We start from the raw sequence: 144,179 nt of genomic DNA, 5'->3' as shown, positions 1-144,179 counted from the left end.
GCCATGCTGTGGGTGAGCAGGGTGGCAGATCTTTTTCTCACGGAGTGCATGTGTGAATGTGTGTCTGCCAGTGTTTGCATGTGAGTATGTGTGTCTGTGTGGGTGTGACTATGTGTAAGTCTGTGTATGTGTGCTTGTGTGGATATGTGTGTGTGTGCATGCATGTGAGTGCAATTAAGTTTCTGTGTGTGTGTGTTTGTGTGGGAATGTGTGTATGCATGCATGTGAGTGTGTGTGATTGGATATTTGTGTATGTACAACTGTGTGTTTGAGTTTGTGCAGGTATGAGTGAGTATGTGCATGCATGTCATAAAGATGTATAGCATGGAAACAGACCCTTTGGTCCAACCCGTCCATGCCGACCAGATATCCCAACCCAATCGAGTCCCACTTGCCAGCACACGGCCCATATCCCTCCAAACCCTTCCTATTCATATACACATCCAAATGCCTCTTAAATGTTGTAATTTTACTATCCTCCACCACATCCTCTGGCAGCTCATTCCATACACGTACCACCCTCTGTGTGAAATAGCTGTCCCTTAGGTCTCTTTTATATCTTTCCCCTCTCACCGTAAACCTATGCCCTCTAGTTCTGGACTCCTCGACCCCAGGGAAAAAACTTTATCTATTTATCCTATCCATGCCCCTCATAATTTTGTAAACCTCTGTAAGGTCACCCCTCAGCCTCCGACGCTCCAGGGAAAACAGACCCCCAGCCTGTTCAGCCTCTCCCTGTAGCCCAGATCCTCCAACCCTGACAACATCCTTGTAAATCTTTTCTGAATCCCTTTTAAGTTTCATAACATCTTTCCAATAGGAAGGAGACCAAAATTGCACACAATATTCCAACAGTGGCCTAACCAATGTCCTGTACAGCCGCAACATGACCTCACCAACTCCTGTACTCAGTACTCTGACCAATAAAGGAAAGCATACCAAATGCCTTCTTCACTATCCTATCTACCTGCGACTCCACTTTCAAGGAGCTATGAACTTGCACTCCAAGGTCTCTTTGTTCAGCAACACTCCCTAGGACCTTACCATTAAGTGTATAAGTCCTGCTAAGATTTGCTTTCCCAAAATGCAGCACCTCGCATTTATCTGAATTAAACGCCATCTACCACTTCTCAGCCCATTGGCCCATCTGGTCCAGATCCTGTTGTAATCTGAGGTAACCCTCTTCGCTGTCCACTACACCTCCAATTTTTGTGTCATCTGCAAACTTACTAACTGTACCACTTATGCTCACATCCAAATCATTTATGTAAATGACAAAAAGTAGAGGACCCAGCACCAATCCTTGTGGCACTCCACTGGTCCACAGGCCTCCAGTCTGAAAAACAACCCTCCACCACCACCTTCTGTCTTCTACCTTTGAGCCAGTTCTGTATCCAATTGACTAGTTCTCCCTGTGTTCCATGAGATCTAACCTTGCTAATCAGTCTCCCATGGGGAACTTTGTCGAACGCCTTACTGAAGTCCATATAGATCACATCTACTGCTCTGCCCTCATCAATCTTCTTTGTTACTTCTTCAAAAGACTAAATCAAGTTGTGAGACATGATTTCCCATGTACAAAGCCATGTTGACTATCCCAAATCAGTCCTTGCCTTTCCAAATACATGTACATCCTGTCCCTCAGGATTCCCTCCAACAACTTGCCCACCACTGAAGTCAGGCTCACCGGTCTATAGTTCCCTGGCTTGTCTTTACCACCCTTCTTAAACAGTGGCACCACGTTTGCCAACCTCCAGTCTTCCGGCACCTCACCTGTGACTATCAATGATACAAATATCTCAGCAAGAGACCCAGTAATCACTTCTCTAGCTTCCCACAGAGATCTCGGGTACACCTGATCATGTCCTGGGGATTGATCCACTTTTAACCGTTTCAAGACATCCAGCACTTCCTCCTCTGTAATCTGGACATTTTGCAAAACATCACCATCTATTTCCCTACAGTCTATAACTTCCATATCCTTTTATGCGTGTCTCTTTGTGGGGTCCATGGAACATTCCTTGTTCCAATCGTATTCCAGCCCCCACCCACAACACTTTCTCTGGTATATCGATGATATTATTGGCACTGCTTCCTTCTCATGTCCAGAATCGGAAAGGTTTATTTCCACCTGGCTCTCACCTTCGCCTAATCCAATGGGATTCCTCCCATGGCAAAAGTGAGGACTGCAGATGTTAGAAATCAGAGTCTAGATCTGATTGGTGCTGGAAAAGCACAGCAGGTCAGGAAGCATTCGAGAAGCAGGAAAATCGATGTCTCGGGCAAAAGCCTTTGTCTCCCATCGCCAATTCAATGTTTCTGTTGCTATTTCTGGGGATAGGCTGACCACCAGTACTCACTACAAACTCACTGACACCCACAGTTATCGTGACTATACATTCTCACACCCTACTTCCTATAAAAACTCTATTATCCCAGTTCCTCCATCTCCACCATACACGTTCAGATAATGCCAACTTTGACAAGGTGGGTTCCAAAATGTCCACTTGCTTCCTCAACTGAAGAATCCTCAGCACCATTGTTGACACAGCCCTTAGCTGAGTCTGACTGATCTCCTGCCCTTCAGTCCTAACTCCCTGTCTTCCCTTCCAATGGAGCAATAGGGTCTCCCTTATCCTCGCCTACCAACCCACCAGCATCCATGTCCAGAGGATCATTGACCACCATTTCTGTCACTTCCAAGGAGGCCACCGCCAGACACATGTTCCCCTCCCCTCCTTGTTGGAATTGGTGAGTTGGACCACATTCAAGAATTCAGCAAACATCCTAGACAAGAATGACACTACCATCATAGACTTCATTAGCAAGTGTGTCAAGGACTGCGTGCTAAAGAAGTCAATCCGTTTGTTCCCCACACAGAAACCTTGGATGAAGCAGGAAATCCATTGCCTACTAAAGACCAGATGTGCACCATTCCAATCAGATGACCCAGAGCTTTCCAGTAAATCCAGATATGACCTCCACAAGGCCATTAGAAATTCTAAGAGGCAATACTGGACCAAGTTAGAGTCCCAAACTAACCACACAGGCACCTGTCACCTCTGGCAAGGCCTACATGACATAACGGGATACAAAATGAAACAGAGCAAAATAGTAATCAAAAACACAACCCTCCCTGAAGGACTCAACACTTTTTATTTTCAGTTCGATCAGAATGTAAGTGGTGTGTCATCACCTTCCCCGAGAGCCCCAGATGTACTTGCTCCCTCAGTCACTGCTTCAGATATCAGATAAGTATTTGCTGACATCTTTAGTCTCTCTTTCCTACAATCTGAAAACCACCATCATACCAGTTGCAAAGAAAACTCATACAGCGTGCATCAATGACTACCGCCCAGTAGCTCTGACCTCAATAATTATGAAGTGCTTTGGGAGATTAGTCATGGTCCACATCAATTATAGCCTCCCAGCCTGCCTTGATTCCCTGCAATTTGCCTCCCGCTGAAACAGGTCTACAGCAAACGCCATTTCCGTAGCCCTTAACTCATCCCTGGAACATCTGGATTATACAATACCTACGTCAGGCTTCTACATTATTAACTATAGCCCCATCTTCAACACTATGATCCCAAACAATCTAACCTCAAAACTCAAGGTTTGTGTAAAGATTTGTAGCTCGGTGCTGGTTGTCATAGTTGTGGGTATGTTCGCCGATCTGGGCAGCCGATTCGCAGACGCCTCACCCCCTGTCCAGGTGACTTCCCCAGCAATCCGAGCCTCGCGTGAAGCATCGCTGCACTGTGTCCGTGTGTAAGCCTGTTTGTGTGTGTTTGTGTAGATACGTGTGTGTGCATGCATGTGTGTGTGTGCATGTGAGTGTATGTGTGTTTGTGTGGGTATGTGTGTGTGTGCATGTGAGTATGTGTGTCTGTGTGACTGTAGGTGAACGTGTGTAATTCTGTGTATGTGTGTTTGTGTGGGTATGTGTAAGTGTGCATGCATGTGAGTGTGTGTCTGTGTTTGTGTGTGGTCGCGTGAGTATGTGTGCATGTATGTGATTGTGTTTGTGTGTGTTTGGATATTTGTGAGGTGTGTGCATGTGAGTATGTCTGTGTGTGTGCATGTATTTGTGTGGATATGTGTGTGTGTGCATGTGAATGTGTGTAAGTCTGTTTGTATGTGTGTGTGTTTGTGTGGTTATGTGCATGCGAGTATTTGTGTCTGTGTGTGTTTGTGTGGGTGTATGTGAGCATGTTTAAGTTTCTGTGTTTTTGTGTATGCGTGCATGAGTGTGTGTAAATCTGTTTGCGTGGGTATTTGTATGCATGCATGTGAGTGTGTGTGGGTGTGCATGTGAGTATGTGTGTCTGTTTTGGTGGGTGCATGTGTGTGTAAGTCTGTGTGTGTTTGTGTGGGTATCTGTGTATGTGCATGTGAGTCTGTGTATGTCTGTATGTATGTTGTGTGGGCATGTGTATGTATGCATATGAGTGTGTGTGCGTGTGTGTGTGTGCATGGGTATATGTGTGTGTGGGTATATATGTATGTGTGAATGTGAGTGTGTAAATCTTTGTGTTTGTGTGGGTATATGTGTGTGTGCATGAATGTGTGCATGTGCAAGTCTGTGTGTGTGTGTTTGTATGGTTATGTGTGCGCGTGCATGTGAGCGAGTTTAATCCTGTGTGTGTTTGTGTGGGTGTGTGTGTGTTTGTCTGGTTATTTGTGTGTGCACATATATGTGAGTATGTATGTCTGTGTGGGTGTGTGCATGTGGGTGTGTGTATGCTTTGTGTGTCTCTATGTGCGCGTGTGCATGTGAACAAAGGACAAAGAAAATTTACAGCCCAGGAACAGGCCATTCAGCCCTCCAAGCCTGAGCTGATCCAAATCCACCGTCTAAACTTAGCGCCCAATTCCTAAGGACCTCTATCCAGCTGCTCCCCACCTACTCATGCATCTGTCCAGGCGCATCTTAAATGAATCTACCGTGCCTGCCTCTACTACCTCTGCTGGCAATGCGTCCCAGACATCCACCACCCTCTGTGTAAAGTACTTTCTGCGTGTATCCCCCTTAAACTTTTCATCTCTCACCTTGAACGCGTGGCCTCTCATCATTGAATCCCTCACCCTGGGAAAAAGCTTATCTCTATCCACTGAGTCTATATCCTTCATGATTTTGTAGACCTCAATCAGGTCCCCCCTCAATCTCCTTTTCTCTAATGAAAACAATCCTAACCTACTCAACCTCTCTTCATAGCTAGCTCCTTTCATACCAGGCAACATCCTCGTAAACCTTCTCTGCACCTTCTCCAAAGCATCCACATCCTTTTGGTAATGTTGCAACTAGAATTGTACACAGTATTCTAAATGCGGCCGAATCAAAGTCTCGTACAATTTTAACATGACCTGCCAGCTCTTATACTCAATACCCCGTCTGATGAAGGCAAGTATACCTTGTGTGTGTGTATAAGTCTTGTGAGTATGTATGTGTTCGTGTGGGTATGTGTGTGTGTGTGTGTGTGTGTGCGTGCATGTGAATGTGTGTAAGCCTGTAAGTGTGTTTTCATATGAGAATGAGTGTGTGTGCGTGTATGTGTGAGAGTTGAGTGTGTGTGTGTTGTGTGTGTGTGTGTGCGTGTTGTGTGAGTGTGTGTGTTGTGTGAGTGTGTGTACCTATCAGGGTACAGGACCAGGAGAAACTGTCCAGTTCACCATTTTTTAAAGAGCCCAGAATGAAAAACCTCACATGAAAGAGAACCCCACCCCTCATCCGTGAAACTGAGGCAGCCCAGTGTGCCAGGCTCCCACAGTCATTCCTTGCACTGGGAATGGACAAGCACCAAGTCAGGCTTGTTAAGAGCCTTATTAAAGCTGTGTGATTGGGAACAGACTGGAAGGCTCCATTTGGCATCTAGTTTCCTAATGTGATGTTTAACAGCCCTGAAGTGGACATCCAGTACCAACAGTCTAGATAGGGCTACCCCATTCCTAACCCCTCACCAGGGTTGGGTGGAACCAAAGACTTCCCTGTCAAAAGGTGGTTTTCCCCTGGGAATAGGGTGGAAAACAATCCTGGCTCCAATACTGCTAGTTACTTTATTCATAAGATATTCAGGCAGAAACCTTTTGACATTACGAGAATTGGAAGGAGTCTGATTTTTAAGCGTCATGCTTGCCAAATATATGCCAAGAGACAAAAATAAAACTTCAGATGCTAGATTCCAAGGTAAACAAGCAGGAGGCTGGACGAACACAGCAAGGCAGGCAGCATCGGGAAGTGGTGAAGTCAATGTTTCGAATGTAACCCTTCTTCAGCACTGGGGGTTGGTGTAAGAGGAGCTGTGGACAGATATTGGAGGGGGAGGGGGAGGGTAAAGGGTGGCGAAAGGGGTGGGGAGGTGAGGTGGTGATAGGTGAACACAGATTCAAACCCAGATACATAATCCACTGCAAGACGTTACAAATTACAAATATTGCAATCAGTATGCAGTTCTCTCTCTGACATTTTCAGTCTGAGGTGCCTCAATACATTTCCACGTTTTGCGCTACAACAGACATTCTCTGAGACACATTGCCTGATGTCTACTTCCACCCTTGAAGTCAAATTTCAGTCCTAAAGGTGAGTATTCAAAGCACAGTTATCCTAGTATCTGCATAGTTCTTGTCATGATTGTGACTTCTGGAAGTTGTGTGGTCAAGACAGGATAGGGGAGTGCGGTTGAGATCTGGCTCTTGCTGTGGACAGACCCCTGGACCATGAAGGTCACCACAACAGAGTATTGATAATGAAGATTATGGAATATGGGGGCATTCTGAAAGACGGAGGGAAGGAATGAAAAGGAAGCAAGTTTTGTCACACAAAGATAGAAGTTGCTGGAGAAACTCTGCAGGTCTGGCAGCACCTGTGAAGAGAAAGCAGAATGATACTATTTATTTTGTATTTGTTTAAGTCTTTTCATAACAGGCTGTCCCAAAAGCACTTCACATAACCCATACTGTTAACTTGACCACAACACCATCTGCAAGTAATCACATATTTATGTATCCAAAGCAAATTGCCCCACACACCAGTGCAACTGAGTAAATGTAATCAGCTGGATGCTGAATTAACTTAAAGTAACATACACTCCCTTGTGATGGGTAGGTCAGTCATTTTGTTAGAAAATTTTACATCTTCCCAATAGATGTCTTGGCTGAAATCAAAGCCCGCACAGGACTATCACACTATTAAATGATTCATTCAATTGAACAGGCAATTTTTGTCAGTCAATCTTTCCATCTAGTGGAAAACATGGCAGAAACTGGAGTTAACCCTGAATTTAGCGTGTGCTCCAAATTTCATGATGGTTTTTCTGCATTAGTTGCTTGGAAGTGATACAACAATGGTATTTTTAAAACTGAGTCAAAAATGTAATATCTGAAGAGAACTGCAAATTCCAAAGATAATGGAAAATAAAATAGGAAATCATTACTGGATTTTACTCTCGCTCATAAACACACCAATGAAAGGGCATTTTCCAGAATCTCACAAAGTAAAGGTTGTTTATTGAATGGTCCCATTCTCTCAAGTACAATGTCATTAAAAATTTTAAAAATAGGATACGCAACTGTTTAATTATCATTAGCATCTTTGTTTAGTGTGACTAGTTTTACTTTAGGATTACAAATATAAACACAGACAGTCAAAGACGTGACTCATCAATGAGCTATGTGCAGCCAAGCTTCCAAACTTATGGGCCCTATGCTAAATCCAAACAGGGATTATGTAATCAACAGTTATCTCCATAACATTGCCAGACCTTAGTTATTGTAGTAACTCAGTTTGTTTTATGTAGGTGCTGTCAGCAGTCACTATGTTTCATTTTGCCAGGAGAATGTATAAACAAAATATTTAACCAAACTGTCCGACGTGTTAGGACACACCTCCATGACTATCACATCCTGAGGTGATACTCAAACCTTTTTGAATATGAATGATTTTATTGCCGTGTGTATTTTACACTGAGAAACCAGTTAAATATAGTGACAAGCTTTTTCACTGTTGTCATGTTCGGGTGAGATTTTGTGAAGTTTAAGAATAAAAAAAAAAACCAGAAGGATAAAGCTTAAAGAGAGTCCATCAGTCCTGAGCTAGCTCACTATAGGGTGGCATGGTGGCTCAGTGGTTAGCACTGCTGCCCCACAGCGCCAGGGACCCGGGTTCAGTTCCCACCTTGGGCGACTATCTGTGTGGAGTTTGCATGTTCTCCGTGGGTTTCCTCCCACAATCTAAAGATTGCAGGGTAGGTGTTAGGTATATTGGTAAGGGGTAAATGTAGTGGAATATGCCTGGGTTGGTTACTCTTCAGAGGGTCGGTGTCACTTGTTGGGCCGAAGGGCCTGTTTCCACACTGTATCTCATCTAATCATCAACGACTGCTGCACCATCATCCCTCACTGCCATCTACACTGGACACAACCAACATTGAAGTCTCTGATTGTCAGGTGCCACCTTTTGCTGATTCTCGTCCAGTTCGCCACCATTCGTGTGGGACCCACTAACTTCTGAGGCTCATCACTCACTGCTGGACCCACCTCATCAATGTCGCCATGATACCCTTCCACCACTACTTCACCGCCAGCGCGGGACACAACCGATGACAAAGTCGCCAATCCTCAGGTGCCATCTTTACTGCTGGGCCCACCTTGGCAATGTCACCTCCGTCAAAGCAGCAGCTGATGCCAAGTCCCAAGCTTGCTTCGAAAAGCCAGACATAGGGACGTTACCAATGCCACAAGATCCCAGCATTATTATCACACAGTGTGATACAACCAGAGATACCTTCATCACCTGTTTTACAGGCTTACCTGAACATTGTAGAATTAAACAGGGAAGATTACAAGATGGCGAGCAATTTGAAAGCATTTGCTGAAGAAGGGTTTTTGCCCGAAACATCAATTTTCCTGCTCCTCGGATGCTGCCTGACCTGCTGTGCTTTTCCAGCATAACACTCTTGACTGAAAGTATTTGGACCTATCCTGCAATCAGTAAGCAGCACGTTTTAAACAGTCACAAAACTAATGCAAGTGAGGAAAGCTTTTAAACCATTTCAACTCTGCTGTGGAGAACGTCCCCAAATGAAATCCCCAACATTGAGCTGTTGCAATGCGCCTTAGGTGACTCCTCTTTCACTCCATCTGGGAATACTACTGTGTACGGAGACACCAGTGCTTCTTTATCTTGGCTTCCTGTTTGAAAGCCTATTTTATTCAAAAGAAACTAAATTCCCTTTTGAAATGCTAAGTATGTTGGTCCAGAGTATGTGTTGAATAAGCAGCGGGCAGGTGGGACTGGTTCAGTTTGGAGTTATTTTCAGCATGGACTGGCTGAACCAAAGGGCCTGTTGTCATGTTGTACGACTCTATGACTCCAAGGGCACTGAACTGTGATCCAGAAAATCTTGCTTAGAGATCTTGTGATGTCTGTGCTGAAAACATTACTTTTTTTTCCCCCCAAAGAGGTGGATTGCAGAATCCGTTAATATACATTCCCAATGTGGAACTGCACCGGAAATCACTACACACCATCCAATCAGCCAATCAGATTAAACATTTTCACAGACAGCTAAAAAGGCAATAGGTAACTGTAATGAGGTCAGGAGTTGAGTGGCCCTGGTGGAATTGAAAATGGATGTCGCTGAGCAGGTTATTGCTGAGCAGGTCCTGCTTGACTTTGTTGATGATCGAGAGCAGATTGATGAAACAGTAATTGCACAGGTTGGATTTGACCTACTCTTTGTGTACAGGACATACCTGGACAATTTTCCACATACCAGTGTTGCAACTGTACTGGAAGAGCTTGGCTAGAGGAGTGGCAAATCCTGGAGCACAGATCTTTAATACTATTGCCAGAAAGTTGTCAGGGCCCATAGCCTTTGCAGTATCCAGTGCTTCCAGTCGTTTCTTGATATCACGTGGAGTGAATCAAATTTGCTGAAAATTGACATCTATAATGCTCGGGACCACTGGAGGAGGCCAAGATTGATTATCCACTCTGCACTTCTGGCTGAAGATTGCTGCAAATGCTTCAGTCTTATCTTTTGCACTGATATACTGGGCTCTTCCATCATTGAGAATGGGGATATTTCTGGAGCCTCCTCACCCAGTGAATTGTTTAATCATCCACCACCATTCATGTCTGATTGTGGCAGGACTGCATAGCTTAGGTCTGACCCATTGCTTAGCTCTGTCTATCACTTGCTGCTTATCCTGTTAGCCACACAAGTGCAGGTGTCCCGGAGATGTTCCCTAAAGCGCTCTGCTAGGAGGCACCCAGTCTCCCCAATGTAGAGGAGACCGCATCGGGAGCAACGGATGCAATAAATGATATTAGTGGATGTGCAGGTAAAACTTTGATGGATGTGGATAGCTCCTTTAGGGCCTTGGATAGAGGTGAGGGAGGAGGTGTGCGCGGTGGCAGGGGAAAGTGCCAGGATGGGAGGGTGGGTTGTAGGGGGGCATGGACCTGACCAGGTAGTCACGGAGGGAACGGTCTTTGTGGAAGGCGGAAAGGGGTGGGGAGGGAAATATATTCCTGGTGGTGGGGTCTGTTTGGAGGTGGCGGAAATGTCGGCGGATGATTTGGTTTATGCGAAGGTTTGTAGGGTGGAAGGTGAGCACCAGGGGCGTTCTGTCCTTGTTGCGGTTGGAGGGGTGGGGTCTGAGGGCGGAGGTACGGAATGTGGACGAGATGCGTTGGAGGGCATCTTTAACCACGTGGGAAGGGAAATTGTGGTCTCTAAAGAAGGAGGTCATCTGGTGTGTTCTGTGGGAGCAGATACAGCGGAGGCAGAGGAATTGGGAATACAGGATGGCATTTTTGCAAGAGGTAGGGTGGGAAGAGGTGTAATCCAGGTAGCTGTGGGAGTCGGTGGGTTTGTAAAAAATGTCAGAACTGGGCAGTGCGGGGTTCCCGGACTTTGAGGTTGGAAGCTGTGGGTGGGAGATCTCCTGAGGTGATGAGGTTCTGTATGGTCTGAGAGATGATGGTTTGGTGATGGGGGGTGGGGTCATGGTCGAGGGGGCGGTAGGAAGAGATGTCCTTGAGTTGGCGTTTGGCTTCAGCGGTGTAGAGGTCAGTGCGCCAGACTACCACTGCGCCCCCTTTATCCGCTGGCTTGATGGTGTGGTTGGGATTGGAGCAGAGGGATTGGAGGGCTGCGCGTTGTGAGGGTGAGAGGTTGGAGTGGGGGTGGGGGGTAGACAGGTTGAGGCGGTTAATGTCCCAGCAGCAGTTGGAAATGAAGAGGTCGAGGGCAGGTAATAGGCCAGCGCGGGGGTGCCCAGGTGGATGCAGTGTGTTGGAGGTGGGCGAAGGGCTCCTCTGAAAGTAGGCGGGAATCCTGATTGTGAAAGTAAGCTCGGAGGCGGAGGTGACGGAAGAATTGTTTGACGCACGGCGTGTATTAAATTCATTGATGCGTGGGCGGAGGGGGATGAAGGTGAGTCCTTTGCTGAGGACTGATCGTTCGTCCTCAGTGAGGGAGAGGGGTCCAGAGTCAATGTTGAGGACTCACAGGGCAGCTCCTTGCTGACTGTGCCACTACCTCTGCCAAGTGTGTCTTGTCACTGGGAAAGGACATATCCAGGGATAGTGATACTGGTGTTTGGGACATGGTCTGTAAAGTATGATTCCGTGAGTATGGTTATGTCAGGCTGTTGCTTGACTAGTCTGTGAGACAGCTCTCTCAATTTTGACACTAGCCCCCAGATGTTAGTCAGGAGGACGTTGCAGGATCAGCAGGGTTGTTTCTGCTGGTGTATGTTCTGGTGCCTAGGTCACTGCCTGGTGATCTGTATAGCTTCATTTCTTTATTGAGACTTCATAGTGATTGATACAACTGAATGGCTTGCTATGCTATTTCAGAGGGCATGGTGAAAGTCACTTCCCTGGATGTATTCCCACTAATATCCTCCCTAAATACAGCTGTAAGGCTATCCCTTATCAAAAACGCCATCCCCTTCCCCTCTTGCCTCCCTTTCTATCCTTCCTATAACATTTGTGTCCTATCCATCCCTGAGCCACGTTTCTGTACTTGCTACCTTGGTTACCCACTACTGTTGTCATCTCAAATATCCATATTGAAGTGAATTATAATTTTGGAAAGTTTTCTTACTGGAAAAGAAATTTTAAATATGCAAGGAAGTGGAATTAATTTGCAGTTCACGCAAGAGAAAAAATGTGAAAACTGCCTCTGAGTAGCCTCAACTCAGGGAAGCATAGGCGAACTGTGGCTTTTCTTGTTGTTGTATGCCTGTCTTTGCTTTCAGATGGCTAGATTTAATGTGGTCCATTTTGGATTTATGTTCAGGAAAATTGAGCTGAATGGGAATCTGACCACCTCCCTTATACTTTGTTTCTGCCATTGGTTACTTCACTGTTGATCTGTTGCAGTCAGTACATTAGGTGTAGCTAATTCTTTAATAAAGAAACTGACTTGACATTGGTGGTGGGCAAGTTGTTGGAGGGAATTCTGAGGGACAAGATTTACATGTAGTTGGAAAGCCAAGGACTCATTAGGGATAGCCAACATGCTTTTGTGCATGGGAATTGTGTGACATGAACTTGGTTGAGTTTTTTGAACAAGTAACAGAGGATTGATGAGGGCAGAGCAATGGAAGTGATCTATATGGACTTCAGTAAGGCGTCCGACAATGTTCCTCATGGTAGGCTGGTTTGCAGGGTTAGAAAACATGGAATACAAGGAGAACTAGCTATTTGGATACAGAACTGGCTCAATGGTGGTGGTGGAGGGTTGCTTTTCAGACTGGAGGCCTGTGACGAGAGGTATGCCACAAGGATTGGGACTGGGTCGGCTGCTTTTCACCATTTATATAAATGATTTGGATGTGAACATAGGAGATCTGGTTAGTAAGTTTGCAGATGACGCAAAAATTAGAGGAGTAATGAACAGCAAAGAAGATTATCTCAGAGTATGAAGGGATCTTGTTCAGATGGGCCAATGGACCGGGCAGTGATAGGTAGAGATTAATTTCGATAAACGTGAGGTACTGCATTTTGGAAAGGCAAATCAGAGCAGGACTTATACATTTAGTGGTCAGGTCCTGAGAAGTGTTGCTGAATGAAGAGACCTTGGAGTGCAGGTTCATTGTTCCTTGAAAGTGGAGAGGCAGGTAGATAGGATAGTGAAGAAGATGTTTGGTATACTTGCCTTCTTTGGTCAGTGCATCGAGTATAGAAGTTGGAACATCATGTTGTGGCAGTACTGGACTTTGGTTAGGCCACTTTTGAAATACTCTGTGCAATTCTGGCCTCCCTGCTGTAGGAAGGAAGTTGTGAAACTTGAAAGGGTTCAGAAAATATTTACAAGGATGTTGCCAGAGGTGGAGGGTTTGAGCTATAGGGAGAGGCTCAATAGGCTGGGGCTATTTTCCCTGGAGCATGAGAGGCTAAGGGGTGATGTTATAGAGTTTTATAAAATCATGAGGGGCATGGATAGGGTGAATAGACAAGGTCTTTTCCCTGGGGTGGGGGAGTCGAAAACTAGAGGGCATAGGTTTAAGGAGAAAGGGGAAAGTTTTAAAAGGGACCATAAGGAGCAACGTTTTCACTCAGAGGGCGATGTGTTTATGGATTGAGCTGTTGGAGAAAGTGGTGGAAGCTGGTACAATGCCAACTTCTAAAATGGGTATATGAATAGGACAGGTTTAGAAGGATATGGTCCAAATGCTGGCAAATGGGACTAGATTTACCTAGGATATCTGGTCGTCATGGGTGGGTTGGAGCGAAGGGTCCGTTTCAGTGCTGTATATCTCAATGACTCTATGACTCTATGTCGTTCAATGGTAAAAAATGAGATTCATCCATTTCTGCCTTCTTGACCTCTTTTCCTGTCTGACACATAATCACACCTCCTGCCCTGGACCACTGCTTTTATTCTAACAATGGTACCTAAGGGATGTGACTGCCATCTTGATAAAAGTTTCCAGACAACATTCCCCATCCCCGATATGCCATAACATCTGTTTGCCCTGAATTACCATGACATCCAGGAATTCCCATATGTCATGTGTTGCAGCCTCTACACATCAGCGGCCTTGTCATCTTTCTGATTGAGTTTATTTTTTCTTAATTAATTCATAATTGCCTCTTCACCAAAACCGCAGACTCACTGAATGCCCAGCTACAAGTTCTATGCATTCAAGCAGCACTCAGTATAGATTAAGTCGAGTTTATACAATGTGTGTCTTACCTCAGGATATTCCAAAATATGTTGCAATCAATTAATTACTTTCAAAGTGTAGACAGAAATATATGCATATCAAGTTTCCATAAGCAGAAATGTGATGTTGATCTGATAACCCGTTTAAATCTGTCAAAAACTAGTATAAGAATCAGGATTGCTAGTTTATTCACATGTTGAGGTTTATCTACAATTTGGCAATTGTATTAACATTATTGCTATTAATAATATTATTATTAATAATAATACGATTAATTAATTGACATTCACATTATTAGCATTTGACCCATATCTCTCTAAACCCTTCCTATTCATAAACCCATCCAGATACCTTTTAAATGTTATTGTGCCAGCCTCTACCACTTAATCTGCATCTCATAGCATTCACACACCACCTTCTGTGTGAAAATGTCACCCCTTATGCCCAATTTAAATCTTTCCCCTCTCACCTTAAACCTGTGACCTCTAGTTTTGGACTCCTCTACCCTGGGAAAAATACATTGGTTATTCAACCTATCCACCCCCCTCATGATTTTATAAACGTCTATGAAGTCATCCATAAGCCTCCAACGCTCCAATGTGTCAGAACTGGGACAGAAATGCTGGAAGAACCTAATTCCTGCGCTAGTGCAGGTCACGCTGGTGATGAGCAAGAGCCGTCCACCGTGGCAACAGCTTGTGTGCCCTGAAGGGAGCAGAGCTATTAATTGTCAGGGAAGCTCACTTCCTTAATGTTGCAGGCAACGATTAATGTGACAAACGGTTGCTTTCGTTAAAAAGCTGTGATAATTATTTGGATTCGAAAGCTGTTCTTTCAAATCCTGTCGAGTGTCCAGCTGAGCTGAAAATGGAAGCTGTAATAAAACATTCAATTTTGTGTAATTGAACCACTTGATGAAGAAGCAGCGCTCCGAAAGCTAGTGCTTCCAAATAAACCTGTTGGATTATAACCTGGTGTGTGATTTTTAACTATGTAATTTTAGCTCACTTCCTTTCCAATCTCTTTAATGCAGAGATTTAATAAAACACAATCTCAAAAAATCAACAGTGTACTGTACAACCAAAGTGGTATACAATAACAAAGATTGATGGAGGAGCTGCGTGTTAGTTGGCATGATGTCGTTCTCGTCTTGTGCAGTCCACCACTTTACCGTGTGCATTGCTGTGAAGGAATCATTTGCCTGTACCCAGAAAAATCGCAAAACGTTATTCCAACAGACCAGATTTTGTTTTACCTGTGCCACAGACCCTATGTATTTGCTGCATGTGTGTGATGTTGTCTATGGCTTTGTAGTGCCGGCTATAATTTACGTGGATCACTGGAATTGGTATGCAACCAGCATGAAACTAAAATGAACAGATCCTGTTTTACGCCAAGAACTGAGGAGGTACAGACAATCCAACTGGAAGGAACTTCCAGTCGAATTTCTCAGTTTTCCTCAAATTACAGTCAAACATTTGTGTCTTCTCCTCCTCTGTGCTATTTTAGTCTTGGTTCTGTTTCATTTTTGATCTCCTCTGCACTTGACATTTGTCATCCTTTGTCCTGCCACCCTTGTGTGACGCAGACAAAGGAACTCAGCTGAGCTGCCCCTTGGGCTCCTCAGTGGTCCCTTAAAGCTTGATCTGATCGACAAGAAGCGGATACACATTGTGATTCGGAAGTGTGTCACCCATTGCTCCAAAAGGCCCGAACAGAAGATTGGCTAACACGAGCAGTTAGAGGCTATAAGGAGGAGAACAAGATCCGCAGTGGTGACACGTAACCGACAAGGGTCAGGGTGACAAAAATGTATCTGGAGCTTGAGGAGCAGGGGTGCTTCTCCTTCCAGGTGTTTCAAACAATTTAAACCCCTCCCTCCCCCACCCTGACCCCAGTGTCTCCTGGTGCCATGTTATAAATGGACCTTGCCTTTAAGAGACTTCACACTTGAAGAACTCTCTCATTGTGGTATAATGTTGTGACTCAGTCTGCTTGTTAGTCTGCTGTGGGCTTGCAAGCTGCACACAAACAGAGTAGTTGGAACGTCTGCTTGGTAACATCTTCCGTGTATTAACTAAACTAATCCCACAGCGTTAATCGAATCTTGAGGAGCAATCAGGTTATTAGCCCATTATTAGTAGCATGGCCTGCCCTTGTCACCCCTTGTCACTTAACTGTGTGCATCAATTCTGTTTTACCGGCAACCTTCCTTTTACTAACTGCAGCTCGACCGCTAAATATCAGATGTACCTCACTTGGGTTTCCGAATCCAAGTACATGAATTATCCTTTGCTCAACCCACCACCCAACTCTGTGCCCATCAAAGGGTGTGCCATGATCTTCCAGGTCATGCTCTTCAACAACCACCTGGCTGGGTATGGAATCACCACGCACCTATTGCTACAACTCTAACAAAAGCTGGCAGTTTGCTTTTGTACCTCCCCAAGCCCCTGAAACCCTGCCTCAAATGGAACGTTCGCTAACTGGAAAATCTATAAGCTGAAACCCAGCAGACTGGATCACAATGTTCTAGTGGACTAATATGGTTTCCCTAGTCAACTCGTGGACCTCAGATGGTGCATTTTCATCGCAGTCATTTTGTCAGTGCAGAATTCTTTTTTCACAAGTACAGTACACCCTTGGCAAGATTTGGTGTTCAGCATCTTAGTGACCGAGCAACACATTAAATTCAATGTGCCTATTGTATGACACTCGTAGTCTGATAGCTATGTTCTAAATTTGGCCTGTCACAAAGGACGTTTGGGGCTTTGTGGTTTTCCAGTGATTGTTAATATTCAGAACCTGTCCACAGACTTTGCTGTGCATCTACATTTGTACAGTGTTAGTTACACTGTTTCTAAATCTGGAGGCTGATGTGAGCCTTTGCTTCTGATTAATTGCAGTAAATCAGAGCTGGGCTCTGTTCAGAATATGCAATTCCTTTTATCTGCCCAGAGTAGTTGACATCAATGGTAAATAAAGCTGGCAGATTGCTTTTGCTAACATGCTGAATTCTTTGTGACTTTTTCCTGCCAGTTTTTTAAATTTCTTTGCCCTACTTTTCCTTCTCCACATGCACTGAAGACATTGGTTCATGTTAGGGAGTCATTCCATGTGAGTCTGTGAAACCAAACCTTTCATAAAAATGGATTCCTGAAGAAGGGCTTAAGCCCGAAACGTTGATTCTCCTGTTCCTTGGATGCTGCCTGATCTGCTGCGCTTTTCCAGCAACACATTTTTCAGCTCTGATCTCCAGCATCTGCAGACCTCACTTTCTCCTTTCCTAAGAATGTCAATGCTTTGTGGTTGTGAAGGTTATTGTAGCTAAACTCACATCTATGACTTCCCAATGCACATTTGCATGGACTTTCCTATATAAGTTATTAGTTAGCTATCAGAAAATTGTTACAGCAAACAGCAGAGCCAATGAACCTATCATGCCTGTGCTATCTCTCTGTTGTCACTGATCACCCAGTGTTACTCCTTGGGGTTTCCATTGTAGCTATGTACGTTCTTCCCTTTTCAGATAATTCCAATTTCCTTTTGAAAGCCTTGATTGAAGCTGCCTCCATCGTACATTCAGGTGACTCCTTCCAGACTCTTAACAATTCACTACAGACAACAGATTTCCATTATTTCACCATTGCTCATTTTGCCAATTATCTCAAATCTTTGTCCTCTTGTCTCTGGTTCTCCCATCAATGGGACTGTTTTTTTTCTCCTATCCACTCTGTCCAGACCTTCCATGATTTTCGAACACCTCAATCAAGTCTCTTCATGAGCTTGTCCAAAGGAAACTCTCTCAATTTATCGATACTGAAGTTTGCCATTTTTTCAGAAGCTGGAAACTTGATTTCCAAATTTCTTTGCCTGGTACCTCACCTGATGCCTATAACACCACCCCAACCATTAACATGTGTAAGATGTGATAACTTGTGCCAGGAATTTTATTTCAATCTTTCATTATCAGTGTGACTCAGCACAACTTAACTTGAGTCATTGTCATTAAAGGAACTGACAATTTTATTTTATTGTGTGAATATTCAACATGTAACATAGAAGCATACTTTCTACTTCAAAATTGAATTTTCATGAACACTGCCTTTTGTGATGAAAGTATTATCTTCCTGTGCTGACTGGAATGAGATTTAACCATTTACTCAAATATGTTTTGGATATAAAGACAACCAAATAAGTCAATAACTCACACTATCACAGAATGGAGAGAGCTGCAGGTTGGGACATGCAACTGTGAGCAAATATTAATCTGCATGTGGCAAGGTCCCACAAACAGTGGAGTCATAGAGTCATAGAAATGTATAGCACGGAAACATATCCTTTGGTCCAATTCGTCCATGCTGACCAGGTATCCCAACCCATATCCCCCAAAATCCCTCCTAGTCATATACCCATCCAGATGCATTTTAAATGTTGCAATTGTACCAGCCTCCACCACTTACTCTGGCAGCTCATTCCATACACGCACCACCCTCTGTGTGCAAAGGTTGCCCCGTAGATCTCTTTTATATCTTTCCCTTCTCACCCTAAACCTATGCCCTCTAGTTCTGGACTCCCCGACCCCAGGGAATAGACTTTGTCTATTTATCCTATCCATGCCCCTCATAATTTTGTAAACCTCTATACGGTCACCCCTCAGCCTCTGACACTCCAGGGAAAACAGCCCCAGCCTTTTCCATCTCTCCTTGTAGCTCAAATCCTCCAATCCTGGCAACATCCTTGTTCTTTCAAGTTTCTTGATTCTTTCAAGTTTCATAACATCTTTCCAATAGGAAGGGGACCAGAATTGCACACAATATTCTAAAAGTGGTCTAACCAAAGTCCTGTACAGCTGCAACATGAACTCCCAACTCCTGTAGTCAGTACTCTGACCAATAAAGGACAGCATACCAAACGCCTTCTTCACTTTCCTATCTACGACTCTACTTTCAAAGGAACTAGGAACCTGCACTCCAAGGTCTCGTTGTTCAGCAACACTCCCCAGAACCTTACCATTAAGTGTATAAGTCCTGCTAAGATTTGCTTTCCCAAAACGCAGCACCTCACATTTATCTAAATTAAACTCCATCTGCCTTCCCTCAGTCCATCGGCCCATCTGATCAAGATCCCATTGAGATAACCTTCTTCCCTGTCCACTACACCTCCAATTTTGGTGTCATCTGCAAACTTACTAACTATACCTCTTATGATTTGGAGATGCCGGTGTTGGACTGGGGTGTACAAAGTTAAAAATCACACAACACCAGGTTATAGTCCAACAGGTTTAATTGGAAGCACACTAGCTTTCGGAGTGTCACTGATGGAGGAGCGTTGCTCCTCTCATGCTCAAATCCAAGTAATTTATATAGATGACGAAAATAGTGGACCCAGCACTGATCCTTATTTCCTAAGAGTAGGTCAAGTTTTGCACCTTCTCTAGTAGGTACATTCACATACTGAACCAAACAATTTCCTTGCACACACTTAACAAATTCCTCTCCACCTAAACCACCTAAACTATGGCAATGCCAGTCTATGATGAAGGGCTTCAGCCCAAAACGTCAATTTCCTGCTCCTTGGATCCTGCCTGACCTGCTGTGCTTTTCCAGCAACACGCTCTCAACTTTGATCTCCAGCGTCTGCAGACCTCACTGTCTCCCAGTTCCAGTCTATGTTTGGAAAGTTAAAATCCCCTATCATAACCCCCCTATTATTCTTACAGATAACTGAGATCTCCTCAAGATCTGTTTCTCAATTTCCCTCTGACTATTAGGGGGTCTATAATACAATCCCAATAAGGTGATCATCCCTTTCTTATTTCTCAGTTCTATCCAAATAACTTCCCTGGATGTATTTCGGGAATGTCCTCCCTCAGTCCAGCTGTAATGCTATCTCTTATCAAACATGCCACACCAGCTCCTCAGCCATGCATTCATCTTCTCTATCCTTCTTTTCCTATCCTCATTAACTCACAGCACAGGGAGTAATCCAGATATTGCTACTCTTGAGGACCTCCTTTTTAAATTCCTGCCTAACTCTCTATATTTTCCCTTCAGAATCTCATCCTTTTCCCTTCCTATGTCATCGGTTCCAATGTGTACAATGACCTCCTGCTGGTCCCTCTCCCTCTTGAGAAAATTCTGCATCCTCTCTGATACATCCTTGATCCTGGCACCAGGAAGGCAATACACCATTCTGATTGTTTGCTGCTGGCAAGAAATGTCTATCTGTGTCTCGAACTAGAAAGTTCCCTAACACGTTCAATCTCTTGGAACCCGACTTACTCCTCATTGCATTAGAGCTAGTCTGGAAACCTGAAACTTGGCTGTTCTTGCTACATTCCCCTGAGAATCCATTACCCCCTGCATTTTCAAAAACAGCATATTTGTTTGAAATGGGGATAGCCATAGAAGATTCCTGCACTGCCTGCCTACCTTTCTTACCTTTCCTGAAGTTAACCATTCTATGTGACTGTATCTGCAACTTTCTATAATTGCCATCCATCACACCCCCTTGCTCTTGTAAATTCCTCATTGCCTCTATCTGTCTCTCCAACTGATCCATTCGATCTGATAGGATTTGCAACCAACGGCATTTATTGCAGATATAATCCTCAACAGCACGTAAACTCTACCTAAACTCCCACATCTGGCAAGAAGAACATATCACTCTACTAAAGGCCATTTTTATTCCTCTATAAAACACTGCTCGAGGCTAGCTTAAGAGTTATGGCTTATATTTTTACATTTAATCAAGAGACATTTCTCAATGAAACATATAATCAAGAAAGAATCCACTTTACTCACTACTGCAGATTTACAGCAAGGCCACACTTAAATCTATTCATTTATCTGTTTCTGTGCTGTGACCTCTCCCAAACAGGTTCCTCCAAGATCAGTTGTGAATTTCACTATTTGTTAATTTTCCCAGACTCACTGCGATGTCCCGTCATACATGAATTTAAACAGCAAAGGCAGCAACTGCGCAGGTTCACTGCTGTGTCAGTTAGCAGTGTGGGTTTCTTTCTCTCTCTCTGTCCTGCATTGACCTCACCATGTGCTTCCTTTGTCTATTCCCTCTCCCTTTTAAAAATGCTGTTGTTTTGACATTTTTTACACCAAATGTTCGAAAGCAATCAACAGCATATAAAACAATAATTGCTGCTCCTGGAATTCGAGGAAAACTCCTCCAACACCTAAAATACCCCAAAAAAGGAGTAGCCTGTTACAGCCAGAAATGTTTCCCGTCCTCCATCTTGAATTACCCAGATATGAGAGAAATAGTCAAATAAATCTGTTTCTGATGATAGTTTAGGGTTGTTGTTGGCATAAGAATTAGCTAATAATTTAAATTTTTGAGGATCTCACAATTTCTAATACTTGTACAAATATTGTTAAAACTGAGGCTGGTTGAATGTTCATGGGTCTCAGTATAAAATAAACAGACCTTTTTTTTATAGTTGCCAAGCAGGCGAATGGGTTCTAAGCAACAATATCTATCAACTGGGTTTCTTAATAAACACAATTATCTTTGTATTATCAAAATAAAACTTAATTATTGCACCTTTACTGATTGACATACACAGTCAGTAGTACAGAAACACAAATATTTATCCCTCTGAAATATCTCCTCTTGAAGAAAAGGTAAAAACTGAATTCTACTTTGCAAAAAAGAAACCTTTGACCAATGAGTTATTCTTGAAGGCAATGAGTAAACTTTTTGAATATTTGAGGAAGTTGTTGTGGTTCTGTTCGCCGAGCTGGAAGTTTTTGTTGCAAACGTTTTGTCCCCTGGCTAGGCGACATCATCAGTGCTTGGGAGCCTCCTGCGAAGCGCTTCTTTGATGTTTCCTCCGGTGTTTATAGTGGTCTGTCCCTGCCGCTTCCGGTTGTCAGTTTCAGCTGTCCGCTGTAGTGGTTGGTATATTGGGTCCAGGTCAATGTGTTCATTCATCCACAAACTCCATCAACAAACACATCGACCTGGACCCAATATACCAACCACTACAGCGGACAGCTGAAACTGACAACCGGAAGCGGCAGGGACAGACCACTATAAACACCGGAGGAAACATCAAAGAAGCGCTTCGCAGGAGGCTCCCAAGCACTGATGATGTCGCCTAGCCAGGGGATGAAACGTTTGCAACAAAAACTTCCAGCTCGGCGAACAGAACCACAACAACGAGCACCCGAGCTACAAATCTTCGCACAAACTTTGAAAATTTGAGGAAGTAGTGAATGCTGGTACAATTGCAATGTTTGGATGACATTTGCATGAGTGGGGAAGGTTTGGAGGGATGTGGGTGAGGATCGGGCAGGTGGGACTAGTTTAGTTTGGGATTATGGTCAGCATGGACTGGTTGGACTGAAGGGTCTGATTCCATGCTGTATGACTCTATAATTATTATTCTGATGTATGGACCACCAGTGGGTGGAATGGTAGCTCAGTGGTTAGCAGTGTTGCCACCATTATACCTGGTTTGATTCCAGCCTCGGGCAACTGTCAGTATGGAGCTTGCACATTCTCCCCGTGTCAGCGTGGATTTCCTCCAGGTGCTCCAATCTCTTCCCACAGTTAAAAGATGTGCAGATTAGTGGATTGGCCATGCTAAATTGCCCCGTAATGTCCAAGAATTAGCCATGGGAAATACAGGGTTACAGGGATAGGAGGGTGGGATGCTCTTCAGAGAGTCGATGTGGACACGATGGGCTGAATGGCCTTTTTCCATACTGTAGGGATTCTATGATTCAGTGAAAACAGCCCCAGCCTATTCAGCCTCTCCCTATAGCTCAAACCCTCCAACCCTGGCAACATTCTTGCAAATCTTTTCAGAACCCTTTCAAGTTTCACAACATCTTTTCTTGTACAATTTGAACTGAAATGAGGAGGGTGGTGACCTGTGGATTTTTAAAAAAATATTTGTACATTTGATATAGGCGTCTCAAGCTAGGCGTCTCAATTGACCAGAGTTAGGTGTCAACCACATCGTTGTGTGTCTGGAGTTATATATTTGCTAGAGTGGGGAAGGATGGCAGATTTCCCTCCCTAAAAGAAATTTGTGAACTAGACTTTAAGATTGCCATTGGGGTAGCTTTTTAACTCAACACTTATTGAATTCAAATTTCACCCTCTGCCATAATGAAATTCAAACCAATGTCCCCAGAACTGGAACCTGGAGCTCTGAATTACTATCCAATGACGCTAGCATGGCATCACTCCATCCCTTGACTTCTCTAATATAGAAGCGAAATCACGAAGAAATACATGGATTGATCTCTGGAAGCTAAAGGTGTCAAGAGGTGGGGGGAGAGTATGGGAGCGTGGTGTGAGATCAAGGATTCGCTCTGATCAGGTTGACTGGCAGAGCAGGCTTCATGAGCTATATGCCGACTCCTCATCTTCTCCTAATGTCTATGCCAGAAAGAACATGAGTGAACAGCTAGGTTTGTGTGACATCTATGACAGCTTCACAGTTGCTGTTACAAGTCCACCTTTCAAACGTTGCATTTAACTTCAGCCAGCTGTAATGATAGATTTGGACCCATGTCAGCAGAACATTATCTGGCACTTCTGCTTTGCTGATTTGCTGCAGTAATATTCACTGCTTCACATTTAGCATGGAGAAACAGGAACTGCAAAAACCAGCGGGACACTCAGATTTTATTGAAAAGCAGTTCCTGCAAGATAAGAAGACAGCACTGGGAAAATGCGTCTTAATTCTGTCCTCCCTCCCCCACCAAAGAAAATGGTGAACCATGCATTTTTAAATCAGAATGACTTGCAGCAAGTTAGCTGGTAGGAAAGGCAGACATTAACTTTACCAGCTTTGGAGTTTCGCAACCATTTTCAGTTAGAAATAGTTTGTGGATGATTCATCTCAGCCTCTTGCTGAGTCCTCAACCAACATTTGATAAGTCTTTAACCAATTTAATGCGCTTTGTATGATATTAAGAAGGCACAAAGATTAAAGGCCTTTGGGTGGCTCAGCAGTTAGCACTGTTGCCTCACAGCACCACGGACCTGGGTTCACTTCCAGTCTTGAGTGACTGTGTGTCTGTGGAGTTTGCACATTCTCTGTTGTCTGCATGAGTTTCCTCCAGGTGCTCTAGTTTCCTCTCACATTCCAAAGATATGCAGGTTAGGTGGATTTTCTATGGGAAATATGGGGTTACAGGCATGGGGTAGGTCTGAGTGGGATGCTCTTCAGCGAGTTGCTGCAAACTTGATAGACCATGTGGCTTCTACCTTCACTGCATGGGTTCTATGATTCTAAGTCGCAGATAACATTTTATGTGGGGGTGGGTAAAGGACAGGGAAGAAATTGTTAAGGCCCTAAGAGCATTGAATTCAATATTGAGTTCTGAAGGCTGCAGGGTCCCCACCCAGAACAGAAGGTGCTGTTCTTCCACCTTGCACTGAGCTTCGATGGAACACCACAGTGAGTAAGATGACAGCGGAGTAGGACACTTCATCCAGAGCTCATCATCTCCTTCCAGTTATTTTTCAATTTTTTTTCTCTCTTCTCGGAAATGACCTGAACTCCTGGCCTCAGTTCACACTCAAACTCTTGGCCTTAGCACAGACCCGGTGCAGTGGTCTAACAGCCCAGCAAGGTGGTCTTTTGGCCTGGCATGGTCTCCCTGCCTTGAGAGTTGCAAGGTGAAGCCCATCACCATCTGAAGTTAAGTCCTGGTGCAGACCGGATGCTAGGTGCCAGCATTGACTGGGTTGGAAGGAGTGCTATTCTGAATTTTTTATTTCTCTAATTGGTAATGTTGGACCTTTTGATATTTTTCTTCTCCAAGAACTTGATTAGAATACTTACTCATGATTAATGATTTGAATCCCTACATTGTGGAAATAGGTCATTTGGCCCAGCAAGTCCACACCGACCCTCCAAAGAGTAATCCACTCAGACTCATTCCCCTACCTTTTACCCTATGTTTACCCATGACAAATGCACCTAACCTACACATCCCTGAACTCTATGGGCAATTTAGCATGGCCAATTCACCTAATCTGCACATCTTTGGATTTGGGAAGAAGTAACCAGTGCATCCAGAGGAAGCTCACACAGACACAGGGAGAATGTGCAAACTCCAAACAGACAGTCACCAGGGGCAGGTATTGAACCCTGGTCCCTGGCAATGTGCGGCAGCAGTGCTAACCACTGAACCACTGTGCCACCCCATTTGAAACTGAAGAATCTGTACTTTGGTATCTTTGCATCTTCGATAGCACTGTAAGTAGTGACTTATAAACTTTCCACTGTACTCATGTGAGCCATGTGACAATAAAGTTAATTCAAATTCTAATTCAAGCCCAAGACAGAGATGTCGGCGTGAGAATAAAAATGTGTTGAAATGGCAGGAAACAGGAAGTTCTTGATCATGTTTATGGACAGAACTAGATTGAAATGTGGAATTTAAAACACAAAATGCTCATCCATGCTGAAGGATCTATCTTTGCTCTCGTGCTCCCTCAGTATTTTTAGCTGTCAGTGTGTAGCCTTATCATCTGCCAAACCGGAACCAGCTAATCAGGCCACCACTGACATTTCCTTTTGTAATGGTCGTATAGACCAATGGAGATAACACAATATTTTGATAAAAGGGCCAAGTGATCTACTTCTGCTCCTAAATTTTAAGTTCTTAAATGATTCATGACTTTGCTTCCGCTGCATTTTGAGGAAGAGGCTTGCAAAGAATATCAACAGTCTGTGGGAAAAAATCCTTCTCGAGTCTCCTTCACACAGACTCGGGAAAAAATAACCCTGAGGCAGGTACTCATTTATTTATAAACTGAGTTCGCTAGGTCCAGAACTCTCACAAGAGGAAACAACCACTCCCTATCTACCCAATCTTCCCCACAGCTTCTTCTATGTTTCCCTGAAGTCTATTCTTTCTCTTCTGAACTCCAGTGGATACAAGCTTACCCAGTCTAATATCTCCTCATATGGCAACTCACCCAATTCAAGTGTCTCTGTGTCTGTATATGTTTTGTGTCTGGGGGTGTGTGTATGTCTGTATTTGTGTATGTGTGTCTCTCTCCCTCTCTATGTCTATGTACGTGTTTGTCACCATGCAGTATATATGTCTTTGTGTGCATGTGTGTGTGACTTTGTGTGTATCTCTGAATTTGTTTGTATGTATGTGTCTGCCTGCATATGTGTTCATGTGTTTAGCCCACTTTATGTATGTATGTGTCATTTTGTGTGTGCTATTATGTATGTATTATTGCATGTGTATGTGTTATTGTGTATGTTAATGTATGTGTGTGTGTGTGTGTAAACCTTCCCTGAGCTGCTTCCAATGTATTTACATCCTTAATAAAATGAATACTGAACACAATATATATGTAAGATGACAGAAGAGATGAGAGACAGGTAGAGAGATTTGGAGATAATGGGAGATGTTTGGAGTTTGGTGTGAGGAAAGGGATAAAAGATGTGTACCAATGCACAAACCCCAGCATGTGTCTGCACACAGAGATACAAACACACACACGTATATACCACACAGACCCATAGGCACACAGAGATACACACCACACACAGAGACAGAGATATACAGACACGCAAAACACACAGACATATTACACATGCACACAAACACAAACTCAGAGATATGCAACACACACACACACACACACCTGCTTCCTGAGAAACAGATTAGAGTTAAAAAATATTTTCAATGCAAGATTTACAACTGTAATTGTAAACAGAGATTATAGATATGCAAATTCCAACATCAAATTTTTAAAACCCAAAGACAAAATGCTGGAAAATCTCAGCAGGTCTGGCAGCATCTGTAAGGAGAGAAAAGAGCTGACATTTCGAGTCTAGTTGACCCTTTGTCCAATTTTTAAAACCTGAAACCTTCAAGCACTAATGTGATTTCTCAAAGATGAAAGACCTAACAGCAATCTGGGTTTGTTCAATGTATTGTTTTAAATGTATGACACAATGATCTTTTACTACACATTCTGTGTCTTATGACCCTGCCCCACTAGTTACCTGATGAAGGAGCAGCGCTCTGAAAGCTGTTACTTCCAAATAAACCTGTTGGACTATAACCTGATGCCATGTGATTTTCAACTTTGTCCACCCCAGTTCAACACCAGCACCTCCACATTGCGATTTTTAAAAACAGCGGCTGTAATCAGCCTGTCACAGGTTGAGGCAAATTGTTGTAAAATCAATGAGATGCACAAAAACCCATTAGCATTGAAATGAGCATTTCATCTGAAATCAGTGAAACTGGACAACTAGGTCAGTGTCAATAAATGTTGATCCTGTTTAATTCATAATTCCCAACACACATGGACGCACACATAAATCAGGGACAGAGACACACATACTCACAGACTCACACACACACATATACACCCACAGGGACAAACACACGCACACACAAATGAAATATACACAGACACTTACGCACACACATATACACACAAAGAGTCACACACCCAAAGCTCTGTTAGATATTGCATCACGTAATCTTATATTGACTGAATCACTTTGAATCAAGTAACTTTTTCATTCAGGTCAATGAATGAAAGACGTTGCGAAACTTGAAAAGTTTCGGATGTCTCAGATCATGTCTTTGGGATCCTGAAGGGAGAGGGTGATCAGACCCAAGATGTGGTCCACGTGGGTACCAGCAACACAGGTAGAAAGAGGGATAGGAATGTAAGGCAGGATTTCAGGGAGCTAAGGTGAAAGCTGAGAGCTAAAACAAACAGAGTTGTTATCTCTGGTTTGTTACCCGTGCCAAGGCAAGGAATAGAGAGAGATATCAGCTGAACACGTGGCTGCAGGGATGGTGCAGGAGGGAGGGTTTCAGGTACATGGATAATTGGGGCTCATTCAGGGACGGTCTTCACTTGAACCAGAGAGGTGCTAATATCCTGGATGAGAAATTTGCTGGTGCTATTTGTGTGGGTTTAAACTAACTCAGGAGGGGAATGGAAGCCTGAGGTGTAGATCCAGTGTACAGGGGTACGACAGTAGGGAGGACATGGGCAGAATTTCACGGTCACAGGAATGTGCTGGCAGACAGCAAGCTGGTTTGAAGTGTGCCTACTTCAATGCCAGTAGTATCTGAAAAATGGTAGGTGAGCTTGCAGCTTGGGTAGGTACCTAGGACCTCAATGTTGTGGCCATTTCGGAGACATGGATAGAGCAGGGTCAGAAATGGATGTTACAGGTTCCAGGGTTTAGATCTTTCATTAACAGCAAGGAAGATGGTAAAAGAGGGGGTGGTGTGGCCTTGTTAGTCAAGGACAGTATAACAGTGGCTGAGAGAACTTTTGACAAGGACTCGTCTACTGAGGTAGTGTAGGCTGAGGTTAGAAACAGGAGAAGAGAGGTCACACTCCTGGGAGATTTTTATAGGCCTCCACAGAATTCCAGAGGATCGGCAAAACGATTCTGGGTAGGAGCAGGGTGGTCATTATGGGGACTTTGCCTTCCCCAACATTGACTGGAAATGCTATAACTCTATTGCGTTGGATGTCCAATGTGTGCAGGAGGGTTTCCTGACACAGTATGTCGAAGGGCTGACAAGAGGGGAGGCTACATTAGATCTGGTACTTGGTAATGAACCAGGCCAGGTGCTTGATTTAGTGGTAGGTGAGCACTTTGGAGAGAGTGACCATAATTCAATTACAATTAGGTTAGCGATGGAGAGGGATAGGTACATGCCACATGGCAAGAGTTATCGATGGGGCAAGGGCAATTATAATGCGATTAGGCAGACTTAGGATGCATAGAATGGGTAGCAAAATGCAGGGGATGGGGACAATCGAAATGTGGAGCTGGTTTGAAGAACAGATATTGCGTGTCCTTGATAGGTATGTCCCTGTCAGGCAAGGAGGAAATGATAAGGTAAGGGAACCTTGGTTTATGTCAGAAATTGCATCTCCTGTTAAGTGGAAGAAGGAGGATTATGTGACGATGAGATGAGATGGTTCAGCTGAGGCAATAGAGAGTCACAGATTAGCTAGGAAAGATTTAAAGAGAGAGTTAAGAAGAACAAAGAGAGGAAATGAGCAGTCTTTAGCAGGTAGAATAAAGGAGAACCCTAAAGCTTTCTATAGGTATGTGAGGCATAAAATGACGACTAAAGTAGGAATAAGGTCAGTGAAAGACAGAAATGGGAAGTTGTGTGTGGACCCTGTGGAGATCAGAGAGGGGTTAAACAAATAATTCTCATTGATTTTCTCTCAGGAAAAGGAGAATATTGTAGAGCCAAAGAATGAAATACTAGAAAAGATCGGGGTTCGTAAAGAAGAAGTATTATCAATTCTGGAAAGACTGAAAGTAGACAAGTCCCCTGGGCCAGATGGGATTAATCCAAGGATTCTATGGGAAGCTAGGGAGAAGGTGTTGGAGTCTTTGGCTTTAATCTTTGAGTTGTCATTGTCTAGAGGTTTAGTACCAGAGGACTGGGGGATTGCAAATATTGTGCCCTTGTTCAAGAAGGACAGTAGAGATGACCCAGGTAATTATAGACCAGTGAGCCTTATGTTCGTTGTAGGAAAAGTTTTGGAAAAGATTATAAGAGATAGGATTTATAATCATCTAGCAAGCAACAAGTTGATTGCAGGCAGACAACATGGTTTTGTCAAGGGCAGGTCATGTCTCCCAAACCTCATTGTGTTTTTTGAGAAGGTGACCAAGCATGTGGATGAGGATAAGGCAGTTGATGTGGTGTACATGGACTTCAGTAAAGCCTTTGATAAGGTTCCACATGCCAGTTTGTTGGAGAAAATGCAGAGGCATGGGATTGAGGGTGGTTTAGCAGTTTGAATTCGAAACTGGCTTTCTGTAAGAAGGCAGCGGCTGGTGGTTGATGGAAAATGTTCAGCCTGGAGTCCAGTTACTAGTGATGTGCCACAAGGATCTGTTTTGAGACCACTGCTATTTGTAATTTTTATAAATGACTTGGACGCAGGCATAGGTGGATGGGTTAGCAAGTTTGCAGATGACACGAAAGTCGGTGGAGTAGTGCGCAGTGTGAAAGAATGTTGCAGGTTGCAGGGAGACTTGGATAAACTGCAGAATTGGGCTGAGAGGTGGCAAATGGAGGTTCAATGCAGATAAATCTGTAAGAATAATAGGGTGGTTATGATAGGAGATTGTAACTTTCCAAACATCGACTGGGACTGCCAAAGTGTTAAAGGGTTAGATGGAGAGGAATTTCTTAAGTGCGTACAAGACAACTTTCTGATTCAGTATGTGGATGTACCTACTAGAGAAGGTGCAAAACTTGACCTACTCTTGGGAAATAAGGGAGGGCAGGTGACTGAGGTGTCAGTGGGGGAGCACTTTGGGGTCAGCGACCATAATTCTATTTGTTTTAAAATAGTGATGGAAAAGGATAGACTAGATCTAAAAGTTGAAGTTCTAAATTGGAGAAAGGCCAATTTTGACGGTATTAGGCAAGAACTTTCAAAAGCTGATTGGAGGCAGATGTTCACAGGTAAAGGGATGGCTGGAAAATGGGAAGCCTTCAGAAATGAGATAACAAAAATTCCTGTCAGGGTGAAAGGGAAGGCTGGTAGGTATAGGGAATGCTGGATGACTAAAGAAATTGAGGGTTTGGTTAACAAAAAGAAGGAAGCATATGTCAGGTATAGATAGGACAGATCGAGTGAATCCTTAGAAGAGTATAAAGGAAGTAGGAGTATACTTAAGAGGGAAATCAGGAGGGCAAAAAGGGGACATGAGATAGCTTTGGCAAATAGAATTAAGGAGAATCCAAAAGGCTTTTACAAATATATTAAGGACAAAAGGGTAACTAGGGAGAGAATAGGTCCTCTCAAAGATCAGCAAGGCGGCCTTTGTGTGGAGCCACAGAAAATGGGGGAAATACTAAATGAATATTTTGCATCAGTATTTACGATGTAAAAGGGATATGGAAGATATAGACTGTAGGGAAATAGATGGTGACATCTTGCAAAATGTCCAGATTACAGAGGAGGAAGTGCTGGATGTCTTGAAATGGTTAAAGGTGGATAAATCTTGTGGGAAGCTAGGGAAGTGATTGCTGGGCCTCTTGCTGAGATATTTGTATCATCGATAGTCACAGGTGAGGTGCCAGAATTCTGGAGGTTGGCAAACATGGTGCCACTGTTTAAGAAGGGTGGTAAAGACAAGCCAGGGAACTATAGACCGGTGAGCCTGACCTTAGTGGTGGGCAAGTTGTTGGAGGGAATCCTGAGGGACAGGATGTACATGTATTTGGAAAGGCAAGGACTGATTAGGGATAGTCAACATGGCTTTGTGTGTGGGAAATCATGTCTCAGAAACTTGATTGTGTTTTTTGAAGAAGTAACAAAGAAGATTGATGGGGTCAGAGCAGTAGATGTGATCTATATGGACTTCAGTAAGGTGTTCGACAAGGTTTCCCATGGGAGATTGATTAGCAAGGTTAGATCTCATGGAATACCGGGGGAACTAGCCATTTGGACACAGAACTGGCTCAAAGGTAGAAGACAGAAGGTGGTGGTGGAGGGTTGTTTTTCAGACTGGAGGCCTGTGACCAGTGGAGTGCCACAAGGATCGGTGCTGGGCCCTCTACTTTTTGTCATTTACGTAAATGATTTGGATGCGAGAATAAGAGGTACAGTTAGTAAGTTTGCAGATGACACCAAAATTGGAGGTGTAGTGGACAGCGAAGAGGGTTACCTCAGATTACAACAGGATCTGGACCAGATGGCCAATGGGCTGAGAAGTGGCAGATGGAGTTTAATTCAGATAAATGCGAGGTGCTGCATTTTGGGAAAGCAAATCTTAGCAGGACTTATACAATTAATGGGAAGGTCCTGGGGAGTGTTGCTGAACAAAGAGACCTTGGAGTGCAGGTTCATAACTCCTTGAAAGTGGATAGTGAAGAAGGCGTTTGGTATGCTTTCCCTTATTGGTCAGAGTATTGAGTACAGGAGTTGGGAGGTCATGTTGCGGCTATACAGGACATTGGTTAGGCCACTGTTGGAACATTGCTTGCAATTCAGGTCTCCTTCCTATCGGAAAGATGTTGTGAAACTTGAAAGGGTTCAGAAAAGATTTACAAGAATTTTGCCAGGGTTGGAGGATTTGAGCTACAGGGAGCGGCTGAACAGGCTGGGTCTGTTTTCCCTGGAGCATCGGAGGCTGAGGGGTGACCTTATAGAGGCTTATAAAATTATGAGGGGCATAGATAGGATAAATAGACCAAGTCTTTTCCCTGGGGTCGGGGTGTCTAGAACTAGAGGGCATAGGTTTACGGTGAGAGGGGAAAGATATAAAAGAGACTTAAGGGGCAAAGTTTTCACGCAGAGGGTGGTACGTGTATGGAATGAGCTGCCAGAGGATGTGGTGGAGGCTGGTACAATTGCAACATTTAAGAGGCATTTGGATGGGTATATGAATAGGAAGGGTTTGGAGGGATATGGGCCGGGTGCTGGCAGGTGGGACTAGATTGGGTTGGGATATCTGGTCAGCATGGACAGGTTGGAGCGAAGGGTCTGTTTTCATGCTATACATCTCTATGACTCTATGACTCTAAATGTGAGGTGATTCACTTTGGAAAGAATAACAGGAAGGTAGAATACTGTGTCAATGGAAAGATTCTTGGTAGTGTGGATGTGCAGAGGGATCTTGGAGTCCATGTACACAGATCCCTAAAAGTTGCCACCCAGGTTGATGGTGCTGTTAAGAAGGCATACAGTGTGTTAGGTTTTATTGGTAGAGGGATGGAGTTCCAGGGCCGTAATGTCCCCAATGACTGGGTTGTCCAGAACCAGGGGTCACAGTTTAAGGATAGTGGCCTGGTCCTTTCGCACTAAGGGGAAACTTCTTCACCCAGAGAGTGATGTGCCTGAGGAATTCTCTGCCACTGAAGGTAGTGGAGGCCAAAATATTAAATGTTTTCAAGCAGAAGTTATTAATAGTTTTTAAAGCTAAAGGGATAGGCAGAAAGCAGAAATAGGAGACTGAACTGGATGATCAAGCATGATCATCGAGCAGGTTCAAAGGAATGGCCTACTCGTGCTCGTATTTACGATGTCTAATTTCGAGAGCTGAGTGACAGGGATGTCTGTTGAGAGACAAGGGCTACACTCTCCAATTGGTCTGATGACTCCAGGATAGATACAAGGGCCATTGCAGAGCAGAGAACAGGCCCCATGATGGTGATGTTCTGATGCTTCATCAATCTGAGGGTGCACATTGCAATATGGTATCGACACATTGTGCAGCATAAGCCTTGCGTACTGTGCTCTGTACAACTGGAGCAAGCAGAGAGAGGATGTGATGGATGCTGAAGAGCTGGGAGAGCAGATAACAATAATTTGAGGAGGAAGATGAGGACCCTAAGCAGGAAGAACATCATCTTTAGTATGAGAGAGCAGTGATATGATATTAGGCGCAATGGCACAGTGGTTAGCACTGTTGCCTCACAGCGCCAGAGACCCGGTTTCAATTCCTGCCTCAGGCGACTGACTATGTGGAATTTGCACATTCTTCCCGTGTCGCATTGGGTTTTCTCTGGGTGCTCCAGTTTCCTCCCACAGTCCAAATAAAATATGCAGGTTAGGCAAATTGGCCATGCTAAATTGCCTGTAGTGTTAGTTGTAGGGGAAGGGGTTTGGGTGGGTTGCTCTTCGGAAGGTCAATGTGGACTTGTTGAACAGAAGGGCATATTTCCACACTGTAAGTAATCTAATCTAATAATAATCCAGGCAGGATTTAATTGACAGTCAAAATGTGTAGTGCTGGAAAAGCACAGCTGATCAGGCAGCATCCAAGGAGTAGGAGAGTTGACATTTCGAGCATAAACGCTTCATCATGTGCTTTTCCACCACCACACCTTTTGACTCTGATCTCCAGCATCTGCAGTTCTCACTTTTTCGCAGGATTTGATTGACACCTTGATTGACTTGATTCCAATAGATCTGAGTTGGGTGAAGTCATTATTTATTTGGGTGGCACGATAGCTCAGTGGTTAGCACTGCTACCTTGCAATGTCAGGGAGCCGGGTTTGATTCCACCCTTAAGTGACTGTCTGTATGGACTTTGCACATTCTCCCCGCATCTATGTGAGTTTCCTCCAGGTGCTCTGGTTTCCAATGCAGTCCAAAGATATGCAGGTTAGGCGTACTGGTCATGCTAAATTGCCCATAGTGTCCAGGGTTGTGCTGGCTAGGTGGAGTAGCCATAGATAATGCAGGATTACAGAATCTGGGTGGGATGCTCTTTGGAGAGTCAGCGTGGGCTGAGTGGCCTGTTTTCACATTATAGAGATGACAGTAAACTTGTTGTTGTCTGAAGGCAAGTAGTCCCTGTATAATCCCAGGAGCAAATGCAGCCTTTTTTGTCTGTTGTTTCTTCTCTTTCCTTCTTGTTTAATAAAAGTTAACATGAACAAAGCTTTACAAACATGTGATTGCTCTCACGTTGGACAATGACAAGATGCAACACTATGCTGGCATTAGGGAAAGAGTCAGACAGGTCCCACAGTGACAATCGATCAGGCAGGTGATGGTACAAACAGGCAATACAACAAGTAAATGAAAGTAAGCTACTAATTGCAATGAGGTAGGTGGCTCCTGTGCCACCTCTGTGTGCCCTTAGAAGCTTGTACTTCTCATTTCCGTCCCATTATGTGCACTGGGAAGAGATAGCCCTGGCTGGCAATGATTGAGCTGATCGACAGCTGGGTGATGTGATGGTGTGGGTGATGTGATTGCCAGCAGTTATCTCTGCCGCTGGTGAATGTACAGTCGTGTGAACATGGTGCTGAGTTGAGCAGTGGAGAATTGTGTGAGAAAGTGTGCTTGGGATGAAACTCCCCAAAATTGACTCTTGGCGGATTTTTCGTAAATTTCAGTCTCATTTTTCACAGATGAAGCCTTAAAACCTTGCATTACTTTGATTTGCTGCACTGGGGCCTTATTTTTATCACGTAGGTTCACCTGCACCAGACAGTGTTTAAATTTTTCCTCAGTACAAATAGAAATGATTAAGGCCACACCCAGTTCACAAAGTGAGTAAGAGGCATTTAAAATTTCCCGTGAAGAAATATGCTTTTACTGTTTATTTCTTGGAACTGAGAGTTGACTCATTGCTCTGCAACCTGTGTAAAAACAACCTGTTGATTTCATGAGTTATCACAGTTGATCAGCATATTTTATTGCTCAGTTTTCAACTGCCTGCACATCTCACAGAATGGTTTCCAAAACAAATTGTATTTTGATGGCTTTGAGCTAAGGAATTTAACAAAACTTCAAGCTATTTCCTGTTGTCTTCATGTTACTATGGAGACAGTGCTAAAAACACTGTTACGTGGTTGCAACTTGGGGTTCAACCTTATGAAAGATGAGTTGTGCTTAGCCAGACTTAGGGATAACCCTAACTCTAACCGTAACACTGGGCCTTTGTTACCCAGGTTCAGACCTTATCTGTCCCATTAGTGTATAATAATGTCTGATCAGGGCTGCAGTAGGTGTCGGAAGTGGCTGGTGAAGGTGGTAAATAGGAACGATGGCACAAGAGGGCGTAACGCCACAGCTCAAGGTTCTCAAATGCAATATCTTTTGTTGTATGGTTTTGCTCAATGCTAGCAGCCCAGATTCCAGGAACTGGATCCAGTGTCATAGTTACATTCGATTACACTAAGATGGTGTAGTGGACAGGAAAGTAGGTAACAATGAGACCTTGATCACATGGGCCAATGGACTGAGATATGGCAGATGGAGTTTAATTTAGATAATGTGAGATGTTGCATAAGGGGCAGGACTTATACACTTAATGGTAGGGTCTGGGGGACTGTAGTCAAACAAAGAGACCTAGGGTGCAGGTTCATAGTTGCTTGAAAGTAGAGTCTCAGGTAAACAAGGTATTGAAGAAGGCTTTTGGTATGCTTGTCTTTACTGATCTGTGCATTAAGTATAGGAGTTGGGAGGTCATATTGTGGCTGCACAGGGCATTGGTTAGGTCACTTTTGAAATATTGTGTTTGCAATGTTGGTCTCCCTGCTTTAGAAAGGATGTTGTTAAACTTGAAAGAGTTCAAAATAGTGTTGCAAGGATGTTACTGGGGTTGGAGGGTTTGAGTGAGAGAAAGGTGCTAAATAGTTTGGGACTGTCTTCCCTGAGGGTTGATGTTATAAAGGAGGAGAAAGTGAGGTCTGCAGATGCTGGAGATCAGAGCTGAAAATGTGTTGCTGGAAAAGCGTAGCAGGTCAGGCAGCATCCAGGGAACAGGAGAATCGACGTTTCGGGCATAAGCCCTTCTTCAGGAATGAGGAAAGTGTGTCCAGCAGGCTAAGATAAAAGGTAGGGAGGAGGGACTTGGGGGAGGGGCGTTGGAAAAGGTTATAAAGGTTTATAAAATCATGAGGGGCATGGATAAGATGAAAGGTAAGCTTTTTTCCCCAGTTTAAGGGAGTCCAAAACTAAAGAGTGTCGGATTAAGGTGAGAGGGGAAAGATTTAAAGGGAATTAAAGGGCAAGTTTTTCACACGGAGGGTGGTGTGTGCATGGAATGAGCTGCCTGAAGAAGTGGTGGAGGCTTGTTCAATTACAACATTTAAAAGGCATCTGGATGAATATACAAATAGAAAAGGTTGAGAGGGATTTGGGCCACATGCTGGCAAATGGGACTAGATTAATTTAGGATATCTGGTCAGCATGCTTGAGTCTGTTTCCACATTGTACATCTCTATGACTCTATAAATGGTCATGATCAGCAAATGTCACTTCAAATAGTATGTCATTATAAAGAATTGTGTACTTCACACTCTTCTCCATTTGAATTGAATTGAATTGAATTGAATTGAATTTATTATCACGTGTACCGAGGCACAGTGAAAAGCTTTGTCTTGTGAGCAATACAGGCAGATCACAGAGTTAAATAGCATAAATAAGTAGCTAATAGGTAAACAGCAGCAAAAACAAAACCGTAAGTACAGGCGAATGTTAAGAGTTTGTGAATCCATTCAGTATTCTAATAACAGTAGGGTAGAAACTGTTACAAAACCAGCTGGTGCATTTATTCAGGCTTCTGTACCTTCTTCCTGATGGTAGGGGTTGTGGAAAAACATTGCCAGGGTGGGATGGATCTTTGAGAATGCTGGCGGCCTTTCCTTGACAGTGGGCCTGGTAGATGGATTCTATCGGTGGGAGGTTGGCCTTTGTGATTGTCCGGGCCGAGTTCACCACTCTCTATAACCGTCTCCGATCTTGAGACAGTTGCCGTACCAGGTAGTGATACATTCAGACAGAATGCTCTCGATGGCACACCTATAAAAGTTGGCGAGGGTATTCGCCGTCATTCCAAATTTCCTCAGCTGCCTGAGGAAGAAGAGACATTGTCGGGCCTTTGTAACCAGTGCGTCCACATGAAGAATCCAAGAAAGCTTGTTGTGGATGACCACTCCCAGGAGCTTGACACTCTCCACTCGTTCCACCTCTGTGCTGTTAATGTGTAGGGGGGCATGAGCAATATCCCACCGAAAGTCAATAATCAGTTCCTTGGTTTATCACAATACCTTCAGTCAACCAGCAATAAAATTCCAAAGCATGACTCATATCTCACATTAATGACTTGTCATATCCTCACTTTTATAAACACCAAATGTACACCTCAAAATGTGTATATGTTCCAAGGTGTTTTCCTTTGACATCACACAAATAATGTGGAATTTTTCCTCTGGTGCAGTGAGAGTAATTGTGAATGTGGTAATACAACAGGTGAGAATAATAAAAATAAATTTTCACATTTGAGGAGAATTTTCTCCAATTTTCCCTTCAGGATTTGAATGGCAACTTTGAAATCTCTCCCCCACTCCCCCAACAATCCCATAACCCTTGAAGCATAGCTGCGTTAAATCCAGGTATCTTCTTAAAGCCCCAACTCGATTTACATCCCGCTCCCAATGGGATTCTGGATGCTCAACATCCTGACAGGTAAAACAGAGGGTCCCTGGTTAAGTTGTAGCTCACTGAATGACTGTCCCAGTCACCATGTAATTGCTTCTAATGAACAACATGGCTGCTTGCCCACCACCCACTTCTACCATTTATTTGGAGAGCCACCTAAAGGGCATTAGCAAACAAGATGGGCTTTTCCTGACAATCAACAGTGGTTTCATGGTTACTGTTAGACTCTTAATTGCAGATTTTATATTGAATTCAAAATCCACCATGATGGGATTTAAACCTGAGCTCCCAGAACATTACCTAGGATTCTGTAGCAATCAGCCGGTGATAATACCACTCGGCCAGTGCCTTCCAAAAGCTGGGTTTTGACTATGGCCCCAGAGCCGTGGTCCTGGCAATGAGGAGCATTTCCATCTCGCTTGCTGTGCTGTGCCATCCTCATGTAGGACATCCGACAACTTGGTTATATAAATAGCTGAAAATATGTTGCTGGAAAAGCGCAGCAGGTCAGGCAGCATCCAAGGAACAGGAGAATCGACGTTTCGGGCTTACTCTGAGCCATGGTGAATCTAAAACACTCTGAATCTGTATCTGCGACCACACTTTAACTGTGAAAGGGGAATTTGAGCCACACTTGCTAACACACTTGACTCTCTCTTGCCAGAACAAAGTGTGATATCTAACTGTAAGTTGCAACATACAATCAGTGAATGTGGTTGGGTGTGAGCCTCTGCACCAATGGGGAAGGTGAAATCCTCTATTATAGAGGCTGCCATCACTGAGGCCGATCTGCAGAGAGCCTGAAACCATTTAAAACACTGGCATGCTCACACCTTACTTGCCTCCTCATCCCATAAGCTCATCTCATCTACAAATTGTAGATGGCATAAACCTTCTTTCTGTCATCCCCACTCAAATTGCAGCAATATTTTGCAGCTAGATTTTTAATTTAAATACTTGAGTATTTTAAAATTATGTATTTCAGAAACTTCAAGAATTGGGTGAGGATTCCAGTTTATTATTATGTCAATATTTGTCAGGGAAGGAAAGAGTCCCTGACAAATTAGTCTCCTTAGTGGTAATGACTAACTATCTTGAGTAGGAGCAACAAGAAAATGCTAAAGGTTAATTGAACTTTCATATTAACAAGCTGGCACAGTAATTGTTCATTCTAAAATAAGACCATAAGACTTGGGGGCAGAAGTAAGGCCATTCGGCCCATCGAGTCCACTCCGCCATTCAATCATGGGTGATGAGCATTTCAACTCCACTTACCCGCATTCTCCCCGTAGCCCTTAATTCCTTGTGACATCAAGAATTTATCAATTTCTGCCTTGAAGACATTTAGCGTCCCGGCCTCCACTGCGCTCTGTGGCAATGAATTCCACAGGCCCACCACTCTCTGGCTGAAGAAATGTCTCCGCATTTCTGTTCTGAATTTACCCCCTCTAATTCTAAGGCTGTGCCCACGGGTCCTAGTCTCCTCGCCTAACGGAAACAATTTCCGAGCGTCCACCCTTTCCAATGCTTCTGAATTCATTTTTTTACACAGCAAGATGCCAAAGCAATTTCTCTCTTTAAGCAAGGGCATGGACAAAACATTGAACAGGTGTATAAAGCTTCTATTTATTTGGAGTCCTGGGGACTGTACCTCAAGAAAGCTATATAGACCTTTCAGCACAGCCTCACCAGAATAATACTGAGGCTAAAAGAGATTGACAACAAAGACCGGTGGTCTAATGAGGCTTGTATTTTCTTGATTATGAATGATTAAGTGGGTTACCAAATTGTGAAATTCAAATAATTTGGTAAGGAAGAAATAGACGAACTATTTCACCTCATGGGGAAGAACAAGAGATATAACCTTAAATTAAGTGATGTAACTTTGTCCTTGTAAACAGGAAATGTCCCAATTCACTAAGTGTCAAGCAGTCATAGAGTCAAACAGCATGGAAACAGACCCTTCGCTCCAACCAGTCCATGCCAGACATAATCCCAAACTAAACTAGTCCCATCTGTCTGCACTTGCCCTCTAACCCTGCAAACCTTTCCTATTTCTATACCTACATAAATGTCTTTTAAATGTTGTCACTGCACCTGCATCCACCACTTCCTCTAAAAGTTCACTTCACAGATGAACCAGTCTCTGTGTGATAAAACTCACCCTCATGTCTTTTAAAAATTTTTCTCCTCTCACCTAAAAAAGTATGCTGCCAGTCTTGAAATCCGCCCACCATAAGGTAAAGATATCTGCCTTTCACCTTATCTATACGCCTCATGATTTTATAAACTTCTATAAGGTTATCCCACAAAGTCCTACATGAAAACAAATCCCAGACTATCCAACCTCACCTTATAACTGAAACCCTCTATTCCTTGCGACATCCTGGTAAATCCTCTCTGAACCCTCTCCAGCTTAATAATATCACTTGATGTGAGTATAAACCCCTTAGTGAATTGTAAAATAGGAAGAGCTTGGATTGTAGCAAAAACAGCAATTGCTGGAGAAACTCATCAGATCTGGCAGTATAGAATCATAGAGGTGTACAGCACAGAAACAGAGCCTTCGGTCCAACTTGCCATGCCGACCAGATATCCTAACCTAATCTAGTCCCATTTGCCAGCACATGGCCCATAACCCTCTTAACGCTTCATATTCATATACCCACCAGATGCCTTTTAAATGTTGTAATTGTACTAGCCTCCACCACTTCCTCTGGCATCTCATTCCATACACGCACCAGCCTCTGCATGAAAAAGGTCCCTATAGGTCTTTTTTAAATTTTTCCCCTCTTACCCTAAACCTATGGCCTCTAGTTCTGGACTGCCCCACCTCAGGGAAAAGACCTTGTCTATTTACCCTATCTATGACCCTCGTGATTTTATAAACCTTTATAAGGTCACCCCTCAGCCTCTGATGCTCCAGGGAAAACAGTCCCAGCCTATTCAGCCTCTCCCTGTATGTAGCTCAAGTCCTCCAACCTTGGCAACATCCTTGTAAATCTTTTCTGAACCATTTCAAGTTTTGCAACATCCTTCTGATAGGTGGGAGACCAGAATTATACACAATATTTCAAAAGTGGTCTAACTAATCTATGGAGAGAAAGCAGAATTAACTTTCCCAATCCAATTACCCTTCCTTCAGCACTTCAGAAATTTGTATTTTTGTTTTAGATTTCCAGCACCGCCAGGTTTTATTGGATTGTAGCCAGATGGTTTGATTGCTCATACAGTTACTCATATATGTATATCCTGCCAGCTGGGATTTGTGTTAAAATACAGTAACTGTGCTCCCAACGTGACTATGCATCACTCACACTCTATTCTCACCTGTTACCATCTGACTCTGCCCATCTCTTGAGTTTCTTGCACTTTGGGTTTCAGTTCTAAGACAAGAGTTATCAGATAGAGTTGTGCAACGTAGTTTTACATTGTACTGACTGATTAACCATTGCCTAAACTAAAGAGTGGAATAAAAAGGTTTTCAAATTATAATCAGAAGTTGACAAATATTTCTTCCATACAAAAAAAAATCAGTTGAATGAATGTTAGACAATGGCAGCTAAATAGTTTTTGACTTCTACTGGAACGAGTCTTCGAAATCTTGTGTAATCACACATTCCAACTTTTATGTTGTCTTTTGTCATCTGGCCTTATAGCTTTCCTTTAATGGTAAGATTGCTGTATTAAAGGCATCTTCAAGTTCCAGATCTTCATTGTATCTCTTTTCAAGAAAAGTTTTCCCAGTTACATAATTCTTTCCCATAGCTGTTGCTCTCCATGCAAAATAAGCATCGGGTAAACCTGTTATTTTTTTACTTAACTTACAGTGTGGAAACAGGCCCTTCGGCTCAACAAGTCCACACCAACCCTCTGAACAGCAACCCACCCAGACCCATTCCCGAACATTTACCCCTTCACCTAACACTACAGGCAATTTAGCACGGCCAATTCACCTAACCTGCATAAAAGCAAATTACTGCTGATGCTGGAATCTGAAACCAAAACAGAAAATGCTGGAAAATCTCAGCAGGTCTGGCAGCATCTGTATGGAGAGAAGAGAGCTGACGTTTTGAGTCTAACTGACCCTTTGTCAAAGCTCATGTCTAACACTGAGAGAGAAACGGAAAACAGTGAATGTGGACAGGGGGGGAGAGAGACAAACGAAAATCCTGTCGGAGAGAAGAGCAGTACTTCTTCAGAGTAGGCATTCCTGGGAGAGAGGGGGCAGTGGGTTAAACACTGGGTACAAGCAAATTACTGCGGATGCTGGAATCTGAAACCAAAAGAGAAAATGCTGGAAAATCTCAATCGGTCTGGCAGCATCTGTAAGGAGAGAAAAGAGCTGACGTTTCGAGTCTAACTGACCCTTTGTCAAAGCTGAGACCACCCGGAGGAAACCCATGCAGACACGAGGAAAATGTGCAAACTCCACACAGACCGCTGCCTGAGGTGGGAATTGAACCTGGGTCTCTGGTGCTGTGAGGCAGCAGTGCTAACCACTGTGCCACCCTTGCCACCTTGACACCTGATCTGTTTTAAGATATGTCCGATTGGATGTATTCTCAGAGATTTCATCACAACCATTTCACAACACCCTCTGCCATTAACCAGCTAGGCCCATTCAACAGTATTTTCTTCTTTGTAACCAAAAGGAAATTAAGAAAGTAAATAAGTTGATTTATTTGTTGTCACTTAGACTGGTATGAAGGTATGAATGGGAAGCCATGATTAAATGTTAATTGATGCATGAAAGTGGTAAATGCAATAGTGTCTGAGGTGAAGACCTAACAAGGAATGGCATGTGACCAAGTGTTCAATGACCTTGATCAAATGCATGGTGCATTAAATCCCCAGCATCTAGGTCCTTGTAATTGGCATTGGCAGCAGTGGCGCTCTGCTCCCATTGATCCCTCACTATCCGTCTCTTCTACCCAATCCTCCACTCCCCTACTTCGAGAGGAAGACAACACTGGGGCTTCTTCGCTGCCCTATAGCCTTAGTCTTAAAGCCATTCCAGTTCATTAACACCTCCTTCATCACGTCCAGCAGTGGCTGCAGATTCAATATAGAATCCCAACAGTGTGGAAGCAGGCTATTTGACCCATTGAGTCCTCACTGGTCATCCAAAGAGCATCGTACCCAAATACACCCCTATCCCAGTAATCCTGCACTTCCCATGGTCAATCCACATAGCCTGCATATCCCTGGACAATAAGGGCAATTTAGTGTGCCCAATCCACCTAAGTTGCACATCTTGGGACTATGGGATGACACCAGAGCACTTTAAGGAAACCCATGCAAAATGTATAAACTCCACACAGACAGTCGCCTAAGGCTAGAATTGAACCTGGGTTCCTAACAACCGAACCACACCTTCAAGCCGTGCTAACGTTAATTAGTGAGGCAATTAATTAAAATTAAAATGTAAATGCATGTTTTTGTCGTTGTATAGATAGATGCAGTTATGAGAACTTATTCTTAGCATGAAAAGAGGTGTAGCCAACACTGTAGTCATGATGGGACAAGATGCTAATTCTGTGGGAACCTAGTTAAAAATATAAGCTGTAAAATGGAACGAGTTTCACAGCTGGAACAAACAGTGCCAGTATTAGAAAGCTAAGCAGGCGACATAATGAGAATATGAAATGGACATTTGCAGAGCCTTTTACTGATAAGGATATGTGATAGTCAAAGATAAGTGAACCGTAAAAAACATTGTAATGATATGTGAGACTTAAAATTATAAATTAGCACACAGACTGTGCTTCATGGAAGGACTTCGGTGCACATGTAAATAACATCTGCAATAACACGTGAATAATGCCTGCAATAATATGTGAATAATACCTGCAATAACACGTGACTAACATCTGCAATAACACGTGAACAGTGTCTGCAATAACACATGAATGATATCTGCAATAACACGTGAATAACGTGCGCAATAACACGTGAATAACATCTGCAATACACAAGAATAACATCTGCAACAACACGTGAATAACATCTGCAATAACATGTGAATAACGCCTGCAATAACACGTAAATAACATCTGCAATAACACGTGAATAATGTTTGTAACAACAGGTGACTAACATCTGCAATAACACATGCATAATGTTTGCAATAACACGTGACTAACATCTGCAATAACACACGAATAACGTCTGCAATAACATGAGAATAACGTCTGCAATAACACGTGAATAATGTCTGCAATAACATGAGAATAATGTCTGCAATAACACGTGAATAATGTTTGCAATAACACGAGAATAATGTCTGCAATAACACGTGAATAACGTCTACAATAACACGTGAATAATGTCTGCAATAACACGAGAATAACATCTGCAATGACACATGAATAATGTCTGCAGTAACATGAGAATAACGTCTGCAATAACATGTGAATAATGTCTGCAATAACATGAGAATAACGTCTGCAATAACACGTGAATAATGTCTGCAATAACATGAGAATAATGTCTGCAATAACACGTGAATAATGTTTGCAATAACACGAGAATAATGTCTGCAATAACACGTGAATAACGTCTACAATAACACGTGAATAATGTCTGCAATAACACGAGAATAACATCTGCAATAACACGAGAATAACGTCTGCAGTAACTTGAGAATAACGTCTGCAGTAACATGAGAATAACGTCTGCAATAACATGTGAATAATGTCTGCAATAACACATCAATAATGTCTGCAATAATGCATGAATAATGTTTGCAATAACACGTGAGCAACATGTGCAATAATACATCAATAATGTCTGCAATAATGCATGAATAATGTTTGCAATAACACGTGAGCAACATGTGCAATAACACGTCAATAACATCTGAAATAACACATCAATAACGTCGGCAATAACACGTGAATAATGTGTGCAATAACACGAGAATAACATCTGCAATAACACGATAATAATGTCTGCAATAACACGTGAATAACGTCTGCAATAACACGCGAATAACGTCTGCAATAACACGAGAATAACGTCTGCAATAACACGTGAATAGCGTCTGCAATAACACCAGAAGAACATCTGCAAAAACACATGAATAATGTCTGCAATAATGCATGAATAATGTTTGCAATAACATGTGAGCAACATGTGCAATAACACATCAATAACATCAGCAATGACACAAGGATAATGTCTGTAATACCATGTGAATAATGTCTGCAATAACACGCGAATAATATCGCAATAACACACGAATAACGTCTGCAATAACACGAGAATAACGTCTGCAATAACACGTGAATAATGTCTGCAATAACACGAGAATAATGTCTGCAATAACACCCGAATAACATAAGCAATAACACGTGAATAACGTCTGCAATAACACGCGAATAACGTCTGCAATAACACGTGAATAACGTCTGCAATAACACGTGAATAGCGTCTGCAATAAAACGAGAATAACATCTGCAAAAACACATGAATAATGTCTGCAATAATGCATGAATAATGTTTGCAATAACATGTGAGCAACATGTGCAATAACACGTCAATAACATCAGCAATGACACAAGGATAACGTGTGTAATACCATGTGAATAATGTCTGCAATAACACGCGAATCATATCGCAATAACACGCGAATAACGTCTGCAATAACACGAGAATAACGTCTGCAATAACACGTGAATAATGTCTGCAATAACACGTGAATAACGTCTGCAATAAAACGAGAATAACGTCTGCAATAACACGTTAATAACGTCTGCAATAACACGAGAATAACGTCTGCAATAACACGTGAATAACGTCTGCAATAACACGTGAATAACGTCTGCAATAACACGTGAATAACGTCTGCAATAACATGTGAATAACGTCGCAATAACACGAGAATAGCGTCTGCAATAACACGTGAATAACGTCTGCAATAACATGTGAATAACGTCTGCAATAACACGCGAATAGCGTCTGCAATAACACGTGAATAACGTCGCAATAACACGCGAATAACATCTGCAATAACACGCGAATAACATCTGCAATATCACGAGAATAACGTCTGCAATAACTCGTGAATAACATCTGCAATAACACGCGAATAACGTCTGCAATAACACGTGAATAACGTCTGCAATAACATGTGAATAACGTCTGCAATAACACGAGAATAACGTCTGCAATAAAACGAGAATAACGTCTGCAATAACAAATGAATAACGTCTGCAATAACACGAGAATAACGTCAGCAATAAAACGAGAATAACGTCTGCAATAACACGTGAATAACATCTGCAATAACATGCGAATAACGTCTGCAATAACACGTGAATAACGTCGCAATAACACAAGAATAGCGTCTGCAATAACACGTGAATAACGTCTGCAATAACATGTGAATAACGTCTGCAATAACACGCGAATAGCGTCTGCAATAACACGTGAATAACGTCGCAATAACACGCGAATAACATCTGCAATATCACGAGAATAACGTCTGCAATAACTCGTGAATAACATCTGCAATAACACGCGAATAACGTCTGCAATAGCATGTGAATAACGTCGCAATAACACGCGAATAACGTCGCAATAACACGCGAATAACGTCGCAATAACACGTGAATAACATCTGCAATAACACGCGAATAACGTCTGCAATAACTCGTGAATAACATCTGCAATAACACGTGAATAACGTCTGCAATAACACGTGAATAACGTCTGCAATAACACGTGAATAACGTCGCAATAACACGCGAATAACGTCGCAATAACACGCGAATAACGTCGCAATAACACGTGAATAACGTCGCAATAACACGTGAATAACGTCGGCAATAACACGTGAAAAATGTCGCAATAACACGCGAATAGCGTCTGCACTAACACGTGAATAACGTCTGCAATAACATGTGAATAACGTCTGCAATAACACGTGAATAACGTCGCAATAACACGCGAATAGCGTCTGCAATAACACGTGAATAACGTCTGCAATAACATGTGAATAACGTCTGCAATAACACGTGAATAACATCGCAATAACACGCGAATAACGTCGCAATAACACGCGAATAACGTCGCAATAACACGTGAATAACATCTGCAATAACACGCGAATAACGTCTGCAATAACTCGTGAATAACATCTGCAATAACACGCGAATAACGTCTGCAATAACACGTGAATAACGTCTGCAATAACACGTGAATAACGTCGCAATAACACGCGAATAACGTCGCAATAACACGCGAATAACGTCGCAATAACACGTGAATAACGTCGCAATAACACGTGAATAACGTCTGCAATAACACGTGAATAATGTCGCAATAACACGCGAATAGCGTCTGCACTAACACGTGAATAACGTCTGCAATAACACGTGAATAATGTCGCGATAACACGCGAATAGCGTCTGCACTAACACGTGAATAACGTCTGCAATAACATGTGAATAACGTCTGCAATAACACATGAATAACGTCGCAATAACACGCGAATAGCGTCTGCAATAACACGTGAATAACGTCTGCAATAACATGTGAATAACGTCTGCAATAACACGTGCATAACGTCGCAATAACACGCGAATAGCGTCTGCAATAACACGTGAATAACGTCTGCAATAACATGTGAATGACGTCTGCAATAACACGTGAATAACATCGCAATAACACGCGAATAGCGTCTGCAATAACACGTGAATAACGTTGCAATAACACGTGAATAATGTCTGCAATAACACGTGAATAACGTCTGCAATAACACGTGAATAACGTCTGCAATAACATGTGAATAACGTCTGCAATATCACGCGAATAACGTCTGCAATAACACGTGAATAACGTTGCAATAACACGTGAATAACGTCTGCAATAACATGTGAATAACGTCTGCAATATCACGCGAATAACGTCTGCAATAACACGTGAATAACGTTGCAATAACACGTGAATAACGTTGCAATAACACGTGAATAATGTCTGCAATAACACGTGAATAACGTTGCAATAACACGTGAATAAAGTCTGCAATAACACGCGAATAACGTCTGCAATAACACGAGAATAACGTCTGCAATAACACGTGAATAACGTCGCAATAACACGCGAATAGCGTCTGCAATAACACGTGAATAACGTCTGCAATAACATGTGAATAACGTCTGCAATAACACGTGAATAACGTCGCAATAACACGCGAATAGCGTCTGCAATAACACGTGAATAACGTCTGCAATAACATGTGAATGACGTCTGCAATAACACGTGAATAACATCGCAATAACACGCGAATAGCGTCTGCAATAACACGTGAATAACGTTGCAATAACACGTGAATAATGTCTGCAATAACACGTGAATAACGTCTGCAATAACACGTGAATAACGTCTGCAATAACATGTGAATAACGTCTGCAATATCACGCGAATAACGTCTGCAATAACACGTGAATAACGTTGCAATAACACGTGAATAATGTCGCGATAACACGCGAATAGCGTCTGCACTAACACGTGAATAACGTCTGCAATAACATGTGAATAACGTCTGCAATAACACGTGAATAACGTCGCAATAACACGCGAATAGCGTCTGCAATAACACGTGAATAACGTCTGCAATAACATGTGAATAACGTCTGCAATAACACGTGAATAACGTCGCAATAACACGCGAATAGCGTCTGCAATAACACGTGAATAACGTCTGCAATAACAGGTGAATGACGTCTGCAATAACACGTGAATAACATCGCAATAACACGCGAATAGCGTCTGCAATAAAACGTGAATAACGTCTGCAATAACACGTGAATAACGTCTGCAATAACACGTGAATAACGTCGCAATAACACGCGAATAGCGTCTGCAATAACACGTGAATAACGTCTGCAATAACATGTGAATAACGTCTGCAATAACACGTGAATAACGTCGCAATAACACGCGAATAGCGTCTGCAATAACACGTGAATAACGTCTGCAATAACATGTGAATGACGTCTGCAATAACACGTGAATAACATCGCAATAACACGCGAATAGCGTCTGCAATAACACGTGAATAACGTTGCAATAACACGTGAATAATGTCTGCAATAACACGTGAATAACGTCTGCAATAACACGTGAATAACGTCTGCAATAACATGTGAATAACGTCTGCAATATCACGCGAATAACGTCTGCAATAACACGTGAATAACGTTGCAATAACACGTGAATAATGTCGCGATAACACGCGAATAGCGTCTGCACTAACACGTGAATAACGTCTGCAATAACATGTGAATAACGTCTGCAATAACACGTGAATAACGTCGCAATAACACGCGAATAGCGTCTGCAATAACACGTGAATAACGTCTGCAATAACATGTGAATAACGTCTGCAATAACACGTGAATAACGTCGCAATAACACGCGAATAGCGTCTGCAATAACACGTGAATAACGTCTGCAATAACATGTGAATGACGTCTGCAATAACACGTGAATAACATCGCAATAACACGCGAATAGCGTCTGCAATAACACGTGAATAACGTCTGCAATAACACGTGAATAACGTCTGCAATAACATGTGAATAACGTCTGCAATATCACGCGAATAACGTCTGCAATAACACGTGAATAACGTTGCAATAACACGTGAATAACGTCTGCAATAACATGTGAATAACGTCTGCAATATCACGCGAATAACGTCTGCAATAACACGTGAATAACGTTGCAATAACACGTGAATAACGTTGCAATAACACGTGAATAATGTCTGCAATAACACGTGAATAACGTTGCAATAACACGTGAATAACGTCTGCAATAACACGCGAATAACGTCTGCAATAACACGAGAATAACGTCTGCAATAACACGTGAATAACGTCGCAATAACACGCGAATAGCGTCTGCAATAACACGTGAATAACGTCTGCAATAACATGTGAATAACGTCTGCAATAACACGTGAATAACGTCGCAATAACACGCGAATAGCGTCTGCAATAACACGTGAATAACGTCTGCAATAACATGTGAATGACGTCTGCAATAACACGTGAATAACATCGCAATAACACGCGAATAGCGTCTGCAATAACACGTGAATAACGTTGCAATAACACGTGAATAATGTCTGCAATAACACGTGAATAACGTCTGCAATAACACGTGAATAACGTCTGCAATAACATGTGAATAACGTCTGCAATATCACGCGAATAACGTCTGCAATAACACGTGAATAACGTTGCAATAACACGTGAATAACGTTGCAATAACACGCGAATAACGTCTGCAATAACACGCGAATAATGTCTGCAATAACACGTGAATAACGTTGCAATAACACGTGAATAACGTCTGCAATAACACGCGAATAACATCTGCAATAACACGTGAATAATGTCTGCAATAACACGTGAATAACGTCTGCAATAACACGCGAATAACGTCTGCAATAACACGAGAATAACGTCTGCAATATCACGAGAATAACGTCTGCAATAACACGCGAATAACGTCTGCAATATCACGAGAATAATGTCTGCAATAACACGTGAATAACGTCTGCAATAACACGCGAATAACGTCTGCAATAACACGAGAATAACGTCTGCAATAACACGTGAATAACGTCTGCAATAACACGTGAATAACGTCTGCAATAACACGAGAATAACGTCTGCAATATCACGAGAATAACGTCTGCAATAACACGCGAATAACGTCTGCAATATCACGAGAATAACGTCTGCAATATCACGAGAATAACGTCTGCAATAACACGCGAATAACGTCTGCAATATCACGAGAATAACGTCTGCAATAACACGCGAATAACGTCTGCAATAACACGTGAATAACGTCTGCAATAACACGCGAATAACGTCTGCAATATCACGAGAATAACGTCTGCAATAACACGCGAATAACGTCTGCAATAGCATGTGAATAACGTCGCAATAACACGTGAATAACGTCGCAATAACACGTGAATAACGTCGCAATAACATGTGAATAACGTCGCAATAACACGCGAATAGTGTCTGCAATAGCATGTGAATAACGTCGCAATAACACGTGAATAACGTCGCAATAACATGTGAATAACGTCGCAATAACACGCGAATAGTGTCTGCAATAGCATGTGAATAACGTCGCAATAACACGTGAATAACGTCGCAATAACACGAGAATAACGTCGCAATAACACGTGAATAACGTCGCAATAACACGCGAATAACGTCTGCAATATCACGAGAATAACATCTGCAATAACTCGTGAATAACATCTGCAATAACACGCGAATAACGTCTGCAATAGCATGTGAATAACGTCGCAATAACACGTGAATAACGTCGCAATAACACGTGAATAACGTCGCAATAACACGTGAATAACGTCGCAATAACACGCGAATAGTGTCTGCAATAACACGAGAATAACGTCGCAATAACACGTGAATAACGTCGCAATAACACGTGAATAACGTCTGCAATAACACGTGAATAACGTCGCAATAACACGTGAATAGTGTCTGCAATAACACGTGAATAACGTCGAAATAACACGTGAATAACATTAATAACACGCGAATAACATCTGCAATATCACGAGAATAACGTCTGCAATAACACGCGAATAACATTTGCAATAACACGCGAATAACGTCTGCAATAACACGCGAATAACGTCTGCAATAACACGTGAATAATGTCTGCAATAACACGTGAATAACATCTGCAAAAATACATGAGTAATGTCTGCAATAATGCATGAATAATGTTTGCAATAACATGTGAGCAACATGTGCAATAACACATCAATAACATCAGCAATGACATATGGATAATGTCTGTAATACCATGTGAATAATGTCTGCAATAACACGCGAATAACATCTGCAATAACACGAGAATAATGTCTGCAATAACACAAGAATAACATCTGCAATAACACGTGAATAACATCTGCAATAACACGCGAATAACATCTGCAATAACACGTGAATAACATCTGCAATAACACGCGAATAACGTCTGCAATAACACAAGAATAACATCTGCAATATCACGAGAATAACATCTGCAATAACACGCGAATAACATCTGCAATAACACAAGAATAACATCTCCAATAACACGTGAATAACATCTGCAATAACATGCGAATAACGTCTGCAATAACACAAGAATAACATCTGCAATATCACGAGAATAACATCTGCAATAACACGCGAATAACGTCTGCAATAACACGCGAATAATGTCTGCAATAACACGAGAATAACGTCTGCAATAACACGAGAATAACATCTGCAAAAACACATGAGTAATGTCTGCAATAATGCATGAATAATGTTTGCAATAACACATGAATAACATCTGCAATAACACGCGAAAAACATCTGCAATGTCATGAGAATAATGTCTGCAATAACACGTGAATAACATCTGCAATAACACGTGAATAACGTCTGCAATACCACGCGAATAACGTCTGCAATAACACGTGAATAGCGTCTGCAATAACACGTGAATAACGTTTGCAATAACACGTGAATAACATCTGCAATAACACGTGAATAACGTCTGCAATAACACGTGAATAGCGTCTGCAATAAATCGAGAATAACATCTGCAAAAACACATGAATAATGTCTGCAATAATGCATGAATAATGTTTGCAATAACATGTGAGCAACATGTGCAATAACACGTCAATAACATCAGCAATGACACAAGGATAATGTGTGTAATACCATGTGAATAATGTCTGCAATAACACGAGAATAACATCAGCAATAACACACGAATAACGTCTGCAATAACACGAGAATAACGTCTGCAATAACACGTGAATAATGTCTGCAATAACACGAGAATAATGTCTGCAATAACACCCGAATAACATCTGCAATAACACGCGAATAACGTCTGCAATAACACGTGAATAACGTCTGCAATAACACGTGAATAGCGTCTGCAATAACACGAGAATAACGTCTGCAATAACACGTGAATAACGTCTGCAATAACACGTGAATATCGTCTGCAATAACATGCGAATAACGTCTGCAATAACACGTGAATATCGTCGCAATAACACGCGAATAGCGTCTGCAATAACATGTGAATAACGTCTGCAGTAACACGTGAATATCGTCTGCAATAACACGTGAATAACGTCGCAATAACACGCGAATAACATCTGCAATATCACGAGAATAACGTCTGCAATAACTCGTGAATAACATCTGCAATAACACGCGAATAAAGTCTGCAATAACACGTGAATAACGTCTGCAATAACATGTGAATAACGTCTGCAATAACACGCGAATAATATCGCAATAACAAGCGAATAACGTCTGCAATAAAACGAGAATAACGTCTGCAATAACACGTGAATAACGTCTGCAATAACACGAGAATAACGTCTGCAATAACACGTGAATAACGTCTGCAATAACACGTGAATAACGTCTGCAGTAACACGTGAATATCGTCTGCAATAACACGAGAATAACGTCTGCAATAACACGTGAATAACGTCTGCAATAACACGTGAATAACGTCTGCAATAACACGAGAATAACGTCTGCAATAACACGAGAATAACGTCTGCAATAACACGTGAATAACGTCTGCAATAACACGAGAATAACGTCTGCAATAACACGTGAATAACGTCTGCAATAACACGAGAATAACGTCTGCAATAACACGTGAATAACGTCTGCAATAACACGTGAATAACGTCTGCAATAACACGTGAATAACGTCTGCAATAACACGAGAATAACGTCTGCAATAACACGTGAATAACGTCTGCAATAACACGTGAATAACGTCTGCAATAACACGAGAATAACGTCTGCAATAACACGAGAATAACGTCTGCAATAACACGTGAATAACATCTGCAGTAACACGTGAATATCGTCTGCAATAACATGTGAATAACGTCTGCAATAACACGCGAATAATATCACAATAACAAGCGAATAACGTCTGCAATAAAACGAGAATAACATCTGCAATAACACGAGAATAACGTCTGCATTAAAACAAGAATAACATCTGCAATAACACGTGAATAACGTCTGCAATAACACGCGAATAACGTCTGCAATAACACAAGAATAACATCTGCAATAACACGAGAATAACGTCTGCAATAACACGTGAATAACGTCTGCAATAACATGCGAATAATGTCTGCAATAACATGAGAATAACGTCTGCAATAACACGTGAATAACGTCTGCAATAACACGCGAATAACGTCTGCAATAACACAAAAATAACATCTGCAATAACACGTGAATAACGTCTGCAATAACACGTGAATAACGTCTGCAATAACACGCGAATAATGTCTGCAATAACATGAGAATAACGTCTGCAATAACACGCGAATAATGTCTGCAATAACATGTGAATAACATCTGCAATAACACGAGAATAACATCTGCAATAACACGAGAATAACATCTGCAATAACACAAGAATAACATCTGCAATAACACGCGAATAACATCTGCAAAAATACATGAGTAATTTCTGCAATAATGCATGAATAATGTTTGCAATAACATGTGAGCAACATGTGCAATAACACATCAATAACATCAGCAATGACATATGGATAATGTCTGTAATACCATGTGAATAATGTCTGCAATAACACGCGAATAACATCTGCAATAACACGAGAATAACGTCTGCAATAACACAAGAATAACATCTGCAAAAACACGTGAATAACGTCTGCAATAACACAAGAATAACATCTGCAATAACACGTGAATAACATCTGCAAAAATACATGAGTAATTTCTGCAATAATGCATGAATAATGTTTGCAATAACATGTGAGCAACATGTGCAATAACACATCAATAACATCAGCAATGACATATGGATAATGTCTGTAATACCATGTGAATAATGTCTGCAATAACACGCGAATAACATCTGCAATAACACGAGAATAACGTCTGCAATAACACAAGAATAACATCTGCAAAAACACGTGAATAACGTCTGCAATAACACAAGAATAACATCTGCAATAACACGTGAATAACATCTGCAATAACACGCGAATAACGTCTGCAATAACACGCGAATAATGTCTGCAATAACACGAGAATAACGTCTGCAATAACACGTGAATAGCGTCTACAATAACACGTGAATAACGTCTGCAATAACACGTGAATAACATCTGCAATAACACGTGAATAACGTCTGCAATAACACGTGAATAGCGTCTGCAATAACACGAGAATAACATCTGCAAAAACACATGAATAATGTCTGCAATAACACGAGAATAATGTCTGCAATAACACGAGAATAACATCTGCAATAACATGTGAATAATGTCTGCAATAATGCATGAATAATGTTTGCAATAACATGTGAGCAACATGTGCAATAACACGTCAATAACATCAGCAATGACACAAGGATAATGTGTGTAATACCATGTGAATAATGACTGCAATAACACGAGAATAACATCTGCAATAACACACGAATAACGTCTGCAATAACACGAGAATAATGTCTGCAATAACACACGAATAACGTCTGCAATAACACGAGAATAATGTCTGCAATAACACCCGAATAACATCTGCAATAACACGCGAATAACGTCTGCAATAACACGTGAATAACGTCTGCAATAACACGTGAATAGCGTCTGCAATAACACGAGAATAACATCTGCAAAAACACATGAATAATGTCTGCAATAATGCATGAATAATGTTTGCAATAACATGTGAGCAACATGTGCAATAACACGTCAATAACATCAGCAATGATACAATGATAATGTCTGCAATACCATGTGAATAATGTCTGCAATAACAGGCGAATAATATCGCAATAACACGCGAATAACGTCTGCAATAAAACGAGAATAACGTCTGCAATAACACGTGAATAACGTCTGCAATAACACGAGAATAACGTCTGCAATAACACGTGAATAACGTCTGCAATAACACGTGAATAACGTCTGCAATAACATGCGAATAACGTCTGCAATAACACGTGAATAACGTCGCAATAACACGCGAATAGCGTCTGCAATAACATGTGAATAACGTCTGCAATAACACGTGAATAACGTCGCAATAACACGCGAATAACATCTGCAATATCACGAGAATAACGTCTGCAATAACTCGTGAATAACATCTGCAATAACACGCAAATAACGTCTGCAATAACACGTGAATAACGTCTGCAATAACATGTGAATAACGTCTGCAATAACACGTGAATAACGTCGCAATAACACGCGAATAGCGTCTGCAATAACACGTGAATAACGTCTGCAATAACATGTGAATAACGTCTGCAACAACACGTGAATATCGTCGCAATAACACGCGAATAGCGTCTGCAATAACACGTGAATAACGTCGCAATAACACGTGAATAACGTCTGCAATAACACGTGAATAACGTCTGCAATAACATGTGAATAACGTCTGCAATAACACGCGAATAACGTCTGCAATAACACGTGAATAACGTCTGCAATAACATGTGAATAACGTCTGCAATAACACGCGAATAACGTCTGCAATATCACGAGAATAACGTCTGCAATAACTCGTGAATAACATCTGCAATAACACGCGAATAGCGTCTGCAATAGCATGTGAATAACGTCGCAATAACACGTGAATAACGTCTGCAATATCACGAGAATAACGTCTGCAATAACATGTGAATAACGTCGCAATAACACGCGAATAACGTCTGCAATATCACGAGAATAACGGCTGCAATAACTCGTGAATAACATCTGCAATAACACGCGAATAACGTCTGCAATAGCATGTGAATAACGTCGCAATAACACGTGAATAATGTCGCAATAACACGCGAATAACGTCGCAATAACACGCAAATAACGTCGCAATAACACGTGAATAACGTCGCAATAACACGTGAATAACGTCGCAATAACACGCGAATAGTGTCTGCAATAACACGAGAATAACATCTGCAAAAACACATGAATAATGTCTGCAATAATGCATGAATAATGTTTGCAATAACATGTGAGCAACATGTGCAATAACACATCAATAACATCAGCAATGACACAAGGATAATGTGTGTAATACCATGTGAATAATGTCTGCAATAACACGCGAATAACATCTGCAATAACACGCGAATAACGTCTGCAATAACATGAGAATAACGTCTGCAATAACACGTGAATAACATCTGCAATAACACGTGAATAATGTCTGCAATAACACGTGAATAACATCTGCAATAACACGCGAATAACGTCTGCAATAACATGAGAATAACGTCTGCAATAACACGTGAATAACATCTGCAATAACACGTGAATAATGTCTGCAATAACACGTGAATAACATCTGCAGTAACACGTGAATAATGTCTGAAATAACACGTGAATAACGTCTGCAATAACATGTGAATAATGTTTGCAATAACACGTGAACAACGGTCTGCAGTAACACGTGAATAATGTTTGCAATAACACGTGAATAACATCTGCAATAACACGTGAATAATGGTCTGCAATAACACGTGAATAATGTCTGCAATAACACGCGAATAACGTCCGCAATAACACGTGAGTAACGTCTGCAATAACATGTGAATAATGTTTGCAATAACACGTGAACAACGTCTGCAATAACACGCGAATAACGTCCGCAATAACACGTGAATAACATCTGCAATAACACGTGAATAATGTTTGCAATAACACGTGAACAACGGTCTGCAATAACACAATAATAATGTTTGCAATAACTCGTGAATAACATCTGCAATAACACGTGAATAACATCTGCAATAACACGTGAATAATGTCTGCAATAACACGTGAATAATGTCTGCAATAACACGAGAATAACGTCTGCAATGACACGAGAATAACATCTGCAATAACACGTGAATAACATCCGCAATAACACGTGAATAATGTCTGCAATAACATGTGAATAACGTCTGCAATGACACAAGAATAACATCTGCAATAACACGTGAATAATGTCCGCAATAACACGTGAATAACGTCTGCAATAACACGAGAATAATGTCTGCAATAACACGCGAATAACGTCTGCAATAACACGTGAATAATGTCTGCAATAACACGAGAATAACGTCTGCAATGACACGAGAATAACATCTGCAATAACACGTGAATAACATCCGCAATAACACGTGAATAATGTCTGCAATAACATGTGAATAACGTCTGCAATGACACAAGAATAACATCTGCAATAACACGTGAATAATGTCTGCAATATCACGAGAATAACGTCTGCAATAACATGTGAATAACGTCGCAATAACACGCGAATAACGTCTGCAATATCACGAGAATAACGGCTGCAATAACTCGTGAATAACATCTGCAATAACACGCGAATAACGTCTGCAATAGCATGTGAATAACGTCGCAATAACACGTGAATAATGTCGCAATAACACGCGAATAACGTCGCAATAACACGCAAATAACGTCGCAATAACACGTGAATAACGTCGCAATAACACGTGAATAACGTCGCAATAACACGCGAATAGTGTCTGCAATAACACGAGAATAACATCTGCAAAAACACATGAATAATGTCTGCAATAATGCATGAATAATGTTTGCAATAACATGTGAGCAACATGTGCAATAACACATCAATAACATCAGCAATGACACAAGGATAATGTGTGTAATACCATGTGAATAATGTCTGCAATAACACGCGAATAACATCTGCAATAACACGCGAATAACGTCTGCAATAACATGAGAATAACGTCTGCAATAACACGTGAATAACATCTGCAATAACACGTGAATAATGTCTGCAATAACACGTGAATAACATCTGCAATAACACGCGAATAACGTCTGCAATAACATGAGAATAACGTCTGCAATAACACGTGAATAACATCTGCAATAACACGTGAATAATGTCTGCAATAACACGTGAATAACATCTGCAGTAACACGTGAATAATGTCTGAAATAACACGTGAATAACGTCTGCAATAACATGTGAATAATGTTTGCAATAACACGTGAACAACGGTCTGCAGTAACACGTGAATAATGTTTGCAATAACACGTGAATAACATCTGCAATAACACGTGAATAATGGTCTGCAATAACACGTGAATAATGTCTGCAATAACACGCGAATAACGTCCGCAATAACACGTGAGTAACGTCTGCAATAACATGTGAATAATGTTTGCAATAACACGTGAACAACGTCTGCAATAACACGCGAATAACGTCCGCAATAACACGTGAATAACATCTGCAATAACACGTGAATAATGTTTGCAATAACACGTGAACAACGGTCTGCAATAACACAATAATAATGTTTGCAATAACTCGTGAATAACATCTGCAATAACACGTGAATAACATCTGCAATAACACGTGAATAATGTCTGCAATAACACGTGAATAATGTCTGCAATAACACGAGAATAACGTCTGCAATGACACGAGAATAACATCTGCAATAACACGTGAATAACATCCGCAATAACACGTGAATAATGTCTGCAATAACATGTGAATAACGTCTGCAATGACACAAGAATAACATCTGCAATAACACGTGAATAATGTCCGCAATAACACGTGAATAACGTCTGCAATAACACGAGAATAATGTCTGCAATAACACGCGAATAACGTCTGCAATAACACGTGAATAACGTCTGCAATAACATGTGAATAACATCTGCAATAACACGTGAATAACATCTGCAATAACACGTGAATAACGTCCGCAATAACACGTGAATAACGTCCGCAATAACACATGAATAATGTCTGCAATAACATGTGAATAACGTCTGCAATGACACGAGAATAACATCTGCAATAACACATGAATAATGTCTGCAATAACACGTGAATAACATCTGCAATAACACGTGAATAATGTCTGCAATAACACGTGAATAACATCTGCAATAACACGTGAATAACATCTGCAATAACATGTGAATAATGTCTGCAATAACACATGAATAACATCTGCAATAACACGTGGATAACATCTGCAATAACACATGAATAATGTCTGCAATAACACGTGAATAACATCTGCAATAACATGTGAATAATGTCTGCAATAACACATGAATAACATCTGCAATAACACGTGAATAACATCTGCAATAACATGTGAATAATGTCTGCAATAACACATGAATAACATCTGCAATAACACGTGAATAACATCTGCAATAACATGTGAATAATGTCTGCAATAACACATGAATAACGTCCGCATTAACACGTGAATAATGTCTGCATTGACACGTGAATAATGTCTGTATTGACACGTGAATAATGTCTGCAATAACACGTGAATAATGTTTGCAATAACACGTGAATAACGGTCTGCAATAACACAAGAATAATGTCTGCAATAACATGTGAACAATGTCTGCAATAACATGTGAAAAACATCTGCAATAGCACATGAATAACCTCCGCAACAACACGTGAATAATGCCTGAAATAACATATGAATAACGTCTGCAATAACACGTGAATAACATCTGCAATAACACGCGAATAACGTCTGCAATAACACGTGAATAACGTCTGCAATAACACGAGAATAACGTCTGCAATAACACGTGAATAACGTCTGCAATAACACGTGAATAACGTCTGCAATAACACGAGAATAACGTCTGCAATAACACGTGAATAACGTCTGCAATAACACGTGAATAACGTCTGCAATAACACGTGAATAACGTCTGCAATAACACGTGAATAACATCTGCAATAACACGAGAATAACGTCTGCAATAGCTGCACTCAAGACATGAACTGGTTTAATTGAAAACAAAGAATTTTGGAGTCTTTATGCCAGGTCTGATGACATGTCATCTAGACTCAAGATGTCAGCTTGCTTTCCCTCCATGGATGTTGCCTGACCCGCTGTGATCTCCAGCACTTTTTGTTTTCAATATAGATTCCAGCATAGGAGATCAGGTTAATAAGATTGCAGATGACACCAAAATTGAAGGTGTAGCAGACAGTGAAGAAGGTTACCTCAGCGTAAAACAGGATCAACAGTGTGCAAGCAGGCCTTTCAGCCCATTGAGTTCTCATTGACTATCTGAAGAGCATCCCAGCTGGGTCCACCCCCATTTCCGTAACTCTGCAGTTCCCATGGTCAATCCACCTAGCGTGCATAATGGCCTGGTGTGGCAACAGCTCTGCACAGGACCATGAGAAACTGTTGTGTGCATAGCCCAGACCATCACAGAAACCAACTTTCCATCCATGGACTCTATTTACACAGCTCATTGCCATATAAGGGCTGCCAACATCATCAAAGACCCATCCCATCCTGGTAATGCTCTCCCATTACAACTGCTTCCATCAGGCAGAAGATACAAACGCTTGAACACATGTACCAAAAGATTCAGGAATAGCTTCTTCCCTGCTGTTACTAGACTGATGAATGGACTCTCTAATTTCAAGTATTGCTGATCTTGCCAATGCTGATCTTGCCGAACACATGCCTTGTGCAAGGTAACCTGCATACCTCAGTCTAAATTTTTTTTCACTCTATGATCTGCATGTCCTTGCTTATCATGATCTGCCTGTACTGCTTGTAAACTGCACTTAGGTACACGTGACAATAAATAAATCAGATAAAATCTTGATCAGTTGGGCCAATGGACCGAGGAGTGGCAGATGGAGTTTAATTTAGATCAACGTGAGGTGCTGTATTTTGGAAAGGTAAATCAGAATAGGACTTATGCACTTAATGGTAAGATCCTGGGGAGTGTTACTGAACAAAGAAACCTTCAAGTGCAGGTTTATAGCTCCTTGAAAGTGGAATCACGGGTAGATAGAATAGTGAAAAAGGTATTTGGTGTGCTTTAGTCAGTGCATTGAGTACAGGAGTTGGAGTCATGGTCATGTTGCGGCTGTACAGGACATTGGTTAGGCCACTTTTGGAATACTGCATGCAATTCTGGTCTCCCTGCTGTAGGAAGGATGTTGAGAAAGTTAAAAGGGTTCAGAAAAGCTTTACAAGGATATTACCAGGTTTGGAAGGTTTGAGCTACAGGGAGAGGATGAATATACTGGAGCTGTTTTCCCTGGAGCGTTGGAGAGTGAGGGGTGACCTTATAGAGATTTATAAAATCATGAGGATAGGGTGAATAGACAAGATCTTTTCCCTGGGGTGGGGGAGTCCAAAACTAGAGGGCGTAGGTTTAAGGTGCAAGGGGAAAGATTTAAAAGGGACCTAAGGGGCAATGTTTTCAAGCAGAGGGTAATATGAATGTGGAATAAACTGCCAGAGGATGTGGTGGAGGCTGATACAATTACAACATTTAAAAGACATCTGGATGGGTATTTGAACAGGAAGGATTTAAAGGGATATGGACCAAGTGCTGGCAAATGGGACTAGATTAGTTTAGGATATCTGGTTGACATGGATGTGTTGGACTGAAGGTCTGTTTCCATATTGTATACCTCTATGACTCTGTCAGTAGTAATTTGCTACGACATGGATGGATTTGGACCTCCACAATGTTTTGGCGCTGCGAGCAGGATCTTTGTAATTTTGGTCAGTGATACTGGACTGATGTTGACATCAATGGAATGGTGAGCGCATTTATTTCACCAACTGTTAGGGAAGGAGATCGCCATTTAAACTGAGCAGGCCATGAGCCAGTTTGAAGATCTGAAGCAGAGAAGGGGTCTATGGCTGTAGTAATTAGAGACTCTGTGGTGCCGCAATTGTGGTTCGGTTCTTCATATAAACCAGATGTGGAGGAGCCGGTGTTGGACCGGGGTGGACAGAGTTAAAAATCACACAACACCAGGTTATAGTCCAATAGGTTTATTTGGAAGCACTAGCTTTCAGACTGTTGCTTCTTCATCAGGTAACTAGTGGGGCAGGATCATAAGACACAGAATGTATAGCAAAAGATCACAATGTCATACAATTAAAACTATATATTGAACAACCCAGACTGCTGTTAAGTCTTTCATCTTTTAGAATGGGTTGCAGGTTTCGGTTCATTAATATCTAAATCCCAGAACTTCTTTTGTGTCACATTCTCGAGATAACTTCAGATTTTATAAAAAATGTGACAGCTCAACTCACACAATGTATTAAAGGTGTGAGGTTAGCGTCTGTCTGCATCCCAATCTTGAGATAGAGTTGTTCTATTTCCAAAGGAGGAATTTTATAAAATATTACATGGATTGACTGCTTGCATTGACTGCCTGCAGGTTGTGAGCTTTCTGAGCAAAAATAGAATGTATCTGCAAATTCAATTCTGCAAATGCAGATTCACCCCATAAATTCATATGTATGTAAGCGTGCATGTGAGGAAAAGAGAGAAAGTGTAAGTGTGTATGTGTGCTTGATGGAGTGTGTGCATGAGTGTGATGGGGTATAAGCCTGTGAGAGGGCATGTGCATGGGTGTGAGAGTGGGGTGTGTATGTGTGTGTCTGAGAGAGAGCGTGTATGAGAGAGATTTTGTGTAACTCACACCCCACACACACACACACCCTCTCACAAGGTTATACTCCATCATACTCATGCTCTTCTCCCTCTCTCTCTCTTTGTCTATCTCTCTCTCCTCTCTCTCTTTTCTCTCTCTATCTCTCCCTCTCTCACACACATATCCGTCAGGGCCTCTCGACACGTATAAGGGATAAACATGCAAAAGATAACCAGGCCAAAAAGGGAGTGACTTTTTCTAAACATTAGGGCAGTCGGAGTAAGAAAAACTGACTCAGCAAAAAGTACAAGGCAATTGTTCAGAGGATATTGCTTACATCACCGTTGGAATACTTCATTCAATTCTAGTTTCCCTGGTGTAGGAAGGATGTTGTGAAACTTGAAAGGGTTCAATAAAGATTTACAATGATGTTGCCAGGGTTGGAGGATTTGAGCTATAGGGAGAGGCTGAATAGGCCGGGGCTGTTTTCCCTGGAGCGACAGAGGCTGAGGGGTGACCTTATAGAGGTTTATAAAATCGTGAGAGGCATGGATAGGATAAATACACAAAGTATTTTCCCCGGGGCGGGGGAGTTCAGAACTAGAGGGCATAAGTTTACGGTGAGAGGGGAAAGATTTAAAAGGGACCTAACCGGCAACTTTTTCACACAGAGGGTGGTGCGTTTTTGGAATGAGCTGCCAGAGGAAGTGATAGAGGTCGATAGAATTACAACATTTAAAAGGCAACTGGATCGGTATATGAATAGGAAGCATTTAGAGGGATTATGGGCCAAATGCTGGCAAATGGAACTACATTAGGTTAGGATATCTGATTGGCATGAACGAGTTGGACCAAAGAGTCTGTTTTGCGCTGTACATCTCTATGATTGTAGGACTCTACAACATTTAACAATACAGCACAGGAACAGACCCTTCAACCATTTGTGTATTTATCCTATCCATGCCTGTCACGATTTTATAAACCTCTATAAGGTCACCCCTCAGCCTCTGTCGCTCCAGGGAAAACAGCCCCAGCCTGTTCAGCCTCTCCCTGTAGCTCAGATCCTCCAACCCTGGAAACATCCTTGTAAGTATTTTCTGAACCCTTTCAAGTTTCACAACATCTTTCCTACAGCAGGGAAACTAGAATTGAATGAAGTATTCCAACGGTGATGTAATCAATATCCTCTGAACAATTGCCTTGTACTTTTTGCTGAGTCAGTTTTTCTCACTTGATAGAGGTGTACAAGATGTTGAGAGGCATAGATACAGTAGATAGCCAGAGACTTTTTCCCACCATGTCTGTGCCAACCATGATGCCACAGTAAACTAATCTCATCTGCCTGTATACACATCATATCCCTTCACTCCCTGCCTGTTCACGTGTTTGTCTAAATGCCTCTTAAATGTTGTTATCGTTTCTGCTTTTCACACCTCCCCTGGCAATGTGTTCCAAGAATCTACACCTTCTTCATAAAAATGTTATCCTAGAACATCTCTTTTAAGGTCCTTAATGAATATGTTGCTTCAGTATTCACTCGTGAGAGGGACCTTGTTGTTTGTGAGGACAGCATGAAACAGGCTGATACACTCGAACAGCTTGATTTTAAGAAGCAGGATGTGCTGGAAATTTTGTAAAACATGAGGATACATAAGTCCCGTGGGCCAGACGGGATAGCCCCTCGGTTACTACAGGAAGTGAGGGAAGAGATTACTGTGCCTTTGGCGATGACCTTTGCATCCTCACTGTCCACTGGAGTAGTACCAGATGATTGAAGGGTGACAAACATTATTCTCTTGCTGAAGACAGGGAATAGAAATAATCCTGGGAATTACAGACCAATCAGTCTTACGTTGGTGGTGGGCAAATTATTGGAGAGGATTCTGAGTGAAGGATTTATGATTTTTTGGAAAAGCATAATTTGATTAGAGATAGTCAGCATGGCTTTGTGAGGGGTAGGTCATGCCTCACAAATCTTATTGAATTCTTTGGGGATGTGACAAAACACATTGATGAAGGTAGTACAGTGGATGTGGTGTACATGGATTTTAGCAAGGCGTTTGATAAGGTTCCCCTTGGTAGGCTCATTCAGAAAGTAAGGAGGCACGGGATACAGGGAAATCTGGCTGTCTGGATACAGAATTGGCTGGCCCATTAAAGACAGAGGGTGGTAGTAGATGGAAAATATTCAGCCTGGAACTTGGTGACCAGTTGTGTTCTGCAGGGATCTGTTCCGGGACCTCTACTCTTTGTGATTTTTATAGATGACTTGTATGAGGAAGTGCAAGGGTGGGTAAGTAAGTTTGACGATGACATGAAGGTTGGTGGAGTTGTGGATAGTGAGGAGGTCTGTTGTAGGTTGCAACGGGACATTGACAGGATGCAGAGCTGGGCTGATAAGTGGCAGATGGAGTTTAACCTGGAAAAGTGTGAAGTGATTCATTTTGGAAGGTCGATTACAGAGTTAAAGGTAGAAATCTTGGCAGTGTGGAGGAACAGAGAGATCTTGGGTTCCACGTCCATGGATCCCTCAAAGTTGCCACCCACGTTGATAGGGTTGTTAAGAAGGCATATGGTGTGTTGGCTTTCATCAGTAGGGGGATTGAGTTTAAGAGCCTCGAGGTTATGCTGCAGCTCTATAAAGCCCTGGTTAGACCACACTTGGGATATTGTGTTCAGTTCTGGTCGCCTCATTTTAGAAAAGGTGTGGAAGCTTAAAGAGGGTGTAGAGGAGATTTACCAGGATGCTGCCTGAACTGCAGGGCAGGTCTTATGAAGAAAGGTTGAGGGATCCTGGGCTTTTCTCATTGGAGCAAAGAAAAATGAGAGGTGACTTGATAGAGGTGTACAAGATGTTAAGAGGCATAGATACAGTAGATAGCCAGAGACTTTTTCCCAGGACAGAAATGGCTGTCATGAGGGGGCATAATTTTAGGGTGATTGAAGGAAGGTTTAGGGGAGATGTCAGAGTAAGGTTCTTTACACAGAGAGAGATCGGTGTGTGGAATGCACTGCCAGCAGTGGCAGTAGAGTCAGATACATTAGGGACATTTAAGGATCTTGAATAAGCACATGGATGATGGTAAAATGAAAGGTATGTAGGTCAGTTTGATCTTAGAGTAGAATAAAAGGACAGCACAGCATCGCGGGCTGAAGGGCCTGTACTGTGCTGTACTGTACTTTGTTCTATGTTCTAAACTTTTCCCCCTCACCTTAAACCCCTGCCTCCTAGTATATGACATTTCCTTCTTTGGAAAGAGACTCTGATTATCCACTCTATTCATCCCTCTCATAATTTTATATACTTCTATCACCCTTCAGCTTCTGAAGCTCCAACAAAAGCAATCCACATTTGTCCAGCCTCTCCTTATAGCTAATACACTCCAATCCAGGCAACATCCTGGTAAACCTCTTTTGTACCCTCTCCACCACCTCCACAACCTTCCCATAGTGTGATGCTCAGAATTGTGCATATTGCTCCAAATGTGGTGTGACCAAAGTTTTACAGAGTTGCAACATGACTCAATGCCCCACCTAATGAAGGTAAATATGCACTATGTCTTATTTAACACCTTATCCACTGTTGATGCTAGGGAGCTACAGACATGGACCCTCCGATCCTTCTATGTATCAATGCTCCTAACGGCCTGGTCATTTACAGTATACATTCCTCTTGCATCTGACCTCCCAAAATGTATCACCTCACACTTACACATAGAACACATAAAATTCCTACAGTGTGGAAGCAGGCCATTTGGCCCATCAAATCTACACCAACAAAGAGCATCCCACCCAGACCCACTCCCCTACTCTCTCACTATAACCCTACATTTCCCATGGCCAATCCACCTAACCTACACATCTTTGGACCCTGGCAGAAAACAGAAGCACCAAAAGAGGACCAACACAGACACAGGAAGAATGTGCAAACTCCACACTTGTCTGCATTAAATTCCATCCGTCATTCCTCTGCCTAACTTTTCAGCGGAATTATATCCTGCTGGTTCCTTTGATATCCTTCCTCACTGTCTACAACTCCACCAATTCTTGTATCATCTGCAAACTTATTAATCAGGCATTTTCATCCAAATCATTTGTTTATACAAAAAAAACAGAGGTCCCAGCACTGATCCTTGCAGAACATCACAGGCACAGATCTCCAGTCAAAAAAACACCCCTCCACACTATTTTCTGTCTTTTATGTCAAAGCCAATTTTGTATCTAAGTTGCCAACTCACCCTGGATTCTATGCAATTTGTTCTTTTGGACCAGCTCACTGTGGGAGACCTTGTCAAATGCTTGAGTATACTCCATGTGGACAACATCCACTGCTTCAACCTTATCAATCATCAAGTACTCAAAAAGAAATCAATCAGGTTTGCGTAATAAGACCTCCCCTGCATAAAGCCAGGCTGAGTATTCCTTAAAAGTGCATTCTTTTCCAGATGCAAGTAAATCCTGTCTCTAAGAATCTTCTCCAGTAAAATTCCTACCAGTGATGGAAGACCCATGGGCCCATAATTTCCTGGATTATCCCTATTGCTCTTCATAAACAAAGAAACCGCATGGGCTATTCCCCAGTCTCCTGAGAACTTGTCTGTGGTTAAAGAGAATATAAAGATCTTTGTCAAGGCCCATCAGTTTCCTTCCTTGTCTCCTTCAGTATCCTGGGATAGATCCCATCAGGCTCTGGAGATTTATCTGCTTGAATGTCTTTCAAGTCATTAAACACCTCTTCCTTCTTAATATCATGATGTGGAGGTGCCAGTGTTGGACTGGGGTGGACAAAGATAAAAAAAATCACACAACACCAGGTAATAGTCCAACAGGTTTATTTGGAAGTACAAGCTTTCAGAGCACTGTTCCTTCATCAGGTAGCTAGCCTTAATATCAACATACCTTAGAATGTTAACAAACCCCTCAAAAAACTTATGTCACCCAAGTCTTTCTCATTGGTGAATACCAATGCAAAATACTCATTAAGGACCTTATCCACTTTCTCTAGCTCCACAAAGAAATTCCCTCTTTTGTTCTTGAGTGGACCTACCTTTCCCTAGCTACTCTCTTGATCCTAATACAGTATATGTATAAAATGTCTTGGGACTCTCCTTAATTCTATTTCCCAAGGACCTTTCATGTTCAGGCAAAGGTTCACAAAAAGTACAAAGACAAAATGGTTGTTGGCACGGGGAAGCAGATCACTTTTTCTTTGAGATCAGGATATTGGAATTTGAAAGGAAACTGTAAAATCAATAGCTATTGGTGACTACTGCAACAAGAGGAATCAAGCTTCCTGTTCAGCAGCTGATATCAGGGGGAGGTGATGGGCTAATGGTATTATTGCTATACTGTTGCTCCAGCAACCCCATAATGTTCTGAGGACCTGGGCTCGAATCCCACCGTGGCAGACGGGAGAATTTGAATTCCACAAGAATTTTTGTATTCAATAAAAAAAATCTGGAATTGAGAGTCCATTAATGACCATGAATCCATTGTTGATTGTCAGAAAAACCTATCTGGTTCACTAATGTCCTTTAGGGAAGGAAACTGCTATGTTTACCTGGTCTGGCCTACATGTGACTCCAGACCCACAACAATGTGGTTGACTCTGAACCGCCCTCTGGGCAATTAGGAATGGGCAATAAATACTGGCCTAGCCAGATGCACCTTCATCCAGTGAATGAATTTTAAAAAAAACTCCAGTTGCCTGTGCTTTTAAGAAAAAACAATTTGTTATTTTCAGAGAGATATAGAAATAGAGGCAGGAGTAGGCCATTCGGTCACTCAAGCCAGTTAATATCATGATGGCTGATCATTGAGCTCAATACCCTAATCCCGCACTCACCCCATACCCCTTGATCCCTTCAGCCACAAGAATTATATCTGTTCTTGCAAACAGAATATTTTGGCCTCAACAAACTTCTGTGGTAGTAAATTCCACAGGCTCACCACTCTCCGGGTGAAGAGGTTTCACCTCATCTCAATCCCAACAGGTTTATCCTGATCCTTAAACTCCCCTACCATCAGGAATATCCTTTCTGTATCTAACCTGTCCACTTCTGATAAAATTTCATAGGTTTCTATGAGAGCCCCTCCCTCATTCTTCTCAACTCCAGTGAATACAATCCTCACGGTATACACTGAATATATTCAAAAGCATAACTTTTTGAATCTGAAACGTGGAGTCATTTTATTCACTGTGTTGATTTATATGCCACAATTTACAGCATATAAAAGATACTTCCTTAAACCCTTCTGGATTTTCTTGAAAGTCTTATTTAAATTTCCTAGGAGCACGTTGTAAAGGTTGATACCAGTTCCTCAGGACTGATTATTGTTTCTCGTTTTATTTTATTTAGATCTACCCAATTGACTGTTCTGTGGCACGTCTGCCATCTTTGGCATGTTATGAAAGGCCAGTAAGGATTACACAACTAAAGTTGGTGGCCGGAGATAATGTGTTAATCATTCGCAGAAGATACCAACCTCTGTTCTTCTCGTTCCTTCTTTGTTCTTAATTTCGGATTGCAGTTATCTTAACCTCATGATCTAAAAGGTATATGAATGCCCACCTTGCATGTATTATACGGGGAGGTAAAACAGACCTGGGACATCGAGACTATCTGAAATACATCCTAGAATTTAAAAGAAAAATTGGAATGAAAAGATAAGGGGTTTAAACCCCTCATTTAAGGAATTCTATGGAATGTTTGTATGTATAGTCTAGAGGCAAGGACTAGAGGCGGGTGCTGGTGTGGACTGGGTTGGAAGGACTATTGTTCTGACCTTTTTATTTCTTTATTTTTCTGATTTCTTTTTCTGCTAAGAATTGTTTTAAAATGGCGACTTGTAAACTTTTCGCTGTACACATGAGCCTAAGTCTAATTCTAAAGATTGGAGGATAATTGAATAAAACAGGGAGTGGGGGAGCTGGGGCATAGAATCATTATTCACACTCGTGTGGATGGAACGTCCAGCACTGTTTACCGTACAATCATGAAACTTAATAAACAATAAAGAAAGGAGTAATCGTGTCTGTTTGAAATTCCTCCCAGAGGGTGAGATTATAACATTGAGGTACCATGTGTATCAGCTATGGCGGGAGGTGTCCTAGCCTTCCAGGATTGATTGGAGATCTGCACGAATGAGATGTTAATCCCCAGGACATCACAGGAGCAAATCAAGACGAAAAAAAAACATTGAAGTATTAAATAATTAAGTGTTTTCTTCATTTACTTTAAGCACATTTTATTCTGATAAAGAAAAATGGCAATGACATAAATGTTGTTTAATCAGAGCTGCGACAGTTAAAGATAGGCCGTCATGTGGTGATACGTCCCTGCACGTATGTATCCCAAATTAGCAAATTTAATAAGAGTCTGTGCATCACATATAACCTCCAATCTTGCCCTCAAAGCCTAAGTCACTCAATCCAATCTGTGCTTGGATTTCCCACTTGGTGGTATTCTTGTTTGAATCTCTTTGGGCCTGCAGGTTTTGTAAAAGACAATTCTCAGAATTGTTACATCAGTGATAAATCCATTCAAGATCACAATACTGATATTTGTTGGTATTGGTAACTATTGAGGTTTATACAATTTTAGTTTGGTTTCACCTTTGTACATGATTGTCGGTGAATCTCTTCTTTCCAGGTTGAGTCAGAGGTTTACTCCTATAATGGATAACAAGCCACATTACCAATTTGGAAAGACTGCTCAGAGATTCTGGTCACTTTCATAATTGCAAGTAATTTGTCAGAATCATGGAGGTACATAGGGAGGGATTTCAGCATTGTGTAGGAAGCAGTTTCCACAATTTCACCAGAGAGATAATCCAGTAAAATACCAGTCATATTTGAAAATGAACATATTGGTCTTACTGCACATTAGTTTATCTAATGACCCCACAAATTCTCTTGTGGCTCCACCACACTCCCAGACAGTGCATTCCCTACTAACCACTCACTGAGCCAAAACCTCTCCAAGACAAGTTGATCGACTATGTCTCATTCATCTGTTTTTCCATCTGGGGTTAAAAATTTGACAAACTCAGCAGAGTTTCTCTCCTCCCCTTCCAGAAATGTTTTTGAGATTTCCACTTCTTTATACCTTGATGTGTCCCATCGCCTTCTTTATTTTGCCAAGATCTCCTTCCATTTATTCCCTTCATTCAAATTTCTGCACCTCTCTATTTCTCTTCTTCCTGCTCTTTGCCTCTGGGATTCATTGGTCTGCTCTGTGCTTCACTCAGAAGTACAAATGATGGTCGTGGGTCCCTCAAACCTCTACCATTCAATAGGATCATGACTGATTTGATTGACTGATCATGACTCCACATTCCTGCCAATCTCTGACAATCTTTTCCTTCCTTGTTAGTCAGGAATCTATCTACATTTGCCTTAAAAATATTCAATGACCCTACCTCTTCCACTCTGAGGAATAGAGTTCGAATGTCTCACAATCGACAACTGACCTGTGATCCTCCGAGAGAGGCAAAAAAACCCATTGTCTTTAATGGGTGATTTCTTAAACCGTGTCCTCTAACTCTCATCTCTGTACAAGGGGAAACATCCATTCAGTTCCCTGCGGATATTACGTTTCAGTGAGATCACCTTTTATTATTCTAAGTTTCAAAGGACACAGGTTCAATCCAATAAGCCAAACCACTCCATTATCCTCATGGAGTATCCCTGTAATTGCCAAGTTAGGTAACATCTCCCTCTCCACCTCCTCTCCACACATACTCTTCACTTCCACATTTCACCATCTAATGCTTCACTTGACTTTCCAGATTATTTAATTCCAGATATTTTCCTAGCCCTGATATTGGTTTTGTTCAATGTCTCCTGTAGAATTGTGATTTCCCCACAATGATATATGCTTGTGGGTGAGTGATCTATGTGGTTGTGCATGAGTGTGTGTGTGGAACTATGTGTGTGTGCTGCAAACTTCTGTATGTATGAATGTGATTCTACGTATGTGTGTGCATTTCTGTATGTATACAGTTCTATGTTTGTGCAACACCATGTGTGAAAGTCTGTGTGTACGCATCAGTCCATATGTTTGTGTGTGTTTGTGTCTGTGTGAGGCCGTATCAATGTGAGTTTGTGAATGAGTGTGAGTCTGTGTGTGTACTTGTTAGTCCATGTGTATGAGGCCATATGTATGTGAATCTGTGTTGTGTGCAGGTGTGTGATTTGAGTTTGTACGTATGTGTGTGATTAGAATCTGTATATGTGTGTGTGAATTAAGTCTATCTGTGTGGGTGTGGGTGTGGGCGTGTGTGAGGATGTGTGTGAGGGTTGAGTCTGTGTCTGTGTCTGTGTGTGAATTGAGGGGTGTGTGTTTGAGAGAGAGAGTTGTGTCTGTGTGTGCGATGTATGTGTGACAGTTGAGTGTGTGTGTGAGTTGAGACTGTGTATATGTACATGTGAGAGTTGAGTCTGTGTGTGTGTCTATGTGTGGCATATTGCACTCCATCATGGAGCTGAGAGGAAATAAATGACACAGCTGAGTGTAGGAATGTGGAGACTTACTCCTGACTGCTTTCTGCATGTTGTGTGCCTGGATTCTTGACGTTCACTGAAGACAGAGCTGAAAATGTGTTGCTGGAAAAGCGCAGCAGGTCAGGCAGCATCCAGGGAACAGGAGAATCGACGTTTCAGGCATAAGCCCTTCTTCAGGAATGAGGAAAGTTTGTCCAGCAGGCTAAGATAAAAGGTAGGGAGGAGGGACTTGGGGGAGGGGCGTCGGAAATGTGATAGGTGGAAAGAGGTCAAGGTGAGGGTGATAGGTCAGACTGGGGTGGGGGCGGAGAGGTCGGGAAGAAGATTGCAGGTTAGGAAGGCGGTGCTGAATTCGATGGATTTGACTGAGACAAGGTGGGGGGAGGGGAAATGAGGAAACTGGTGAAATCCGAGTTCATCCCTTGTGGTTGGAGGGTTCCTAGGCGGAAGATGAGGCGCTCTTCCTCCAACCGTCGTTTTGTTGTGGTCTGGCGATGGAGGAGTCCAAAGACCTGCATATCCTTGGTGGAGTGGGAGGGGGAATTGAAATGTTGAGCCACAGGGTGGTTGGGTTGGTTGGTCCGGGTGTCCCAGAGGTGTTCTCTGAAACGCTCCGCAAGTAGCCGGCCTGTCTCTCCAATATAGAGGGGGCATCGGGTGCAGAGGATGCAATAGATGATGTGTGTGGAGGTGCAGGTGAATCTGTGGCGGATATGGAAGTTTCCTTTGGGGCCTTGGAGGGAGGTGAGGGGGGAGGTGTGGGCGCAAGTCTTGCACCTCCTGAGGTTGCAGGGGAAGGTGTCGGGAGTGGAGGTTGGGTTGGTGGGGGGTGTGGACCTGACGAGGGAGTCACGGAGGGAGGGGCTTATGCCCGAAACATCGATTCTCCTGTTCCCTGGATGCTGCCTGACCTGCTGCGCTTTTCCAGCAACACATTTTCAGCTCTGATCTCCAGCATCTGCAGACCTCACTTTCTCCTCAAAGAGTTCACTGAAGACACCCAACCAAGCTTGCAGTTTTATAAAGGGGTGGTGTAAAACTCCCATATCCATTCTTTCTTTATTGCTCCCTCTGGAAATGTTGGTATTTCATTGCACAGAGATTGGTAGAATATCAGAAGATTATTTGACCACTGAGAGGCCTGTTTCTACAGCTCTAAGATTGAGTACAGCTAAAAAAATCACTAAGTGAACAAAGGCTGATACTCTGTAGACTTGTCACTGTAACCAAGAAGCAATTTGGCTCTTTCCAATTGACAAAGAATAGTACAGCACAGGAACAGGCCCTTTGGCCCGTCAAGCCTGTGCTGACACATGATGTCTTTCTAAATCTTTAGCCTCTATGCAGCCCATATGCCTCTATTCCCTGATTATTCATATATCTGTCAAAATGCCTCTTAAACATTGCTATTGTATCTGCTTCTACCACCTTCTCTGGCAACATATTCTAAGCACTTACTCTGGATAAAAAAGTGCCTCTCATATCTCAATTAACCTTCACCCCTTTTACCTTAAACTTAAGTTCCCCAATAAATTGACAATTACCTCTGGAAAAGACTTCAACTATCCCCGTGTCTCATCATTTTGTAGTCCTCTGCTAGCTTACCCTTCATCCTTCAAAGTTCAAGTGAAAACAAACCACGTTTGCCCAATCTCTCACAGCTAATACCCTCCAAACCAGGCAACATCCTGATAAACCATTTCTGTGCCCACTTGAGAGTCTCCACATCCTTCTGGTAGTATGGCGATTAGAACTGTACACAATGTTACAAACGTAGCCTAACTAAAATTCGATGCAGCTGCAACATGACCTGACACTTCTTATACTCTATCCCCTCACAGATGAAGGTAAGCATACCATGTGCCTTCTTGACCATCTCATTCACTTGTGTGCCACTTTCAGAGAACTGTGGACCTGGAGGGCTACATCCCTCTGCATGTTGGTGCTACTAAGGTATCTGTTATTCACTGTATTCATCCCACATGCATTAGACCTTGCATTCGTCCAGATTAAATTCCATCTGCCTTTTCTTCTTCCAAATTTCTAGCCTGTGTATATCGTCTTGTGAGGATGCTGCTCATTTATGCTGTCCTTGACTTTTTTCAGAGAGGTCATAAAAGCAGCGATTCCGAAAAGTCTGGCTTGGAAGGGTTTTAGGACCAAATGGTTATAGCTAACAGATACTGCCTCAGGCAGAGATTTATGTTGTACAATGAAAGAGGAGTGGCCAGTTCTCAGGCTTTTCGCTGATTTGGTTTGGTTGGCAAGCAGTAGTGTTAAGAAACTGCTGATCCAAGAAACAGCTACATGGAAGAGGGTGTTCCATGCTGCCATCTCTCTCTCTCTCTCTCTCTCTCCTGTAAGACCCTGTGTTTGATTTTACTTTTTGTGCCAAGGGGTGTTTATAGGGATTGTTGCAAGTATTTGGAACAGCATCATTAAGTTCGTAAAATCTGTTGGGTTTTCAGGTAGGTTAAGTTATTTGGTATTCTGCTCTCTTTTGTTTGTGTTTCATTCGGTAACCTTATAAATAAATTCTGTTTTTTTTTAGATTAGATTACAGTGTGGAAACAGGCCCTTCGGCCCAACAAGTCCACACCGACCCGCCGAAGCGAAACCCACCCATACCCCTACATTTACCCCTTACCTAACACTACGGGCAATTTAGTATCGCCAATTCACCTGACCCTGCACCTCTTTGTGATGTGGGAGGAAACCGGAGCACCCGGAGGAAACCCACGCAGACACGGGGAGAACGTGCAAACTCCACACAGTCAGTCGCCTGAGGCGGGAATTGAACCCGGGTCTCTGGCGCTGTGAGGCAGCAGTGCTAACCACTGTGCCACCGTGCCGCCCTTGTTTAAAACTAAGTGGTTTGACCAGCGGCATCTCTCCTGGAATATCCGTGTTACACCTGCTTACAATAACTAGCAAAGTTAGGGTCTGGGTTATTTTCCTGCAATATTTTAAGGGGGTCTGGCCTGATCCATAACTGACTGGGGGTTCTTTGAGGGATTTGTTCTATAGTTCCAATTTGGAGTTGGGGTTTACAAAGTTCAAATTTACACAACACCAGGTTATAGTCCAACGGGTCTATTTGGAAGCACTAGCTTTCGGAGCGCTGCTCTTTTATTAGGTGGTTGTGGAGTATAAGATCATAAGACCCCACAACCACCTGGTGAAGGAGCAGGGCTCGGAAAGCTAGTGCTTCCAAATAAACCTGTTGGACTATAACTCGGTGCTGCGTGATTTTAAACTTTGTACACCCCAGTGCAATGCCGGCATCTCCAAATCAGGATTAGGGTTGTTAGACTCGAAGACAGCGAGTGGTAGGTGTTAGTGACTTTTGTTCTGCGTGTTGATAATAGTTAGTTTAAACAGTGCTTGGGATAGCAATGACTCTTTCAGTCACCAAAAGTTTTCTGGGGGTGGAAGAAGTGATGTTGGGGGTTTTGCAAAAGGTGATTAATGCCCCGCTGCTGGAATTAGCAGACAAGCTGGAGTTGGAGCTGCCTCCTTCCATGAGGAAAAGAGAGATAATTACAGCAATAGCTCAGCACTTAGACTTGCTGGAAACACCATCAGAACCTTTAGAGATGGCTTAAAATTCAATTGAAAATGAAGCAACTTGAGTTAGAGGCAAAAGACAAGCAAAGGGTGACAGAAAGGAAACAGTTTGAATTACGATTAGGAGTAGAGGGAACAGAAAAAGAACAAATCACATTAACAGAACAAAAAGAAAAAGAGAGAGAAAGAGGGAGAAAAGGAGAGAGAGGAAAGGAAGAAAAAGGGGGAGTTTGAACTTCAGAAATCGGCACTAAGACAGAAAAGTCAGCTTCAAAGAATGGAGATGATGCCTGAAGGTAAGCTTAGTGAGTAAGCCAAAGGTCTGGAGGGGATCTGTTTAAATATATTCAAGCTTTCTCTAAATTTGATGAGAAGGATGTGGAAGCCGTTTCCATCTCATTTGAAAAGGTGGCAAAACAAATGTGGTGGCCAGGGACCATGCGGATTTTATTGATCCAAACAACACTTGTAGGTAGAGCTAATGAGGTACTTGCATCACTATCAGAGGAGGTATCTGGGGTGTATGAGGAGGTGAAGAAAGCCATCTTAAGTGCATATGAGCTTGTGCAGAAAGCCTACAGATGATGTTTCAGGAATCTAAGGAGGGACCCTGGTCAAACCTACACTGAGTTTGAAAGGATCAAACAGAGTAATTTTGACAGGTGGATAAGGACATTAAAAATAGAGCAAACCTATGACGCTCTTAGGGAGACGATTATTTTGGAGAAGTTCAAAAGTTCTCTTCCTGAAGCAATGCAAACTCATGTGGAAGAGCAGAGAGTAAAGATGTCAAGATTAGCAGCTAAAATGGCTGATGATTATGAGTTGGTCCATAAAGCAAAATTTGACTTCCAAAATCAATTTAATCCGTGAGGAATAGAACTTGGGGAAAAGAGAAGTCCTTATGTGGAAAGGGAAAGGTCGATCTCAGTGAAGATCATAAGGATGAATTACCACTGGGTAAAAAGGAAACCCTTGAAGAGAGAGGAGAAGTTAAAAGGCTCCAGTGTTTTCACTGCAATAAAGTAGGCCACATGAAATCACAGTGTCGGTGGGTTAGGAAAAGCACTGGGAAGACGGAAGCAGGAAAATAGGATAAGCCAGTGAATTTTGTTGGAGTGGGAATGGAAAGCACCATGCAGGCTGGAAAGTTGCACCAGAATGTACAACCTGGTTGGAGGTTGACTAAGGACAAAATGCCAGATCTTCTTAAACCATATATTTACAGAGGTAAAGTTTATTTTCATAGGCCAACAGTAGCAGGTAAAGAGGTTACAATATTAAGAGACATTGAAAGGTGAGGAGATATGTACTTCTGAAGGACTATTGCCAGAAAAAGTACAAGTAACAGGAGTTCATGGCGAGACAAGAAGTGCTCAATTATGTAAAGTGAGATTAGAGCGTCCAGAGAAGAGTGGAGAAGTCATGCTAGGAGTACTGAACAAACTCATATTTCCAGAAATACAATTTGCCCTTGCTAACAATATAGCTGATTCACTGGTGGGAGTGCTACCTACTGTGGTTGAAAATCTATGGCAGGGCACATATCCTGGGATTTTTCCTGTCTGTGTGGTAACGAAGTTACAAAGTCAAAGAGAGATCAAAGAGTATAGATAAGAAAGTTGAAGTGGGATTAGCAGAGACCCTGTTTGATCAGATGGCTGATCCAAATCAGGAGCAGATTGATGACAAAGCAGACATCTTTTGCTCAGGTAAATTAACTGAGTTACAGCAGAAAGATGAAAATTTAAAGCAATTGTATCAAAAGACATACACAGAAAAAGAATCTGAAAGTATCCCTGAATGTTACTATCTTAAAGCTTATGTCTTGATAAGGAAATGGAGACCATCGCATATTCAGGCGGATGGGAAATGTACAAAAGTTCATCAAGTTGAATTGTCAGCGGGTTATAGAAAGGAGGGTATTGCGAGTAGTGCATGAGCTACCACTAGGGGGTCGTTTAGGGGTAAGAAAAACTCAAGCTAAAATACAAAGACATTTTTATTGGCCTGGCCTGCACAAGGATGTGGTTGAATTACACCAGACGTATCATACATGTCAGGTAATTAGAAAAACACAGGCAGTAATAAAACCTGCACCTTTAATACCGATTCCTGCATTTGAGGAACCTTTTGCAAGAGTCTTAGTTGATTGCGGAGGATCCTACCTCAACCAAAAAGCGGGAATCAGCATTTGTTAACAATATTGGATGTATCCATTAGATTTTCACAGATTGTTTCATTATGGAATATAACAGCTAAAAGGATTGTAGGAGAGTTACCCACATTTTTCACTAGAAACGGACTGCCCACAGAGATACAATCAGATCAAAGGTCAAATTTCACATCAAAATTATTCAAGGAAATTATGGATAATTTAGGAATAAAACAATTCAAATCTACTGTGTGCCATCCAGAATCACAGGGAGCGCTGGAAAGGTGGCATCAGACATTAACAACCATGTTGGGGGCTTGCAGTCAAGACTATCCAGATGATTGGGATAAGAGAATTTTGTTTGTACATTTTGCGATCAAGAGATGCACCAAATGAATCGACCAAATTCAGTCCATTTGAATTGGTTTTTGGGCATGAAATGAGAGGACTGCTAACACTTATTAAGGAGAAATAGGGAAGTCAGAATTCAGAGACCACATAGTTGGCTTGTAAGTCAAATTTTAGAGAATGATTAAATAGAACACAGATCATAGAACATGGTACATTACAGTGCAGTACAGGCCCTTCGGCTCTTGATGTTGCACTGACCTGTGGAACCAACATGAACCCTATCTAACCAACACTATTCCATTTTCATCCATATGTTTACCCAATGACCATTTAAATGCCCTTAAAGTTGGCAAGTCTACTGCTGTTTCAGGCAGGGCGTTTCACGCCCATACTACTCTCTGAGTAAAGAAACTACCTTTGACATCTGTCCTATATCTATCACCCCTCAATTTAAAGCTATGTCCCCTCGTGCTAGCCATCATCTTCTGAGCAAAACGGCTCCCACTATCCGCCCTATCCAACCCTCTGATTATCTTATGTTTCTCAATTAAGTCACCTCTCAACCTTCTTCTCTCTAACAAAAACAGCCTCAAGTCCCTCGCCTTTCCTCATAAGACCTTCCCTCCATACCAGGCAACATTCTAGTAAATCTCCTCTGAACCCTTTCCAAAGTTTTCACATTGTCATGTAAGGCGATGACCAGAATTGCACGCAATACTCCAAGTGCGGCCGCACCAGAGTTGTGTACAGCTGCAACATGTCCTCATGGCTCCGAAACTCAGTCCCTCTACCAATCAAAGCAAACACACTGTATGCCTTCTTAACAACCCTAGCAACCTGAGTGGAGATCTATTACATGGACACCAAGATCTCTCTGCTCATCTACGCTACCAAGAATTTTACCATTATCCCATTACCCTTTATTTCTGTTGCTCCTTCCAAAGTGAATCACCTCACACTTTTTCGTATTAAACTCCATTTACCACCTCTCAGCTCTGCAGCTTGTCTACGCCCCTCTGTAACCTGCAACATCCTTCCGCACTATCCAAACTCAACTGACATTAGTGTCATCCACAAATTTACTAGCCCATCCTTCTACGCCCTCATCCAGGTCATTTATGAAAATGACAAACAGCAGTGGCCCCAAAACAGATCCTTGCAGTTCCCCACTCGTAACTGAACTACAGGATGAACATTTCCCATCAATCACCACTCTCTGTCTTCTCTCAGCTAGCCAATTTCTGATCCAAACCATGAAATCACCCTCAATCCCATGCCTCCGCTAGAGTGGGGTAGTTGGCTGGACAGCATTTAAAAAGTATCGCAGCATAAAGCATTAAACAGAAAGCAGACAAGAAATCAAACACTTGCAATTTTGCTGTCGGGGATAAATGTTACTTCCAGTGGTAAGTGAACCTTATCAAGTTTAGTGAACCTTATCAAGTTGAAAGGAAATTGAGTGAGGTGAACTATTTAATAAGGACTCTAGACAAAAGGAAATCTCACAGATTGTGTCATGTGAATCTGCTCAAAAGGTATTTTGACAGGGAAGGAAACCAAGAGGAGAAGGTGTTAATGATTACAGCACAGAGGGAAGAACCAGGTTCAGAGGATTCTGAATTGGACATTCCTCAAATTAAATTGGACCATGAGGAAGTTGTCAAAAATTAGGATAAATTATTGACTTACCTTCCAGAGGAAAATCAAAATGACCTGAAAGAGTTATTACTATCACATGGATACTAAGCTGGGAAGTACTAACCTAATTATGCATAATGTAGATATAGGAATTGCTATTCTGATTAAGCAACATCCTTATAGGCATAACCCTCTAAAGTTGGTACAGGTTCAAAAAGAGATTAAATGCATCCTCCAAGATGACATAATCAAAGTATGTTACAGTGACTGGAGCTCACTCATAGTATTGGCGCCAAAACCAGATGGTAGCCAACGGTTATGCATGGCCTATTGCAAAGTCAATGCAGTTACAAAGATTCTATGTTTGGAAGACTGTGTTAAAAAGGTGGAACAAATAACCTATATTTCTAAGTTGGACTTGCTCAGAGGATACTGGCAGGTATCTTTGTCAGAAAGAGCAAAGACAATTTTGGCTTTCGTAACTCAAAATGGACTGTACCAGTTTGAAGACATGCCGTTTGGCATGAAAAATGCACCAGCCACATTTCAGTGACTGACTAATAACATAATTGCTGGACTACCCAACTGTGTCACTTTATAGATGATCTGGTAATTTTTAGTCACACATGGAAGGAACATTGGAACATTTATTAGACTTGTTTGATTGATTTTGGAAGGCAGGTTGGGTGATAAACCCCGGCTAAAAGTGAATTTGCCAAAGCCCAAGTCACCTTCCTGGGCCATGTTATTGGACATGGACAAATGGCCCCACGGAATGCAAAAACAAAGGTAACTGGGGAGTTTCCCACATCATTGATTAAAAATGAGCAGTACTTTGGTTCCTGGGATTGAATAGATTTTATTAAGAATTCGTCCAAATTTTAGCAGCGTGGCTGTTCCACTTACTGAATTGCTAAAGAAAGGCAAGAAGTTTCATTGGACAACAGACTTTTAGAAGGCATTTGACAGCTTGAAAGCTGTGTAAACCACTGCCCCTGTATTAGCCACAACTAATTACACAAAGCCATACAAGGTGGCTATCGATGCAGGTGATGTGGGTGTGTTGGTACTGTGCTCTTGCAGGAAGATGACAGGAGGATAGGAAGGCCTATTGGTATTTCTCCAGCAAATTGAAGACTCATCAGCAGAAATATTCAGCAGTTGAGAAGGAGACTTTGAACTTGGTGTTGGTGCTACAACATTTCAATGCTTATGTTACCAGTAACATGTCTGAGAAAATGATACACACTGATCAAAACCACACTGACCATAACCCATTGATGTTTGTGGAGAAATTCAAGTTTAGATTAGATTAGATTAGATTAGATTACATTACAGTGTGGAAACAGGCCCTTCAGCCCAACAAGTCCACACCGACCCGCCAAAGCGCAACCCACCCAGACCCCTACATCCACCTAGCCTTACCGAACACTACGGGCAATTTAGTATGGCCAATTCACCTGACCTGCACATCTTTGGACTGTGGGAGGAAACCGGAGCACCCGGAGGAAACCCACGCAGACACGGGGAGAATGTGCAAACTCCACACAGTCAGTCGCCTGAGGTGGGAATTGAACCCTTGTCTCTGGCGCTGTGAGGCAGCAGTGCTAACCACTGGGCCACCGTGCCGCCCACGGTGGAGCTTCTTGTTACAGCCATTCACTTTGGCAATTGTGCAGGTGGCAGGACGAGAAAACGTGACTGCCGACGCATTGTCGAGACTTCAATGAGGAATGGAGGCATTTGGTGGCAGGAGTAAAACAGACTGAAAGAGTGTAGTAGTGCATGTTTAGATGATTGTTGTCAAGGTGATGTATATATGTGTTGTAGTGTACTAAAAATTAAGGATGAGGAGGTTTTGAAATGAAGCCATCTTTGGCTATTGATGGTTCATTTCTTTAACGGGGAAGATGTGATGATGCTGCTCCTTTGACAATGTTATACTGTCCTTGGCTTTCTTTTCAGTGAGATTCTAAAAAGTCTGCCTTGGATGGGTTTTAGTCAAGAGTGTGGTGCTAGAAAAGCACAGTAGGTCAGGCAGCAGCCGATAAGCAGGAAAATCGACGTTTCTGGCATAGGCCCTTCATCAGGAAAATCCTCTTGGATGGGTTTTAGGGCAAATTTGATTATTGCTAATTGCTTCAGACAATACACTTTTGAAAAAAAAGCACTTGCACAATGAAAAGAGAGTGGCCAGTTCTCAGCTTTTCTCTGATTTGGTTTGGTTGGCAAGCAGTAATGCTTCGAAGTTGCTGATCAAAGAAACAGCTATATGGAAGAGGATGTTCCATGCTGCCACTTCTCTCTCTCTCTCTCCTGTAAGACCCTGTGTTTGATTTTACCTTTTGTGCCAAGAGGTGTTTATAGGGATTGTTGCAAGTATTTGTAACAGCATCATTAAGTCAGTAAAATCTGCTGGGGTTTTGGATAGGTTAAGTTATTCTGTATCTTGTTCTCTTTTGTTTGTGTTTCATTCAGTAACCTTATAAATAAATGCGATGTTGTTTAAAACCAAGTGGTTTAACCAGCAGCATCTCTCCTGGAATATCCGTGTTACAACTGCTTACAATAACTAGCAAAGTTAGGGTCTGGGCAACTTCTTGCAATGTTTTGAGTGGGTCTGCTCTGGTCCACAAAACTCTGGCAAACCTCCTCACTATCTGCAGTTCCTCCAATCATCGTGTAATTTGCAAACTTACTAGTCAGACCACCTACATTTTTTGCCAACTTATTTAATATATATTACAAAAGACTGGGGTGCCAGTATTGATTCCTGCAGACCACCACTAGTCACAGATCTCTAGTCAGAACACACCCTTCCCACCACAATACCTGTTTTCTATGACCAAGACAATTCTGTAGCCATCTTACCAGTTCATTGCAGATCCCATGAGACTTCACTTTCTGTACCAGCCTGACATGAGGGATCTTGGCAAAGGCCTCGCTAAAGTCCATGTAAGCAAAATCCACTTCATCAATTATCTTGGTCAATTCTCCAAAAAAACTCAATCAAGCTTACGTTCCACTTCAAATTGTTTTAAGAACTACTTTAAAAGCATTGAGCCACAATGCGTCCAAAATGGCGTCCCGAATCAGGAGATGATACAAATTGATATTGACTCTTTCAGCTGAGGTGATCTAAACTGCCCACTTAGAGTTTTCCCCTGCCCAGTTGAATATGTCTAGAATCAATAAACTGATGCATGAGATTCAGTCAAACAGTAGCGTGTTTTATGTCTTTATTCAAATGAGAAAATATGGTGATTGTGTCTTCTGCCTTCGTGAAGCATCTCCATTGGGATCACCTGGAACTTGTTAGTTAAGCCTACGAGGTAAACAAGAGAGGTTTAATTTAGCATTGAAGGGTTAGATGTGGTTCAGTGGGTGGCACTCTTGTTTTCTGTATCACAGGTTTATGCTTTCAGGGCTCATTCCAGAGATGAGCATGCATTCTGGACTGACACTTGTGCAATATAACTGAGGGAGAGCTGCATTGACCTGTTGCCACCATTTTGAGCAGAAGGTTAAGATTTCTTTCTGGCGTCCTCAGTCAAAATGGAGCCCAGGTCTAGCTATGGTTGTATTGAAGGCTGCAGACAAATACCAGTTCTTATTTATTGATAAGATCTTAGGGAGTCTTTACAGGGTGGATGTAGAGAGTATGTTTCCTCTTTTGGATAAATCTAACACCAGGGTCACACTTTCAAAATAAGGCCTTGCAAAGACAGAGATAAGGAGAATTATTTTCTCAAAGTTGGTCATGCATCTTTGGAACTCTCTCAAAACAGAGTCTGTGATTGTTTTTGGACCAGGCAGAGAGGGATAGATTCTTCATAAAGAAGGGGGTGGGAAGTTGTCTGCAGTACGTGGGAATATGAAGTAATAAGATCAACCATGATCTTATTGAAAGGAAGAGCTGGATTGATGAGCTGAGTGGCCTACTCCTGTCTCAAATTTATATATTTCTGATGTTCTTATCTGGTCATTTAATTCATTGTTTTTGGATGCTTTGACAACTTCATACATAAGTCAATGCTGGAGACCAGCTAATTGATCAAGGTCAGTTGAGGTCAGTACACTCACTGTGGGAGAAGGCTATGATTCTTGGACTTCAATGGCTAGCTCAGCAAGGACATTTAACATGAGTAACACATTTCTGAGAAGATTTGTAGCTCATGTTGGTGATAAGTGACTCTCACTGATGATGTTGTCTAGTATGGTGATGAAGCATCTGAAAACCAACCTTCAAGCTCAGTGAGCTAACTTACATACTTACGAGTAACTCAACATGAATGATCAATATGTTTTTAGAATGCAATTGGGTGGTGTAGTAGCTCAGTGATTAGCACTGTTACCTCACAGCACCAGTGACTGTCTGTATGGAGTTAACACATTCTCCCCGTGTCTGCATGGGTTTCCTTTAGGTGCTATGTTTCCTCCCACAGTCCAAAGATGTACAGGTTAGGTGGATTGGCCATGAGAAATGCAAGGTTACAGGGATGGATCTGGGAGGAATGCTCTTCATAATGTGGACTAGATGGGTCAATTGGCCCGCTTTCAAACTGTAGGGATTCTATGATTCCAAGGATACGAGGTGGTATGCTATCTATCACTTGAACTGACATAGGATATAATTGTCATAACAGTTTGATGTAATTGAAAGACCTTTTAGGCCCAAGCCAGGGGTAGTTAAGAATTAACCAATTTTTTGAGAGACTGGAATCAGACAGGACATCAGGTTGTCTTCATGTAATAAACCAAGCTGCATTTTCCAGGTAATCTGACATCTTCACACTCATGAATACAGACACTGAATCTGTTCACCTTCCCAAAACACAATGGGATTTGAACTCAAGTTCTCTGGATTATTACAAAAACCTTTTGCAACAGAATCACTAAATTACCAAGTGCTTTTAATCACAGATCTAGCTTAGAAAAACATGGAGAAAATTCATACAGACCCTGAGTAAATGTGTACGAAATAGAAAGGAATAACACAAGGTAAAATAATGGAAGTAAATTCTACAGCTGGATACAGGCAAGGGAAGTCTGTCAATTTGCTGAAAAGCCAGCAAAGCCTGCTGTATACAACTTGTCCTCCATTTATCCCATTAAGTCCTGGATCATTCTGATCAATTGATACTGCAGCCTCCAAAGCCAGGTTCTATTTCCTGAGCTGCAGTGCTCAGAAATCAATGCAGGTATTCCAGGTGGATTTAATGGAAGATCCAGATAAGTCAAGCATAACTCTAACCTCTTAAATATGCCAGCTGATTGGGCAATTGTGATACAGTGGTAATGTCCATACCTCTGGACCAGGAGACCCAGGTTCAGTCCACCTGCTCCTGTGGTATGAAATACCACCCCCACCATCTTTTAAATGGCCATTGAAGTCAATCCACTAAAAAAACCCAAGTTCCAGCTGCTATCTTACTTCCAATAGCCTGATGAGGGAGCTGTTCTAGGAATGCTGGCCCTGCAGTTATTGGCCATACAGATGTCAAAGATGGTAGCCATGCCACAGAACAATCAAGTGGGTGATGGGTAGCGTTGCAAGATCTAAATAAAATAAAATGAAAACGATTCATCAGTCCTGAGGAATAGGCATTAATCTTTACAAAGTGCTGCTGGCAAATTTAACAAAGACATTCAAGAACATTTGCAAAGTTTTAAGGAACTATCTTTTAAATACCATAAATCATGGGGTATAAGTCTTCACAGTGAATAAAACCCAATCTTTTTAATCCAAAAGATTATGCTTTTGAAAATATTCAGTTGGGATTGTATTGACTGGGGTTTAGAAAAATGAGGGAGGATCTCATAGGAACCTATATAATTCTAACGGGCCGGGACAGGTTAGATGTTAGACAGGTTAGTTCTGAAAATAGTGAATCTATGGAATTATTTAACAAAGAAGGCAGTTGAAGCTTAGTTGCTCAGTATTTTCAAGGTTGAGATAGACAGAGTTTCAGTGAGTAATGGAATTAAGGGTGATGAAGATAAAGCAGGAAAGTGGAATTAATGATTACCAGATCAGCCATGAACTCATTGAATAATGAGGTGGAGCTCGATTGACCAAAAAGCCTAGTTGTACTCCTACACCTTATTAGGAGATACTAAGATGCTATTAGTACCTTGGAACTCGGCAATTATGATGTCCAGATTCAATGAAGGGTGACAGTACAGACATGTGCAAATATGAAATTTGTACATCAGTACCAAACCTGAGGATTACAGATACAATAGCCTGATTATCATTAGTCAATTGTGGGGCGGGGTGGTGGTGGGAGGTAGTTCCTTCCTGAGTGACTTCCACCACATTGTTCAACCCAAAGAGGTTGGAAGCTCTGTGCAGTAAACCTCTCAATTTCTAAAAGACTTATCGTAAAGTTTCACATCAAAGACTACGAAAGCAGCAGGGACTCAGGATAAACTCAGTGAGTATATAAGAAAGTGACTGCACGTTAGGTAATAATGTGTAATCATGAGACGATCCATGTTAACTTGGTGGAAAATGGGGTGCCTCAGATTTTGGGTCTTCGTTTTTGATTGTTTCAAACTGGAAGCAGAAACACAAGGCACAGTAGTGACAGGCAGCTCAAGGGCAGTTTAGTCATAACAGGAGGTGTCAGAAAGATGTAGCAGCGCAAAGATAGTGCTGAGCAGAGGAAGGGAAGACAGCTGGTGTTCATACATTGGGATGGTGTTTAAATAGTGGAAGAAACTGAAAAAGGTTGTAGTGTTCATTTTGTATTTGAGGTTAATTCTGTCCAACCAAAATGGAGCAACAATCTGCATGCAACGAATGTCAAAATTACAACTGATTAGAAAAATGTGGAGGATATAAGCATTCAGTGTCACCTTAACTAGTATCTCCAGTTCTGATGAACAAGTAACAAGAAAGATGTGTCAGAAGTCATGCAGAGAGGAGATTCAAATTGATGGTCAGTGTCAGAGGGTTGACTTAAATGGAGGAACATGAACCTCTTAGGGAAAGTGGAGGAACGAAAAGATCACAGAAAGAGTAAGATATGTAAGAGTATAGAAAAAGTCATTTTGCAAAGTAATTCTAAACTCATTCAAAGAATATAGTTAATCATAAAATCCCTGCACTGTAGAAGCAGGCCGCTTGGCCCATTAAGTCGATGCTGACCCTCTGAAGAGCACCTCACTCAGATCCCTCCCACCCCACCCCCCAATCTCTATAATCTTGCATTTCCCATGGCTAACCCACCTAGCCTACACATTCCTGGACTCAAATTAGATTAGAATCCCTACTGGGCCATTTGGCCCAATAAATCCACACCGGCTCTCCAAATGAGCAACCCTCCCAGACACATTCTCCTAGCCTATATTTATTCCTGACTAATGCACCTAACACTATGGACAATTTAGCATGGCCAATTCACCTTAACCTGCACATCTTTGGACTGTGGGAGGAAACCAGAGCACCTAGAGGAAACCTACGCAGACATGGGGAGAATGTGCAAACTCCACACAGACAGTTGCCCAATGCTGGAATCGAACCTGAGTCCCTGGTGCTGTGAGGCAGCAGTGCTAACCACTGATCCACAGTGCATCGCCAATCCACCTAACCTGCACATCTTTGGATGATGTGAGGAAACCAGAGCACCCGGAGGAAACCCACGTAAACACAGGGAGAATGTGCAAACTCCCACACAGACAGTCACCCAATGCTGGAATTGAGCCTCCATCCCTGGCGCTGTACTAGCCACTGAGCCACAATAGGGATGGTGTACTGGTAATGTCACTAGGCTAGAAAGCATAGATGCTCAGACTATTGGTAAAGGAATGTTGTTTCAAATCCCATCATGGTAGCTTGTGGAAATTAAATTAAATCACTAAATATGCAGTAGAAAACTAGTCTCATGACAACTACCACTGACTGTTGTAAAATTCCACCTGGTTTGCTAATCTCTTTAGGGAAGGAATTCTCTGGCCAAAATGTCTCCAGAGCTTCAGCAATGCACTTGGCAGCAAACCACTCAGTTCAAAGTCAACTAGGGCCACAACTCCCTCCTTTCCAGTCACATTTCCATTCCCCTAAAGAACAGAGATAGTTTTAGAGCTGATATCAGGAACTTTCTATTCACGCAAAGATTGATCAACATGTAAATTTCCCAAAAGACCAACAGAAGCCAAATCTCTGGATTCTTTGAAACAATTAGAGGCTGAAATGGGGAGCGATGGTGGGAGGGTGAAATTAGAATCACATTACATACATAAATCTAGATGGACTGAATGTCACAGAAGAATTGCCAGTTTTTTTTGTAATGGTGCAGAAGGAGGCTGTTTTAAGACCCCTGTCATAGAAAACATACAATATTCTGTACCAACAAGTTCAGAACGCTTTGTCATTGTGAGGGCCAAAACATTATAAGCTTGAAGAACATATTAAATGAATTTGCAATCTTCCATTCTTTAATAATATTTGTTTTCGTTGTTTAGCACTTTGCTAAAATGACTTTTGTTTATGGAATTTGATTAAATTCAGAATATTATGCAGAAGTACTTAAGGACAACTTAGCTTCTGAACACTAAAATTAAGGAATAGTAGAGTTCCTGTTGGGTTTCTCTCCTGTAAATTAAACCTTCTTTCTGCTCAGTTAATTTTCTATTGACTGCGCATTATTAGATTAAGAAAAGACACAGATCATAATCAGAACTGTTAAAGTTGTTAAACTGTTGAAGTTCCATTTATCAAAGAAGCATTGTTCTAAAACCACAGTGCTTCCTTTTACCCTGCTTCCTTTCTCAGATGATCTCACGGCTGAATCAGCCTTAATGTTGCACAATCTGGTTGATCCCTGCACAGCATCATGTAAGATGCTACTTACTATGAAGGAAAATTTGAAGACTGTCTGACAAAGGTTACAATTTTCCTATAGATTCTCAGTACTACCAGGAACAAAAACAATGCTCTGTGACTTAAAAAATGTAAAAGTTACATTAAAATTTAGTCTCTCAATTTATTTTTGGGTACATAGATAACAATAATAATAAATGGATTCTCTATTACCCCATGTTTAATTTTACTTGATGTGAGATTAAATATCTAATTGTGCAAAGACCAAAGTAAATTATGTTTTTAATTTTCCATTATGTGATGTGTTTTTTGACAGTGTATTGCATGTGAAGAACTTTAACTGTCATTAAGTTAAAGTTAATGACAGTCAAAGTTATTCACATGCAATACGCTGAGAATTTCACTATCATGTCATCAATTATACAAAGTGTTATTTATTTTTGTCACACCTAGGAACTGACTGGTTTCGCAACTTTAAAATTACTGCACAGAATGTGACTGAAAACATATCTTCATGTTCATCGAACTATATGAAAGTAGTAACCACAGATCAAACTGCCTTCCAATATTCCATTCTTCGAAGTGCTTTTGGGTTGCACATTTTCTGGCTCATGATAAGGAACATTATTTTGATCTTGTTGCATCTTTTAAACGTAAAATCTCCTTTTGCCAAATCCATTTTGTTGCCAAATTGTTCCATTTCCAAAACTATTTATTTGAAGAGGATAAAACCTATCATATTTTATAGTAACAAGCAAGAGTTGCCAATATAACAATATCTAATTATTGGCCTCTAGTTTGCCTCCAAAATTGACAATATGAAACCATCTTGCAAACTTGGAGTTCTAGTTAGATGGTGGAAGGTCATCTTGTAGATTGTGTAATGCTGAGTTAACATGACCAGTGTTAACATTTCCAAACCTTTCAAATGACGTTTTTGGTAATTGCTTAACCTTTTTTGTATTTGGAGATCAGTTAGGTGGAGTTAGTGGACAGAAACCACTGTGAAAAGCACTTAAGCTTTACCCTAAGGCATAATTATTGTATCCTTTCATTTTTACTCAGTTTATCTATTAATGACAGAATAATGAAATGAATTTGTGTTCTATAATGTAACTTCTGAGTAAAATGCCATATCAATATTTACAAGCAAATTTTCACTCACAGTGCAGCTTTAAGGTAGGAGCAAGTGCCATGTAACTTCAGAGATGTGTAAGCAGAGAAAGGAATCTGATACATGCTCTCTGTGTAAAACAGTTCCTCGAAAGGTGGCAATCATGTTGGTCACAAAAAGGGCGACTTGAATTAATCAAAATTGAGGAGATAACAGTAGTATTGCATTTACCTCCATACAGCTTGTAATTTCTACTAAATCCTTCTGGCCTATTTTGAATTACCTTCATTTAGCATTCCAATTGTTTGGTGCTAATTCATTGGCAGGTTGGATGTGTGATGTTGAGAAAGTCATACCTTTGTTTCTCTCTCCCTCACCCTTTGCTTTAAGACATGGCTTCTCCAATGGAGCATCCTCAACTGTCAGGTGTACATTTCTTCCTGGGAGCTCTTCTTGGACAATCTTTATCTGGAAAAGCAAAAGGGTACACATGATTAATTTTTTGGTCATTGTCATGTTAAAAGGGATGAAGACATGTGACATCCAAAGCTGTGGGCAGTACCAACTTCCCTGGATCAAACAATCCTTGGGTTGATTTTTCCCATTTGTTCGTTAACTGTCGATTTTGAGGAATTTCATGGACAGTTGTGCTAGGCCATGAAGGATGTGCTTTCCGATCCCTAGACTGTGCAGTCTTCATGGCGCCATATTTTAACTCTGGCTGTGCACCACTTCAAATGCCTCAAACCTGGAATTGCCCTTCGCTGCACAGTGTCAGAGAGCGGCAGTTTCATGCCCCATTTTGCTGTCAAGGACATGGAGGTCTCGGAGCACCAGATGGTAATGAGGAGGGCTATCCTCTTTCCTAGGACTGCCAGAGGACACCATGGCATCAGACAGTGCCAACCAGGTCACTGCCACTTCCATGGTTCAGTGGAAGGTCCCGAATGCTGTGAGAAGGTCAATGACCTGCCGCACACCGCAGGGTAAGTGCCACCCGTCTTCTCTCTGATACCCCACACTCATTCTAACTCTGCCACCTCACCCACCGCCCACTAAAATTCATGGTCTGCAGCTCTCATTATTTCTTGCAGCATTGCCGCTCAATGGCTCTCGTCCATCATCATGCAAATCCTTCCTACTCTCTGTACTTTTCATTTGGGACCTCACACCTTTCTGTATCTGCACCAGCAATACCAAACATTCCAGACCCTCCAATCTCCCAATCTCACTCAATCCCTCGTTTTCCCACATTGTAGGAGACAATGGCCCTCAAATATGTCATGAGGGCCATAATAACATCCTGGGGTTTACCACTGACTGAAAACTGAACAGAAATCCCCAGATAAATAAAGTGGCTACATGACCAGGACACAGGCCAGGAATCCTACAGTGAGTAACTGACCTCCTGACCCCCAAAGCCTGCCCACCATCCACAAAGCACAAGTTGGGAATTGATGGAACATTGCCCACTTGCCTGGATGGGTGCAACTCCAACACCATTCAAAAAACTTGACACCACCCATGACAATTAATGTGCATCACATCCTTAAGCATCCACTGCCTCCAGCACTGAGCTTAGTACTAGCAATGTGTACTACCTCCAAGATGCAGAAATTTTCCACAGCTCCTTAGATATCGTCTTTCAAACCCACAACTGCTACCATCTAGAACCATTTCATTTGGCTGGCACAATGGTTAGCACTGCAGCCTCACAGCGCTCGGGACTCGGGTTCGATTCCAGCCTTGGGCAACTGTCTGTGTGAAGTTTGCACATGCTCCCCGTGTCTGTGTGGGTTTCCTCCGAGTACTCCGGCTTCCTCCCACAGTCCAAAGATGTTCAGGTCAGGTGAATTGACCATGCTAAATTGCCCATTGTGTTAGATGCATTAGTCAGGGGTAAATATAGGATGGGGTATGGGGCTGGATAGGTGCTCTTCGGCGGGTCGGTGTGGACTTGTTAGGCCGAAGGACCTGTTTCCATACTGTAGGGAATCTAAGCTAGAAGGGCAAGGGCAGCAGATACAGAGGAACACCACTATCTGCAAGCTCCCCTCCAAGCCACTCAGCATCCTGGCTTGGGAACATATTGCCATCCTTTCACTGTGGCTGGCTCGAAATCCTGGAACACCCTGCTCAGAGCATTGCAGGTCAGTCTACAGCAGATGGACTGCAATGATTCAAGTGGGCAGCTCATCACCTTCTCAAGAGCAATCGAGAGGAAGCGATGCTGCAGTGATAATGTCACCGGATCAGTAATCCCGAACCCCAGGTTAATGCTCAAGGTTCGAACCTAATTGTGGCAGATGGTGAAATTTTAATTCAATAATAATCGAGAAGATAAACAGACAGCCCAGAGGAGACCGATAGAAAACCCAGCTGCTTCACTAATCGTCTTTAGGTGCAGTAATCTGCCATCCTTACCTGGTCCAGCCTACATGTGATTCCAGCACCACTGTGATGTGGTTGATTCCCAACTACCCTCTGGGCAATTAGAGATGGGCCTCAAAAGCTGACCCAGCTGGTGATTCCCATATGCGATGAATGAATGAAACATAATACAGGGAGTGGGGTGGCTGACTTTCCATTTTACATCTGTTATGAGGGGCTTCTTGAGGCTTGTTAGAATTCGGTGAGAGTGCCAAACAGTTTCAAGCCTCCCTGCCCTCTCCCATCCTATTATGGTGTAGCTCACTCTCTCCCTTGTCTTCTGTATGCACCATCAGCATTCAGACAGACATCAGCTGCCAGCTCCTTGTCCAGCTCTGAGGGAGAAGCCACAGATTCCTCATGGAAAGCACAGGCTAGTCTATCTCCTGCGCTCTCCACCAGTTTGGATACTGACACTTAAAGCAAGCACTTCATCCAGATTGGACTTGGGAGCACATTCTGGTAAACACATCATTGCTATGTGTCTGCGGCTGGCATGGACTGCCAAAGTCCACACACCTTCTCAGCACCAGGTAGGAGAAGACCCCACGCCATTGGCTGTTAATAATATCACGCAAATGTACAATCAGACATGGGCGCAGCAGGGAGGTTTGTCAGAGACATTTGGTAAACTGGATCAAAGGTTGGAGCAGTCTCCCACTCTCATCTCTGCCATGCTGGCTGTGGCCCATGTGTGTTTGGTTGTCTCCGTGGACAGGTAGGCAGCCGCAAAGGGATGATGGGTCCAGCAGACTCTCAGGACACTCTAGACACTGGTCTCTTCACCTCTGCCCTCCCTGCAGCCCCCACATCCCTGTGGTTGCTCAAGCCAAAGACACAAGGTCGCTCTGATCATGTCGGGACTCTTGAGCCACAATCATCTCCAGAGTTGTCCGGCCAAACCCTCAAAGTGAACACACTGCACAAGAGAGCAGGCTTCCTCCCTGAAACTGTATCCAGACAAATGTTATGGACTAAGCCAGACTACTCAAAACATTCTTAAATAGGCCATATCTTTGCAATTGGTTTCGGTAAGTGTACAGTGAAAATTACCCAGATTACGTTGGCTAGGTTGACTACTAGATTTTAAAACAGACAAAAATGTATTCACAAAATTACACAATGAAACACAAAGAACAGAATAAAGAACCCCTATGCAACTCAACCTATCCAACTAGACTTAATTATGCTGTTCCGAATATACACAACAGTCCCAATCAGCAAACTCCCTTTAAAACCCGGTATCAATGGAACACAGGCTGAAGTTGAAGGGCAGAATGAGAGAGAGAGAGAGTTTCCACACAGCTCCCTGTTGAACTTCTCACCAGGTCAGACTGAACTAAAACTGCTCAGCTAGAGAGCTGACCACTCCCCTCTCTTTATTCAGGTCACTTCTAAAACATGACAACTTTGGCCTGAAGTCTCATCTGTTTACAGATAAACAAAAGGCCTCTCAAATTCCATTTCAGTTCTGTACCAAACCAGACCGATCGGGGCCCGGCCTGGTTTACTGCCCCTCTGAAAAAAATCAAGGGCAGAGTCTCCTTGAGCCAAGGAACAGCTTTGTGACACCTCCCCCCTTAAAAAAAATCCACCAATACCAAAAGATGACTCCATTTTAACCCTTCAAAACCTGGTTAGTAGTCTAAACACACACATAGACACTATACTAACTATAAACTTACAAACATGCACAACCCTATGCAAATTCAGGCTGCAGTACACCCATCACCGAATGCCTTTGTATCTCATTCGAGTCTCGATAACACATCAGCAATCATGTTTTCGTGACCTGTCACCTGCACAGTTGTCAAATTGAATGGCTGTAACAACAATCTCCATCTAAACAGGCTGGCATTTTTGTCCTTAAATTTTTCCACAAATGCCAATGGGTCTCAGATGCATTGCTAGTAACATAGACACTGAAATGTTGTTATGCCAACACCAAGCTTTAGGTCTCGTTCTGCACCATTGCATATTTCTATTGATGAACATTCAACTTGCTGGAAAAATACCCAATGTGTCTTTCTATTCCCTCATCATCCTCCTGCAGGAGCACCGCACTGACACCCACATCACTGGCATCGATAGCCATCTTGAAAGGCTTTGTGTAATCAGGTGTGGCTAACACTGGGCAGTGGTTAACACAGTTTGTAGGCTGTTAAATGCCTTTTGACAGTCTGTTGTCTACTGAAACATCTTGCTCTTTTTTAGCAATTCGGTGAGTGGAGCAGCCACACTGCTAAAGTTTAGCACACACTTCCAGTAAAATCCACACAACCCCAGGAACTGTAGTACTGCTATTTTTGTCGGTGTGGGAAATTCCCCAATTACTTTAGTCTTTACATCTCGTGGGGCCATTTGTCCATGTCCAATAACATGGTCCAGGAAGGTGACTTGGGCATTGGCAAATTCACTTTTAGTTAGGTTTACCACCAAGCCTGCCTTCCAAAATCGATTGTACAAGTCTGATAAATGCTGTAAATGTTCTTTCCATGAGTGAGTAAAAATCACCAGGTCATCAATATACATCACACAGTTGGGTAAACCAGCAATGAACTTATTAGTCAGTCTCTGAAATGTGGCTAGAGTGTTTTTCTTACCAAGTGGCATGACTTTGAACTGTTATAGTCCATTTAGCATAACGAAACCTGAAATTGCCTTTGCTTTCTCTGACAGAGGTACTTGCCAGTAGCCTCTGAGCAAGTCCAACTTGGAAATTAAGTTGCTTGTCCCACTTTTTTAACACAGTCCTCCAACCGTGGAATTGGATATGCATCAGCCTTTGTAACTGGCTTTGGCACCATTACTATGGGTGCGCTCCAGTCACTGTAACTCACTTCAATTATGCCATCTTGGAGTATACGCTCTCTTTCCTTCTGAACCTGTGCCAACTTTAGAGGGTGATGCCTATAAGGATGTTGCTTAATCGGAACAGCATCTCCTATATCCACATCATGCACATTTAGGTTAGTACTTCCCAGTTTGTTTCTGCATAACTCCCATGTGACAATAATAACTCTTTCAGGTAATTTTGATTTTCTTGTGGAAGGTAGCTCAATAATTTATCCCGATTTTTGACAACTCCTGCATTGTCCAATTTGATTTGAGGAATGTCCAATTCAGAATCATCTGAACTTGGTTATTCCTTCAGTGCTGTAGTCATTAACACCTTCTCCTCTTGCTTTCCTTCCCTATCAAAATACCTTTGAGCATATTCACATGACACACTCTGTGAGATTTCTTCCTGTCTGGAGTCCTTACCAAGTAGTTCACCTCACTCAATTTCTTCTCAATTTGATAAGGTCCACTAAACCTTGCTTTTAAAGGCTCACCTGTTAAAGTAACACCAATACCTTATCTCCAATTGCAAAATTGTGAATTTGTGATTTCTTATCTGTTTCATCATATGCTGTGATATTTTTAGCTGCTGTCCAGCCAACTCTCCAGCTCTATTTAATTGTTCACTAAAATTTGACACATAGTCCAAATGGGTGGTCTCTGAATTCTGATTTATTAATATCTCTTTAATCAATTTTAACGGTCCTCTTACCTCATGCCCAAAAATTAATTCAAATGGACTGAATTTGGTCAATTCACTCGGTGCATCTCTGTTCGCAGCCCTTAACACGATCTTTAGTGTTTGATGCCATCTCTCTAGCGCTCCCTGTGATTCCGGGTGGTATGCAGTAGATTTGAATTGCTTTATTCCCAAGTTATCCATAACCTCCTTGAATAGTTTGGATGTGAAGTTTGAGCCTTGATCTGACTGGATCTCTATTGGTAATCCATATCTAGTAAAAAAAATTAAGTAATTCTTCTACAACCCTTTTAGCTATAATGTTGCATAATGGGATTGCCTCTGGAAATCTAATTGACACATCCATTATTGTTAATAAATACTTATTCCCACTTTTTGTTTGAGGTAGGGAACCTACACAATCAATCAAGACTCTTGCAAACTCAAATGTTGGAATAGATATTAAAGGTGCAGGTTTTATTATTGCCTGTGTTTTTCCAATTAGCTGACATGTATGACATGCCTGGCAAAATTCAATTACATTCTTGCGTAGTCCAGGCCAGTAAAAATGTCTTTGTATTTTAGCTTGAGTGTTCCTCACCCCTAAATGACCTCTAAGAGGTAGCTCATGCACCACTCACGGCGCCTCCTTTCTATACTCTACGGGCAAAACAATTTGATGAATCTCTGCCCATTTCTCATCTGCTTGAATGTGTGATGGTCTCCATTTCCTCATTAAGACATCATTTGTGAAGCAATAACACACAGGAATGCATTCACTTTCTTTCTGAGTAAATGCCCTTTGATATAACTGTTTTAACTCCATCTTTCTGCTGTAACTCAATCAGTTTAGCAGAGCTTAAGATACTTGCATGTTTACCTATTTGCTCCTTCTCTGTTCCATTTATCTGATCAAAGAAAGTCTCGGATAAAGCTATGTCAGCTTCCTTATCTGTGCCTTTTGATCTCTCCTGCTTCAGCTTGTGTCTCTGTGATCTTGTGATCAAACAATCAGGGAAAATTCCTGGAAAAACATTCGCCATGTTTTCAGTTACCTGCGACTTCACTGGCTTTTCAACTAGGCTAGGCAGCACGCCTACCAGTGAATCGCTATGTCATTTGCAAGGGCAAATTGTATTTCTGGAGCTGAGAGTTTGCTTAGTACTCCTATCACAAATTCTCCACTCTTCTCTGGACTCTCTAGCCTCACTTTACATAACTGAGCACTTTTTGTCTCAACATGAATTCCTGTTACCAGTACCTTTTCTGGCAATAGTCCCTCAGGAGTGCATATCTCCTCAACCTTCAGTATCACAGACTGAGAGGATCCTGTGTCCCTTAATATTGTAACCTCCTTACCAACTACTCCTGGCCTATGTGAATAAACTTTACCCTTGCATGTATATTTTTTAAGCAGATCTAGTACTTCTTCCTTAATCAACTTCTGATCATCTTGTACACTCTGAGGCAGTTGTCTAACTTACCTTGTGCTTTTAGTTACTAGTGCAACAAACCTTCCAGGCTTGTCTGGTTTTCCTACATCTGGCTTTCTCCTCGCCCACCAACTCTGTGATTTGTGTGGCCAACTTTATTATAATGAAAACACCGGAGACTTTTATCTTTTTTGTCCCCCTCAAGGGTTTCTTTTTTACCCTGTGGTAGTTATCTTTATGATCTTCACTGAGGTCTACCTTTCCATTTCCATGTGAGGATTTCTCTTTGCCCCAATTTCTATTGCCCCCAGTCTCATGGACTGAAACTGATTCCGGAAGCCGAACCGAGTTTTATGGACCAGCTCATAATCATCAGTCCCTTCAGCTGCTAACCTTGCTGTTTTAACTCTCTGCTCTTCCATATGAGTTTGCACTACTTCAGGCAGTGAATTTTTGAATTCCTCCAAAATAATTACCTCTCTTAGAGCATCATAGGTTTGCTCGATCTTTAAAGCTCTTATCCATCTATCAAAATGACTCTGTTTGATCGTTTCAAACTCAATCTAGGTTTGACCTGGGTGCCTCCTTAGATTCCTAAAACATTGTCTGTAGGCTTCTGGTACAAGCTCATATGCACTTAAAATGGCTTTTTCACCTCCTCATACTCCCCAGATACCTCACGATGCAAATACCTCATGAGCCCTACCTACAAGTTTCATTTGGATCAACAAAACCCACATTGCCACTGGCCAACTGCATTTGTTTAGCCACCTTTTCAAATGAGATCCTATATCCTTCTTAACAAATTTAGGGAATGCTTGGACATACTTAAGCAAACTTGGACATACTCACTGGGATTCTGACTAACAGGGGCTTGCTCATCCTCACTCTCTTCCTCACTAAGCTGACCTTCAGCCTTTCTCTCCAGCCTTTTAAGCTGACTTTCCTTTTTAAGTGTCAGTGTTTGAAATTCAAAAGCTCTCTCTTTTACTTTCTCTGCTTTCTCTTTTTCCCACTCCTCTGCTGCTCTCTCTTTTTCCCTCTCTTCTCCATTTAATTGTAACTCACCTGTTCATTTCTTCTGCCCTTATCTCTCGCCTCTAACTCAAGCTGCTTCATTTGCAATTGAGTTCTTGCCATCTCAAAAGATTCTGATGGTTTCTCCAGCAAGTTTAAATGCTGAGCTACTGCTGTAATTATCTCTCCTTTCCTCACAGAAGCAGGCAGATCCAATTCCAGCTTCTCTGTTGATTCTTGCAACTTGGTCTTATTCACCTTTTGCAAAACTTCCAAAGTCACTGCATCCATACCCAGAAAACGTTTGGCGACTGAAAGAACAATTCCTATCCCAAGCTTTGTCTACTCATCCAAACAAACACCTGAAATAAAGACACTAGCACATACCACTCACTGTTTAAAATCCCGGAAGAACCCACAATCTGTTATGGACTAAGCCAGACCATTCAAAACATTCTTAAACAGGCAATTCAGACCATATCTTTGCAATTTGTTTTGGTAAGTGTACAGTGAAAATTACACAGATTACGTTGGTTAGGTTGACTACTAGATTTTAAAACAGACAAAAACGTATTCACAAAATTAGAACAATTAAACACTAAAACAGAATAAAGAACCCCTACACAACTCAACCTATCCAACTACATTTAATTATGCTGTTCCGAATATACACAACAGTCCCAATCAGCAACCCCCCTTTAAAACCCAGTATAAATGGAACACATGCTTACAGGTTGAAGTTGAAGGGCAGCAAAGAGAGAGAGAGTTTCCACACAGCTCCCTGTTGAAATTTTCACCAGGTCAGACTGAACTAAAACTGCTCAGCTCAGCTAGAGAGCTGACCGCTTCCCTTTCGTTATACAGGTCACTTCTAAAACATGACCACTTTGGCCTGAAGTCTCATCTGTTTCCATATAAACAAAAGGCCTCTGAAAATCCTTTTCATACCAAGCTAGACTGATTGAAGCCTGGCCTGGTTTATTACTCCTCTAAAAAAAACCAAGGACAGAGTAACCTTGAGCCAGGGGACAGCTTTTAGAAAAAAACAAGGGATTAGCTTTGTGACACAAGGGAAAGGCCAGGATAAAAAAAAAGTCCCAAAGATACATTGTAATATGGTGACTCTCATTGGGAATGGAGTATCATTTTGTAAAGATATCGTCATTTTAAACAATCATCTCTCTGATCAGGGCATTTCAGTTGCAAGGACAAGAATAAAGCTCCAGAAACTATACTTCCGTTGTGTCAAACGATGATAGAGCCCTGTTTGGAAGGAGTGCTATATTTACCATATCATCCATCATTGCCTAACATCCTGTCATTGCTGAACAGTCGACTATCAGGTGTGAAAGAGCCCTCAGACAGTTGTTAACATTAATTTTTATTAAACAACAGGAAAAGCGAAGAAGGAAAGACAAACAAAAATGCTGGGGCTGCTTGACTTTCAAGTAACAGCAAACTTACAGTCAACGAATCAAAAACGGAAAGCACTGGAGAAACTCAGCAGGTCTGGCAGATCTTTGGAGAGAAAGCAGAATTAATGTTTCGGGTCCAGTGACCCTGCTGAGTTTTGCCAGCAATTTCTCTCTTTGTTTTGGATTTCCAGCCTCTGCAGTTCTGGCCTCCCAGCAACCATCCTTATAACGAGTCTAGCCTTTGAAATGAAACAGGAACTTGGGAATTTTCAAGGAAATAGCACCTTGGCAAGTTCTGGGGTACTTGGCACTAATGGGTAAAATGTAGTACTGATGATTAGAGGTAACTTCTACATTGGTCGAACGGAACAATTGATGACATCAGCCACATTGTGATAGGGCCCTTCCAATGTATCAGGGTATATGGTCCATAATGCCCTGTACCTGGGTGATGCCAGCTTTGTTGGCTGTAACACCAACTTTGCCACAGGGAAATGAGATGAGGCAGTGTGATCTGACACAAACTGTATCGGTAGCAGCCATGGTATATTTGTGGGTTGAGGAGTGAGAGATCCCATACAGGATACCCTGCCACTTTGACAGTCACTGGGATGAGAGGCCCACCTGACGCTGTGCAGTGCCCTCAAAGCCCATGCACGGCAGCGACTTCTGAAACTGAATCAATATGTCCACATGTAGATCAGTGTGCACGGAAAGTCCGAGTATCTGGTCAGCGACATGGCCACACAGCTTCGAGGGAATTCTGAGGGCCACCCAACCCTTCAGATCACAAATCCTGCTGCAGTGGGTCTCGTGGATCAGGGAGGGTGAGTTGGGACATTCTCCCTCTTCAGCAGCAAGGTATCTCACTCATCCGCATGGAACTGGCATCAAGGATGGTCGATTAAGGACCTCCTCCATATCCTGAGGGGAACCTTCTGCTGAAACCTCTTCACATGGAGGTTGGGGAGCTGCTGCCAGGGGTTATTGCTGGTCTTGGTCTTCCTGATCCATTTCTGTGTGCCTTTGGACATGCCTATGATATTCCCTGCTCTGGTTGGTACTGGTGGTGGGATCATTCCAATGAACCCTTGTGGGGAAAATTAGAAATTAAATAGCTCCTAGTTAAGGTGAGCAGTTAAGAGTCACAGGAACAACAGTTTAGTGTAGTCACCAATGGAGTGGGACATAGCAGGCTGTGACAAAGAGGATCAATGGATGCCTCTATGTGAACTACTGACACACTGGAGCTTATGCTGATGACTATAGCACAACTCGTCACACAAATACAATGGGAAAATGTCTGGCCTGATTACTGTAACCACGTGCCTCCAAACCCCATATTATCTGTGAAAGGCAGCATTCTAACTAAGAGCATGTTGTGATATAGCTCCAGTTCAATGTGAGAAGAAAACAGCTCTGCAGTTTCACAGCAATAACTCTTATCAATTTGTAATGATCAGTGACATAGTCAGGATTGCATGTGGACAAGTTTTGTAATTTATGTAGTTAGTCAGTGCATAAGGTGCATTTGCAGAAGAGGTCTTTAAACTAGAAGCTGAGATTGTCTGCTTAATGTAGTTGCCCCTTGAAGATCCTTGTATTATTCACAGGTGGAGCCCATTCCTCCAGAGTCAATCTGCCGACTTTGAGTCTGGTGGCAGCCTTTTCTGATTTTCATTGTAAGATTCAGAATTGTGCGAGTTGGAAAGCTTCAATCATGCTCGAAATGGAGTGAGTTACAGGTTTCACCTGGAATTCTAGACGCCTAGAACCATTGATGACTCTCCTTCCTGAAGTACCTTGTGCCCTCCCATTCTCTATGATCACCCACCTGACATGCAGACTTACTCCCTGTCCCTGTGATTGTCCGCTCTGGATTCCAGCATATTGCCCCTTAGTTGACATCCTCAACTTCCCCAACACAACACTAGATAACCCTTTCCACTTGACGTTTAGAACACAAATCCTCATTGCTGACTGTGGCCTATTCCCCTGAAGGGCATGGTGGAAGACAACCGCAATTGAAGATGGATTAGACCTCTGACTGACCTGTCTGTAATTCCTTGACTGATGTATCAGTAATCCCTGGACTCACTGGACCTGACCTGCAGACTGACACTGCAATCCCCAGAATGTATTGCGATGGGATTCCTGGACCCTAATCGCTCCAACCTGCTGACTGACAGTGACCAACCCTCTGGAGAGAGATTCGACGATACCCTTGACTGACAGTGGTGGTACCCTGGCCCCTTGAACTGACCAGTGCCATCACTGCTCACCTCGTATTTTAAGACCTGGCCATTTGGTTAAGGAACATGCAGTGTGATGGCGGTATAACCATGTTATAGGTGTGTCAATGGTGCTATCCAGCAAAAAATCCACTGTCTTGACTGCTCAGCACTGGCAAACATGGCAAGCTGCCTGGCCTTCTGACTGAACTAAAATGTAAGATGAGAATACTATGAGCTTGTAGGTTCTGAGTAAAGGCCAAGCAAGGCAAAGCAGGGATGCTGTGAGCATCCAAACAAATGAAAAGTGAATGCCAAAAGACCAAGACCCAGAATGCATCCTGTTGGGAGACATGAGCTGCGTGCCTGTCCCTGTGTGCAAAGCGACCAGGCTGCAGCATTGCAATGGGAGGTGTGGGTGAGTGAAAGTGCATTTGTGAAGAACTGCACTGTACTCAGAGTTTACCCGAGATGTGCCATGATGATATGGTGAGGCTGGTGTGTGTCCCAGTGCCAACCTCTGTGAATGGAGAGTGCAGGCATCTAGTGCCCAGCGAGTGTACCACAGGTTTTGGGGAAGAGACAGATGTGTGGATAAGATGGTAGTGACCTTCAGCTGCTAATGACTTTCAACTCAGGAAACTGGTATTGTCTCATTTCTCAATGATACCTGGGAAAATACCAACATGTATCTAAATGAGACAAGATTAGGTGTTAGTGAGATGTGAATACATGCAAGTGGATGAGAATCTCAGCTTGACATTAAAATCCTCAGGCAAAAAAATCTAACTATTTTTCACCTCAACCTTGAGAGTCATTATTAGTCTCACTGTATATTTCCACCTTCCTTATCATTGTCCATATCATTCAGACACTGGGTTAGTCACACAGCTAGATATACTCAGAAACTCTCCCATTGAAACTGAAAGTTAATTTAAAGTTATTTTAGACCGACTTTGCTGGATATCTCAACATATATATTAAAACGTCCCACAAACCGAATTCTCAGTTTTAAGTAAAAATGAAATTTGCTATGAAAGCTCAACAGGTCTAGCAGCAACTGTGGAGAGATAAATGTTTCGGCTTGAATGAGTTGAGTACTCAATTAATACTGAAGGAGAGTCATCGTGGACTTCAGACATTAACTCAATTTCTCTCTCCACAGATAATGCCAGATTTGCTGGGTTTCTCCAACATTTTGTGCTTTTAGTTCAGATCTCCAGGATCTGCAGTATTTGCTCTTAAGTAAATTTTAAATTCTGCTTTAATTTTAGGAAGAACATATTTCTCAAATTCTGAAGAATCACGTAAACAAATCATCTATCGCCATTGTAAAGTTGTCCTTTTTGATGCCAATGAAATATCTTAACATTGCTTTTCCAGGTATGGTAGAGTCTGCTCTAACATTTGGATCATCCAATTGTTCTTTCAAACCCTGAGTATCCCGCTTGCTTTTTTTTAGCCTTATGTGCTCTCATCTGCAAGGGGTTTGTCAGCACAAGCTGAACCACTGACAACACTGGATGCCCATTACCTAATACCCCATGCTAAACTCCATAAAATGTCCACAGCCTGAGTTTTCATTTAGGAGTTGGAAGTACAGAGTCATGAAAGTTTCTGACTACGGAAAACCTAACTTGGGCAGAAGTGTCTTGGACAGTCTATTTTTTGTTCTCGGAAACATGGGGGTAATGGGAACCTGACCTAAGTTCCCTGAATGGTTTCAGGGCTAACTGCAAAGGCTGCTGGGTGTAGAGGTGGGTCAAGTGAAACACTATCCTGATCGGAGACTTTATAAGAAAGCAATTAAACAAAAAAGAGCCCTCACCGATTACACCCTCTCACCTCCCCCCTTCCCATATTCCCTATGTTCTAAAGTCAACTCATGCCACCTCATGACCCACCCCGCAATATCCCATGGCCCTTCATTCCTTTTATGAACATTAATATTGTCACTGTCCAACCCTGTTCAATTGCACTGTTTTCATTGAATCCTTTATCACAAAATACGAGGAGTTGAGGTACAGGACCAGCCTTTCATAACACATCAACATATTCAGAATTAAATCCCCTCTTGGGCGAAGGTAAAAGTTGTTGTGTAAGGGTTTCAGGATCCGACGAACTTCGCAATTATGTCATGGAGATGATCCTCACAGGGTATAAATAGTACAATGTGAATGGAATTAAATAGGAAGAGAAAATAGAAATGCGCTCAGCCAAAACTTGAAGAAATGCGTTCGGCCATGTGAATATTAGAAATATGTGCAGAGAAACATGTGGAATAGGCTGGCTAACATTGGGTGGTGGAGTTTGTGGAATTGTGTGACAATAACTTAGTAAAATTAGGGCCTGGTATATCTGTGAATGCCACATATTGTAATTTTTAGTCAGAATGTATAACAGGAAGTGTGATATAAGAAGCTCAAGCCCAAAGACAATTCTTGACCAGTCTGTCCTGAACACAAACTCATTGATGTGAATATAAAGCACATGACAAAAAAATGGTGGCCTTGATAGGATCTATTGTCTAGAAAATCATGTGATCAAGAAACAGTCCCAAAATTGTTTGGAGAAGACAACCGCTCCTAAAATCAGTATTTTTCCACAGAAAAGCAGGAACCAGCAGCTAAAAATATCTACTGAACAGCAACTGTGAAACAAAAAAACCCTCTGAATTGAAATCTCCTGCAGAGAAATCACCAAAATCAACTGTAAGTCTGGTGAAAAGCTTTTCATAGCTAGTAATGGAGGTAATAAGCATAGCAGTGGAGGCATTAAAAGGGAATAAATCCCGTTCATGTACCCAACAAAAGATGCCAATTACTGGGGACTGGAAGCAAATTTAATCCCTTAGAGGAAAGAAACAAAAACTTTATTTTCACCAAAAAACCTGGCTGAGCAAAGAATTAAGACTTCTAACTATGATTTTTAACAATTTCTAAATTATTTACTTGACAAAGCTAACAACAAGCAATGTAAGAAAATTTTTCAGAAATAGGTAAATTGATGCAAAAATTTGGGAATAAAAATCGTTTATTGGAATTCAAAACTTCAGACTCCTAACAGCGAAGTTAGTTACATTTGTCTTATTTCAGCAAGAAACGCAAATTTTATTCAGGGTCGAAGGCATCTTATCAATTTTAATTGCTTAACAAGACCAAATCGATGATAAAGGAAAAGACCATGAATCTGATCGTGTGGTGTTGACTTCGGTGTGAAAGTACCTCAGAAGCAGAGAAAATTGGCACGAGCGACATCTCAGCAGCCATCTTTCATACAGTCAAAATATCATTGAAGCTTATTGATTGATGCCATTTTGAGAAAGTTTCTACCCACAGATCTTTTACACATCCTTCAGCCAGCTTGGAGAAGACACATCTTCCTTCATCTCTATGAAGACACCATATTGGTAAAGGAAAACCAGACTTTATATTGAAAACAGCATTTAGAACAGAAGAAACTTCACTATCATGAGGATTTCACACTTAATGTGAAACTTTCATCATTGTTGTATGAGTAAAACTGAAAGCTGTTGAAGTTTCTTCTGTTTTATAGTTTTACTGGTCCAACAATGAAAATTCACAATCAGTGTGAAATCCTCATGCTACAGTATCTAGTCACAAGTGTGGTTCCAAAACCACATGCCAGCGGAGACAAAACAGTCCATCCTCACATAGCCAATTGCAGGAAAAGCTGTCACTTCTCGATGATTTGTTACAGGCTAAAGAACAATAGCTAGCATCAAAGCAAATGGTTTCCTAGCCAATGTGTGCACGTTTGCCTTGGAACCTTGAAGATCAGATCTTTATTGCCAAGGTGAATAACAATCTATGGACAAACATCATCACTCATTTCTCAGAGAATTACCACTATTTCTCAATTCAGATGTGATTCATGAAGAAAAGACAAACCAACTTCCCCACACTTTCCTATAATTATATCAGCACAAGACCTTCAGAAAGTATTGCTGACCTAATGGGAGCAGCAGGGGAAAAGAAGACTTACCAACTTGACCCTAAGGTGTTTCTTTACCATACCTTGACACACCAATTGACACAGATGAATCAAGTCAAACTCTTGTGGCAAAGTGGTAGAGATAAGAAATAATGTACAGTAAATGTTATAAAAAGTATCCTAGGTAACTCATTTAATAATGTATGTAAACATTTATCAATGGTCATGACAGAGGAAGAAAGCTTGGGGAATGGTGCTGTGTAAGGGCCATGGGTGTCATGGAGTTGTTCCTCACTGGGTATAAATAGCAGTGTGGGTAGGTTGGAAATGGGAGAGAAAAATAAACAGTGCTAAACATAAGCCTTCCAGTCAGGTGAGTGTGAAAAAACACGTGCAGTTAAATGAGTAGATGAATGAGAATTAGGCAGTTGAGTTCATGAAATAGTTTTGTAATAATGTAACAGTAAGATTAGAGTCTGGTCTATCTCTGGAAAACAAGCATTCATCTGAATGTAATATAAACTGTGTTACAAAGAAATCCCGATCTAAACAAGATGTCTACCCTGTCTTCTCAACCAGGCTATCTGGAAAGGTTGAGGGAGGTAATGGCCTAATGGTGTTATCACTAGATTATTAGTCTAGTGACCCAGCTAATGTTCTGGGGACCTGTTCAAATCCTGCCGTGGAAGTTGAATCCAATATTAAACAATCTGGAACAAAGAATGTACCGATGACCAAGAAATGATTATTGTTGGAAAACCCCATCTGGTTCACTAATGTCCTTCAGGGAAAGAAATCTGCCATCTTCACCCTGGTGTGGTTTACATGTGACTTGAGATTTGCAGCAATGTGGTTGACTCTCATAGTGCTCTCTGAAATGGCCTAGCAAGCCATTCTGTTATATCTATTGCTACAAAGTCTCAAAGAAATGAAACTGGACAGATCACCTGACATCGAGCTAGGCACTAGAAAAGACAATGGCAGAAACAGCCCAACAGACCCTGCAAAGTCCTCCTTTCTAACACCTGGGACTAATACATGGCCGTGACAGAATCAGTAAGAGTGACCTCCACATAGTCCTTGTGGAGACAAAGTCCTGCCTTCACAGTAAGAGTAGCCTCCATAGTGTTGTGTGGCACTATCACTTACTAAATGGGAGTCTTCAAATAGATCTCACAACTTAAGACAGGCATCCATGAGACGCTGTGGGTCATCAACATCAGTAGGATCGTGCCCCAGCACAGCCTGCAATCTCACAGCCGGCATATCCACCACTCAATCATTACCATCAGGCCAGGGGAATCAACCCTGGTTCAATGGCAATTGAAGGAAGGCATGCCAGGATGCAGCAACAGGTATATCTGAAAATAAGACAAAGCTACCAAACAGGATAACTTGAATGCCAAATAGCATAAGCAGCAAGTAATAGACAGAGCTAGGTGACTCCACAACCAATAAGTCAGATCTAAGCTCTGCAGTCCTTTCACATCCAGTCACGAATGGTGGTGGACAATTCATTAACTCACTGGAAGAGGCTCCACAATTTTGGGAGAGCCAGCAAAAGGTAAGGCTGAAGCTCTCACAGCAATCTTCAGTGTTGAGTGGATGATCCATCTCGGCCTCCTCCAGTGGTCCCCAGCATCACAGATACTCATCTTCAGCCAATTCTATTCACTCCACATGATGGCAAGTAAAGGCCATGGGTTCTGACAACATTCTGGCATTAGTCCTGAAGACTTGTGCTCCAGATCTTGATGCTCCCTAAGTCAAGCTGTTCTAGTACAGCTACAACCCTGGCATCTACCTGACAATGTGGAAAATTGCCCAGGTATGTCCTGTACATAAATAGCAGGACAAATCATCAGTAAAGTGATGGAAGAAGTCCTCAACAGTGCTATCAAGCAGCGCCTGCTCAGCAATGACCTGCTCAGTCTTGCCCAGTGTGGGTTCTGCTAGGGTCACCCAGCTCTTGACCTCATTACAGCCTTGCTTCAAACACAGACAAAAGAGCTGAATTCCAGAGGGCAGGTGAGAGTGACAGCCTTTGACATCAAGGCCACATTTAACTGAGTGTGGTAACAAGGAGTCCGAGAAAAATTGGAATCATTGGGTATCAGGGGTCAAAATCTCATCTGGTTGAAGTCATACCGGACAGATAGGAAGATGGCTGTAGTTATTGGAAGCCAGTCATCTCAGCTCCAAGACATCTCTGCAGGAGTTCCTCAGGGCAGTGTCCTATGTCCCAACAATCTACAGCTGCTTCAGTGACCTTCCCTCCATCATAAGGTCAGATATGGGGATGGTCACTGATGATTGCGTAATATTCAGCACCATTCACGACTCCTCAGATACTGAAGCAGTCCATGTTCAATGCAACAGTATCCAGGCTTGGGCTGGACAAGTTGTAAGTAACATTTGTGCCACACAAGTGCCAAGCTATGATCATCATACAATCTAACCACTGCCCCTTGACATTCAATTGTATTACCATCACTGAATCCCCCATTAACAACATCCTTGGGGTTACCATTGACCAGAAATTCAATTGGATTTACCATAAACACTGCGGCTACAAGAGCAGGTCAAAGGCTAGGAATACTGTGGCAAGTGGGCGGCATGGTGGCACAGTGGTTAGCATTGCTGCCTCAAAGCGCCAGAGACCCGGGTTCAATTCCCGCCTCAGGCGACTGACTGTGGAGTTTGCACATTCTCCCCATGTCTGCGTGGGTTTCCTCCGGGTGCTCCGGTTTCCTCCCACAGTCCAAAGATATGCAGGTTAGGTGAATTGACCATGCTAAATTGCCCATAGTGTTAGGTGCAGGGGTAAATGTAGGGGAATGGGTCTGGGTGGGTGCGCTTTGGAAGGTCAGTGTGGACTTGTTGGGCCGAAGGGCCTGTTTCCACACTGTAAGTAATCTAAAGTAACACATCTCCTGCCTCCCCAAAGCCGGTCCATCATAATACAAGGCGCAAGTCAAGAATGTGATGGCCTACTCCCTACTTGTCTGGACGGGTGCAGCTCCAACAGCACTTAAGAAGCTTGACACCATCCAGGACAAAGCAGCCTGCTTGATTGGCACCACATCCACAAACATCCACTCCCTCACTACCAATGCTCAGGAGCAGCAACGTGTACTGTCAACAAGATGCACTACAGTAATTCACCAAAGATCATCAGACAGCTCCTTGCAAATGTATGAACAGTTCCACCTCGGGCAGCAGATACATGGGAATACCACCACCTTCAAGTTCCCCTCCAAGCCAGTCACCATCCTAACTTGGAAATCTATTCGCTGGGTCAAAATCCTGGAATTCCCTCCCACAGGGCATTGTGGGTCAACCAAAACATGTGGACTGCAGCAGTTCAAGAAGGCAGCTCACCCCACCTTTTCAAGGGCAACTAGGGACAGGCAATAAATGTTGGCCCAGATAGTGATGTGCAAGTCCCACAACTGAATTTTAAAAAGTGGACATAAAACCACACAATAAAGAAAGGTTGCCATAGCAACTTCTAAATGTTCTCTGAGACCTCAGCTTTGGTGAGAAACAATCGGACTGTGTGTAAAACATTCAAATGTGCAAAAGAAAACAAACTAATTATAATAACTTCTAGAGCAGGAGCACCATCATCTAACAGAGGAAGCCATTGGAATTTCACAGTATGCTAATTGATCAGGATTATAAATTCTTTACTTGAATTACTACTACATTTTTATAGCGGGAACAAGGACCAGAGGGCTGCGGGGTAAGTAAGGTAATATATTTGGGTGGTTGCTTTACCCAAAACACTACTAAGGTAGTGTTTCTACCCATCCTCCTCCTCTAAAGGTGGGTCTGTGCGCCAGATTGGTAACTAGTTTTTGTTATATTTTTCAGGAGTCTCTTTGGGAATTTAGAATAGTGGGAATGACAGTTAGGGCAGCTGACTGTTCCTCCTGCAGAACGTGGGAGGTAAGGGTCACCACTAGTGTCCCTGATGACTTCATTTATGGGAAGTGCACCCAACTTCAGCTCCCTTAAAACTGCGTTAGGGAACTGGAGCTGGGGCTGGATGGACTTCGGATCATTCGGGAGGTGGAGGAGGTTATTGAGAGGAATTACAGGGAGGTCGTCATACCTCAGGTACAAGAAAAGGCAGGTGGGTTACAATCGGGGTGGAAAGGGAACAGGCAGGCAGTGCAGGGATCCCCTATGACTGTTCCCCTCAATGACAAGTATACCGTTTTGGACACTGTTGAGAGGGACGACTTACCAGGGGTAGGCCATGGGGTACAGGTCTCTGGCACAGAGTCTGTCCCTGTTGCTCAGAAGGGAAGGGGGGAGAGGAGCACAACTTTAGTCATTGGGGACTCCATAGTTAAGGGGACAGATAGGAGGTTCTGTGGGAACGGGAGAGACTCATTTTTGGTGTGTTGCCTCCCAGGTGCCAGGGTTCATGATGCCTCGGATCATGTTTTCGGGATCCTTGAGGGGGAGGGAGGGGGAGAAGCCCCAAGTCGTGGCCTACATAGGCATAGGTAGGAAAAGGAATGGGGATTTAAGGCACACATTCAGGAAGCTAGGGTGGAAGCTTAGAGCTAAAACAAACAGAGTTGTTATCTCTGGTTTGTTACCCGTGCCATGTCCTAGCGAGGTGAGGAATAGGGAGAGAGAGGAGTTGAACACGTGGCTACAGGGATGGTGCAGGAGGGAGGGATTCAGATACCTGAATAATTGGGGCTCATTTTGGGATAGGTGGGACTTCTACAAACAGGATGGTCTACACCTGAACCAGAGGGGTACCAGTGTCCTGGGGTGGGGGGGGGGGGGGGGGGAAGAGATTTCCTAATGTTCTTCAGGAGGGTTTAAACTAATTCAGCAGGGGAATGGGAGCATAAATTGTAGCTTCAGTGTCCAGGAGGTTGAGAGTAGCGAGGTCATAAATAAGGTTTCAAGGTCACGGGAACATACCAGCAGGCAGGCAGGAGCATCCAGAATAAGGTGGGTGAACTTACAGCATGGGTTGATACCTGGGACTTTGATGCTGTGGCCATTTCAGAGACATGGACAGAGCAGGGACAGGAATGATTGTTGCAGGTTCTGGGGTTTAGATGTTTCAGTAAGACCAGGGAAGGTGGAAAGAGAGGGGAAGGTGTGGCATTGTTAATCGAGAACAAAATTAATGGTAGCAGAAAGGAGTTTGAGGACACATCTACTGATTTAGTTTGGGCTGAGGTTAGAAACAGGAAAGGAGAGGTCACCCTGTTGGGAGATTTCTATAGGCCTCAGAATAGTTCCAGAGATGTAGAAGAAAGGATACCAAAGATTATTCTGGATAGGAGCGATTGTAACAGGGTAATTGTATTGGGGTCTTCAACTTTCCAAATACTGACTGGAAATCCTATAGTTTGAGTACTTTAGATGGGTCAGTTTTTGTCCAATGTGTGCAGGAGGGTTTCCTGACACAGTATGTAGACAGACCAACAAGGGGCGAGGCCACATTGGATTTGGTACTGGTAATGAACCAGGCCAGGTGTTAGATTTGGAGGTCGGTGAGCGCTTTGATGATCGTGACCACAATTGGGTTACGTTTACTTTAATGATGGAAAGGGATAGGTGTACAATGCAGGACAATAGTTACAACTGGGGGAAAGGCAATTATGATGCGATTAGGCAAGACTTAGGATGCATAGGACGGGGAAGGAAGTTACAAGAGACACACACATGATTGAAATGTGGACCTTATTCAAGGAATGGCTACTGCATATCCTTGATATGAGTGTACCTATCAGGCAGGAAGGAAGTGGTTGAGTGAGGGAGCCATGGTTTACTAAAGAAATTGAATCTCTTGACAAGAGGAAGAAGGCTTATGTAAGGATGAGATATGAAGGCTCAGTTAGGGCACTTGGGAGTTACAAATTAGCCAAGAAGGACATAAAAAGAGAGCTACGAAGAGCCAGGAGGGGACATAAGAAGTTATTGGCAGTCAGGATCAAGGAAGATCTTAAAACTTTCTATAGGTATGTCTGGAATAAAATAATGACAAGAATATGATGAGGGCCAATCAAGGACAGTAGAGGGAAATTGTGTGTGGAGTCAGAGGAGACAGGAGAAGTGCTAAATGAATATTTTTCGTCAGTATTCAAACTGGAAAAAGACATTTTTGTCGAGGAGAATACTGAGAGACAGGCTACTAGACTACACAGGATTGAGGTTCACAAGGAGGTGTTAGCAAATCTGGCAAGTGTGAAAACAGGTAAGTCCCCTGGGCTGGATGGGATTTATCCTAGGATGCTCAGTGAATCGAGGGAGGAGATTGCAGAGCCTTTAGCTTTGATCTTTATGCTGTCATTGTCTACAGCAATAATGCCAGAAGACTGGAGGATAGCAAATGTCCCCTTGTTCAAGAAAGGGAGTAGAGACAACCCTGGTAATTATAGACCAGTGAGCCTTACTGCGGTTGTGGGTAAAGTGTTGGAAAAGGTTATAAGAGATAGGATTAATAATCATCTAGAAAGGAATAAGTTGATTAGGAATAGTCAACACGGCTTTGTGAAGGGTGGGTAGTGCCTCACAATCCTTATTGAGTTCTTTGAGAAAGTGACCAGACAGATGGATGAGGGTAAAGCGGTTGATGTGGTGTATATGGATTTCAGTAAGACATTTGATAAGGTTCCTCACGGTCGGCTATTGGCACAAAATACTTAGTCATGGGATTGAGGGTGATTTAGCGGTTTGGCTCAGAAATTGGCTAGCTGAATGAATACAGAAAGTGGTGGTTGATAGGAAATGTTCATCCTGGAGTTCAGATACTGGTGGTGTACTGCAAGGATCTGTTTTGCGGCCACTGCTATTTGTCATTTTTATAAATGACCTGGATGAGGGCATAGAAGGATGGGTTAATAGATTTGCAGATGACACGAAGGTCAGTGGAGTTGTGGATAGTGCAGAAGGATGTTGCAGGTTACAGAGGGACATAGATAAGCTGCAGAGCTGGGATGAGAGGTGGTAAACTGAGTTTAATGTGGAAAAGTGTGAGGTGATTCATTTTGGAAGGGGTAACAAGAACACAAAGTACTGGGTGAATGGTAAGATTCTTGGCAGTGTAGATGAGCAGAGGGATCTTGGTTTCCATGTACATAGATCCCTGAATGTTGCCACCCAGGTTGATAGGGCTGTTAAGAAGGCAGACAGTGTATCGACTTTAATTGGTAGAGGGATTGAGTTTCAGAATCATGAGGTCATGTTGCAGCTGTACAAAACTCTGGTGCGGCTGCACTTGGAGTATTGTGTGCAGATCTGCTCACTGCATTATAGGAAGGGTGTGGAAGCTTTGGAAAGGGTTCTGAGGAGATTTACTCGGATGTTGCCTGGTATAGAGGGAAGGTCTTATGAGGAAAGGCTGAGGGACTTGAGGCTGTTTTCATTAGAGAGAAGAAGACTGAGAGGTGACATAATTGAGACATATAAGATAATCAGAGGATTAGGTAGGGTGGACAGTGAGAGCCTTTTTCCTCAGGTGGTGATGGCTAGCATGAGGTGACAAAGCTTTGAATAGATATAGGACAGATGCCAGAGGAAGTTTATTTACTCAGAGAGCAGTAAGGATGTAGAACACCCTGTCTGCAACAGTAGTAGACTCATCAACTGTAAGGGCATTTAAATGGTCATTGGATAGGCATATGGATAAGAAGGGAATAGTGTAGGATAGATGGGCTTCAGATTGGTTTCACACATCAGCACAACACCGAGGGCTGAAGGGCCTGTAATGCGCTGTAATGTTCTATGTTCTATCCTTACCAAGGTGGGTTGTCGACTTGAGATCTACCTGATCAGGTAAAATTTTATATGCAGCATTTCAGCGAGCCCTGCATGATTCTACAGATCTGTGCTGAGGCTGTGAGCTAAAGTGAAGTGGCATATCCTCAACACCTTTCTGCAGTGGTTCTGCCTCTGCTGACATTGCCCTGGTCTTTGGATGGGTTGGGATAGAGACACATGATGCAGTGAAAGAAGCTGGTGGAGGAAAGCAGGTGTTACATGCTCACAATGCCTTTAAGTTCCCCACTTGATATCACATCTCAAACTCTGGGAGACGAGGGACTGAAAAAGGGATCCCACGCTGTCACTTACCATCATCTGCTGCAGAAAGGGATGGAATGATAGAAGCTACCTCACGCCAGGCTTTTTTGTCTCGATTGAATTTTAGATAAAATAGAGAGTAGAGTGTCAGTCATTGTGTGGCACTGTACTCAGATAAAGGATATCCACTAGTTAGATAGTGGTGGGGAATGAAGACAGGATGAGGTGGGTGTGATGCTGAATGTTAGGCATGTGTTCTGAGTGGCAACAAGTATTGCTGGATGATTGAAGGAGATGTGTTACATTGAGCAGAAGGGACACTATTGGTGTGTTAGGCCTCAGATGTGTTGATCATCTGTGTGAGTCCATTGTGTTTATTTTTTGCAGTGATGCCATGTCTGTCAATATTTATATCCAAGGTGATGTGCTCCCCTATCCTTTTCAGCCTGATTCTCAAATTGCCAACATGGGAAACAATGCATCCCTGTTGGATCCCACTCAGAGACCAGATGTTCCAGAGGAACAGTGTAGTCCTTTCTCTTCAAGGTTTATTAATCCTTCTCATGTGTGAAAACTGATTTTTCTGTAAGGTATGATTGCAAGTGTGCAACTACCTTTCAATATTTTAAACATTTATTCATGGTATGTGTGAACCTTTGGTTAGGTCAGATGTATTGCCCACCCCTAATTATCCCGAGGGCTGTTCAGAGTCAATCACAATGCTGGAGCCACATGTAGGCCAGATATCGTTGGCTGTGGGTCATTAGTCAAACCAGACATTTGATTTCATTGTCTTTCTAGCATAGCATGTGGGACAAAGTCTATATGTGTCTCTGAGCTGCCTTCAAATCCTACCTACTCTGCAGTTGAGCCCACACAAAAAAATGTCCATGTTTAAATCACACAATTATTTCTATCAGCCATGATGGGTTAATTATTATCCAGTTTTAAAGTCGCCATCATCTTAAGCACATTTGGACAGGAATATCTTTGTCTAATCATTTGTTGCCACTTCAATGATCTACACGGATCAATAAAAGAGGCAAAATCTTCAAGTTAAGAGTCCATTCTGAAAATGATATCACCAGCAAAAAGCTTTCACATGAAAGGCAACTTTGTGATTTAACAGATCTCAATAATCCCCGTTCAATAACTTAATAAATGCTAGTTTAAACTTCACAGAGTTGCATAGCCACCAAAACATGAAGTCTGTTCACTGTAAGCACTGCACCTTCCCACATTCACAATGTAGAGGCTAGATTCGTGGATAAAGATAATTATGGATCTCTGATATTTTTCTTCTGGAACTGGCTGTCACTAGTCTAGGAATTCCAAATCCATAAAAACTACTACCGTTAGTGTGCAGGCAATTCTTAATTCCCCTGCAACAGGAACTAGGACAAATTGGGAGAAAAACAGAGCTAGAAGGAAACACGCAGCAGCATCAAAGATAGCTTTCCCCATATGTCTTAAAGTCACCACTGTAAGTGATAATGAATTCATGATCTTATCTACAGATTACATTGTGTTAGATCCATACCTGAGCGTGTGGGAGTAAATGAGCTACAGATAACATCTACAAAGAGGAGGAAAAGATGAAATAAGGAATTATTTTTAAAACAATACCAAATCTTCCCTCAAACAGAATCACACTACAATAAATATAAAGTGAAATGGTCATTATTTTCAGAAAGTTAATTAATTTCAAATCTTCACCAAGTCCTGAGATCTTTATCTCACCTTTGCCAGCTTCATTTGAAGTTCCATAACAAAACCTCTAAATATGAATTTAAGTGCCAGTCCTTGCCCTGGCCATTTGTTGTTGGTGGGCATTAAATATTCAATCATTAAACATGTAGGTCTCACCGGTCAGGCCACAGCTTGACTACAACATGCCCATTTATGGCCACGAGGATCTCATAAATTCAAAGTCATAGAGTTGTGCAGCACGGAAACAGACCCATTGGTCCAATTCATCTCTGCTGATCAGATATCCTAAATTAAGCTTGTCCCTTTTGCCAGTATTCCACCCATATCCCTCTAAACCCTTGCTATTCATGTACTCATCCAGATGCCTTTTAAATGTTATAATTGTACCAGCCTCCACCACTTCCTCTGGCAGCTCATTCCATATACGCACCACATTCTGCATGAAAATGTTAACCCTTTTAAATCTTTCCCCTCTCACCTTAAACCTACGCCCTCTAGTTTTGGACTTGCCAACCCGAGGAAAAAGACTTTGGCTATTCATCCCATCAATGCCCCTCAATTTTATAAACTTCTATAAGGTCACGCCTCAGCCTCTGACACTCCAGGGAAAATAGCCCCACCCTATTCAGCCATTCCCTATAGCTCAAATCCTCCAACACCAGCAACATCCTTGTAAATCATTTCTGTACCCTATTAACAACATTTTTCCGACAGAGAGATCAAAATTGAACTCAGTATTCCAAAAGTGGCCTAACCAATGTCCTGTACAGTCACAACATGACCTCTTAATCCCTATACTCAATACAATGACCAATAAAGACAAGTGTACCAAATGCCTTCTTCACCCTGTCGACCTGCAACTCCACCTTCAAGGAGCTATGCTAAAGGAAATAGTCAGGTGTTTCTGGAAATTATTTCCCTCATGTCAGAATAAAGCCCCTATTGCTGACACTCTGATCTTGCAAATCACTGAGGGGTAAACTTGACCTCACACATAAACAGGTTCTCTTATACTAAGCTATATGAAAAACTAGCATTAAACTCAAACCTCTACTCACACCAATTTATCCTTCAGCACTAATGTGGTCTCTAATTTAATGTAAAATGCTAACCTAGCCCAAGACATAAATAGGGAAGTGCCAGTCTTGGACTGGGGTGGACAAGATCAAAAGTCAGATCACACCAGATTGTAGTCCAGCAAGTTTATTTGAAATTGCAAGCTTTCAGAGTGAAGGGGATGGAGGGGCAACACTCCAAAAGCTTGTGGTTTCAAACAAACCTATTGGACCATAACCTGGCTTCATCTGACCTCTGACCTTAAGACTTAAATCTACACTCAAACAATAACATGCCCTCAAACAAGTTGTCAAAAATAATCTATCTCCAACCCAATGAATATTTTAAGACTGAAACACTCATACCAACAGCAAATTGAGTACCAAATCCTCAAATACTAATCTATTCTCAAGTTCCAACTTATTTTGAAACATTAACTAGCCTTCAAGCATTTTATTAAATCTTTAGACCATTGTTACAAAAAAATGTATTAATTTCAGCTTTGTTTTTCTGCTATTTTTACATCGCAGGGCATAATATTTACAGGGCTGGAAATGTGTTGCTGGAAAAGCGCAGCAGGTCAGGCAGCATCCAGGGAACAGGAGAATCGACGTTTCGGGCATAAGCCCTTCTTCAGGAATTGATGTTTATGGTTGCAATAGAAGTGGGGGGGGGCGGGGAGGTGGATGTTGGTGAGGTGAGTGGCGTGAACCAAGGATTGGCAAAGGGAACGGTTCTTGCGGAAGGCACAGAGAGGTGGAGAGGGGAAGATATTCAGGGTTGATTCATGATGAAGTGTTTTTGCCCGAAAAGTCCACTCTCCTGCTCCTCATATGCTGCCTGACCTGCTGTACTTTTCCAGCACCACACACTCGAGTCTAATCTCCAGCATCTTCAGTCCTCATTTTTGCCTATAATATTTACAGGTAATCACAATCTGATCCTGCTATACAAAAATAGAAACTTAACAGCGTCAAATCCAGGTGGAATGGAGTCCCGAGCCAATTCCCTGATCAAACAGTAGGTGATGATCACCTGACCATTTTACAACATAATTGTAAAGTTATCATGTACAAATCTCAAAGAATTGTGTTAAGTTCTTACCGTGGGGTGAGTGAGGGCTTGAACTACTGACACGATCTGCAGACAAGGAGCAAATGATTAAATTTACACCTATAGTGAATTAATACTACATAAAGGGGAGTTTTCAGTTCCGGTGCAATGGAAGATCAAAAGAACATGCTCCTTGATTACTAGATTAATTTAAGTTATAGTCACAGTCTTTTTTGACAGAAATTTCATTTCAAATTCTCATCAATTCATAAATGGCCGTGTCGGTGCTACAGTTCATCGACTTCATCCAAACTACCACCCCAGCCTTAAATTCACTCTCTCAGACATTTCCCTCCCCTTTCTTGACTTCTTTGTTTCCATCTCCGATGACAGTCTACAGCTGAATATTTACCATAAACCCATAGACTCACTTAAATACCTGGAATACACCACCTCCCACCCAGTGTCCTGCAAGAACTCCATCCTGTTTTCCTAATTCCTCTGCCTCCATCAATCTGCTCGGACAGGGAAACATTCCACTCCCAAGCATCCCAGATGTCCACCTATTTCGAACAATGTACTTTCCCCCCCTCTGTCATCCAGACAACCCTCCAAAGCACCTCCTCCATTCTCTCTCCACAGCTCTGAACCTCCCCCTCCAAACATCACAAAGATAGGGTCCCCCTTGTCCTCACCTACTACCCTATCAGTCTCTGTATCCAACGCATCATCCTTAAACACTTCCACCAACTCCAACTAGACCCCACCACCTAGAACATCTGCCCCTCCCCACCCTTCCCTGCCTTCCGCAAGAACAGTTCCCTTCTCCAATCTTTGGATCATGCCACACTCCCCACCAACCCCCCCTTTCGCTTGCAACCGTAAAAGATGCGAAACCTGCCAGCATACCAACCCTCTCACCTCCATCCAAGGCCCCAAACAGTCCTTCCAGGTGAGACAGAGGTTCACCTGCCTCCTCCTCCAACCTAGTTTACCGTATCTGGTGCTCCCGATGTGGTCTTCTCTACATCAGGGAGATCAAATGTAAGCTGAGGGCATATTTCACTGAGTATCTCAGCTGGGCCCCCAGGTGCTGACCGGACCTCCGCCCATTTTAATTCCCCTTCTCATGCCCTTTCCGACATGACCATCCTTTGCCTCCTTCATTGCCAAAACAAACCACAGTGCAAATTGGAGGAACAACACCTCATCTTCTGCCTGGGCAGCCTACAGCCAGGAGGACTCAATGTTGAGTTCTCCAATTTCAAATAAACTCCCTTCCCAGCCCCTCCCCCTTCTCCCTTCCATTTATCTGACCGACCCTTCCTTTTAGCCACCAACTGGATTCATTCCTCCCATCGACTAACCAAGTTGTACCCTCTACCTGTCTTCACCTATCATTAGCTCACCGTCCTGCCCTCTTCCCACCCAAAATCCTACACCTTCCCCCCCTTTATCTGCGATTCCCCCCACACCCACTCCCGGTCCTGAGGAAGGGTTACACCCGAAACATTAACTTCTCCACCTCCTGATGCTGCCTGGCTTGCTGTTTTATTCCAGCCTCCTGCTTGTCTAACCTATAAACAGCAATCTTCCTTGATGTCCCTTAATGCAGAGTAGTGTGAAGTAATATACTTCGAGAGGAATTATATGGACAGGCAGTTTGCAATAGATGACAGCATTGAGTTGTATAGATATAGCAGGAAGACTTTGATTTAATTTACAAAACTCTTTAGAGAAGCTAGCAGGTTGATAAGGTAGCTTAGAAATTGTGATCTGGGATTATAAAGTGATATAAATATACAAAGAAATGATACTGGAATGTTAAAAATCTCCTGCATGGTTTCAGTTGAAGTATCACAGACATTTTTGGAGGTTACCCTCCAGGAAAGGTGTAAAAGATTTTGAAAGGTTGCAAAGGACGGTTCACAAGATGTTACGGAAAAAGGATTTCAGTTCTGCTGAGCGTTCTTATCATGGCCAATCCACCTAAACTGCACATCTTTGGACACTGGGACGAAATCAGATCCAATGAAGGTAGCCCACATAGACACACGGCAGATGTGCAAACTCCACACAGGCAGTCACCCAAGGCTGCAATTAAACCCAGGACTCTGGCGTTGTGAGGCAGCAATGCTAACCACTGAGCCACTGTGCTGTCCACTTGCTAGGGAACAGGGGCAGAATCTGACATATGAATGTACATTCAGATACAGTTGAGCTGAGAATTGACAAGATCAATGGTGAACATTGGTGGAATGGAGCTTAGGGCATGTTCAAACCAGTTGTGCTGAATAATCAGCTCTGAATTATTTAAAAATGCCAGCCTTTGGTTATCATCCACAGGCTTTATGGCATTGTGCTAAATCCTGACCTTGCCTTGCACCAGTGGCTGAAATGCAGACGTGACCAGCTAACAAGGAAGAAATGACAAAAACTTGAGTGGCTACAGTGAATTAACTCCAGCTATAAAGGGAGGTTCTAGTCCCTATGTCAAAAATAATGGAATTTCTGTGATTGTTTTGTTAAGTTACATTTCAAATTTAAAGTGTCACTATTATTATCCCTAAAAGCTTTACAATTCAAATCCTCACTAACCACAGACCACTATGTAAGCCTCAAACATTTGGTTAGCTGTAGATCCATAATTGTAACCAGACTGATAATCCTGAAACTCCTACCTATGAGTCACTTCCTTAAATATTAGCTATTCTTCAAGCATTGTAAAGTTGTTATAATCCTCCTGGACTGCTCTCTCAATAGTCAAAGGTGACTGGTGGTGGTTTAACCTGAAGGTCACCGCAGCTCAGGCAAGGGGAGGGGTTGAAAAGGAGAGTAACCACAGCTGGTATGGGAATTAACACTCATACTCTATGTGTATCACTCTATCACTCTGTGTAAAGCCAACTGTCCAGCCAACTGAGCTAACTATAGCATCCATTGAAGTTCCCTCTGGCCAGACAACTGATTACAATGGTGTCTGTTCCTATTTTCAGAGGCACAGGAAGCTGTGACTTGTGCTCATGTACAGACCCATTTAGGGTGACCACATCCAAACTGCCTCCTCATTTATCTGAGTGTAACATTAAGCCCAGTGTGACTCTCACTGCTGGCTGACTGGCTGAACCCTCAGCAGCAGCCTGGCTAACATGTATTGCAGTTATCCTCCAACTCTTAAAGGCAGCATGCCTCTCTTAAAGGGGAGTACAATGAAAATACTGCTGTCTGACAGGATCATAATTGGATACAAGCGGTAGTGGGGAGGAGAGATTGAGCAAAAATAGAGCCCAGGAAAGAGAAGACTCCCAAATGCCATTGGCCTTATTGACCGTGGTCAACATGAGGAGAGAGTGGGGTGGACAGGCAGGCATGAGGCTCTCAAGGAATACCCTCTAAATGGAATGGACATGGATGGGCCAGGGACATCAATTGCCAGGGACTGGCTGCAGCAGGCTCACTGACCTCAGGCAGTGGACCAAGTCAGTGACTGTATCCTCACATACCACCTTGTACCGACCAACCCCTCACACTGCTTAACACATCACAGCTTATCATTCACCCCTCAAAAAGCCTTAGCATGGATGGCTCAAGGATTTCTTACAGTCATGTACTCACTCACCCTCACTTGGGGTGAAGGAAAAGGGCAGAAGGGAAGGATTGGGGGTGAGTGGGGGGGGGGCACAGTCACCTCATCAGCAAAGTCACATTTCATATCATATAGCATGATTGTTTCAGTATGGGTTCATCTGTTTAGATAAGGTCAGGGCAGACCTCAAAGTGTTTCTTTAAACAGTATTTGTTTACATTATATACAAGAGCATCATTGCAGCAGTCTCTCACTGTGTATCTCACCACCAATCCTCCCCTTCTGCCCTCTTCCTTCATCCAATCACCTCTAAGTAGTGGGTGGCACAGTGGCTCAGTGGTTAGCACTGCTGCCTCACAGCGCAAGGGACTTGCGTTCGATTCCAGCCTTGGGTGACTGTGTGGAATTTACACATTCTCCCTGTGTCTGTGTGGGTTTCCTCTGGGTGCTCCAGTTTCCTCCCACAATCCAAAAGATGTGCAGATCAGGTGGATTGGCCATGCTAAATTGTCCATCGTGTTAGATGCATTAGTCAGAGGGAAATGTGTCTGTGTGGGTTACTCTTTGGAGGGTCAGTGTGGACTTGTTGGGCTAAATGGCTTGTTTCCACACTGTAGGGAACCTAATCTTTTGGGGTGTTGACTGTCTCTGTCTGATACAAGAGTTAACCTCCGTGAAAGTGAGTTGAGAAAGCACACAGCATTCTTTAACTTAATCAATTCACTCTTTTATTCTCAAAAGCATCAAAATATCATATATCAAAAATATGCAAATATCAAATTATTCCTAAGTACAATTTGTAAACAGCCAGATGAAACCACACTAGTCATCCTTCTGGTGAGTGAACACTGTACACAAATTGAAACACACTACCCAGGAATATGTAGCTGGCCAGACTTCACAGTCGATCCCTTCCCTTCCCTTCTTTTCTGACAAAGAGTTTCTCATGCATTATTTCTCTCAGAGAATTATATGAGAGGGCTCAGGTAACACTGGGTTTTATCCCCAAAATTGGTTTCTGTATCGTCAGAGAAGTCTACATCGTGTTGCACAGTGCCGATCTTTCCAGTCAGGTACCAGAATGCCTTCCCTTCTCCTTGGCTGGTCTGAGCAGTAGGCATTATGTGTACGTGACTGTAGCATATTCACCTTGAGCAACTCTCAGTCTCTCCATTTAAGCTTGACCCTTTCTAGCCCTGCCCAACAAGGGGTCATTGAAATAGTTTTTAACCAGAAGACTCATGGCTAGTGAAGGAAGTTTATTCACTCATTCACCTCGAGGTAGATTTGAGGTCATTAGAAATAGTTTTTAACCAGAAGACTCATGGCTAGTGAAGGAAGTTTATTCACTCATTCACCTCGAGGTAGATTTGAGGTCATTAGAAATAGTTTTTAACCAGAAGGCAGTTGACAGTCGGTTAGAAAATGAAGCAAAACAAAGAATGAATAAAAGATTAATAAAAAGGGAGAAATTCAAGTTCAAGAGATGCTAGCCGATAATATTAAAACAGATGATGAGTTTCTAACAGGTAAGATAAAGTTACTGTAATCTTACCAAACCATAGGGCTGCTTTCTCATTACAGAGAGACAGCTTGTGCTAGTTTTAACCTGAGGTTCACTATGCCTCAGGCAAGAGGAAACTCCTTCACAGTAATCTCAGCCGGTGTGGGAATTGAACCCACACGGCTGGAATCACTTTACATCACAAACCATCTAACCAACCAACTGAGCTAAAAAGGGAGCAAGTAAGTAAAATCCTCTAAAGAGTTAATCTGGGAATTAATAAAGGCAATGACAGATGAAGTAAGCAGCTGTTTTCACTGTAGAGGATGTAATTAACATTCCAGAAGGTATTGTAACAGAGAGGAAGGAACTTAATATGCAAAGTATTCTGAGATAAATATTGGAACTAAGGGCTGACAAGTATCAGGTCTTGATGTAGTTTTCCATAGAATCTTAAAAGGATTCTAATAAGGCAGTAGGTGCATTGGTTTTACATTTCACAAATTCATAAATGCTGGAGAAGTCTCATCAGATTGGAAAATAGTAGCTGTGACTACTCCACTTAAGAAGCTAGGGAACAGAAATGAGGAACAGTACAGTCCACTTAGTCTTAGATTTTCCACAGTGAAAGTGCTGGACTCTGCACAGAGGAGAATATAGCATGGCACTTCAAACCTCTCAAGGCAATCAAGCAGAGTCAACATGGTTTGGAGAAAGGGATAGCACCGGCTCAAAGTAGTGCAGAGGGCTAGTTGGCAGACTGCTCACACTTACCCCATCCCTACAGAAGGGAAGTTGTCACTAAACCACCTATCTATTGGAAGCCACTAAATTGCCTAAAATATTCCCCCTCTCTCAGTGGGAGAAATTTCTGCCCTCAGGAGTTGCTCAGCTAATTCACCCACCAATGCCATGAGCTCCATGCTTCTATAAATCTCCTTTTGAGAAAAATGTGAAGCCAATTCCCACTTTAACAAGCTTGGTTGGCCTTTAATTATTCAAATACTGTTGATGAGTTAACTCAAGGATGGGGATAGTGGGTTATCCACCTGTACTATAATACATGCACATCTACCACAACTGTATCCCAATTGGACACCTAACATCCAGCTTATGTTTGACTAATTTCTCTTGAGTTCTTTGAGGATTAATAAGCAACATAGATGAAGAAGGACCTGTGCTGTACTTAGGTTGCATAAGACATTTGACAAGTGCATCATCAAAGTTTACTACACAAAATAAGAACTCGTGGTCTACAGCCAATATATTAACATGGGCAGAGGATTGGTTAGATAATAGAAAACAGAGCATAGGTGTAACTGTGTCATTTTTGGGTTGGAAAGATGTGAGGAGGGGACTGTAAAAAGGAATCAGTGCTGGGACCTCAATTATTTACTACTTATATCAATGAATTACATGACGGCACTAAATCTTTGGTAGCAAGGTTTATTGATAACACAAACTAGATATGATAATAAGTTCTGAAGAGAGTGTAAAGGAAAATAGATAGGTTGTGAGAAGGCACAAATTAGGTAGATGTGGGGTGTGTGTGTGTGTATATGTGTGTGTGTTCTGGTATATGAAATTATTCTGCTGGTAGGAGTGATTAGGAAGGCAAATGGAATATTGTCACAGATGGTTTTCTCCACAATGTTCTGAAGGAACCATATCTTTCATTGTACTCCATTGCCCTTGAGTAGTTGGGTGGTAGAGGCGACCTTCAGTCATGTATAGAAGGACTCTTCATCCATGAATATTTACTGTCAGGCTTTTCCTGATGGCCTGCAAATTGCCTCAGGAAGAAGTCATCATGACTCCAGCAGGTATTCATCAACGTGATTTATCACATAGGGTTGCACACCAAGGCATTTTGGTGGAATGATAGTCCTTGCAGTACCTTTACCTCTTTCATTGACATCAATCCCACAGATCTACGTGTGCAATTGATTATGCCATGCATCTTTGGGAATCCTGGGCTATCCTGGTGAATGCATACTCCTCCATTTCCTGCATATCTTTGATTATAGAGAAATTAATGAAATTGCCTCCCTTTGCACAAATGGCTGATATACTGAGTAATGTTTAGATTTTCGAAGAGTGTGGTGCTGGAAAAGCACAGCCAGTCAGGCGGCATCCAAGGAGCAGGAGAATCGACCTTCATCAGGCCTGCCTACAGAACCGCCATTTGCAATCACTTTCTCCTCAATGTTTGCATTTTGTCTGGTTCGATTTGGAATAAACCAGTCGCACAGGAGTTTCTCCTGGATCAAGTGAAGCTGTGAGAATTGCTCTTTGTTAACCCAGGCTGGGGAGCACCTTCTGTGGAGAACCTTTCTGCTCCTTCCTTGTGCAGGGGTTTTCCCTCACTGCAGCCTCTGCTCCATTCCTCTGGAATGACTTCAAAAGCAAACTACCATCAAACACAAGAGTGCCATTAAATACCCACCTACCTTCAAATACCAAGGTGCCCTCAATCCTTAAATAACCTTCAGGTACCAACCTACCCTGAAACACTGACCTATCAACTAGAGAAGACACCTTGAGCATTTATATGTTGTTAAAAGGATTTCCATTAACTTCAGCAGTTTGCTTGTTTAACTTTCCTATCTTCCAGACACTGTACAGGGGTATTTCAGAGTCAGCATCTGGTCATACTATTGTATATTTCAGGTACAGAAGAGTTGAAAGTTCACAGGATCAATGTTGAAGTGGAATCTCGTGCTGATTTCCTCATCAAACTCATTGAACAGGCCATGATCAACTCTTAGCCATTTTACAATAGCATATTTTAGTTATAATCCACAGGCCTGGTAGCGTTGTGTTAAATTCTTACCTTGTGTTGAGCCAGATGTTAAGCCAGATGTTAAGCCAGATGTTGAGCTACTGACAGGATCTGCAAAAACAAGCAGGAAATAACTAATCTGATTCAAACTCATGCTCGTTATAAGGGAAGTTTCTGGTCACCGTGCCACATACAATGGAAACAATGTTCCACAATTAATTTAATGTAACTATCATCATCTTCTGATTTAGTTTCATATTCTCACTGTGCTGTGGGCCATTATCTAGCCTTTGAATTCTTGTCTCCTGAAACCCCTAACTCAACATCTGTTATTGAGCAGAGAGAAAGTGAGCACTGCAGGCTAGGAGAAAGGTAGACAAAGGGATTGTTGATAGTCAGTCAGGAAAGATGTGAATATAAGTGATAATTGGGACAATGAATAAGTGAAAATAATTTGGCTGTGCATGACAGAACCTGGAGTTGTGGGGATAGATAATAGACATTGGAAGGAGGTGATCATGTTCTGAAATTGTTAAACTCAATGTCTAGTCCTGAAGGCTGTAAGTATCTCGGTGGAAGATGAGGTGTCACTTCTCCAGCTTGTGTTAAGTTTTACTGGAACACTGCAGCAAGCCTGAGACAGCGATGTTGGCCAGGGAACACGGTAGTGCATTAAAGTGGCAGGCACCTGGAAACTCCGGGTCTTTTTTTACACGCAGAGTGCAGATGTGTCACAGAGCTGTCATCCAGTCTGCATTTTGTCTCCCCAGTATAGAGGAGATCACATTGTGAGCAGTGAATGCAGTAGTCTAGATTGAGTGAAGTGCAGGTAACTCTGTGCTTCAGTTGGAAGGTGTGTTTGGGGCTTTGGATATTGAGGAGGGAGGAAGTTTTGCACCTTCTGTGATTGAATGGGAAGGTGCCATGGGGGTTGTTGGGAGTAGAGGGGAACAGTCCTTGTATAAGGCGGGCAAGGGAGGGGAGAGCTTAATGTGCCTGATGTTGGCATCCCAACAAAGGAAGCAGAAGTGACAGCGTATGATCCTTTGGATGAATGTTTACTCTGCTTTTTTCCCAACAGATGCTGCTGAATTTCTCCAGCAATTTCTGTTTTTTTTTCCAGATCTCCAGCATCCTTAGCACTTGGTTTTATTTCAGTGTTTAATTCACTGCTACATCTCTTCCAGGTATGCCCACTTTGAAGAGTTTCTGCTCTTCTCTTCTTGTTCACCATCAGTACCTTTGCTGTTGTGCTTAGTGTTTGAAAAAGTATTTACCAAAATTCACTTCCACAGCCACATCTCATTCCTCAGTGGCTGCTCCAGCTTGGACTCACTCTACATGAATTCCAACTTCAGATTTATCCTTCGTGGTTTGAATCCACCCAGGATCACAGGGATCTCCGTGATATATAATGTTCCTCAGACAGTTGCTCTTGCCACATCCTGAGATCCTCACTCAGTGCCATATATTGCCATGTACACATGCTCAACCCCTGTCTCCATTAGCACCACCTCATGCTGGCTCAGAGTTGTCCTGCCCCCCCCCCCCCCCCCCCCCCAGTTCCACTTTATTCTCCAGCTCATTCAATGTTTTAACAAGAAACCTTTTCTCTTCCTTTCAGGCCTTAAGGAGCACAAACTTCAACAACTCAGAGACACTCACATCCTTCTACATCCCCTTCCTTTCCCTCTGCCTCCACCCTTTCTCCTAACTAGTATACATTATATGAAGTAAGGTAAATGAACTTGAAGCGTAGATTGAAATTGCTAGGTATAGTGTTGTGGGTATCACAGAGACATGGCTGCAAGGGGATCAGGGCTGGCAACTAAATATTCAAGGATGCCCCTCCTCTCGAAAGGACAGGCAGATGGGCAGAGGGGATGAGGTTGCCTTGTTAGTAAGAAATTAAATTAATTTAGCAAGATGGTTAGCAAGAAGTGATATAGAGTCAGAAGGTGTTGAACCTGTGTGTGCAGAGTTGAGGAACCGCAAAGGAAAAAAGACCCTGATGGTTTGTGTACAGGCTGCCTCCTCGCAGTAATCAGGATGTGGGAAGAAAAGTACCATATATAGTCAAAGTTAAAAATCTCACAACACCAGGTTATAGTCCAATAGGTTTAATTGGAAGCACACTAGCTTTCGGAGCGCTGCTAATAGGAGCAGGGAATTGGGTGAAGAAGGTGGAAGAAAGGTATGAAGGTGGATAAATCACCCAGACCAGGTGGACTACACCCCAGAGATCTGAAAGAGATAGCTGAGGAAATTGAGGAGACATTGGTGGTGATCTTTCAGGAATTACTGGAGGCAGGGAAGTTCTCAGAGGACTGGAAAATGTCTAATGTAACACTCCTGTTTAAGAAGGGAGGGAGACAGAAGACAGGAAACTATAGGCCAGTTAGCCTGATCTTGGTCGATGGGAAGATTTGAGTCCATTATTAAGGATGAGATTGCAGACTACTTGGAAGTGCATGGTAAAGTAAGGCTGAATCAGTGCGGCTTTGTCAAGGGGAAGTCAAGTTTGATAAATCTGTTAGAATTCTTTGAGGTGGTAATGAGCAAGTTAGACAAAGGAGAACCAATGGATGTAATGTATTTGGATTTCCAGATATCCTTTGACAAGGTGCCACACAAAAGGCTGCTAAATAAGATAAGAGCCCATGGTGTTAGGGGCAAGATACTGGTATGGATAGAGGTTTGGCTGATTGGCAGAAGGCAGAGAGTGGGGCTAAAGAGGTATTTTTCAGAATGGCAGCTTATGATCAGTGGAGTTCCACAGGGGTCTGTGTTGGTACCATAACTAATCATGTTACTCATTAGCAATCTGGACAAAGAAACAGATGGCATTGTTCTTACATTTGCAGATGACAAAAAGATAAGTAGAGGGGCAGGTATTGTTGAGGAAGGATTTAAACAGGTTAAGAGAGTGGACAAAGAAGTGGCAGATGGAGGACAATGTGGCAAAGTATGAGATTATGCATTTTATTAGGAAGAATAGAAGTGTTAACTATTTTCTAAATGGGGCAATTCTTCAGATATCTGAAGCACAAAGGGACTTGGGAATCCTAGTTCATGATTCTCTTAATGTTAACATGCATCCAAGGATGCTGCCTGAACTGCATGTTAACATGCAGGTTCATTTGGCAGTTGAGATGGCAAATGCAATGTTAGCATTCATTTTGAGAGAGCTAGATTACAAAAGCAGAGGAAGGGTCACCAGACCCAAAACATTAACTTTGATTTCTTTTCACAGATATTGCCAGACCTGCTGAGCGTTTCCAGCAACTTCTGTTTTTGTACAAGAGCAGGGATGTACTGCTGAGGCTATATAAGGATTTGGAATATTGTGAGCAGTTTTAGGCCTTAAATATATGGAAGGATATGATGACCTAGGGAGGAAGTCCAGAGGAGACTTACAAGGGTGATCCTGTGAATGGGACCAAGAAATGGCAAATGGAGTTTCATATAGATAAGTCAAGGTCTTGCATTTTGTAAAGTCAAATCAAGGTAGATGTTTTATGGAGAATGGTAGGGCCTTAAGTATTATAGTGGAACAGAAGGACCTTAGAGTTCAGGTACATGATCCTCTGAAAATGGAATCGCAGGTAGATAGGGCAGTGAAGAAGGCTTTTGGCACACTAGCCTTTATCAGTCAGCACATTGAGGAGAGAAGTTGGCAAGTTATGTTAGTTATATAGGACATTGGTGAGGCTGCACTTGGAGTATTGTGTTCAGTTTTGGTCACTTTCCTACAGGAAAAATGTTCCTAAACTGGAAAGAGTGCAGAAGAAATCGACAAGAAATCTACAAGGGTCTGAGTTATAGGGAGAGGTTGGCTAAGCTAGGACTTTTTTCTTGAGAGTGTAGCAGACTGTGGGGGCATCTTATAAAAGTGTATAATATTATGAGAGACATGAACAGGGTGAATGCAGTCAGTCTTTTTCCAAGTGTTGTGGAATGAAGGACTAGAGGGCATCAGTTTAAGGTTAGAGGGGAAAGAACAAAAGGGAACCTGAGGGGCAACCTTTTTTCACAGAGGGTGGTACTCATATGGAATGAGCTGCCAGCAGAAGTGGCTGAACAACATTTAAAAGGCATTTGGACAAATACATGGATAGGAAAGGATTAGAAGGATATGGGCTCAGTGAAGGGAAATGGGGTTAGCATGCTAACTGGTCGGCATGGACCAGTTTGGGCCAAAGGGCCTGTCTCCATGCTGTAGGACTCTGACTCTATGAAGGGCTTTTCATATCAGGATTGATTGAGGACACTGGGCCTGTTCTCAAAGGAGTTTAGAAGGATTATGGGGAATCTGATTGAAGCTCTCAGTGTACTGAGTGGTCTGGATAGAATGGACGTGGAGAAGATGTTTCCAAAAGTAGGAGAGACTAGGACCCAAGGGCACAGCCACAAGGCGAAGGGACGACCTTTTAGATCTGAGATGAGGAAGAATATCTTCAGCCAGAGGGTAGTTGATCTGTGGACCTCATTGCCGCAGAGGGCTGTGGAGGCCAAGTCATTGAGTGTATTTAAGGCAGAGGTAGATAGGCTCTTAATTAGCAAAGGCATCAAGGGTTTCAGGGTGAAGGCAGGAGAATAGGGTTGAGAAACATAACATCAGCATTTGAACAGTAGAGCATACTTGATGGGTTGAATGGACTAATTCTGCTTCTAGGTCTTTTAGTCTTGTAGTCTAATGCTATTTCTTGTTGGGTACTTACTAACTCTTCTGGCCTTCTGCTCTCTGATGTTGAACATTCTATACTCAGCAAAGGTCTTTGTTTTATCCCTCAGTTCCTCCACCTCAATGAATTTTGGGCACGACATAACATTGAACTGATTTTCTGTCATAGAGTCATAGAGATGAACAGCAAGGAAACAGAACCATTTGGTCCAACCTGTCCATGCTGACCAGATATCCTAAATTAATCTAGTCCCATTTGTCAGCCCTTGGCCTATATCTCCCTTAACCCTTCCTGTTCATTTATCCATATAGATGCCTTTTAAAGATTGTAATTTTACCAGCCTTCACCATTTCCTCTGGCAGCTCATTCCATTACACTAACCCTAACACTCTGCATGAAAAAGTTGCCTCTTTTGTCCCTTTTAAGTCTTTCCCCTCTCACCCTAAACCTATGCCATCTAGTTCTGGAATCCTCCACCCGAGGGAAAATACCTTGTCTATTTACCCTATCCATATCCTTCAAGATTTTATAAACCTCTATAACGTCATCCCTTAGGCTCTGATGCTCCAGGGAAAACAACCCCAGGCTATTCAGCCTCTCCCTGTAGCTCTAACCCTGGCAACATCTTTGTAAATCATTTCTGAACCCTTTCAAGTTTCATGACATCCTTCCTATAGGAGGGAGACCAGAATTTCACACAATATTCCAAAGTGGCCGAGCCAATGTCCTGTACAGCTGGAACATGACCTCCCAACTCCTATAATCAATGCTCTGTCGAGTAAAGGAAAGCATACCAAATGCCTTTTTCACTATCCTATCTACCTGTGACCCCACTTTCAAGGAACTGGAACCTGCACTCCAAGGTCTCTTTGTTCAGCCACACTCTCCAGGACCTTGCCACCAAGCGTATAAGTCCTGCCCTGATCTTCCTTTCCAAAATGCAGCATCTCACATTTATCTAAATTAAATTCCATCTGCCACTTCTCAACCCATTGGCCCATCTGATCAAGATCCCATTGTACTCTGAGGTAACCTTCTTCGCAGTCCACTACACCTCCAATTTTGGTGTTGTCTGCAAACTTATGAATTAAACCTCCTATGTTCACATCCTTCTTCACCTTGTCCCCATTTCTATGGACAAGTATCCACTCCCCATCCAGACCTTTTCACATGCCTTCAAATTCTCCCTGCACCTGGACCCCTCCCTCTGGCATTTTACCTGCACTCAACCTGTTCATTGACAACTGTTGACATGACATTAGTCATTTTAATTTCTCTGCGCCAACCCACCCCCCCATGCATTCAAACCTACCTCCCTCTGAACTCACTGCACTCCGTGCTCTCAGATCCAGCTCTGACTGTGTCATCAGCCTGCCGACAAAGGCGGTGCTGTTTACGTCTGGTATACTGACCTCTGCATGGAGGCTGAACACCCCCTGTCAGATACCTGCTCTGATCTCTCTCTGAACCATGACCCTACTATCGAGCATCAGGCCATTGTGTCCATGACTGTCACGAACCTCATTTCATCTGGGGATCTGCCACCAACAGCCTCCAAGGCAATAGTCCCCAAACCCTGTATAGCCCACTTCTACCTTCTCTTCAAATCTATAAAGAGAACTACCTGGGCAGTCCCATTGTCTCATCTGCTCCTGGTCCATGGAGCTTATCCTTTACCACCTGGGCTTGTTTTTCTCACTTGTTCAATCACTTCCCACTTACGTCAGCGATCCATTGGACATGTTATGTCAGAGTCAAAATTTCCTGCTTGCAGGCTCCATTCACCTCCTCTTCACCATGGATGTGCAATCCTTTTACATGTCCATCCCCCATCAGGATGGTCTCAGGGCCTTTTGCTTCTTCCTGGTAAAAAGGCCTGTATTATCCCATCCACCACCACCCTCTTCCACCTCACTGAGCTAGTCCTCACTTTGACCAACTTCCCCTTTACCTCTGCACTCACTTTCTTCATGCAAAGGGGTGGCCTTGAATACCCACATGGGCCCCTGTTATGTCCATCTCCTTGTGGGCGACGTGGAACATTCGTTATTCCAATTCTACTCTGGCCCCACCCACATCTTTTTCTCTGTTACACCTGCTTCCCTCTCTGCTTCCCTCTCTCGTTCTGAACTGGACGTTTATCAATTTCGCTTGCAATTTCAATCCAGTCTCACCTTCACCTGGTCCATGTCTGACTCCTCCTTTCCCTTCCTTTACATCTGTTCCTGGCAAGAGGTTGGCCAGCAATATCCACTAAAATCCCACCAACTCTCACAGATACCTTGACTATATATCCTCACACCCTGCTTTCTGCAAAGACTCCATTCCATTTTCCAAATTCCTCCATCTCCATTGCAACTGTTCTGATGATGTCACCTTACAGAGAGGGCCTCAGACATAGCCACATTGTTCCTCAATCACATATCCTCAGCATTGTGGTTGACTGGTTCCTCAGCCATGCCTGACCCATTTCCCACATTTCTGCCCTCATCCATTCTCTTGCCTCCGACAACACTCCCTGGTCCTCACTTTCCATCCCAAATGCATTCACATCCAAAGGATGATAATCCACCATTTCTTCCACCGTCAGTGGGATGTCTGTACTCGACATGTATTCCCCAGATTCTGTCATGAAATTACAGTTCAGTTCAGTATAGCCAACCCATTTTCAGTTATTCATAGTCACACTATCACTTATCTAGCTTTTCTTCCTCCCTGTCTTACTATCAACAATTCCTTTGTCTGCCGGCATTTTTATTTCTCTCTTTCTCTGGGCTCCATTGCCTCTTATCCATTCGCTCTTTGCTCCTCTCCCCACCCCGATCATTAGCATAGATACCACCTTTTTTGAGCTGCTTCTCGTCTGAACAAGAAATATTAAAGGTCGAAGAGTGTGGTGCTGGAAAAGCACAGCAGGTCAGGCAGCATCTCAGGAGAAGGAGAATCCACGTTTCGGGCATAAGCCCTTCATCAAGAACATGAAATGTTAACTCTGTTTCCCTCTCCATTGTACTGCCAGACCTGCTGAGTTTCTCCAGCCATTTCTGGATTTATTTATTTCAGATTTCCAGTATCTGCGTTCTTTGCTTTATTTTAATTGTTTTATTTTATTCTACCTGAGAGGTTTGTTTGACATTTTTACCTTGGCGGGAGGCTTGAGCTGTGGTACGGTTCTGGCAGTCTGCAAAAGAAACTTATTGAGTTGGAGAAAATTGACCAGATGACATTAAATACTCACCTCTAAATGAGATTAAAGCTCTGATGGTTTTTTTGTAGCATAACCCTATAAAGTTGGGCGTTTTTAGTCACAGGCAAGGAATAGTGATGCTTATCTGGGAAAGGGTAACTTCTCAGTGGCAAAACATTGCAGATTTGTGCTGAGTGTGGGCCAACATAGACAAAAGACAATGATCATTTCAGGGCCTGAGTGAAAGAGAGTGAGGGTTATTAATTTTCTTGGTTTGAATGAAACTTTCCCAGCCCAGTGCGACCCTCTCAGGTCAGGTTCCGCAGCTCATACCTCTGATCGTTCGCATTGCACACCAAACATTCATCTTCCAAAGTTACCGGAGCAATGGGAGATGAGGAACATGTTATATTGGTCCCAAATTACAATCAGACCCATAATTACAACACTGTGTTGACTCAGGGGGGAGAGATTAGCCTTAGAAAGGGTGCAAGCCTTGAATGGAAAATTGAACGTAATATAATGGAGAAATTTAAGAAAATTAATAGGGCAGAGACAGGTAAACTATTGCTCTGGAGCAAGGGGATACAACCTTAAAGTTAAAGATGATGAAGTGACCAGGAAGGTTGATGAGGACAGGGTGGTAGACATAGGGTGGTCGATTTCAGTAAGGCCTTTGATAAGGTTCCGAATTGCAGGCTAAACTGTGAAGTTCTGATGTCATTGAGCTGGTGCTGAAATGTGGGGCCCTGGAGCTGCATTGTAGATTAAGGATAAATTACATTTTCTGAACTTAAATACAACACCAGCAATTTTGCTTTATGCAACATGATACTCCTGTATAGTACAGTGTGGCTTCCTCTCTGCTGTATAATACCCCATCAACAGTCACCAATTTCATGTATGCACAATCCCTTTCTCTCCCAACTCAAACCTCAAACTAAATGTCTAAATGTGTAAAAGAAGAGAAAAGTAATGTAAAGGAGTCACACAGGCACCTGCTAATGCCTCACTGAATTTAATGAAATAATGAACAGGTGAGTGTTATCAGCTTTCATCTGCTAATAGGGTAGATGTTAGTGTTTGACTTGCCTTTACCGTTGTGTGAGTTATACACACTCCTCCCACTGATGGTGAACGTTAGTTTGACAAAGCCTTGAAAAGAGGGTGATGCTCAGTCATTGTTGTATCTGAACCCTGGGGCAAACTTGTAATGATGTCACAAGCCGCACATGACTAGGTCTAAATACCACAGTGTGGGCATTGTTTGAACTCTCTAGAAGGAGCACTTTGTAACATACACCAGAGTGAGACTCTGGAAGTGACACAGGAAGATCGTGTCCATGAACACTCAAAGAAAGTAGATTAGACATTACCTCATGTAACTATAAGTCAGAGCCTGGTATAGATTATCATTAATGGTGGAAGCTAGTATGAAGTATGATAAATAGTGTTACTTTGAACACTGAGTTCAAAGATAGTTCTTGACTTTGTTTTCTGTCTGTCTTGAACCTAAATTGATTGTGTGCGTGAAGTTATTTAACAAAAATTGTTTCCTGGTTCCCACCACAATTCCAGGTGGTTCATTCCATATCCCAACTGAGTGAAATTATTTTCCCTCGTGTCACCCTTGTTTCTTTGACATATGACTTTAAATATATGTCCTATTGTTCTTGTTTCTATTACAAGCAGTAACAGTTTCTCCATATTTACTCTATCCAGCGGCATGTTATTTTGAAAACCACTATCAGGGTCTGCTCCCGATCTTCTCTCAAAGGAAAACAATACCAACTTCTTCAATCAATCCTCATGACTGTAATCTTCTAATATAAATGTAACATTTTCCATTTTGTAGCCAGCCCATTTTGATTCAACGTTTTCCTCCTCTATCAATTAAATTATCCTCAAAGCAGTTTGTTCTTTATGATCACAATATCACTTCACCCGAGGTACACAGGCATGCATTATCTCTGACCGATTATAATACATTCTTACCTATACGTGCTGCAATGCCTGTGGGTTTGTTGTTTAAACCTGAAAGAAAAAGTGATACCTGTATCATTAAATGCATGAGAAGTGGCAAGCTGATTACATCAGTAAAGTAGCAATTCTTCCAGTGTGTAATACTGTGATCTATATGACTTCTATTAGTAAGTACAAGCTACTTACTGGGAAGGGTATATTTGGTAGTGGAGGACGCATTAACTCTGGGGTTGGAGGTGCTGTGTGATATCAAAAATGTGGACAAAATGCTGGTGTTGGACTGGGGTGGACAAAATCAAAAGTCACATGAAACCACGTTACAGTCCAACAGGTTTATTTAAAAAGCACAAGCTGTCAAAACGCTGCTCCTTCATCAGGTGAAGTTGAGTCTTGATTTGTCATCTAATGAAGGAACAGCGCGCCGAAAGCTTGTGATTTTAAATAAACCTGTTGGACTATAATCTGGTGTCATGTTACTTTTGATATTGCCCACCCCAGTCCAACACCAGCATCTCCACATCATAGAAAATGTGGGCAAGAAATTGACGTCATTAGCACCCACCATTGAGTAGCATTGCAGTGCACATATCACTGGGGTGACACTGCCTCTACAGTGCCAGTGGAAAATTCTGGAGCGTATTCACGAAGAATGCCAAATTGATTTAAGAATTCACCTGCAGAAAATGGAGGCTGGAGATATGCAGAGCAAGGTCAGCAGAAAACCCTTCGTGTCAGTCAGAGCTCTGTGCTCCCTTTTAGTTGCACACAGCTTAATGCACATTCAGCAACAGGAAACACCTGCCTCCAGCCCAGGGGGCCTCAACTATACAGGAGTTATTTCCGGATGGACTTCTTCTTGGTATTTTTATGATTCTGGTCTGTTTAGTGTCCTCTGCAATTCTTTACACTCACTAAAGTCTACACAGAACAGTGTGGTAGATGCTGAAGAACATTCGGATGATTTGGGGCTTCTGCTCCCAGACCTGACAATGATAGTAATCATTGCCCAAGAATCACAGCCTGACTTGAACAATAGATTGAGGCCATGCAGGGAAGAGTAAGCTGCAGGAAGAGAGGAGATAAGAAAGAAGAGAAGAGCTCTCAGCAGGAGGCCATGTCTGTGTTGGGTAATCACAGAGAGTTTGTCCACCTTCAGCCTTTTTGAGGATTAATGTGAGAGGTATCTGTACTCGGTAAGGGAGTCCTCACTGAGACGTGTTACCTGCTGCAACCACAACGGTACCCTAATCACCAAAAGTGGATGCTGAAGGTGAGTTTATAGGCATCCGTAAGACCGTAAGACCAGATGACATAGGAGCAGAATTAGGCCATTTGGCCCATCCAGTCTGCCCTGCCATTCGATCATGGCTGATGTGTTTCTCAAACCCATTCTCCAGCCTTCTCTCCATAACCCTTGATCCCCTTACCAATCAAGAACCTATTTATCTCTGTCTTAAATATATTCAGCGACTTGGCCTCCATAGCTGTCTGTAAGAATGGGTTCCACAGATTAACCACCCTGTCACTGAAAAAATTCCTTCTCATCTTGGTTCAAAGGGTTGTCCCTTCAATCTGAAGCCGTGCCTCGAGTCCTAGTCTCTCATACTAATGGAAACATCTTCTCAACATCCACTTTATCCAGGCCTCTCAGTATTCTCAAAGTTTCAATCAAGCTTTCCTCCAAACATCATGGGCTGTTGTCTTACTGAGCAGACTCCTGTGCAGCATCTCATCAAATGTTTTCTGAAAATCCAAATAGATCCAAGTCCAGTGGCTTTCTTTTGTCTAAGTTGCTTGTTATGTCCTCAAAGGATTCTAAGATTTGTTAGTCATGACCTCCCCTTGATGACCCCATGCTGATTAAGCCTTATTTTACCATGCAAGCCAACCCCAACCCTGCTGCCCACAGAGTCATAGAGTCATAGAGATGTATAGCATGGAAACAGACCCTTCGGTCCAACCTGTCCATGCCGACCAGATATCCCAACCCAATCTAGTCCCACCTGCCAGCAACCGGCCCATATTCCTCCAAACTCTTCCTATTCATATATCCATCCAAATGCCTCTTAAATGTTGCAATTGTACCAGCCTCCACCACATCCTCTGGCAGCTCATGCCATACACGTACCACCCTCTGCATGAAAACGTTGCCCCTTAGGTCTCTTTTATATCTTTCCCCTCTCACCCTAAACCTATGGCCTCTAGTTCTGGACTCCCCGATCCCAGGGAAAAGACTTTGCCTATTTATCCTATCCATTCCCCTCATAATTTTGTAAACCTCTATAAGGTCAGCCCTCAGCCTCCGACGCTCCAGGGAAAATAGACGCAGCCTGTTCAGCCTCTCCCTGTAGCTCAAATTCTCCAACCCTGACAACATCCTTGTAAATCTTTTCTGAACCCTTTCAAGTTTCACAACATCTTTCCGATAGGAAAGAGACCAGAATTGCATGCAATATTCCAACAGTGGCCTAACCAATGTCCTGTACTGTCACAACATGACCTCCCAACTCCTGTACTCAATACTCTGACCAATAAAGGAAAGCATACCAAACGCCTTCTTCACTATCCTATCTACCTGTGACTCCACTTTCAAGGAGCTATGAACCTGCACTCCAAGGTGTCTTTGTTCAGCAACACTCCCTAGGACCTTACCATTAAGTGTATAAGTCCTGCTAAGATTTGCTTTCCCAAAATGCAGCACCTCGCATTTATCTGAATTAAACTCCATCTGCCACTTCTCAGTCCATTGGCCCATCTGGTCCAGATCCTGTTGTAATCTGAGGTAACCCTCTTCGCTGTCCACTACACCCCCAATTTTGGTGTCATCTGCAAACTTACTGAATGTATCTCTTATGCTCGCATCCAAATCATTTATGTAAATGACAAAAAGTAGAGGACCCAGCACCAATCCTTGTGGCACTCCACTGGTCACAGGCCTCCAGTCTGAAAAACAACCCTCCACTACCACCCTCTGTCTTCTACCTTTGAGCCAGTTCTGTATCCAAATGGCTAGTTCTCCCTGTATTTTAGGTGAGCACTTTGGGGATTGTGACCATAATTCGGTGATTTTTACTCTCGTGATGGAGAGGGATAAGTGTGTACTACAGGGCAAGAGTTATAGCTGGGGTCAGGGAAATTATGATGCGGTGAGGCATGACTTAGGATGTGTGGCTTGGAAAAGTAGACTCCAAGGCAAGAGTGTAAATGATATGTGGAGCTTGTTCAAGGAGCAACTATTGAGTGTCCTTGATAATTATGTACCTGTCAGGCAGGGAGGAAAGGGTCGTGCGAGGGAGCCGTGGTTTAATAAGGAATTGGAATCCCTTGTTAAATGGAAGAGGGCGGCCTATCTCAAGATGAGACGTGAAGGTTCAATTGTGGCGATTGAGAGGTATAGGGTAGCCAGGAAGGACCTGAAGAGAGAGCTAAGAGCAGCAAGGAGGGGACATGAAAGGTCCTTAGTCGGTAGGATTAGGGAAAACCCTAAGGCTTTCTATAGGTATGTTAGGAATAAAAGAATGACTAGGGTAGGAATAGGTCCAGTCAAGGATAGTAGTGGGAAGTTGCGTGTGGAGGCGGAAGAGATTGGGGAGACACTGAATGAATACTTTTCTTCAGTATTTACTCAGGAACAGGGCATTGTCGTCGATGTGAATACTGAGTCACAAATAAGTAGAATGGATGGCTTTGAGGTATGTAGAGAAGAGGTGTTGGAAATCCTGGAAAAGGTGAAAATAGATAAGTCCCCTGGGCCTGATGGCATTTATCCTAGGATTCTCTGGGAAGCAAGGGAGGAGATTGCAGAGCCATTGGCCTTAATTTTTATGTCCTCGTTGTCTACAGGAGTAGTGCCAGAAGATTGGAGGCTAGCAAATGTGGTTCCCTTGTTCAAGAAGGGGAGTAGGGATAACCCTAGTAACTATAGGCCGGTGAGTCTCACTTCTGTTGTGGGCAAAGTCTTAGAGAGAATTGTAAGGGATAGGATTTATGAACATCTGGATAGGAATAATGTGATCAAGGATAGTCAGCATGGTTTTCTGAAGGGCAGGTCGTGCCTCACAAACCTTATTGAATTCTTTGAAAAGGTGACGAAGGAGGTTGATGAGGGGAAAGCGGTAGATGTGGTATATATGGATGTTAGTAAGGCGTTTGATAAGGTTCCCCATGGTAGGCTACTGCAGAAAATACGGAGATATGGCATTGAGGGTGAGTTGGAGGTTTGGATTAGGAATTGGCTGGATGGAAGAAGACAGAGGGTAGTAGTTGATGGCAAAGTTTCTTCATGGAGTGCCGTCACTAGCGGTGTTCCGCAAGGATCTGTTTTGGGACCATTGCTGTTTGTCATTTTTATAAATGACCTGGAAGAGGGGTTAGAAGGTTGGGTGAGCAAGTTTGCGGATGATACGAAAGTCGGAGGAGTTGTTGACAGTGAGGAAGGATGTGGCAGGTTACAGCAGGATATAGAGAAGCTGCAGAGCTGGGCAGAAAGGTGGCAAATGGAATTCAATGTAGCTAAGTGTGAGGTGATTCACTTTGGGAAAAATAACAAAAAGATGGGGTACTGGGCTAATGGTCGGATACTTGGTAGTGTGGATGAGCAGAGGGATCTTGGTGTCCATGTACACAGATCTCTGAAAGTTGCCACCCAGGTAAATAGTGCGGTGAGGAAGGCATATGGCGTACTGGCTTTTATTGGTAGAGGAATTGAGTTCCGGAGTCCTGAGGTCATGATGCAGTTGTATAAGACTCTGGTGCGGCCGCATCTGGAATATTGTGTGCAGTTTTGGTCGCCATACTATAGGAAGGATGTGGAGGCACTGGAACGGGTGCAGAGGAGGTTTACCAGGATGTTGCCTGGTATGGAAGGAAGATCGTATGAGGAAAGACTGAGACACTTAGGGCTGTTTTCATTAGAGAAAAGAAGGTTTAGGGGTGACTTGATTGAGGTGTACAAGATGATTAGGGGGTTAGATAGGGTTGACAGTGTGAACCTTTTCCCGCGTATGGAGTCGGGTATTACAAGGGGGCATAGCTTTAAATTAAGGGGGGGTAGATATAGGACTGAAGTTAGGGGTAGGTTCTTCACTCAGCGAGTTGTAAGTTCATGGAATGCCCTGCCAGTAGCAGTGGTGGACTCTCCCTCTTTATGGGCATTTAAGCGGGCATTGGATAGGTATATGGAGGATAGTGGGTTAGTATAGGTTAGGTGGGCTTGGATCGGCGCAACATCGAGGGCCAAAGGGCCTGTACTACGCCGTATTGTTCTATGTTCTATGTTCTATGTTCATGAGATCTGACCTTGCTAATCAGTCTCCCATGGGGAACCTTGTCAAACGCCTGACTGAAGTCCATATAGATCACATCTACTGCTCTGCCCTCATCAATCCTCTTTGTTACCTCTTCAAAAAACTTAATCAAGTCTGTGAGACATGATTTTTCACGCACAAAGCCATGTTGACTATCCCTAATCAGTCCTTGCCTTTCCAAATACATGCACATCCTGTCCCTCAGGATTCCCTCCAACATCTTGCCCACCACTGAGGTAAGGCTCACCGGTCTATAGTTCCTTGGCTTGTCTTTACCACCCATCTTCCCATCCTCTTCATAGGACGGGTATGCTTGGATATTTAGTTCCCAGCCTTGATTCCCTTGCAGCCATGTCTCTGTGATTCTCACAACATTGTATCTGCCAATTTCAATCTGTGCTACAAGCTCATTTACCTTTCCTTGTATATTGCTTGCATTTAAGTCCTGTGTTGACTGCCCCATCTGCTCACAGTTTCTCCTCATTTGCTGAGACTGAAGTTAGATTGCTGACCCTTTCCATAGTCTCTGTCCTAATACTTGTTGTGGGAACTTTATAACCTCTGCTGAGCCCCCCCCCCCCCCATTCTTCATGTTTACCATGATTATCCATGTAATGGATCCCACACCACCCTGCCACACCCTCCATTTAGTTAAAACCTTATCTACAGCTCAAGTTGTGTGATTCACCAGGACTCTGGCCCCAGCATGATTCAGGTGGAATCTGTCCCATCAGAACAGCTCCCTCCTTTCCCAGGACTGATGCCAATGTCTCATGAATTCAAACCTGTTTGTCCCACACCAATCTTTGGTGTACTTCTTTAACATTGTTGACTTTGGGCCAATTTGCTCGTGGCTCAGGTAGTAATCCAGAGATTGTTATCTTTTTGGTTTTTCTTTTTAATTTAGCCCCTAGCTGCTCATATTCACTCAGCAGAACCTCTTTCCTCTTTCTACTGATATCGTTCATACCTGCATGGACTATGAAAACTTGATCTATCCCCTCCCATTCTGAGATCTTCTGCAGCCTAGATGCGATATCCTGAACCCGGGCAGCAGGCAGGCAACACAGCCTTCAGGACTCTCGATCCTGGCCACAGAGAACGTTGTCCATTCCCCTGATTATACTATCCCCAATTATAACCACATTTCTCTTTTCTCTTAACCCCCTCTTGAATGGCTCCTTGTACCAAGGTCAGTTTGCTCATCCTCACTACAGACCCCTCTCTCATCTGCACAGGAAGGAAGAACATGAAACCTGTTCGACAAGCTCAAGGTCTGGGACTCCTTTAGTACGATCTCTACTTGCCTCGCTGGTCATCACACACTCTTGTCTCTGACCACTGACCAAATTCAAGGTAGTTTACCTAAAGGGTGTGACTGCCTCCTGAAACACCCTGCTTCCAGGTTACTCTCCCCCTCCCTAATGTGTCATGGTATTTGAAACTCAGACTCCAGCTCATCAACTCTGAGCCGGAGTTCTTCAAGCAACCAACACTTGCCACAGATGTGCTCACCATGAACCACAATGGGGTCTACCAGCTCCCACATCATACAGATACAAACCATTATCTGGCCCTGCATCTCTACTTCAATTGCTAGCACCTTACAGGATGGAGTAGAGATAGTTACAAAATGTCATGTTTGCCAATCAATGCAAGCGATGTCACTGATAATGTCTATTCAATGTGAACTAACTACATTTCATTTACTTTTTTCTAGAGATTGGCAGGTGGAGCAAGCAGGAAGGTTCACACAGGCTGCTGACCACCTCAGGGTGTAGCAAGCCCTTGACTGAACACATGCATTGTGGGAACAGCATTTTTCCCCATATTAGAATCAAAGGGTTTCCCTTTCTTCCTCAATGCCCAGCTGGTGTGTGACCATAGACAGTCCATTATTGAGATCAATGGCTGACATCCTGGCAGGGGTGATGATCCCTTAAGTATGGGCCGGTCAGCCATGGTGGCCTCTCAGAAATCAGGGCAGATGCAGTTGGTGACTCTGGTGCCCATCCCATGTACATAGTGAGAGCCATGAAGTCACTCAAGACAACGTGGAGCAGACAATTAGTGCATTATAACATGCTTCCAACACCACACCAATACCAGAGGAGCCTGGTAATTTGCAGTTAAGTGGAGGTGCCAGGAATTGAGATGATTTGCTGCCTAATGCTGCCCAACCTCACCATCAGGAGGGAAAGCCCCGAGTACCAGACACAGTGCCAATTTCTGAGCACCCAGGAGCATTATGAGGAGGAAGAAGCGAAAGAGAAGGAAATTGTTAAAACCAAACCCTTTCAGTCTGGCTGTGTGTAAAGAAGCTGTCTCAGTGTAATGCCAGTTACCACAATTCCAACCTCATTCATCATACAGCCCACCTCTAACCATCACTCCTACATTGTCATGCAAATACTAAAAGTCAATGCCAATGTATATAGTCC

The 144,179-nt window shown here is 42.5% G+C and overlaps 1 protein-coding gene across 1 annotated transcript; it reads right to left on the bottom strand.

Annotated features, from left to right (window-relative positions):
- Positions 1–84,114: 84,114 nt before the first annotated feature.
- Positions 84,115–143,320, bottom strand: LOC148142281 (uncharacterized). Its single transcript, XM_087976564.1, has 9 exons — positions 143,254–143,320; positions 136,445–136,483; positions 134,405–134,443; positions 126,629–126,688; positions 118,757–118,792; positions 116,427–116,462; positions 91,182–91,293; positions 86,319–86,443; positions 84,115–84,209 (listed from the first exon to the last, which is right to left on the bottom strand). Exons 1-7 carry the CDS (start codon positions 143,318–143,320, stop codon positions 91,241–91,243), a joined length of 330 nt encoding a protein of 109 aa, XP_087832690.1. The 3' UTR covers positions 84,115–84,209; positions 86,319–86,443; positions 91,182–91,240.
- Positions 143,321–144,179: the final 859 nt, after the last annotated feature.

This window comes from Chiloscyllium plagiosum, unplaced genomic scaffold, assembly GCF_037043375.1.
Source record: "Chiloscyllium plagiosum isolate Xiang-an unplaced genomic scaffold, Cpla_swu_hap1 HiC_scaffold_29, whole genome shotgun sequence".
Taxonomy (NCBI): domain Eukaryota; kingdom Metazoa; phylum Chordata; class Chondrichthyes; order Orectolobiformes; family Hemiscylliidae; genus Chiloscyllium; species Chiloscyllium plagiosum.
This window is presented reverse-complemented; position numbering and strand designations above follow the sequence as displayed.

Bases quoted from the DNA above. Each gene is read 5' to 3' on its own strand.
- LOC148142281 (XM_087976564.1), bottom strand. From the start codon at position 143,320: ATGCAGGGCCAGATAATGGTTTGTATCTGTATGATGTGGGAGCTGGTA. The intron at 126,689-134,404 runs GTAAAAATGTCA...TTGTTTTTGCAG, and splicing joins AGCTCAAGCCTCCCGCCAAG to ATCCTGTCAGTAGCTCAACA. The intron at 91,294-116,426 runs GTATGGATCTAA...TTGCTTTTCCAG, and splicing joins ATTTACTCCCACACGCTCAG to ATAAAGATTGTCCAAGAAGA.